The sequence below is a fragment of the Dipodomys merriami genome, unplaced genomic scaffold (genome assembly GCF_024711535.1).
Source record: "Dipodomys merriami isolate MVZ:Mamm:240054 unplaced genomic scaffold, mDipMer1.0.p SCAF_263, whole genome shotgun sequence".
Taxonomy (NCBI): domain Eukaryota; kingdom Metazoa; phylum Chordata; class Mammalia; order Rodentia; family Heteromyidae; genus Dipodomys; species Dipodomys merriami.
Window position 1 is genome coordinate 1,427,500 of NW_027204082.1, and position 110,447 is coordinate 1,537,946.

General features: G+C 41.5%; 1 protein-coding gene across 2 annotated transcripts; it reads left to right on the forward strand.

Annotated features, from left to right (window-relative positions):
• Window positions 1-6,222: 6,222 nt before the first annotated feature.
• LOC138837143 (thrombospondin-4) lies at window positions 6,223-81,906 on the forward strand. 2 transcript variants are annotated; one of them, XM_070035941.1, is made up of 24 exons: window positions 6,223-6,292; window positions 14,656-14,785; window positions 18,113-18,639; window positions 42,992-43,195; window positions 55,305-55,552; window positions 57,961-58,069; window positions 58,375-58,457; window positions 58,753-58,804; window positions 58,996-59,198; window positions 61,117-61,254; window positions 63,644-63,712; window positions 64,678-64,830; window positions 69,334-69,438; window positions 69,648-69,755; window positions 70,432-70,591; window positions 72,061-72,179; window positions 73,160-73,212; window positions 74,851-75,044; window positions 76,215-76,393; window positions 77,097-77,145; window positions 77,237-77,433; window positions 78,055-78,227; window positions 80,579-80,718; window positions 81,222-81,906. In XM_070035941.1, exons 3-24 carry the CDS (start codon window positions 18,345-18,347, stop codon window positions 81,281-81,283), a joined length of 3,093 nt encoding a protein of 1,030 aa, XP_069892042.1. In that variant the 5' UTR covers window positions 6,223-6,292; window positions 14,656-14,785; window positions 18,113-18,344; the 3' UTR covers window positions 81,284-81,906. The 2 variants fall into 2 exon arrangements, with proteins under 2 accessions (XP_069892042.1, XP_069892043.1); XM_070035942.1 differs by lacking the exons at window positions 6,223-6,292; window positions 14,656-14,785; window positions 18,113-18,639 and adding an exon at window positions 38,044-38,131.
• The last annotated feature ends 28,541 nt before the right edge of the window (window positions 81,907-110,447 follow it).

The window sequence follows — 110,447 nt, forward strand, 5'->3', positions numbered from 1 at the left end:
CAGAATCCTGAAAGGCTGTCAGGGAATAAAAACTTATATTCCTGGGCTGGGATGGTGGCTCTGTGGTAGAGCACTTGCCTTGCATGCATGAGGCCCTGGGTTCGATTCCCCAACACCACATAAGCAAAAGGAAAAAAGCGGAAAGTGGTGCTGTGGCTCAAGTGGTAGAGCTCTAGCCTTGAGCTGAAGAGCTGAGGGACAGCGCCCAGGCCCAGAGTTCAAGCCCCACAACCGGACCCAAAAACAACAACAAAAAAAAAAACACAAAAAAACATATTCTTGCTTTCAGAGGATTTGATAACTAGAGGTTGGTAGGAAGTACTATTTTGACAAGAAGTCTAAAAGTCTAATATAATTTTAAACAAACATTTTAATATCCTATATTTTGCAAAGGTAAATAAGATGCTCCGTGACCTTGAAGCATGTACATTGAAGCTAAGTCAGTAAATGCAAGGAAATGGGGGTGACTGTGACAAAGAATCTGAAGGAAAGTTAATAAATCTGAATTTACAGGAAGCTTGAGACTGGTCAGAAAGAATTGACTAGAGAGAACCAGAATTGGAAGATGCGGGAATATATAGTTCTAAAAATGTAAAAAAAGAGCAAAAGTGTAAATACAACATTAATGGATTTTCGTAGGCGAGGATATCAGCTAGAATACTAATGTTTCATGAACCCGATAAGAAAAATAATTTTATGAACCCATAAACTGTATCCAATGAAGCAAAAATGTCATAGGAAATACTGCTAACTATTGCAAGACAGTCATTTGGAACACTTGCACTGAACATTTTGAATAGAAGAGGTTGTTACAAGTCAAATTGCAAAGGCTTACTGAAGAAATGATATAAAGGGTAGGAGCAAATCTAAGATTGTAGTGAATATGTCAGATACAGGAAGTGGAGAAATTGGAGAGGAAGACTCAAGATAAAGATTTTTTTTTAAGATAGGAGAGAAACCTACATACATACAAATACAAAATTGTTGATTACAGAGACAAGGCCTGAAACACTGGAGAGAAAAACGATGCCATCCTAAGAGTGCAGGAGCTAAGATTAGAAACTTGTGCCCAAATCATACAAAGAACTCTTTAAACCCAAAAAATGTGTTAGCTTCCCATTACGATAATAAAAGAATTGAGATAGTTAACTTAAAAGAAGGAAATGTTTGCTTTTAGCTCTTAGTTTTGGAAGTTTCAGTCCTTGATTGAGTCTGTGGTGAAACAGTATATCATGGTGGGAAATATATGGTAAAACCACCTACTCATCTCATTGCAGCTGAGAAACATAGAGTAGAAGAGAAGGAACTTTAGAGTCCCAGTGTCCCCTTCAATGTCACTCCTCCATTTGACTGGCACACACCCAGCAAAGATCCACCTGTTAAAGGTGCTCTACCACTTTCCAATAGTGCGATAGATGGGAATAAGCCTTCAGTACAGGTGCTTGCAGGGGGCTGAGGATGTACTTAAAAAGACCATATTATCAAGAAAGCAAAAACCTAATGTAAAAAAAGGAGGAAAACACTGATGATAAAATGGCAGGCTAATCATGTCCAACCAACCCTAACATCTCTGGAGAAGGAGTGAACAAAAGTGCCTGAAGAGTGCAGAAAACAAGCTGTAAAAATACAAAAGTTGAAATAACCCCTTGTATTTTATCAGACCACATAGAATAATACTAGAAATCAACAGCAGGAGAAAATTTGCAGACACATATGAACAATACACTTTTGAATTATATTTGAGTCATCAAAGAAATGGTGAAATCAAATTTAAAAGCTTCTAAACACCAAAAGAAACAATCAACAGAGTAAAGAGACAGGCTACTGAATGGGAGAAAAATCTTGGCAGATATTTATGTAACAAGAGATTAATATCAAGAATATGTGAAGAACTAAAAGAAAAAATACAAAAATAACAGATAACCCAGTCAATAAATGGACAGAAGAATTGAACAGGTACTTTTCAGATAAAACATAAATGGCTAATAAATATATGGAAAAAATGTTTGACATCTTTAGCCATCAAGGAAATGCAAATCAAAAGTACAAGGAAATTCTAACTCACCTATCAGAATAGCACACTGAAGAAAACAAATAATAACAAATGCTGGTGAGAATGTAGCAAGTTGAGGGATAGGAACACTTATTCACTGCTGAAAGTAATTAAATTAATGCAGCTACTATGTAAATTAGCATGGCATTTCTTTAAAAAAAAAATAAAGCCTGGTGCTGGTGGCTCACACCTGTAATCCTAGCTACTCAGGAGGCTAAGATCTGAAGATCACGGTTCAAAGCCAGCCCAGGCAGGGAAGTCTATGAGACTCATATCTCTAATAAACCACTCAGAAAACTGGAAGTGGTGGGGCTGGGAAGGTGACTTAGTGGTAGAGTGCTTGCCTTGCATGCCTGAGGCCCTGGGTTCGATTCCTCAGCACCACATAAGCAAAAAGAAAAAAGCTGGAAGTGGCGCTGTGGCTCAAGTGGTAGAGTGCTAGCCTTGAGCTGAAGAGCTGAAGGACAGCGCCCAGGCCCAGAGTTCAGTGAGGCCCCACTACCGGACTCAAAACAAAAACAAAAACTGGAAGTAGTGCTGTGGCTCAAGTGGTAGAGTAGTTGTGTTGAGCTGAAAAGCTGAGGGACAGTGCCCAGGCCCAGAGTTTGAACACAACCAACAAAAATTTAAAATAAATAAATAAATAAATAAAACTCCCACATGACCCACTTGTACTACTTGGTACATACCTGAAAAAAATCAAAGTCAGATGACTATAGAGATACCTTACTGCTGTGTTTACCATAGAAATGTCCACAATAGCCAGATTATGGAATTAGTGTAGGTGCCAAACAATAGATGAATGATTGAAAAAGTGATGTATATACTACATGGCATTTTATTCATCCATTATGAAGAACGAAATTATGTTGTCTCCTGGAAAATGGATGGAACTGGAAATACTTTGGTTACATTTTAAAAAGCCATACTCAGAAAGACAAATATGACATGTTCTCTCTGATTTGTGGAAATTAGAGAAGAAAAGAAAAAAATAAACAAAAAAATCAGGGGACTACTTAGGAGGTGGAAAGGAAGGGGAAGTGAAAGAGGGGAAAGAGTTAGTAAAAGGGGTTTACATGATCAAATATAATTGTATGAAGCCCTTTACTACGTATACCAATAGAAAATAAAAATAGTAAAACAAAACAAAAACTTTGAATAGACATCTCACTAAAGAGAAGGAATTAGGGACTGGAAAGGTGGCTCAGTGGTAGAGCACTTGCCTTGCATGCATGAGGCCTTGGGTTCGATTCCTCAGCACCACATAAGCAGAAAAAGCCAGAAGTGGAGCTGTGGAAGTGGTAGAGCGCTAGCCTTGAGCTGAAGAGCTGAGGGACAGCGCCCAGGCCCAGAGTTCAGGCCCCACGACTGGACCCAAATAAAGAGAAGGAATTAATTATATGAAAATAGTCTAAATAATACTTGGCATTACAGAATTGTAAGCTAAAACAATAATGAGATAGCATCACAAACCTATTAGAATGAAAATAATAATAATAATTAATAATAAACCCTGACAACTCAACATTATCTTATGGTTGAATTGCAACCACCCCATAAAAGGTATATTGATGATTGAAACCCAGTACCTACAAATGTGACCTTATTTGGAAATGCAGGGTTTAAATATATAGTCAAGTTAGTTAAGATAAAGTCACACTGGATGATGATAGGCTCCAAAGCCAATAACCAAAGTCCTTGTAATACAATGAAAATGTAAATATACAGAGATGGAGACATGTAAAGCCACAGAGATGATAACCATGTACATATGAATAAAAATGGAAGTATGCACCTACAAACCAAGGAATACTAAGGATTGCTGGAAGCCACTAGATGCTAGGAGGAGACAAGGAAGAATTCTTTCCTACAGCCCTCAGAGGAAACATAGCCCTGTTGACAACTTGTTTTTAGACTTTTAATTTCAAGAATTATGATAATAAATTTATGTTATTTCAAACTACCCAGTTTGTGGAAATTTATTACCACAGCTTTAGGAAAGTAACTCATTATACAATCTAGCAATTGTGCTCCTAGGTATTTATACTACTGATTTGAAGACTTATGTCTTTTCATCAGTAAGACCATTCCATTAAAATGTTTTCCCAGAGAGATGCTGAGCCTGTTCAGCTGACCACATGGCTCTCCAGAATCAATAACAATGATTAAGGACAAACATCTGGGACTGAGGATCCTCTCCAGGGCATAATCTCAACACTGGCTAAGCCTCTTTATATTTCTGGGTTTCAGTCAGCCTTGGAACTCACTGGAATTCTCATTACAGCCTACAAATCTTCTAAACATTCTCTACTTCACTGAAGAAACCTTTTGCGAGTGTTCTTTAAGGAAAAAAGCAGTGTATAAAATTGGACTACATATATATATATAATATATATATGTATGTATCTATGTTTATATATTTGTATTCCTGTATTAAATTAACCAAATTTACTAGGAGGGAAGTAATAAATTCATATTTTTTTCATAATTGAAAAGTTATAAATCCATTTTCATTTTCTGAAGTATATAAAAATGAAAATATAAGCCAGACATTGATAGCTCACACCTATAATCCTAGTAACTCAAGAGGCTGAGATCTGAAAATTGTGGTTCAAAGCCAGCCCAGGAAGGAACCCAATTGGAGCTTTAAAAAAAGCTAGATGTAGAGGCCATATCTCAAGTGGAGCACTAGCCTTGAACACAAAATCTCAGGAACAGTGTCTAGGCCCCAGGAATGGCACCAAAAAATAAAATAAAATAAAAATAAGAATAAATAAATAAATAAATAATTTTTTGTTCTTTCCAGAACTTAACTCATTACATGGGATTTAAGGGATCTGTATTACTTTTCCAGATTTTTTATTATTAATAGTTAACAAATAAATCTTGCCATATGAAATTCTACCATCTTAAAATCTGGAAGAGGAAGGCTCAGTTTTGGATAATGCTTTATAAATGAATTTTTAAAATAGAAATTCTCCTAGTATTTAAAAATAGTCTAAAGCCAGGCACCAGTGATTCACATCTGTAGTACTGGCTACTCAGGAGACTGATATCTGAGGACTGCAATTTGCAGACAGCCTGGGTAGAAAGACTCTAATCTTCAATGAACCAGCAAAAGGCCAGAAGTAGAAGTATAGATCAAGTGGTAGGGTACCAGCCTTGAGGATAAAAGCGTGCCTTGGCCCTGAGTTCAAGACCCAGTATGGAAATAAAAAAATTAATTAATTAAAATGTTCAATGCATAATCATACCAGATATGTAAAGTGAAACATATCAAGTTTGATATTTTGCTTTATGGAAAGTCCTCATGAAATATCAATATACATCAATTTTTTAAATGTCATCTAGCAGACTAAGAGAAATCAGTGTGCATTTTAAGTGATGGAAGAGACAGAAATAGAATTGAGGATAGAATAGAATTCACTGAGTTTGAAATTGTGTCACAGGACAGTTTTGCACCTGTGCATTGAACTCTTGAAGTTTTGTTTTCCTTCATGAACATCTTGGGTGCACAGCACTAAAACAAAGACAAGAGGTATATTGAGTAAGTATATGGAGAATGACATATGTGGAAACTTCTTGACAAAATGCCTTGGTGTGTGAACACTTGTGAATTATTATTAATTTGTATTTCTGTGTTTAACCAGACCATAGGGCTGCCTATGCATAAAATTAGTAGCCTGGTTTTTTATGGCAATTTAGGGGCTAATTCTCATGTCTCCTACAGCACTCAGAAAACATAATAAATACTCATGGTTGGTAGAAATAAACCATATTCAAATAGAGCAAACTGCCATTGCTTCCTCAGTTTCCAATGCCTTAAAAAACTACCCTTTGCTTCTTACCACAAAGTCCATTCCTTCATATATGGCTTTCTCTGATGCTTGTGTTTTCTCATTTCATTGTACCTGTTCCCTCCTTCTACACAGTAGCTGGAATCTTTCTACCTTTTCCTGAGCCCTGTGTCTATGAGGCATAGTCATCCTTTGGCCAACCATGTCATGCCTATCATTTGATACTGCTTACCACAGTTTTCTACTGTCAACCTCTCAGGTGAGGGACAATGAGATTATTGTGTGAGCAAACATTATGTGTTGTTTTCCCTTCTCTGTTGGCAGTGATAATAAAGTGACCTTGACTTTCATCTAAGACTATAGCACTAAAAACCAAAAGGTAAGAGAAGAATGAACAAATCCAGTTCAGAAGGCTGGACTTCAACTCTGCAACAGTATGGAGGTCAGTATAGACATCCACACCGGGCTTTCAAGAACATGTGTGGCGGGGTGGGGGGAGGATGTGGCTGGGAAGGTGGCTCAGTGGTAGAGTGCTTGCTTTGCATGCGTGAGGCCCTGGGTTCGATTCCTCAGTACCACATAAGCAGAAAAAGCTGGAAGTGGCACTGTGGCTCAAGTGGTAGAGCTGAAGAGCTGAGGGACAGCGCCCAGGCCCAGAGTTCAGACCCTACAACCGAAAAAAAAAAAAAAAAAACGTGTGTGTGTGTGTGTGTGTGTGTGTGTGTGTGTGTGTGTGTGTGTGTGTGTGTGTGTGTGTGTGTGTGTGTGTGTGTGTGTGTGTGTGTGTGTGTGTGTGTGTGTGTGTGTGTGTCCAGTGGAGAAGGAGAAAGGACTCTAGTGCAGGAATTCAGGAAGCTTCCCAAACCAAAAGAAATATTTACAAAGCGTCTTCATTTTAATGAAAAGATCCTATTCTCTCTAATTATTTAGATAGAAATACAGGTAGATTGACAGACAGACAATTTCTTTATGGATATGTATCTGCTTTGTTAACAGCACTTTTTATATTCGTCTTCAAGATAAGTTTTACCTATGATAAACAATTTATAAAAATTAAGACAGGCAGTTGAATTAAACTTTTTCATTGCTCATCTGGTCCATGTATATCCTCCCTCTATTTGGATCTCATGCATTGGATCTTCTTAAATTTGGCAAATATAGTTGCAATTCTGTTGAACATGTTTTTCTCTATAGAAAATGTTATGAGTACTAAAATGACATCTAGAGGTGACTGTCAATATAGCCTTTGTGTGTTCTGTGTATTTGTTTCAGTGTTATTTAAATAACTGAGGAGGTTTGATGACAGAATTAGCAACTGTATCTATTGAATGCCTTGTCAGAGTAACCAAAGGAATAGTACTGTGCTCATTTTACAGATGCCTCGCTGTTAATCTAATAAAGATAAGTCCTTCATTGAGCTTACCAAATGCTGGGACTTGTGATTGCAAGATGAGTAATACATAGTTCTTGTTACTGACTGGTGCACATTGCAGGAGATAAATACATAAATACCCATTCTGGGTACTGAGTGTTGCTGGAGATAAATTCTGAAGGTTAGATTATATAGGAAGGATTCTTGTCAATCTGAAGAGGGTTGAAGGATGATACGAAAGCCCCCTGGAGGGAGATATATCACAGGAGAAGTTCTGGTTAGGTATGGCAGGTCAAGAAAAAACAAAAGCTCTGTTGTCTAAGAACTGTGTGTGATTCATCATTTCAGAAGGATAAAGTGAATAGCAGAAAAGAGGAGTAACTGCAGACACAATCAGAGGCCTGTGTCTTCAGGCTAAAGTATTTGGACTTGATTACACATGGAGTAAATATCTTATTTCCAAATACAGAAACATGAGAATGTTTACCCAGATCTGATTGTGTGTCTCCAGACTTTGTGGTATGAGTGTGTGTGTGTGTGTGTGTGTGTGTGTGTGTGTGTGTGTGTGTGTGTGTGTGTGCGTGGTGTTACTAGGATTGAACTCAGGGCCTAGTGCTAGCTATGCCAGTACTGTAAACTTTCACCATACCCACAGCCCGTTTTGTTTTTAGTTATTTTTTAGGTAGAGTCTCACATTTTTTTGCCAAGACTAGCCTCAGGCCATAATCCTCCTACCTTTTGCTTAGCTGGAATTACAAATATAACCCACTATGCCAGCTTGTTTGTTTTGAGATAAAGCTTCACTAACTCCTTTTTGTACAGACTGGCCATATTCACCTCTAACCTTGTGGTTTTTATACTAAGCCATAGATAATTCACAGATATTCCTGAAAAACTGTGTGCCAAAGATATACATAAATCACACTATAAGAAAGAAAAGAATAATAATTATTTGGAAAATAGTTTTAACACATTATGTGGGAAAACCCATTGTCACAGCTCTCTTACCAGTATTTTTGAACTTTGTGTCTATTGGTTAGACATTGTTTTACTCTTCAAATCATACTATAAACTCCACTTATTTTGTTAACTCTTATTAATAATAAGATAGCTAACTGAACATCACATAATACTAGGCTTACATTCAGTGGGTATTCCACAGCAAGTGTTCTTTGGGCACCTAAGAAATGCCTTCAGTAGCTGCCTGGAAGAGAGAAGAATCTGAGGCCCGACTACTTCAAGGGCACCTCTACCAAGGCTGGCCTTGCAGTTAACAGAATTCTCGCCCAATCCTGGCATCAGTGACTGACATCCTCTCAATAGATGTCAAGGGGGGCCTAGTCATAATGATGACTCTGCTGCCCCCAAACCATTAGCACTTCCCAAAGAAGAACGGGGGGACCAGGGACTATGACCTCCGCCTTGTGTGTAGTCACATTGCCTCAGAGAGACTGGGAAGTCCCCTGTTACATCCTAATGTGAGTGGTGTCTGGCCTTTTCATCAGATCATTCAAGTAGAGAGGGTGCAGAGGAAGTCAGCTCTAATCACTTGGTATAAAGCAGAGGGCAAAGAGAACATTCCATGTTCAAAAATAGATTGTCAAAGCAGAAAATGTCATTGGGTGAGTCCCATAAGTGGAGCTTGGAGAGAAACCTTGGGCAGTTGAGGAAACTTGAAATGAAGTTTTTGTTTTTGCTTGTTTGTTGAAGCCTGAGAGCAAGAAATCATTGCATTTATAAAGACTTAAAAGCTCCTAGGGCTGGGAAGGTGGTAGAATGCTTGCCTAGCATGCATGAGACCCTGGGTTCCATTCCTCAGTACCACATAAGCAGAAAAAATAAAACAGAAGTGGCACTATAGCTCAAGTGGTAGAGCACTAGCCTTGAGCTGAAGAGCTGAGGAACAGCACCCAGGCCCAGAGTTCAGGCCCCACGACCTCACCCCCCCCCCAAAAAAAAGCTCCTGAACTAATAGCATCAGCAGTGATAGACACTTAACTGAAACATACTCATTATCAGGAAGTGGATGAGGGATCTATATCTCAAGGAAAACGAACTCCATTTCATCTTTCTCTTTAAAAGTTTAATTAAATGACATAATTGTTATCATAAGAACAGGGAATATACCCAAGGAGAACAAGTTTATTTTCTTGAAGTTCCACTTTGTAGTCTGTTACAGATGAGCTGGTGGCAAGCCAACTATTGTGAGTTCCTCCTAAGATTGAGAACAAGGATAAAATGAATAATATCAGTACAATAATATAGAAGAGGCTCCAATAATTTGCAATAATGAATTTGTTAGCTGTGTAATATGAATGACTGTTGTATTAGTCCTTATACATTATTATCCTAAATATTAAATATTGCATTGATTTTGAAAAAGGAATCAGATATTCAGATAATATTTAGGAAAAGAAGTGGAGCAAGAAAGATTTCAGAGAAGCAGAGGCTGAGGGAGAGAGAAGGAATAAGGAAAGAGAGAAAGAGAATGATTTTGAACTCAATTAGAGGTCACACTATGCTGTTTACTTGAGCTGAGATTTCTTTCAATTATTGCCCTGATTGAATAGATCTCTAACCATTTTCATCAACCTTGAGGCTCAAGCATCAGTCCTTTGCATTCTTATTTCTAAAACCCAGACACAAAAATAGCATAGGCGGCTTAACACAGTTTTACAATGGAAGAAAGAGAAGTAGGAGAGAAGGAAGAGAAGGAGGAAGAAGAAGAGGAGGAGCGAGGCAGCAATTCTGCAACTGCAACTGCTGTTAGGAAGTCAAGAAAAAACAATGATCATGAATGTATGAATGAACCTACTCCCTTTTGGGGACAGAAGCAGACACTTTAGCCAAGTTCAAAATGAAATTACACATTCCTCCAGACCCCTTTTCTGCCATCACTGTATAATTTACTATAATTTACATGCAAGATGTCTGCATAGTTAATCTTCCTCTAGAGCATCTGGTATTTATCATCAGAAACAGATGGATGTGAATTTCTGGAGAAGATCTTCATATATTGTGGATTAGAAACATTCCTCTCCAAGTCTATTTCTTTAAATGTCCAAAGTACAGCTGAGTGCATATGTGATATTAAGTAGGGGGATGATTGTTCACACATAGGAATTCCTGATGAGTCCTGAATGAACCAGGGCTGGAGACGTGAAAATAATGGGCTTGAATTTTATAGCTGAAAGGGGCCCAAAAAGCTTCCCAATACTCTTCTGTCTCTGGACATGACAGACAGCTTTTATACAAGAACTGGAGCCATTGTGGCTGCATTGAAAATGGAGGCTGAGTTTTCTGAAATGTAGCATGGGATTCCCTTAGCATGTGGTTGCTTCTTCACATAGAGAAAGGAGAACGTATGTTTTGTTCTTTTTTTCCTTCAGATTATCCATTTCACAGTGATGACTAAGATGCTGCTATACGTTGAGTGTCTGTTGCCCAAGACTCATGCATGATGCTGTAGTGTCAGGAGGTGGGGTCTGATGGGAGATGTTTAGGTCACAGAGCGTAGTTCTCACAAATAGAGCAATGCTGCTATCTCAGGGTGGGTTAGTTGCCTGAAGACTGAGTTGTGACAAATGCCAAGCTTTGTTTCTTGGCCTGTGCTTGTCTTTTTAACCTTCTATGGTATGACACAGAACGAAGGCCTTACCTGATGGGTCCTTGGACTTCCAGGCCTCTAGAACTATGAGCTAAAATCTTCTTTCTTTCTTCTAATTGATCCAGTCTGTTGTATTCAATTATAATGACAGAAATGGACTAAGGGAGACATGCAAAAGAAGCTGTTCACATGCTGTAATGAGATCAGTGTGCATTCTACTGGCCTCAGAGGCTGGAACTCTACTTCTCCTGTAGGAATTTCCACATGTTGGTGACATGAATATCTCTCAGTATTCATTCTGGAGACACAAATCCAGGTTCTGCCAGATATAGGCTCTTGTGGGACACTGAGTTGCACTCTTATGGCTTCTCATATGCTACAATCTTTTCTTTTTCTTTTTTTAATATACATTTTATTGTAAAGATACTGTACAGAAGGGTTTCAGTTACATAAGTAAGGTAATGGGTACATTTCCTATTGAACATTGTTATCTCCTCCTTTGTTTTTCCACTACATCCCTCCCCTCTCTACCTCCCCAACTCTTCTCTTCCCCCAAGCCCGAAGCTATAAAGTTCATTTTCAGCATAGTGGCTTGTAGGGCTCATTGTTACAATGGGTCAACATGTATCCTTATTTCAGCGTTTCATATGCTACAATTTTTTCTTTGCTGTAGTCTATGAGTTTGATTTAGAAATTCAGGAAAATCTAGCAATGAACAAATAGGTGAGAGATTGGGAAGTGTTCATTCAATGAGAATAATCTACAAGCTTTAGCACTTTGAAGCTATGGCATGCTAAGCCATGCCTGCTACTTGGAAGATTACAATCTCCACCTGGAGACTGAAAGAGGATCATGCTAAAGGCCAGTCAGTGCAAAATATTGGCAAGTTCCCCATCTCAATCAATAGGCCAAGTGTTGTAGCATATGTCTATCTAAAGGGCTAGAAACAATAGCTAAAATAAAAGGCTGGAACATGGTTTAAACTATAGAGTGCCTGCTTATCCAGTTCAAGGCCCTGAATTCCAGTCTTAGCCATCAAAAGAAAAAAAAGACTTATAATGAGATCTCTGAAAAGGACAGTCATTAGAGAAGTTCATGAGGAACAGAAGCACTTCATACACTTTGGGACACAGTGGGCATTTTTTTGCTCTATTGCTTAGCTCTTCTTTGAATATCTATTTGAGTGCCTCATTGCCACTAAACAGAATATCCAAAAGCATTGTAAGTCTTTAGTTTTACAGATATATTCTACAGCTTTCCACATATTGGCAAAAAAAATTAAAAATTGCAAATTTCTTAAAATTTAGCAGCTTGTAGTTCCATGTATAAGAAAAATAAATATTGTTAAGGTTAATTAGTAAATTTACAGTCATGTGAATTAATTGTTCTTTAATTTCCTGGACCTATTAATTTTATAAATAAACTTAATCCTTCCTAATATATCCTAGTATATCTAAACCACAAATCATCTTAAAGTTTGTAAAGGGTGATTGGATTCCAGAGCATTAGGGTCAGACATCTCTGCCATGTGTCTGTATGAGCAATCCACTTAACTTCTCTGGGTCTTACCTTTGTTTTGGAACGGTGATCCCTTTTATGCCTGGCTGATAGGGCTTTGGAAGACTCCAGAATAGTGATATGTGTTAGAGGTTTACCTATTTTGTGTGGGAAATTGTTTTCAAAAGTGTAGCATATATTTTTAGTTTTCCTGAAAAGTAATGCTTTCTATAAAAAGAAATGGAAAACTTTCTCACCTCTCAGAGCTATAAAATTAATAGCTCTCATTTCTGTCTGAATTTGACCTTTGCTCTTGGACTCCCTTACTATTCTCTCTCTTACTACTCTCCCTCCCTTTGTGGAACATTCATAAGAATGTAAGACCAGAGACCATCAAAGTCCCAAAAAGGATCAGATAGAAAGTGGTACCCAGGATGAAGCCTCAGAAATGTTCATCTTCATTTGTAACTCCCTAGCTCACACATACATACAGATCCAAACATGACCATGACAGCTTGCTTTTCTTGATTTTCACAGACAAACACAAAAGCAGCCCAAATTGACTAAATTAATTTTCTAATCATAAGTTTTCCATCTTTAATGTCTATATTTAATATCTTTTCCTATTTGTCTCACCAAGTCTGTGTGCAGGCTGCACAAGTAGTTTACTGTCCCTGTGCCTTCTGGAATTAGTCTGCTCAGTGAAGATAGGCCTCAGTCCCCACTACTGTCCACTCTATGTGTGTCCTATATGTAGGATTTGGCTACTACCCAGTTGCAGATTCCTACTGTGGTCTGCCTGATTTCAGCCCTGTCAACTCTTGGGAGTATTCTGCTTCAGGGTCAAAATTGTGAATGAAACCAAACCCCAGAGAATTGATGAGCCAGTGGGAGAATCTCAAGAGAATCAAGCACTTCTGACCCCATCACATATGCATACTTATTGTTATGAAATATTATCTGGGGCCTTGTTATTACTTTTCTTTCCAGTGATGTGGATGGTATGTTGGATTTTTGCCTGATAATTATTCATTATCTCTCAAATAGAAAAGACTTAGTTTTATTCTGAGAGTTGAAAAGGAATAGAGCTGAGTACCAGTGGCTCACACTTGTAATCCTCACTACTCAGGAAGCTGAGATTTGAGGATTGCAGTTCAAAGCCAGCCCAGGCAGGAAAGTCTGTGAGACTCTCTATCTCCAGTAAACGACCAGAAAACTGGAAATCGCACTGTGGCTCTAGTGGTAGAGTGCTAGCCTTGAGCTGAATTGCTGAGGAACAGCGCCCAGGCCCAGAGTTCAAGCCCCACAACCGAAAAAAGAAAGAAAGAAAGAAGTTTCTGTCACTCCAAGAGTATGTTCATTGTAAGACAGTCTTTCTGAAAGAAAACATTTTATTTAATATACTACATTGACATTGTGGAAAAGACCAGTGAGCATCTGCCAACTAAAATCAATGGTCTAAGTTAACACCTAAAAGTAGTTTTCACTTTTAAGGTACTAAAGTAATCTTTTCCAGACATTTAAGATGTAAAGTTTTAAGATATAAAAGTGAGAAACTATGGCAAATGTGTTCATCTAAGGTAGAGTTGCCAGATAAAATGCAAGATGCCCAGTCTAATTTGAATTTTGTATAAATTTTTATATAATTTTATATAAGTATAAACTTCAATGATAACTAGGCTCACTGTATTTTTTGTTTTTTAAATATATTAAATATTTAATATACCAACTATAATCTAAGGGATACATGTTTTCCAACATCGTTACTCAGTACAACCCAATATCTCTAAGAAGTCCAATTAATTTGGGAAATCATTCAGTACAATTTGAAATCTCACTGAGGCAGGATCCTTAGCATTGACACTACTGACATGTAAGGCTTATCACACTTGGTTGTGGGGCTATGTATCATCAGATACTTGGTACCACTGGCCTCTACCAACTAGAACCAGAAGTATTTCCTTGCTGTAATATCCAAAACTGTTACCAGACATTGCTTATGTGCCCCAGGAAGGTGGTGAGGGGTGTGGAGCATTATCCCTTCTTACTTGGCTTTCATGCTCAAGGCTAGTGCTCTACCACTTGAGCCACATCTTCATTTCCAGTTTTTTTGCTGGCTAATTGGAAATAAAAAAGTCTCATGGGCTTTTCTGTTTGGGTTGGCTTTGAACCTTGATCCTCAGACATAATCTCCCAAGTAGCTGGGATTACACATGTATGAGCCCCAGGTGCCTGGCTAAGTATGTGTTTTAATAGAAAACTAGTCTTTCTCTTGAGGAAAGAAAGGGAAACTCATTTGTTACATTGTCTTCACTTCCAAATATCTTAGAAGACTCCAAGGAGGACTTCTGGGAAATGGAGGAGGTAAAGAGCTGATAAACATCAAAATGAAGGTCAATCAAGAAAGCTTCCGTTTTCCTAAGTTGGTCCAAGAGAAAAGTAAAGTGGAATGAACTGTGGTAAGCTCAAGTTCCCAGCACAGCCTTATTCATGCTTTGAAAGAACAGTTAGTACAGAACCCACTGATTTTTGGGAAAGGAGTGTTTTATTTGGATAACAATAATTGAAATTCCTTCCTAGACCACCTAGCTACATAGTCATTTGTGTGTGGGTCCAAAAAAAGAAATGGTCAAGAGCATTAAAAACTCGTCAGAAAACTGTTTAATTGATTTTTCACATACTAATTCCATGGGAATTTTGCTATTGTTTCTATTTCCCCCAATCAAACATATGAATTTAGTTTTCTATTTAACCAAGAAAGTAATGTGGCTATGCATATTATGGAGAAATCCTTAAAGAATTAACCTTTCAAGTATTTATGGCTCTAAGTACTATTCTTTGGTTCCATAGTGAGAGTCACTAATCATTCTTCTCTCCAAAGAATGTCCAATATAATCCTACTTTCCACTCTGATTCTACATGACTGCCAGATGAGAGGGAAAACTCAAATCTACTTCCAGTAAAGAGAAACTCCAAATGACAGTAGTTCAAATAAAATTCCAAAGAGAATATGTGTGTTAGATTATTAGATTTTGCCAGAAAACCACACAGACATCCAGGTACAAAGAACAAAGAAAGGCTTCTTGCAGCAAAGGGGCCTACAATACCCCTCTCACAAGACAGGAGTGAGAAGAAGCTCTGGCTATTGTCTGAGGTGACCTGTAAAACCTACTGAGGCTAGGAGGGGCTAGAAGGGACCAGGAGGCGGAGACTCCGGTGTAGATATGAGGACCAGGGGCTTTATCATGGCAGACTAGGATTTATGGCTGCTGCCGAAGTAGTAGATAAGGGTCCTGCAGCTGCCCAGACCTGAAGGTCACTCTAAGGGGCTCTTGCTGCCTTATATGGTGGTAGCTGCCCCAGAGGAGTACCATCTCAAGGAAAAGGGAGGTTGGAGGCTGATTATTTACTGCCTTTACTAAATGGGCCTAGTGTTGCTTAGGAAGGCGTATGCCAAGCTGTGGAAGGGAAAAGGAGCATGCTAAACTATGGGAAGGGAGCTCATTGGGCTACCAATGTGAATGTTTTACTCTGCCTATATTAATTTAAAATGTATAATTTGGTATTTTGAAGGATAATGCAAACTCTTTTTTTTTTTTTTTTGGTATTTTGAGATGAGTATCTTGCTATAGAGGCCAGACTGGCTTCTAACTGACAATTCTCCTGCTTTAGCCTCCTAAGTGCTGGGATTACAAGCATGTACCACCAGACTGATGACAAAACATTTTTTAATTGAGTCATCCTAACTAAGTTTTTTTTTGTATCTTAATTCTTGTTTTAGTTATATCAAGGCAATTCTGCTCTAAGGACAAGCCCAAGAAAGACACATTACCCTTAGGATCAAGCCCCAAATCCTTTACAGTCATAAGGTCCTAGATAATCTGACTGGAGAACGCCACACTTTGTCCAACTCCCGGAGATTAGGTTAGACTGCTCTTACATAAAGACCTCCAAAGAGAGTGCTTCAAATATAATCAAAGGTGATTACCTTCTCTAACACAATAGAAGTATATAGATGTCAGTGAACCAGGGCTGTGGGAGAAATGACTTATGAGACCATACCATGACCCTTTTTTTTTTTTTTTTTGCTTCTTCATCTCTTAGGGCATTCTCCTTGTCACATGGTCAAAGCTCACCTCCACCCTTTAGGAAGAGAGGCAGGAATATAACATTCTTTTGAAAAACTATTGCAGAATGGGTTCTCCAGGAAACATACTCTGAGATGGAGACAAGTATACAGGGAATCATAATGGGGTACTCTTAGGGGGTGTACATATAGGGAGAAAGTAAGTAAGCAGAATAAGAAAGAGAGAAAAGCTTGGCTGCAAGATTGCCTTAGACCTTGGTGTCCTTTGGCCATTTATTGGCTATGAGTTGTAATAGGAAAGAGATATGACCTTGGATGAGACAGATATTTGCAGCTGAGGCAATTCCCAAAGAAGGTTGTCAACAACAAACTTTCAGGAAAAAAAAGATGGCAGCTCAGCACAGCATGCATGGTGGCATGTGACCTAGAAGTTTCATGAACTACTCCCTCTTATTTCTTGTTATCTGGAATGGTTAGGGTGGCCACCTTAGCTGCAATGGAAAATACAGTCTCTAGCTAGAAGGGAAGAAATGGATAACAGAAAATAATCATTATAGGGAAGGAATTTGTTTAACTTATTGACTATTTTATATCAAAAATTATTCCATTGAGAAGCTACCCATAAAGCACACAGGTAGAGAAAGGTAAAAATATGGTTCACATCCAGTTATGACCTTTGAGTAGAAATGACTACACCAATCTTGACTACATTTCAGAATGAACCAGAGCTTTGTAGGAAGGAATTTCTAGGGGTGTATTTCTAGGTTGCTCCTCCAAACATCAAATTTGGTATTAAATTTTCTAGGAAGTGCTGCATGTCAAAACAAGTCATCTAATATGGAGGATTAAATGTGCTGAATTGTGATTTTGTTTCTATAAAGAAGATAGTTATATTGATCCGAGATCAAATTAATACAAAGATACCACTTTCTGTTAGAATTATTGTTGCAATTTGTTGGATTCTCAGCATAATAATGGTACCTAGAAAATTAAAAAGAGCAAAAAGTGTTCAAATGCCTAGTATCTTTCTAAACATAGCCAGTTTCTGCCATTGTTATACACAGTGATTAGAAACACACACACACACACACACACACACGCGCACACACACACACACACACACACACACACACACGCACACGCACATGCACACAAACACGAAACTACCACAGCCAGATAATAAAACTCTAATCAATAGTGTGCTTATGTGAGACTAACCAACTGAATAACCATTTCTTTTGCATAGTTTGAATAAAGGACAAAGTGAGGCCAGTATGTGGTTATGAGAAAATCAATGAAACTATAAAAGCTCAAACAGAGAGAACAAGGGGACCATAAAATGTCTGACTTCTGAAATGCCAGTGGGATCCTAGAAGTGTTTGGTTTCTTCTTCAGAGGCAAATTTTAAGTAGCAGTTGAATCTAGTTAGCCTTATCACTTTGTGCTACAGGCCACATTGAAGCTATGATTTCCTGGACTTCCTTTTGCCCCAACATCCTGATTCCTATTATTAATCATTTGAGGTAAACAATCACTATAACTAATACCTTAATTGTGCCTACCAAGAAAGACTCTATCCCTAACTGAAAAATATGATGAAACTAAGGTCCATACTCAAAATTCAGGGTGTCTCATTCTCATTAAGTAACCACGCCAATCTTCACATTAAAGTATCTGTACTCATCCTCCTACTGCACAGATGTCACGCTGAAAGAAGGCTGAGGAGAGAAAGGTGACTCCGCCCCTGCTGTCATAAGGAAACAAGAAAGCAAGAACATGGAAGAGGAAATGGAGAGGAAGCTGAGGCTGTTGAAGTAGGCTGAGACAAAAGCTGCTGGCAAAGATGTCTCCATTAAGCCACAGTGGTCTTTACAGCAGGGGTCAATACTGTCACTACATTGGTGGAGAACAAGAAGGCACAGGTGGCTGTGATGGTACATGACATGGATTCCATTGATCTGGCTGTCTTTCTGCCAGAAATGTGTCTCAAGCTGGAGATCAGCCTGGAATACCTAGTTCACAAGAAGATGTGCACCATTATTGCTTATGTTGACTTAAAAGACAAAGGGGTTCTGACTAAGCTGATGGAAACAATCAGGACCAATTATAAGGACAGATATGAAAAACTAGTTGTCACTGGAGAGGCAATATCCCTTGGGTCCAAAATCTGTGATAACCTTATCAAGCTGGAAAGGAAAAAGGCTAATGAGCTCGCCATTAAAATAGGTAATATTGAGTTCTCTATACATGAAGAAAATAGAAACTATCCATCCTCGAAAAAATTAAAATGAGAATAAAGCAAATGTATTAGTAACTTTTGTAACTAATCATCATTCTGATGAAATGCATGGCATAAAAATTCAACTTATGAGAAAAAGGATTTCTTTTGGCTCAAAGTTTCAGCATTCAGGTCTATGGTCACTTGGCTTTGTGTTTCTAAACATCACAGCAGCAGAAGTATGTTGCAGAGGAAAGTCTTCACCTCACTGTGGACAGGAAGCAAAAAAGAGCAGCAACAGGAAGGGGCTGGGCAAGATATAATCCCCAAGGACACATCCCCAGTGACCTATTGCCTCCAACCAGGCAGGAAGTATCACCAGCTCTCAATGGCCTATTCAACTTTTGAAACCATCATTAAACTATTAGGTCAGGAACCTCATGATATAGGATCATTTCTGGAAATTACCTTGCAAAGACACCCAGGGATGTACTTGGCTAATATCTTAGGTACTTCCCAATTCAATCAAGTTTACAGTCAAGATTAACCATTGTAGTTTAATTAGAAAATCTCTACCTCTAATGTCTGGGTATGTCACACTGGGTTCCACTGAAAGCTCATCCCAGGACTCTCCTATTCCGAACTCAGCTCTTTCCTCTACCCTTTGCCCTCTGTCCTTGTCTCCATCTTCTTCCAGATACCAGGAATGGAATACAGATGACATTTCACCTATGGGCAGGCTCATAGAGATCCTCAAAATGGGCAAGATTTTGTCTCGTCCTTGTGTTTAATTTCTTTTTTTTTTTTTTTGGTCCTCAGAGTTACTAATGTAATTATTTTATGTACTTGTACCAAGGGGTTTCAATTCAACAAATCAGATTTGTGTTTAATTTCTTAATATCAGAGGAATCGTACCAGTTACTGAAGTCTCACATTTTAAGGACAAAGTAGTGTCTCCATGACAGATCTACTCTGAGCCCTATCTAAGTCCACATCTGGAATTTGGTAATAGGTCAGTAGAGGTGATAGCTGATGGTAACAGCTAAGTCCGTGAGACATTATAACAAGTTGCTGAGACAGCAGGCTGTAGTTCCCACAGGTCTGGGATTAAGCCCTAGCTCATCACACATTAGCTATGAGGCCATGGAAGACTCTATCACTTGCAGGTACAAGGCCCTGAATTTGATCTCTAGCACCATGGAGAAAAAAATCATTCATCTTCCTTAAAGTTTCACCTCCTTTTTTTATACAATAGGGACATAATAATAGTATTCACTTTTAGTGAGTAGCTGTGAGAGTCAAGCGATGTTAAATTAGCTCCTGGCACAGGACCTTGAATGAAACATGTTCTGATAAATGATTGTTGTTATAGTAGCTTCCCCATTAATAAGTTTAGAAGAAACTAACTCAAAGGTATGAGGTACGAAGTTAACTTGATCCAGAAACAAAACCTCAGAAGGAGAGATTCCAGATATATCTCAGAGCCCAGCTCTTAGATTTGTGCTTCTGTCTCACTTTCCAGTAACTCCTCACTGAGGCCCATATCCAAATGAGATTGTATGTAAATTGTAAAAAGAGATGTTTTGTTAACAACACCTGAAAGACAGAGGTGCCTCTGGTTCTATCCCATCTGGCTGCAGGGGTGGGGGAGCGGGGAGGGCAGAGGAGAGGGAGAGCTAACCATTTAAACTTCTCTGCAAGACACTGCACAACGTTAGAATCTCACAGAATCCAGAGCATACTGGATATACTCAGGTATACTCAGAAGATTTCACAACAGTCTCTAGCAGAGATGATGGTAGCCTCGAGCTGATATGTCAAAAGTACTAAGACAAGATTATGGTTCACAATGGAAGGGTCAGTGATTTCTCTAGCAGATAACAATGGCTCCTCACACACGGTGGCATCTCTAGAAGTGGCAGAATAGTGTTGTAGGAAAGACAGGACATTGGGAAACATCTTAGGATGAGAGATAGTAGGGAGTTCAAGGATCTTGAGGCCCAGCAGGAGGGATACTCCAGATGGGATTGGTCCATGGACGGGGAAAGAGAAGAAGAAAGTGTTTAATATCATAAAGCATTGCTACCACCATGTGTGAGATATAGTCCAATGCACAGATTTTTCTAGAAGTGAGAGGTGTAGAAAAGAGACTAAATTGGACCAGAATGCACAAGCTAAGAGCTTTCCTCTTTTAAATGTGTATGTTTGTACTCAGGGGCTCCTATTCTTGGTCAGCTTTCTTACTTTTCTTATGACTTGTGCTCTACCACTTGAGCCACGCCTTTAGCTCGGCATTTTGTGATCTAATTGGAGATGGAGTCTCTCAGATTTTTCTGTTCGGGTTAGCTTAAAACCTCTCAGCCTCCTTGCCAGTCTTCCACTTCTATTTTTGTATCGTTGCATATTGATTGTACAGAGAAGTTTCACAGTAATATTTCCATAGATGCATATAAATTATTGCCATCGTATTTCCCTTATCATTTTCTCCAGTTCTCCCACTTCTTCCATTGTTTCCTCTCCCCCAAAGTTCTCTTTATATATTCAGAAAGTCATACATTTTTAGGTGTCGATTTTACATATGAGAAAAACTATTTGTCTTTGTGATTCCCACTTAAATTTCCCAGCAAATGGCCTAACTTCATTCTTCTTTGTTTTTCAGCCTGTGTTTCAGTGAGGAAGTAGCTCAGTAGTCCAGTAGCTCTGGACTGGAAATTTGAGAGACAGATTAATCCTAGTCTGACTCTGCCTCTCTGGGAAGTTACTTAAGCTCTCCGAGGTTTAACATATCCAATCACTGAAAGCAAGCCAGCAATTGTATTCAATAGCTGATGCTTTTTCCATGATGAGTTTATTTCATCACTCCTGGATTCAGATAGAGTCTAGGTCCCCTTAACACATCTTCTCAGTTGAAATGTAATAATTCTCAAAAACTTGGAACAGTTACCATATTCTTTTAATGGAAACTTTACATCCTCCAAAATAATTAACATTCAGTACTCAACCTTAGAACATTACCCAAATTTAGATGACAAGAGATGCAGCAAAGAAAGAGGTGTTACCTTATCATACTTTTCCTTTTGGTATTAAAATAAAGTTCCATTTAGGGAATAGGAAAAGTTTTGGTTTCTTTGGTACTGATAGCAGCAGGAGTTAAATAGGAGTTGGCTATCTCAGATAGGGACTTCAGCTAAGTGACTCAGGAACCAGGGTCACAAGCTAAGTATGTCCTTCTGGGATTGCATGGTTATTCACAGTGAACTATCTTCAGTAAAATTGACTGGTATTTGTGGAGATGAGAAGGGCACATTCTCATAGCGCGCCCAACTGGTGAGGGGAATGAGATAGCCAGTGCTACCCATGGAAGAGAGAACCCACATTCTAGAGCCCATTTCTATTTCCCCCTCTGAGAAGGAAGGACCCTCTAACAATAATGTGTTTCACTGGAGCAATATCATCTTCATCATCAGTAAAATAATTGCCAGTTGCCACCACTTGTGCAGAAGGTCCCTGTAGAGGTCAGTTGTCATGGGAAGAATGAGAGGCTGACCTCAAGAGGACTGGTTCTTTCCTAGGTGAAAGTACTATATCGGGCACCCATCTTAGAGATGCAGACACTCTTTTCTTGTGAGTCCCTGAGGGAGACTAAAGGATAATCAGCAGATGTCATTGTTGTCTTTAAGAGGCAAGGCATCCTTTACAAGGTGGACATTGGCATCAACCAGGCACACAAATGGTAAGGAAGCAAATTTAACAGAAATTTGCTTTGTAAACAAGTGGATATTTAATGGAGTCCGCCTATCATTATTAACTGGTGCATCCATTTTCACCATGTGTTCCTGTCTGCCTCTTGACCCAGAAGGGATATGTTGGAAAGTTGGATGTCAGGAAAGCCTTCCTTGGGCAACACTCCCAAGTCCACTGCCATACGTTCCCTTCTGTTTCCTGGCCTGCTGGTTTTCAGACTCTGACTGACCGGCTCCCTTTGCAATTCACATGTTCTTATTTTAAATGCATTCATATCTTTACACAGGCTGGGTTAACATTAGGTTCCTGCACTCTATGAGATGTTTGAATTTATAATGTGTGCTCAGCTGCATAGGGCTATTCCTTTCATTGCTTAATTCTTGGGATCGCCCCATTGTGCCTTCCTCCCATCAAGCACCTACTCTGAAGCCTGAAAATGTCATTTTGTTTAATTTCATCTCACTTTTATTTTCTATGTTCTTTTGAATGCCTCTACTGATTTTTTGAGTGGGATTGTTCTAAGAAATGATATTATTTTTAGCATAAATTGAGTAGAATGAAATGAAATGTTGTAACAAATTCCACTGTTTCATTAAATCAAAGGAGACTAGATTCTTTACCAACTACAATTTCTGTGAGAGACAAAACTGTGTTTAACATAAATGATAAATAAAGAAATACAGGTATATTATTGTGTTTAGAATTCCTACCAATCCTAAATTGTGCTCAGCAGTAATTTGGCATTTGTTATAATAGATTTCACCTGTTAATGGTTTGAACCATTAGGAGCTACCAACAAATAGACCAAGAATTTGTGGCTCCAATTTCTCATGAGCTGATTCGGGGACATGCATGCACGCTACATTCCATTGTGAATCTCTAAGCACTGAGGAAAGAGCTGCCACTTCCCAGATTTCAACCTTCTATTTGCTTTAGTCATTTTGCATTTATTTATTTGTCTATTCATTTAGACACTTATTCCTACTTAGTTTGTTCTACAGAGCATTAAGATCGAGGACAAGAACATGCAAAAAATCAGGATCAGGAAAAATAAATATTATGAAGAGGAGAGAGAATAGTTAGAAAAAATATAAGATACAAGTACCTACTTGATAATTGAAGTGGAGGTCAATGTTTATTCCAGGCTTCCAAGTGGCAAAAGTAAAAATGAAAATATAATAGGAACATAATCACCTACTCCTCAAAAAGAACATAACTGAAGGGTTTTTTTGAATTTCAAGGAAACTTCTTATTTATGGCTTAAAAAAATCAAGTGGTATGGATGACACTATCTCACAACGTGGAAGCATGCAATAAAACAAAATTTTACATCTTAAGGGATACTTTGTCAATTTCTTTCTTCTAGTTTCTGAACAATGTATCCTCCCTTTATTTTTCTAAGATTAATCTAAATATTTAATAAAATCTTACTTGCTCCTAAGAACTACAAGACTATAAGACTAAATAAATTGCTTCCTCTCCACTTTATTGTTATTTTATTTGATTAGTCCTGTTTTGCATTTGTTTTTACAAATTTAAAATCATTACTAGAGGGGCTGGGAAGGTGGCTCAGTGGTAGAGCGCTTGCCTTGCATGCCTGAGGCCCTGGGTTCAATTCCTCAGCACCACATAAACAGAAAAAGCCGGAAGTGGCGCTGTGGCTCAAGTGGTAGAGCGCTAGCCTTGAGCTGAAGAGCTGAGGGACAGCGCCCAGGCCCAGAGTTCAGGCCCCACAACCGGACCCCCCCCCAAAAAAAAATCATTACTAGATGGTAAATGTTTAAATCTAAATATCTTTGCTCAGCATTTCCTTTTCTGTTTTCTTCTTCTCCTTTTTTAATTCCTCTTATATGATAACAGTTATCTTTTTGCATTTCAGTCTTTCTATGTAGGTTCAATTTCTCTGGGCCTGAGGACCATGCTTAATTATCATCATCATCATCATGATGCTGTTGTTGTTGTTTTGTTGTTGTTGTTGTTATGGCAATGCTAGTATTTGTACTCAGGACCTGGTGCTTGCTAGGCAAGCCTTTATCATTTGAGCTGTGCCTCTAGCCCTTTTTTCACTTAGTTTTCCAGATAGGGCTTAGTTTTTGTTCAACACTGACTTTGAATCATGATCTTCCTACCTATGTCTTTCAGGAAGCTGGGATTACAGGTATGTACCACCATGCTTGACAAGTATATCATTTAGAATTTTCTTTTGTGAGAGTCAAGTTGCTTTGTTTGACTTAAAATATTGTCATATTTTACTAGATCAAAGATTGCCAAAGCAACTCATGTTTTTCTCATTTCCTCATACTTTGACTCTGAATAATAAATAGATCAATAGACTCAATTGCAAATGAAAATATGTCTTATCTCCCACAAAAGACAATAACCATAAAACATCTATATAACAGGTATTAACTCAAATGCAGTCTCTCACCTACTAACATCTCTGTTCCCTTACAACAGAAACTAACATGTGAATGACACTCCCTACTAAGGAACCAAGGGAGCCATTAAAAAGCTTCCCAATGTCACACAGTGATGGAACCAGGATCCAGACCTGATGTACTCCTAGCTAGAGCACTAGAACCTGCTATTTACTGGTCCTTCTCAGAACTGTTGTGGGAGTTGGCTTCAGGTCTGTGATGTCAGAAGAGCCCCCACCTAGAAATAAAGCACCCTTCTTTATTGGGAGACAGCATGTGTCAACACCATCCTGGGACTGGTTCTCACCCAACTCACAAAGTAGAGATCATCCAAAAACAACAACAAAGAAAAGCCTTTTGTGTCCATGTCTTGGAGTTCATTTCACTTAGCATCATCCTATATGGTCAGATGTACCTATGTGATTTCTTTTTTCTTTCGTGTTTTTCCCCCCTATTGTTTATCCCTTGTTGTCATTGTATTTGATATTGATACCCTTTGTCAAGTATATGTGTTTATCTGATTTGGGAAAGGAAAGGGGTATAACAAAATGGTGAGACAAAGGACAAAGGGGGAACCAATGCCACAGCAATATTCACAAGATACTATATTGGGGCGGATTGGGGAGGGGAAGGAAAGGGGGAGAAAAATGAGGGAAGGGGTAACAAGTTAGACAAGAAATCACTCTACCTTACTTATGTAACCCCTCTGTATGTAACCTTGATAATAAAAATTAAAATTAAAAAAGTATAGATCATCCTAGGGAGAAGATGGAGACAATCCTACCTACACAGAAAGCTTACGCTACTTCCCAAGGTCACATAGCTAATAAGTGTCTGGGTCTGGTTTTGAACTTGGGATTAGGTCCTCAAGCAGCCTCCAAGATGTTAGGAGTAGTCCTTCACAGTCCAGGGTGTAGTATTGGGGACAGCACAATGGGAATAGCTCTGTTTGGGTAAGTAAAATACATCTCTTTTTTATGCTTCTATAAACTTTGTTAAAATGTTTCTACTTTCTCTGACATGGATTTTTTAAAAGTAGAGAAAGAAAGAGCACATATTAGAAAATTGAATTTGGGGCTTCAAATAATACTTTAGAAGGAAGTTATGTTCATGACAAGAAACCATTCTTTTTTTGATTTTTATTTTATTGTAAAGGTGATGTACAGAGGGGTTACAGTTACGTAAGTAAGGTAATGAGTACATTTCTTTTCAAACAGTGTTAGTCCTCCCTCGTTTTCTCCCACTTGCCCTCCCTCCAACTTCCCTCCCCCTGAAATTGTAAAGTTCCTTTCCAACATAGTGTCTAGTGTCTGTTGCATTGGTTCACCCTTTGTCCCACGTTTTCTGTGATAAGAAATTCATTCTTTTGGCCTCCCCTTACCAGAAAGCAGCGTTTGTGTACTGACCCCACATTCGCTCCCAATAAGGCAGTGCTGCAGCACAGAAAGGCACTGAACCTGCGGACAGAAGGCCTAAGTTTGAGTCGAGGCTTTGGTATTTCCTTGGGAAGTTCATTCAACCCCTTTGACTTTGAGATTTTTTTTTTGGTCTGTACAGTGGAAATTATAGCTGTCCTGACTTGTTCACCTTCTTATTGTGACAATTAAATGAAACCAAACATAAGACAGAGCTGCTAGCTGGTCACAACAATGCATGCCTGAGTCTCAGCTACTTAGGAGGCAGAGATAGGAGGACTAATAAGGAGACTACATCTCAAAAAACGTTTGTCCATCAAGTGTAAATCAAGTTGCTAGTAACTCAAAAAAAGAGAGAGAGAGAGAGAATACCATCTTTGAATGGGATGTTTTGGTTACTATTACAATGTGTATTATTAGTAGCTAAAAACATAATATATGCTTCTACACAAAAGGGAGAAATGGTTTGCTTTGGTGTGTTTGTATGTGTGTGCATAGATATGCATAAATACACAAGGACATATGTTTAAGTCGGTGTATTCTGCCCATAAAGATGTAAAACCAACCCCCCCTCACAATAACCAGGATCTCAATGGAAACACCCTGATAAAGGGTGCCAAGGCAGATTTGCAGGCCTCTACTTCAAGCTATCAGATAGAGAGACAATGCTGAAAGATTTGTTCTGACCAAGATAACAGGAGCTCCAGCCCGTGAAGCCTTGACCCTACGCATGACTTCAGAGAGCTGTAAATGGAATACTTCCAGCTGTGTCTGGAACACTTCACTCCAGACAGAGGGCATCAGAAAACGAGCTGCTAGGCAGCTCAAGGAGAACGCTTCATGAGAGGTGTTTTAAGGGAATGGATCCTCAGCACCCCTGGACATATCAAGTTTGTCCTGACAGACCCTGCGCCACCCCTCACTTTCCCTTCTCTGGCCTCCTGCATGTCCCTTTCTCTGTTCTTCCTGATCCTGTTTCTACAGTTCTACCTGGTTTTTCTGCTAAAAGTTGACTAGATTTGTCATCCCTATTTTCTTTCCCATGGGTCAATTTTTAAGTGTGGCAACCAGAATAACCAACATCTCTAGTGACTGAATCACATGTAGAACTATTTTATGACAGAGCATGAGGGAACACCATGAGAAAATGTCTTTCTGAAGCCCATAGAAAGTCAGAAATCCATTTTTAACTAGCATGGGTGGCAAAACATATGCTGTCTATCAAAGAAAGTTCACAAGGAACAGTAAAGTATGTTTGCCGTACACATTTCCCTAGATCCATGAGAAGAATTATACCGTGTCATTAGATTTTTCAAGTCAGTGACTAGATCCTTCCCATTTCTTGAATGATATGAGCTGGTCTTACGTACGCTCTCCATGTACTTAGAGAGGGGAAGAAGAACAGCAGCAGACTTAGCATTTATTAGTCTATGGAACTGGGAAGCAAGGTGGTAATCTAAGACATTGAGCTTCTACACAGGATTAGACTCTTCTTTCTTTGAACAGCTTTTAGATGTTTTATTTGTGTGGGCTTTTTTTGCTGTTATTGTTTGTTTTGTTTTTTGTTTTTGCTCATCCTGGAGCTTGAACTCAGGGATAGGGCACTGTCCCCAAGCCTCTTATGCTCAAGGCTAATGCTCTATCATTTGAGCCACAGTACCACTTCAGGCCTATCCTAAGTAGTTTATTGGAGATAAGAGTCTCATGGACGGGCTGGGATGTAGCTCAGTGGCAAAGCGCTTGCCTAGCAAGTGCAGCGTCCTGGGTTCGATCCCCAGTACAAAAAATGAAAAGACAAAAAAATACAGTAAAAAAAAACCCAAACAAGAGTCTCATGGACTTCTCTGCCTGGGTTGGCTTTGAACCGTGATCCTCAGATCTCAGCCTCCTGAGTTGCTAGGATTACAGGAGTGAGCCACTAGCACCTGGCTGATGTTTTATTTGTGAAATAAATAAAAAGACACATGCACAAGTTGTGATGAGATTCAGAATGTTCTGAAGGAAAAGGCAAGCTAAGGGGAGAAGTCTTCTAGTTCTGCATAAAAGGTAGGAATGTCAGGAACAGAACCAAAGGGATTCCACAGGTATTGGCTTCCCCTTCCTACCCCATTCTTCTGCTTGATAATGGAGTCCAACACTAATAGATTAGGTTCGTTGGGGAAATTATGGCCAGTAAATACCAGAAAGTAAATATGTTAGGCTTTGACATGTCTTACAGACTCTGGTGACAACTACTCAATTTGCCACAGTACCACAAAAACAACTAGTGATAAGTAAGCATGATTGTGTTCCAATAATACTTTATTTACATCCCTTGAAATTTGAACTTCACATAATTTTCACATGTCAGAAATCTTACTCCTGTTTTTATTTCTTTCCCCAAAATCTAACACTATAAAAACTGCTCTTAACTTGATGATATCAGAAAAAAACACAGTGACCAGATTGAGCCTGTCAACCAGTTTGCAGATTTCTGGTTTAGAAATATATCTTAGTTAAATGATAGAAATTGAAGCCATTTTCTCTCTTTCTGCCTAAGTCTTTTATCGGTTTTCTCTACAGTCTCACTCCATTCCTATTCATCAGCACATTGCTTCTCTGAGTTTGCATGTTTGTACTATAAACCTCACAGGAGAATAAGGGCCATTTGGCAGAGCTCCACCTGGCAATGCTCAGTGACTGCAGTGGGTACCAAGGAGCCCGTTCTTGAGCACAGTAGTGCCAACATCCATTATCTTCTCTCTTCCTACTAGAATCCATCCTCTCCCCCCCCCCAACAGGCTGAAAACACTAGAGTGTCACTTTCTTAGCCCTTCCAATGGACAAGACATCAGTATGTCCATGGTTTACTTCTGGACAATAAAATTTCGAAATCTTCTGGGAAAGGTTTTCCTCACTGGAAGAGTAGAGAGAGGTAAGGGAGAGGAGAGGAGAGAAAATATAGGAGAGAAGAGAGAGGAGAGAGAAGTGGGAAGAAAAGAAGGGAGAGAAAGGAGCAGAAGGAAGGAAGAGGAGAAATGGGAGAGAGAGGAGGGAAGAAAGAGGAAGAGAAAAGGGAAGAAGGAAAAGGGAGAGAAGAGGAAAGAAGGGAAAGAAGAGGAAGATAATGGAAGGAGTGGAGGAGAGGAAGAGGGGAGGAGAGGGGAGAGGAGAGGAAGAAAGCAGTAAGAAGAGAGGGGAGGAGAGGAGAGGGGAGGAGAGGGGAGGGGAGGAGAGGAGAAGAGAGGGGAGGGGAGGGGAGGAGAGGAGAGATGGAAGGTTTTTCAAGCTGCTGCAGCAGCCATCTTACAACCATGGGGAAAGCTCAGTAACTGCCAAATGTCCTGAAACACTCCATAAACTCTGCAATAGAATATGGTAAACCCTCAGAGTTGGAAATTGTCACTATATATTACATAGATGGCCTTTAGTTCCCATGAAGCTCATGTCATTGGAATGGTGACAGTCATCTTAAAGTGAAAGATCATTATAAGAAGACATAAAATAGCAGGCTTATGCCAATGATCCCAACTTTGGGGAAGCAGAGGTAAAAGGATTATGAATTCAAGGTCAACCTGGGCAACCTAGTGATTTCCAGGCCAGCCTGGACTTCATTGAGACACCTGTCTCAAAAGAAAAAAAAAAGATAAAAGAAAGACAAAAGTATACATTATCAAATTTCATAGACCAGCAAATGATACATACTATTTTCATTTTTGTGGCCCTTGATTAAGAAAAATCACTTATCTGTGATTCCCACCCTGGAAGTTCTATTCCGTGTGAATGAAACCAGATTTGTATATATTCCATGAAGTCAGCCCCACTGACCAGCTCCTCCAGAGCTCACTGCCCTGTGACCCTTGTAATCTCCACTTCAGTGTCTATATCCTCACCCCCAAATGGCCTTTCAACACTATTCCATCAAACTGCTTCAGTCACTGATGGCTTCAGTATTAAACCCAAGAAAAATATTTTTTTATTTTTTATTTACTTGTTTGGTGCTGGCAATCAAACCCAGAGTCTCATGCATATGTTCTACTGCTGGGCTACACCCTGAGCCCTCTTTTTGATTTAGTCTGCATCTTGCTTTGCCATTCCATGAATTTGTGATCCTTCACCCTGCCTGCCTGACACCACACGTCTCAACTTTTCTCTCACCTCTTGCAGTCTTTCAATGTTGGTTCTCCTCACTGTTCTACTTTACCCTTAGCTTTTCTTGTTTTACACTCATCTATACTTAAGAGCCTTGGTCATTCCTTATAAGTGTATGTGGTGTCCATGTTTATAAAGCTTCCTCCTGCACCATAAACCCATGTAAGTGTAAGGGAACAGCTGCAGGTGCCTTAAATTCACCATGGCGAAGACAAGCCCTCATCTACCCTTTGTATGTCCGTGTATGGCATATAACTCAGAAACCAGATATATTGTTGGCATTTCTCTCATGGTCTTTCATCTAACAATGCATTCCCTCTCCTTGTGAGGGAATTCCCTCTCCCCTAACTTTGTTACCTAAACAATGCCTCCACATTTTTACCATGTAAGAGAAAAGCTAGCTCTTCTAGAAGCCCTTTCTAACACTCTCTAGCTCCAAGTTGTTCTCTCCCCAGTATGTCTTTATTTCTTATGACACATCCCTATTTATTACAGCATGTACTATTTATTTTCCTGAGTAGAACTTGATGCAGAGTAGACATTGTATTCATAATTGTTGTCTAGACATTGATGAGAACATTCTAAGTATTTCCTGAGTAAATTAATGCATGGGTGCTAAGTGATTAGTTGAATTTTTGGTTACATCAATGAGGATAGATTGTAAAATATCATACTTCATAGGCAAATATCCTTTTGAGCATAATGCTTTTGTCAAAATATAGTAAAAGTCACATCTTTTTATGTAGAATTAGAAAGAATAATAGATTTTTAATCCAGCTTCTTTATGAACTAGCCAAGGGTTGTTTGTAGTTACCAGTACCAAGTTTGCTGGTAACAGTTAATTATCAAAATGCCTCATGTCTTAGATTAAATATATCTCCAGGTATTCGAGTAATGCTATTGAGTGCTTACAAACCTCTCCTTCCTCGCTGCCGTTGAACCTCAACTCAGATCCAGTCAACTTATCCCAAATTCTGAACTCCTTTCTTCCAAATTGATACAATTTTAGTGTATTTTATGAGCTTGCTCCATGTCCTATTACTTCATTGTACTCTGTGCCTTATTTTCATGGTAAGTGTATTTAGCCATCTGGCATTAAATTTGGGTTTTCTTGGCACAGTAATCATCATTATCATTAAATATTGTGGGACTTACAGTATGGATAGATGAATGGGCTATTTAATGAAGGAATTGACTAATTTAAGAGATGGTACTTGTCAAAACTCTCTCTGGACTCCAAGTTGGGTAGACAAGGTTATTAGCTAAAAAAAAAAAATCCTCACTGTTCATTTATTGGTATTTTTTCCTAAGGAGTTTTACACATTGTTTAGTAAAGTATATTAAAGAAGCTTAATGAGAGACTTTTTATAGAGTCTACTGAGACCCTTAGTGAGATTGAAAGAAAGTGATTTTACAACTCCTTTTTGTACCTCACTAATCTTCAGTGCCTAATTGCTAAAACAAAATATCTTCTAAAAACCTAAAAAAAATCTATGTTTAAATTACACTCTAATCAAAAGCCCCCTGCTTCATTTACTGGGCTCTTATTTGTGCTAAGTGGCTTCTAGAAAAGCTATTTTGCTGTCACTTAATAGATTCCCTTCCATTGTAATTAACAGTAAACTAAACAGCAGTGCAAAGTCCACTTTCCCAGGGCTGTGATGTAAATGTCATCCCACAAAGCAGAATGGAAACCATATTACCTTTCCCATTTTTAAATGTTAGTAACCATCTCATTTATGGTCCCTTTGAGAATCCAGATAGAAACTTGGCAGAACTAATGATAGTGTTATACATGTCTCAACGAACAAATATGTATAAGAAAGCTACTCAGTTGTGCCAAACAGCAGTATATGGTGAGTAATGTCTCCCGCTCCTCAAGAGGAATGTTAGAAGACTGCTGTACCCATCCCTCAGGAGTAGCATGGACCACATTCCCATCCTTAAAATTGTGTTTAGATGTCAAGGTTAATGCTGATGCCACACAGGCATGGGAAGTGGTTTAAAAGTCTATTGCTCACATCATAAGCCATTCTAGGAAGAGCAAAGTAGACTAGCCTGCTGCTCAGCAAATGGCTTGAGAGAGCAGGGAAAGGAGAATGGCTTTGGTAGGAAGGATCCCTGTGCATGAGCCAGAGTGTCCAGAGATGAAACATACAGCCAGCATTAGCATCCAGGCTTTCTCATCAATTGGAGCTGAGAGGAAAGGAAGTAGTAGGGCTTGAAATTGTCAATAGTCAGATCAAAAATGGCATTCTAAGTGGGCATTGGTGGCTCACACCTGCAATCCTAGATGACCAGGAGGCTGAGATCTGAGGATCACAATTTGAAGCTAGCTTGGACAGGAAAGTCTGCAAGATTCTTATCTCCAATTAACCTCCAAAAAAGCCAGAAATGGAGTCATGGCCCAAGTTATAGCCATGAGCACAAAAGCTCAAGGATAGCGCCTAAGCCTTGAGTTCAAGCCCCAGGGACCAGCAACAGAAATAAAAAATCATCCTATTGTACATCACAACACATTGTGTATTCAAACAGAGAAAAAAATCAGGCACCTATGCTTCATATCTGTAATTCTAGCTATGTGGGGAACAGAAATCTGAAGGATGGAAGGTAGAAGCGACCCCAGGCAAAAGTTTGTGAGACTGCATCTCAAACTATATCTGGGTATGGCAGCATGTGCCTTCATCCCATCTTCCAAAAGAAATATAAACAAGTATAAAACAGGTACAACTCAGGTTGACTGGATTGACTAGAAGTAGACCCTCTCTCAAAAATAATCAGAGATAAAAGGTCAGGTGATATGACTCAAGCAGGGGAGTGCCTGCCCAACAAGTATGAAGTTATGAGTTCAAACACCAGGACCAACATGTTTAATAGAACTTCATTGTTATTATTAAAATGTTGTACAGAAGGGTTGTCATCAGGTAATACATACATTTCCTTTTTTTTTTTTTCTGGTTCGTGGGGCTTGAACTCTGGGCCTGAGAGCTGTCCCTCAGCTCTTCAGCTCAAAGCAAGTGCTCTACCACTTGAGCCACAGCGCCACTTCTGGTTTTCTGGTGGGTTATTGGAGATAAGAGTTTCACAGCTTTTCCTGCCCAGGCTGGCTTTGAACCGCACTCCTCAGATCTCAGCCTCCTGAGTAGCCACCAGCGCCTGGCCATACATTTCCCTTTTGGACAATGTCTCTCCTTCCTTCACTTTCCCCCAGTTTTTCCCTCCAGTCTCTGCCCACAAATTACATAATTCATTTTCCACATAGTATATTCTGAATACCATGATTACATTTATTAAGCTTTCCTCCTTCCCTTTCTATGTCCTCCCCTTTCTCCTCTCAGGAAGCAGAAAAAATGAAAATACACACACACACACACACACACACACACACACACACATATAATACCTCCACCAAAACAACATTAATAACCCATGCCTGGAACTCACTTCAACAAATAGTATTTGGTTCAAGGGAGTTATGCCTTTGGGTTCCTCCCCTTCTGTTATCCTCTTTTGGTCTGTTTGTCTGTGAATTCCTGGAGTCCTGCAGAGGTTATCCTGTCCAGTATATTTTAGATCTAGCTTCCACATATGAGAAAAAAAACAAGCACTGTTTGTCTTTCTGAGCTCACTTAGCATGATTTGTTCTAGGTCCATCCATTTTCCTGCAAATGACATAACCATATTCTTTTTAATGGAGGAGTAAGATTCCATTGTGTATATATACCACATTTTTTTTCAATCTACTTATCTGTTGTAGGGTGTCTGGGATGTTTTCATAACTTGGCTGTTGTGTATAGTGTAGCAATGAAGATGGTACACAAGTGTCTTTACCATATCCTAACTTAAATGATTTGAATAGATGCCCAAGAGTGGTATGCCTGGGTCATAGGGAAGTTCTATGCTTAGTGTTTTGAAGAACCTCCAAACCTCCTTCCAGAGTTGGTTGTACTAGTTTACATTCCTATCAACATTGCAATAGGATCATGACCAACTTTTTAAAAAAGAAAGAAAAGGAAAAAAAAAAGAAGAGAGGAAGGAAGAGGAGAAAGGGAAAGAAGAAACGGAAGGGGAAGGGGAAGAAACTTAGTATTCTAATTACCCATTGTCAATATAGTATTGTAGAACATTCACACAAACACACACACACACACACACACACACACACACACACACACACACACACATACACCTCAATAACTGGTAAAAAAAATTTAATGCTTCTCTGTGTGGAGTCAGCTAGACAGCTCTGATGATCTTCCTGGAGCTCATTTGTCTGTATGAGTCAGTCATCAACTGATTTTGTCTGGCTTTTCCTAAACCGATGATACTCCTCTCCATGTTGATGACCCTTCATTATATGAATGTAGGCATGCTATCTTGGCAAAGACAGAGGTGTAATGGCAAGCAAGCCTAATTGCACAAGCACTTTTTAAGCATCTGATTTGAAGCACTTTGTGTACCCATCTGTTGAACAAGCAAGTCAATTTCCCCAACCTACTGTATTTATATTATACACAGGTGACTAACATCATAGTATCTCTTTTTTCCAGTTCAAAGTAGTTGGAAAGAGAAGTTGAGTCAATGATCTATTTATTCACTATTATGTGTTCAAACACTGTATTTGGAATTGGTGCTACAAAAGCAAATGTGATAATTCTCAGGTGCACAAAGCCTGATAGTTTAATACACTATTAAGATAATACAATTCAGGGCAAGGGCAACCACATTGATTTTAACAAGGTGACACAGAAATGAAACTATTGAGCTCTTTCCCTCCTTGCCTTAGATTTGACAGTTGATTTAATTAATTTTATTGAAATAAAATTTCCTCTTGATTCAGAAAACATGAAGAGGAAACTTACTGAGACTCCCCTGTGTGCGGCTTCATAAAAATGCAGGATTTCTAGACATAGTTATCAGTTCTGTTAGGCTAATGGAGATATATTTCTTTTCTCCATTGCACTTAGTAGCAGCTTAGTTCAACCAACATTTATTGTGTCCCTATATATGCAAGCTACTGTTCTGGGAACCTACTAAAAATCAGGGATTTCTAAAAAATGGCTAAGATGCCTAAAATATAATACCTTCAAATAACTTACAGCTTAGTTTTACTCATACATATCACCTGGTGAAAACACACCAGGTATTTTAAGTGGGAGGAACTTAGTAGAGGGAAACAGTTACATAGTGGTAGAACTGAGATGACAAACTGAGAACCATGATACTGTTAGTAGCTAGAGGGACAAATGGCCACAGGGCAGAAAGTAGGCTTTGTGGCTCTTACCTACAAGAGTTCCAAAGACAGAGTTCAGGACAGAAAGGAGGGAACCATTCTAGTTTCTATCTACTCTCTCATTCTATCCAGACTGCTGACCAGCATACAGAGGAGGGAGGAATACTAGGTGGGAGAGGAAACCCACGGACTCACACAGGCAACTATTTTATATGTCAGAGTAAGCTATGGCACACACAGTATGCTAGTTGTTCTTTTTCTGTTTTTTTTAAATGTGTGTTTGTTGTTGTCTAAGGTTTTGTTTTGTTTTGTTTTTTGAAACAGGGTCTGACTATGTCGCTCAGGCTGAATTGGAACTCCCTATAGCTCAGGTTGATTGGAACTCATAAACCTCCTTCCTCAAGCAAGTGCCACCAAGCCCAGTTTTCATTGTCCCTTTCCATGTTTGGTTTCCTTGGTATCCTGTAAGCATCTAAATTGTGTTTTTAAGCTCCCCAAAAAGATTTTAATAAGCTCACTAAATAGTAGCTTTCAAACCTGTCAATATCCACTTCTTCAAAGAAAATCCCTTCTGAAGTGCATTGTATGAAACAGATAAAAGCAAAGCTGTTCTGCTTGTTCCAACTCAGTCCTGGAGACAAGGTTTGGGGACCTAAAATTTCCCAAGTTTAAGTAGAAACTTATTTACACATCCTTGTGTCTCTCCAGAGCTCTCATTGGTGGATATACGGTGATTCATTTCATCCAGTGACTTTAACACGACACTAAAGGAAGCTTCGGTAGATCTGTTAGAGTTTTTAATTTTTATTTTATTGTAAAGATGCTGTACAGAGGGGTGACAGTTACAAGAGTAAGGTCATGAGTACATTTCTTGTTGAGCATTGTTACCCCCTTCTTTGTTGTTCTCCCACTATCCTTTCCCTCCCCCACCTCTTTAACTCCCCCCTCCAAGTCTGTTAGATCTTAAATAGAAGAGAACTGGAAGGAAAGCACAACTCTCCAAGAGTAGCTGTAAACTTAAACCCTAATTGATGGTTCCTCTATCTTTGGGAATAGACACCACGTTAATCTCCTAGTTAGTGGCAGATAGTTTCTTCAACTTTTGAATGAATTCTTCCAGACATAAAAGTTAGAAAACAAGTCGTTTAAATAAGGATACAGGTGGACCCGTTGCAACAATGAGAAGTACAAGTTGTTATGTCGAAAACGAACTTTACAACTTTGGGGGGGGGCAGGGAGAATTGGGGGGGGCGGGGGGAGGCTGGGAAGGGATCGGAAGGGGAAACAAAGGAGGAGGCGACAATGCTTGATAAGAAATGTACTCATTATCTTGCCCATGTAATTGTAACCCCTCTGTACAGAATTTTCACAATTAAAAAAAAAAGTTAGAAATCATCAGCTGGATCTCCTCTACATTAGTGAAGATTGTTACATGAGGAAAATTTAGCCCTAGATTTTCAGATATCTTCCCTGGCCCCTCTAGTTCATCCCTACACTGTGTTAGGAGAAAACGAATTATATAATGTTCCTTCCTTGTCTTTTGCGGCCTACTTCAGAATCTTTAGTGTGTGGAAGAAGGTGGGTAGACGGGGAATTTGGAAACTGGAATGCAAATAACTTCTCCACAAAAGACAGCAGCACTAACATATATGCACATATATATATATGTATATATATATATACATATATATATATATACACACACACACATATATACAGAAAGAGAATGAGGGAGAGCGAGAGAAGGAGGGGAGGGGGTTCTGAATGGATTCCTTGAGATGTGTTTTATTTCCGTTAGAAATACAGAAACTCCCAAATGGTCACTATTCGAGTCTCACATGTTGATGATTCAAGGAAAGTCTGGAGACATGTACAGGAAGCCAGTTGCTCCCGGGACCCCTCGAGGCAGGGCGCCCCGCAGTGCCGCGGGGATGCGTTCAGCGAGGGAAACTCTGGAAGCCCCTCCAAAACGCAGTCCTTTTCAGAAGGTGAACGAGCAGGAAAGGCCGCAGGGTCTGCGCGGGTCCTCGCGCCTGCTGGCAGGCCGCAGCACCCGTCTGTCGCCCACCTTCCCTTCGCCCTCCCGCCTCAGCCCCCCAGGATGCCGGTCCGCGCTCACCCGCCGTCTCCGCGCCTTCCCGCCCCGGCTCGCGCCTCCCCACCCTTCCCGGCAAAGGGGGATCCTCGCCAAAGGGGGCCGCCCTGGCCCGGGTCCTCCCCCGCCCCCGGGGCGGCCGGACCATAAAGCGCCGGGTGGCGGCCGTCCAGCCCAGCCGCCGGCGCCCCAGCTCCGCGCGTGGCCGGGACGCGAGCGCCCTCCCGGTCCCCGACGGCTCCCGGACGCCGCACCCCACACCTGCGCGGCCCACGGGGTGGGGAGGGGACATCCCCCGACTTGGGACGGCACCCTGCCAGCCCCGGGACACTGAGGCCCGGCGAGATCGCCGTCGCTCGTCCGACCCACCGGTGAACATGCTGACCCCGCGTGGAGCCGCCTTCCTGCTCCTGCACCTGGTCCTGCCGCCGTGGCCGGGGGCCGGCGCCCAGGCCGCCCCGCAGGGTAAGTGGGCCATCGTCTCCGCGCTCACAGGCCCCGCACATCCCTGTCGCTCTGGGGCTCGGATCCAAGCACATTGTGATTGGAAGTTGTGGGTAGAGTCTAGACGTTTCTGAAATTCGATTATTCATTCCCTAACAGCAACAGTTGGAGGGATGCAAAGCTTTTTCTCAGCCTAGGGCGATGTGGTGAAGCGTTTCACAGCTCCCTACAAGGTCCTGGGTGAAATCACGGGCTGCTGAAGACCAGCTTCGGCCCCTGCGATGCCCTGGGGAGGCCGAAGCTGTGTCCACCCCCAGCACAGCCTCCTCCTCATGCCTCTACTCTGTCACCCGCCTTCCCGTTTGGATCCCAAAGAAGCACGCTTTCTTATCATTTAGAGGTTGGCTAAGTGTACTGATTCCTGAGACACGTGGAAAGGACTGAGAAATTGGTCTTTGTCTATGGAAAGGTTTTAAACATTCAATAAATATAGATGCCTCAATATTCCTGCCCTTGGTAAAATGAAATGCCCTCGGACAGAGAGCTCTTTAGGTTAAACAGAATTTCTTGTAGAAAAGACAAGAAAAGAAAGAAAGAAAGAAAGAAAGAAAGAAAGAAAGAAAGAAAGAAAGAAAGAAAGAAAGAAAGAAAGAAAGAAAGAAAAAGAAAATAAGACTTTAGGCCATATTCCTATTTGAACTTGGTGCCTGGGTTGATTTCTATTATTAACTAAGAAAAGTCGAAGAGACACACGCTTGAAGTGACAACTGTTATTCTCCAGGTAGCCAGAGCAAAAAACATTTTCAACCCCTTTAAGTCCCCATCACAAGGATCACTCACTTAAACTGCTCATTTCACCAAGAAACTCATCTTGATTCCACACCAGAAAACCGGAATTGTGGTTTCAGGGATTCCTGTGCAACTAATTTCAGATCTGGTTGAAATACTGGAAATGCCAAAGTCTGTAATATGCATTATGCCCTGTGCTTCTAGGAAGCCAGAAAAACTAACTTAAAATTTTTTTTATTTTACTGTAAAGATGCTGTAAAGAGGGGCTACAGTTACTTGAGTAAGGTAATGAGTACATTTCTTGTTGAACATTGTTACCCCCTCCTTTGTTTTTCTCCTAATATCCCTTCCCTTTCCCACTCCTCTCCCCTTCCCAAATTGTAAAGTTCATTTCCAGCATAGTGTCTTGTGAGTATCATTGTTGCAATGGGTCACCTTGTGTCCTTGTTTCAGCATTTTGTTATCCCCCTTCCTGTCCCCAAATTAGATAAATGTATATACAAAATAAAATACAGTGAAACAGGAAATACAATAGGGGGAAGAACATACAAAAGAAACCAAAAAAATCACATAGTACATTAAAAAACAACAACAACAAAGAAAAACCTCTGATGTCCAAATCTTGGGGTTCATTTCGTTTAGCATCATCTTATCAGAAAGAATGGCACTGCCCCATTTGTTAGGAAATGGAAAGACTTGGAAAAAATCATATGCAGTGAAGTAAGCCAGACCCAAAGAAATTTAGGTCCTATGGTTTCCCTTAGTTGCAATAATCTTACCAGATGAGCAGAAAAGCTCAAAAGCTATGTACATATGACCATATAAGAGCTAATTTTTGGTACAATTCAAAAAATATTCTTGTGGCAAAGATTATTTGACACATTCGTATTTGGATCCAATATTTTTGTGTTATAATAATAAATTCTTGACATTTGAATGCACAACCTTGTGGTGTACCTTAGGCAGGACTTCTGCTTCTTGGACCTGGCAATTTTATGGAGACTTAAAAGCTCAGGCTAGAATCTAACTATCTGGTTAATTTAATTGCAGTAGATGATCTGATTAAGTCAAGTTTTTGATAGACTCTCTTATTGAGTAGATAACCATCAGCTCAACTGGATAATTTGCTTATCTCCTTTTAGAGTGGGAATTACAAGTCTTAAATTAGTGTATTCAATTTACATAATAGTTGGGTTCATTGGTAGCAGCAATTTCACCTCTAACACTAGAGGCTTGTGCTTGGATTCTGGTTGGACTAAAAAGGCAATAACATTAATAGAAAATGATAGTGTCTTATTTCCTTTTTTAAACATCCTGAAGTCATTACTAACTAATCCTCACTCTGCCTCTTGAGAGAGCAGCAAATGGATCAAACAAACCATATAGATTGAAATACAGAACTTTTAGTTTGAGTTAAATTATGGACTTGAACAAAGTCGAACCAAGGATGAACAGTGCCATGTTTCATTTGGATGCATTCATCTACCCTGAACATATCTCTTTTCTGAGGATACCTTCATTGGTAGGAATCTAAAGTTTCCAATTGCTGAAAACAACAACAATAAACACAGTAATAATAACCATCTCTTTTTGAAATAAAGTAGGCAGCTGTCTTCATAATTTGAGGACATGGAAAATTAGAAAGAACACACACAATAGATTTATTTTTCCAACACATCTAGTAGTATATTCATTATTATGTGAGGTATAGATAGATCAATTAGAAGCCAAAGTGAAAACAGATGTTTGTGAGTACTTGAATTTTTACCTGTTTTAGAATTTTATTCATTCTTTCTTATAATAAAAGCAGTATCTACTCATTGCAGAAAATAGAAATTGGGGTACTGGGAAGGTGGCTCAGTGGTAGAGCGCTTGTCTTGCATGCTTAAGGCCCTGGGTTCGATTCCTCAGCACCACATAAGCAGAAAAAAAAGCCGGAAGTGGTGCTGTGGCTCAAGTGGTAGAGTGATAGCCTTGAGCTAAAGAGCTGAGGGACAGCACCCAGGCCAAGAGTTCAGGCCCCACGACCAGACGCCCCCCCCAAAAAAAAGAAAATAGAAATTGCATAAGAAAAATATTAGATAGCTTCCACTAATATGAATGGGCTGTTATGTTGTCTTCTCTTTCAAATGTTTTCAAAAGTTTGTGTGACAAACTTTCATAATCTTTTTTTTTACTTTATCACAAACATCTTTTCCTATCTGAAGGTATTTAAATAGCTGTATTTTTTAAGAACTGAAATTAACTTAGCCAGGTTTGTAACAAAGGACACATGTTATTTTCAGTATTTTGGTATTGTAGTTGGTAATTTATTGAGTGATTAAAGTGCCACAGGATGGTTTGGTTAGCGTTCCCCAACCAACGAGAGTTTATGTTTTCATGGCAAAATACTTTGTCAAGAGAGCTTCAGGATTTATTTCTCTTTCATTTAGAGTTTTACCTAATTCCTTCCTAAATAAAATTCTAGAATTTTGATGGCAGATATCCTTGTACCTAAATCATATGCTGTCTTATCTATTATTTCTGTTATGAATTTCTTTAGGTAGAATTTCTAGGTCATAGGACATTTGTGTTTTAGGGCCTTTAATACTATTATTTAAACTGTCTTCAGGGTATTTATATTACTTAAAACTTTCCAAGCAGTAAATGAAAAAGAGGGCCCATTTCCCTGAATCCTTACTGGCTATTACTGTGTTTATGACTTTTCTGATTTGGAGTTAAAATAATGTCCTATTATATAACTTGGCTTTCTCCATCAGGTAAATATGAAAATTGATGTATATGCTTCTTTATGATTTATAATTTTTTCTGTAAATTGATTTTTCATGTTCCTTGCTCATTTTTCCATTAATATGCTTAGCATGCTTGTAAGAGCACCTTATAAATTATTAGTATTATCATTTTAGTAATCAGATTACGTATCTAAGAGACAGGTACTGAAGTTCCTGTATGCTACAGAATTGTTCAAACAATAATTGCATAAACTAACAAATTCTAAGTTGACTTCTAGTGAGTATTACCCACATTGAGCCTTTGCCTTTTAAGTGACTTCAAACATACTCTTCTATAGCTTTTACTAAATCTTAAAACACTTTTTATTAAAAAGTGTTGCTTACTTGATCAAAGACAACTTATATAAATACAAATGCAGATTTTTGTTTCTGCACATCAACTTTACCTATCAATCTGTAGTCAAGAATGAGAAACCTCATCATTTTGTTTTGTTTCCACCATAGGATTATTTTTTTAACAGAGAAATATTGGAGAATTGTAAAGGCACAAAGGGAATATTTAGATCTCACAAGGCAGCCAATCATTTTAGTGACCCTGTACCTATCACTGCATCCATGCCTTCAGCTATATTAACTGTCATTTATCACTGACCAGGAAAATACAATTGGTTCTGGTCTGCTAGGTACCTAAGGGAACCCATGACTGAAATTCGCTGCTTGAGGACATGAGAAAAACAATGAGCTGGATGCTTTCACCTGTCCCCATTGTATTTCAAGCCTCAGTGTTTTTCCTAGTGGGCATTTTCAAAGCCACTAGTGTAGCCACATCCAATTTTGTTTGCAAATTTAGTCTTCCCTTAAGGACTCTAACTAGATGAATATTATACTGTATTTCTACTGCCTCAAATGTGCAGCCACTACCAAGTGACAAGGAAGAATTTGTGAGCCTGACAATGTGAAAACATGAAACAAGGTGCCAGGTACTGGTGACTCACACTTGTAATCTGAGCTACTCAGGAGACTGAGGTTGGAGGATTATGGGTCAAGGACGACCCCAGCAGGAAAGTCCATGAAACTATTATCTCTAATTACCATTACAAAGCTGAAGTTGAGCTGTAGCTCAAGTGCTAGCCTTCAGTAGAAAACGCTGAGGTATGGAGTCCAGGATCTGAGTTCTAGCCCTAGAACTGGCACATGTACATGAAAGTGTGCACATGCGCACGCGCACGCATGCACGCATGCATGCGCACACTGTAAATTTCCATTATTTTGTAGCTATTGTCAAATGGTCCCTAAGAAACATGTTTTCCTCAAACTTAATCTCTCACAAAGTTAATCTCTCCCTTCCTCCCTCTCCCAGTCTTTGACCTTCTGCCATCCTCCAGTCAGAGGCTGAACCCTGCTGCTCTGCAGCCTGTCCTGACAGACCCGGCCCTGAATGAACTATACTTGATCTCCACCTTCAAGCTGCAGACTAAAAGCTCAGCCACCATCTTTGGACTCTACTCCTCATCGGACAATAGCAAATATTTTGAATTTACTGTAATGGGACGCTTAAATAAAGGTAAGTACATTTGCAAGGAGCATTTCCTTAAAACTCCCCTTCTATCCGAAGAATTGGTGTCCACTGTCCTGAAAATGGTTCCCTTGTGCAACTTGTTTCTTACACATTTTGTTTCATTTTCAATATCACATTCTTCTTATTGTTCATTTACCTATAGTGGAAGATGAGATTATATGAAGAAAGAATTGTTTTGGGCCAAGATAGCTTCTGACATTGTCAAAATTCAGCTATTGTAACAAAATACCAATAGAATACTAATGGATCACCACAGACTCTACTTCTCACAGTTCTGGGAGCTTCAAAGTCTTAAGGTCAAGGTGCTGCCAGATACAGTTGCTGATAAGGGGCCATTCTCTCTTCTATCTCTCTCTCTCTCTATCTCTGTCTCTCTCGTTCCCTCGCTCTCTCGCTTGCTCGCTCATGCTCTCTCTCCCCCTAGGTGTGTATGTGTGTGTGCATGTGTGTGTGTGTGTGCATGTGTGTGTGTGTGTGTGTGTGTGTATGTGTGTGTGTGTGTGTGCTGGAACTGAGGCTTGAATTTATTTGGGCTCTCACTTGGCCTAGTCACTCATGGCTAGCACTCTACCACTTGAAGCACACCTCCACTTCTGGGCCCATTTTCTGGCTTACGGATGTTCATCATTTCATTGTATCCTCTATAAAAAGTACCGAGAGCATATTTTCTAGTCTTCTTCCCCATGAGGGAACCACCTAATCTAGTCCTACTTGCCTCTCCCAAGGCTAGTTACCTCCAATCACCATCTTACTGGAAATTCAGAGTTTAATTCAGAATCTGATGTGGACACAAGCATTCAGCCCCTAACAGCAGATCCCATCATTCTTAAGTTCCGGAGTCTGAGCAGAGCTATCTCACAGCTCTGCAAGGATCTAGCTGTCCTGGATAGGGAAAATACCCTCCTCCCGTAGAAGAGAATAAAGGGCTCTTTGCTGCTTGCTTCCTGACAGCTTACACAAGCTCTCACTTTTCTGACCCCTTTGCTGTCATCTCTTTTACTGCCGAAGGGAGGGACTGCAAGCACTGAGAAATGACTCCCCAGAAGAAAGGTCACTATTTTTCATCCTCTTCCTTCCACCCATGCCCTGGGGACAACACCTGTTCTTGTTTATTGAGGAATGTGATAGATACATGTTCTGCTGTCTCATGCATTTAATAAAACAGGAAGGGAAGACCGGTCTTTCTGCCTAGGTTTTTTTTTTTCCACTTGCTTTAAAAGGAGATGCTTCTTAGTGTTTCAGGATGTCTCTTAGATTCTACTCTCTTTAGATTAAAAGATTAACTCTTAGCTTTCATGGGACTATAGAGTTAAAGCAAAAAAGAATGGAGATAGGCATGGTGGCCTATGCCTACATCTTAGCAGGGATCAGGAAGATTGCAGTTTAAGGCCAGTCTGGTTAGAAAGAACTGGGTTCAAAACCCCATCTTGATCAATAAAAACACTAAGTGTAGTACCATGTGCCTGTCATCTTGGCTATGCCAGAAATGTAAAAGGAGAGTCCTAGTTAAAGCTAGTCCAGTTATAAACATAAGACACTATCAGAAAAACAACAGAAACAAAAAGTGCTGGTGGTGTGGCTCAAGTGGTAGAGCCCCTGTATGGCATGTGCATGGCAAGTTCAAACCCAGTGCCATACCCCAGCTCCCCCTCCAAGCAAAAAGCTAATTTGCCTTGCATTTATTGAAGGAGCTCCTCCCTTATAGCAATCACTTCTCTTCATCTATAGTCCAGTAGCTTCTGACTAAACTATTTTAGACACATTGGCTTATTCAACCTAATGGCTACAAGGTCCTCTGTAGTGAGAAAAACTCTGCTCCTAACTTGTCACTATCACTGCATCTCCCTTCTATTCCTAAATTGCTCCGTCTGTGTGAATTCATCATCGAGAGTCTATGAGACCAGGACACACAAGGAAGTCACTTCTGAACTGATTCCATTTGCTCTGACAGGACAAGTATAACACTAAATACAGGGGGCAGACAGAGAAATGAGTGAGGAGCTTGTTAGTGTGTTTCTTCTGAAGAACCACCAATAATAGAATGAAGCCATAAATACGAGCTTATCGACTTCTAGATGAAAAGGTTGATAGACACTCCTGTTAGGGTTTAAATGATGAATGTTTCTCCAAAGGCCCATGTGCAAGAGGCTTTGTCCCAGTTGGCAACATGGTTGGGAGCCGATGGAACATTTAGTGGTTGGGGCCCAGTTAGAGGAACTCAGGTCATTGGGGTCATACCTTTGAGGGGCATCTTGGGACCCTAGACCCTTCCTGCTTTTCTCCTTTATGCTTTGGCCCCTATGAAGTGAGTAGTTTCTGCTGTATCATGTATCCCCACCATGAGTCTGCCTCACACAAGCCCAAAGGCAGTGAAGCCAACTGACTATGGACTGAAGCCTCTCAAACTGTGAGTCAAAATAATGTTTTCTTCCTTTTCAGTAGTCAATCCCATGTGTTTTGTCATAGCTATGAAACACTAACACACTTCCTCATCCTGGTACATAGTAAGTATTCAAAAAAGTGAGGCGGGTTAGTAAGTGAATCTCGAAGACTTTTTGAATGAAAGTATAATAATATGAAAATAATATTGGTCAAATTATTAGCAAAGTGAATGCAAAGTCTTAATAAAAATAAGGATTCTACAGAAACCACTTGGCCGAATATGGTTGATGCTTTTGTAGTATCTGGCATGGACAAATTTCCAGTTAGTATCCTGGGTTTTAATTACCAACTGGTCACCATGACTACATATCTCAATCTGTTTTAGTCCATTTATCATCTCTAAAGTAGAATGATAATAGCTGTCTCACAAGTCAACTGTAAGAACTGAATTATGTAATCATCCCCCTTAGACTCTGAGATGCAATTTTAAAACTTCATATTTTAAATACTACATAATGATGGATGGATAGATAGATGGACAGCTAGATTCCAGTGTTTATCTTCCAAAAACAAAGGCTTGCCTTGAAAATAGCTTTACCTTTCAGGAAAAAAGACAATGAGAAGAACTGTTTCTTTGATCTTTGTCACTGAAGAACGAGTTAATGCTGTGGAAATGAAAGAAACCTACCTGTATGTGCTATCAGGACTAAGGAGAGCCTACAGATAGGAGATGTCCAATGGTCTAGAACAGTGGTTCTTGAACTTTCTGGCCAAAGATAAATATAGCTTGAGAGTGGTGGGAAGCTCAGAAATTAATATTCTGGACTCCATATTGAGTGGGGAAAGATAAAGGGCCATGAATTTAATTATAACCTTAATTGATTCTTTTCAATATTCCAAGACTGTTCTAAAAGCTCAAGGCTCATTTTATTCTTGACTATTAAAAGATTCTAACCATTCAATTAGCTCAGCTTTAAAGTAGTCTTGTGCGAAGATGGAAAGAATTTTGAAATTTTCACAAAACTATAGGAAGAACAAGTTAAGAATTTTTAAACTTTCACAAAACTTAGGACAGAGAAGCTAATATCTAATTGAGTCAAATTTAATGATTCACACTTCACACACAAAAAGCTATGTTCAAAATAAAGAAGGAATAAGCCCCTGCCTAGAATATAATTCAGGATTAACACATGTTGAAAGAATCCATATTCAGCTCTTTTGCTTCTATCTTATCCATCAAAGGAAATACTCTTCAAATGGTCAAGAACAATTAGCAGGAAACAACCACCTGAGCTAGATGAGGAGATAGCAGAATAATACCCAATATCTTCATGATAGAATAATACCAATCTCTTCAGTGACTTTAGTTGTCTATGTCATTCCATATTGGGATGTTTGATGAAGCATGTAGCAACATCACTGTGATTTAGAAATCACAGAGAACAGAGTGGAGAAAGATATGTTTTCCTTTCTAGAAAGAGAGGCAAGGTGGATTCTGAAACTCATAGGCTAGTGAACTTTCTAGCACAAACTCCCAGAGGTCTGTAGTATTCTTCATGTAATTTAAGATTGCCTGGAAAAGAAATCTGGAATTTTTTGAACACAAAATTGGAGTTACTGACGATAAGTCACACGGAACTGTTTTTCCACGAAACCTCTAAGCTGATTAAGAAATGCTGTGGAGCATAATGTATCTTTACTGCACAAAATAACGTTATGCAGTTACTGATTATACCTTTCTGAATAATATAAAAAAGAATAAGAGATAGATAGATAGATAGATAGATAGATAGATAGATAGATAGATAGACAGACAGACAGATAGATAATAGCACTGCTGAGTGTTGTGAGGTGATTTATCACTATGTAGCTAGAAGCTTTTTGGCAAAATTGTCTTTAGCATTGAAACTCTCAACATCGTGATTTAAATGAAGATAGACAGTATTTATTGTGTTTATAGTCAGCACAAAGTTTGAAAACCAAACTGAACATATTGTATGTCATCAATATTTGCAAAATGGCATTACAAGCCACAATCAAATTGGATAAAGTTTCACAAGCATAGATGTAAATCCATGCTCCAAGAGGGAGAAGTAAATTGCAGAAGCATAGAATTTGAGAGATCTAACCTAAGAGGTCAGCAGCAGGAGAAACTAGTCAGTGTTGAGCAGAATGAATGAATGAATGAATAGATACTATGATGCGACTGTTTTTAAAAAGCTCTTTAAGTTTGAATATCACATACATGTGTCCAGGTTAAAGAAATTAATAGTCTCATTTTACTCTTAAATGTCCAAGCCACATCTAAAATTACATCTTGTCCTGAACACATTTCACAAAGATAGTCAAATCAGACAGTACTCTGAGAAGAATTGAATCCATTTAGACCTTCTTGCGCCTTTTATTATTATTATTATCATAACCCAGTTGAAAAGTTTAAAAAAAAAACTAGGAAAGTAAAGAAGCCAGACAAAAGATAAGAGAGATAAAAGATGCCTTAAGGTATTTGAAAAAAATGTCATTTGAAATGAGGGTCAGACTAAATCTGTCTAAAGCACTGAAGAGTACAATGAGGACTCATTGGTGAAAGTGAGGGGAAACAGATATTGGCTCTATGTTAGGAAAACTGTGGAGAGCTTTCCAAAAGCGAAATGGGTTTCTCTGCAGAGTAATGAGTTCCTTGTTACCGGAAATGTGTTGGGAGAGGAGACACTGACTTTATTGAAGAGCTTTGTGAAGTGAGATATTAAGCTGGATGACTTATAAGGCTAATATGCTGTGATTTTACTAAGGCTAGAAAGGTTCCATGACTTAAGAAATGGCTATGCAACTCCTTCTGTTATATGACCTTTGGATTCTGTGTGCCTCACAGCTTTGTATCACAGAGTTAGGCATCATGATTAGTCACATAATTTTTAAAACATAAAGCCCTTTGTAGATATTTGATATGATTGCTTCCCTTCTTTTACTAGATAGTTATGCTGCTGCTGTTGTGTAGGTATATATTCTGTAAACTTTACATCTGTTCAAACTTTCATAAGAAAATCCGGCCAGGCAACAGTAGGCTTCTCCCTGTAATCCTAGCTATTCAGAGGCTAAGCTATGAGGATCTTGGTTCAAAACCAGCCAAGGCAGAAAAGTCTGTGTGACTAACCAGCCAAAAGCCAGAACTAGAACTGTGGCTCAAGTGGTAGAGCACCAGTCTTGAGCAAAAACAGCTAAGGGACAGCAGGATAGCACCCAAGCCAAGTCCAATACCAGTACACACATGCACAAAATAAAATTGAAACAAGCTGAATTTATCACCCAGAGTACTTTTAGCAAAGGCAATTTGATGATTTACCTTTTATATGAATCAAAAATGTTAACATTACTGTGTCTAAGCTATAAAGATACATAGGCAAAGATAAACAAAAATTTCCATTACAAAAGATTTAATAGAAGGCATTTTTGAACATGTAAATTACTTTAAAAGAAGAAGAAACCTTGACAGTGGTGGTTTCTATTATATATTTTACAGTGTTGGAGTAAAGCCATCTGCCAAGCAAAGCAGACAGTTCTGTGCTGCCCCCATGAATTTGCTGCCTGAGAGCCAGGGGACTGAACTCCTGTCCCAACCTGACAAAATGCTGTCAGTTCCCATTTGTTAAAACTGTCATCCTCCTTGGTTACCTTGTAGGTCAACATTTCATAATATATTTGACTACCATGTCCACTTTTCCAAAAGCACCTTACCTCATTGATTCAATTTGCTCGTCACTCACTGCCAGTCACTGAGACAGGCTCTAATCAGGCAAGTGAGGGGGCTTTCTGCATCAGGTATGGAACTATACAGCTTTTGGACAGCGCCACAGAACCAGGCCCCAGATTGTCAAGTATACAAAAAGATGATACATTTGGAGAGAAAGGGTTTAAATGAACAAACTAATAAAAAAAAAAAACTCCTTAGTTTCTAAAAGATTTAATTGTGGATAATAAAATTCAGAGCAGTCACGCAAGTATTCTGTCTGATCTATTTTGTCATCTCTATAAATAAGTATATTGCCTTCTACTATATAATGTCAGTGATATGGTATATAAGAGAAGTAGGAAGACATAGACTTGGTAGAGTGGAGAGTAGTGAAGTATTTAGAAGCCACTAGGGAGTTATTGAAAGATTTCATTCACCTGTCTGTGTGCTCACCATTAAGAAAGCAGTAACTTCATCAGAGCACTTCTGTAAGAAGATCAACCTGTCAGTCCCCCAAATCTGAGAAGAGACCTGCAGTGGCAAGGTAAGCCAGGAATCTAACATAGAAGACTAAAATGGAGCAGAGTAGAGGCAGGCATGATGTTTGGCACAGGAGCACCTGAAGTTCAAGAATCTTCTCCATCAGTCTAGTATGGCTACATTTTTCTTTGCACTAAGCCTGCAAGATAAACAGATTGAATTCCTAAGCAGACTTGTTGAGCTGGTGGTGAGGGGAAATTGTACATGTGAACTGAATGTGCTGCAGCTGAAGAAACAGAATTGTACCCAGGAACATCTTTGTGAGCTCAGTGCTCCCCGGGGCAGTGATGACACTGGGGTGTGGCAGGACTGAGCTTCCGCAGTCAGGTGCTGGCTTCTGGTTCCTTGCTGGAGGGTGGATGACAGCCTTACTCCCTCTGAACTATTGTCCCCTCTGTTTTGCTCTCTCTGTTCTGTGTGTGTGCTGGGTTATGACAAGGTCAAGTGAGCCTTAGAAAGAGCTCTCTCTCTCCCCCCACGGTAATGCTCTGGAAAGGCCTGGAAGGGGTGCAGCAGGGGCTCCAGGGACCACAGCTTTCAGCCATTGCTGGACTCAGTGCAACTGATGTAAACACCAAGTTTCCTGAGCAGGCGCCAGTCGGCCCTCTGGGGTTGTCTTGCTGCTGTAGGATATAATAAGTGTAGAGGCAGTGAAGTAAGGAATTTGCAATAAAAAAGAAAAATGAAAAATGGAAGCCACGAGAAAGGAGAATTATTGGATCAAGTTTGAAGAATGGTAAATGTCAAGGCCCTTGATAATTTTTCTGCTAGCAGACATTGTGAAGATGAAAGTTTCCACAGTTCTTCTTTCCCTTTCTTCCTCTTGCTATTGTCACAAGATCTGAGAGCATGAGAGATTTATCATCCAGGTGCTGCATTGCAACAAAAAGCAAGGCGAGAAGTACAGAATCCCCTTAAGTAAGAGTGTGGACACATGGTATGCTTTGGTACATCGAATGAGAAGTTTAACTGCCACTCAGACCTTTTTATTTTCTATATGAAAAGGTCTAAATCATTTAATTATTCATTGGAAGTTCATACATTTAATGTGTACCTGTTATATAAAAGACCCAATAGACACTATTTATAAAATTCAACTCAGGGGGCTGGGAAGGTGGCTCAGTGGTAGAGTGCTTGCCTTGCATGCATGAGGTCCTGGGTTCGATTCCTCAGCACCACATAAACAGAAAAAGCCGGAAGTGGCGCTGTGGCTCAAGTGGTAGAGCGCTAGCCTTGAGCTGAAGAGCTGAGGGGCAGTGCCCAGACCCAGAGTTCAGGCACCATGACTGGCAAAAAAACAAAAACAAAAACAAAACAAAAAAAAATTCAACTCAGCTATTCAGTTATGAAAATAAACCACAGCTCATGTGCCCTGAAAATACCTATGAAGACTGGCAGCATGCCTAGGGAAATATGTTTCCATTGAATTTCATAGAAACCTTAGGTTGGGTAAAAAATAAAAATAAAAAATCAAGAGATTGGTGGTGCATACCTGTAATTCCAGCTTCTTAGGATGTGTGGGATAGAAGGATCATGGTTTGAGGCTAGCACGAGACTCTATCTGAAAAACAAGCTGAGCAAAATGACACATGCCTGACATAGCAGCTAGTCTATAAGCAGAGTTAGGAAGATCATCTGAGGGCAGATCAGGCAAGAGACCTTACCTGAAAACAAATTAAAAGCCAAAGAACTGAGGGTGTGACTCAAGTTGTAGAGTGCGAGTGTGAAGCCCTAAGTTCACCCAGTATTACAAAAGACAGTATTTATTTTAAGTCCTTAAGTCTTAATTCCCTAAATCGTTGTATTAAGTTCCTAAATTGTTAATATAGGAACCAGAACTAGTGGCTATAACTAGAATCAGGGAACATCGAATAAATGTTCGTGACATAATTCAAGTTTGGCAGTCCAAGTTTCTTTTTTTTTTTTTTTTTTGTCAGTTCTGGGTCTTGAACTCTGGGCCTGGCCACTGTCCCTCAGCTCTTCAGCTCAAGGCTAGCGATCTACCTCTTGAGCCACAGCAGCACCTCCAGTTTTCTGAGTGGTTTAGTGGGCTTTCCTGCATGGACTGGCTTTGAACCAAGATCCTAGATCTCAGCCTCCTGAGTAGCTAGGATTACAGGTGTGAGCCACCGGCGCCTGGCTTCCAAGTGGCATTTTTATTGGCTTATAAACACTCCAGGACCTTGAAAAACAATTCTAAATCATAAAGTTATTAAAGTAAAAAATGGATTAGTGCTTCTTTGGGCTCCATTTCTCAATCTTTTAGCTGCTATAGGCGACTCCTATTTCCAGCCATGAGTTCCTTTTGTAAATTCTCAACAATTAACATGAAATAAAAGGGTAAAAACCCTGTTGGATCTCAGGTTGAAAGGAAATCTTAAGAATTTCTGTTCATGTTAATATTTCTCTAGGTTTTTCTTTCTTTTTATCCCTTATGTCTTGCTGAGAGTTTACTTCGGGAAACTTACTATTAGACTATAATCATCTATAGCCCCCCTGGCTAGTCTGCCTTGTCAGGGTTTACCAGTTCTTTTCTCTCGAGAAGCTTGTTGTGACCACATAGACATAAGAGAAAATCTCACTGACCCCATCTGGCATCTCTGTAAGTCACAGAATGATGGCTTCCTACTCTCCTTCTCTCTTACCATAGTCAGATGGAAAAGGAAGTCTAGTCAGAGTTCAAGAAGGGCAGGAAAATTAACCTCACAAGAGCATAATGTGGGAAAAGCCCTTAAATATATCCTTCAAGTTTCTCAGTTGAGATTATTTTCCTTGGGGAAACTGCAATGTAAATAGGGATTCTTGGCTAGCTGGTCCGTGAGGCAGTACCAAGCTCACATTTACACTTTACAGAGGGGTTCCTAAGGAAAAAGCAATCCCAGTCATGTACTTGCCATAAATCACGGATGGACAGCAATGCATGTCTTTACTTGTTTATATGTAAGTGATGGATGTTTCTAGGATGTGAAGGTGATCTCACTGTGACATCAGTCACCCTATTGGTTGCCAGGGTTGATTCAGCCACTGGCTCAGTGGGAGTCTCTTTCCCTCACTATGCTATGTGAGTCCCTTCTGAAGCTGAGCCACACCAGCGAAAGAGCAGTTTCTCTACCAACAGAGAAATATGAATATTATGATCCTCTGCTAGATCCACCAAATAAGCTCTCACAAGGAACAGGTGTCTCATAGAAAAATTAGACAGTGAAGATAGACGAAAAAGTACATATCATCCAAACAATTATTAAATAAATATTGAAATATTCTCATTTTCTCTACACACATGTTCATGTGCATATATACATACACATGTATGCTTGCAAATATACACGTACACATTTTTTTCTGAATGAAACTATGCTGGCTTATGACTTCCTTTTTTTATATAACAATAATTAGACTCTCATCTTCTTCTTTTAATGTACAGCTATTCCATAGAGGCTTGTTTTCTATTCATACCATAATTTGTGTATGTGTGTATGAGAGAGAGAGAGAGAGAGAGAGAGAGAGAGAGAGAGAGAGAGAGAGAGAGAGAGAGAGAGAGAGAGAGAGAGAGAGAGAGAGAGAGAGAGAGAGAGAGAGAGAAAGAGATCACTCTCTAGATGAGACTGTATGCCAGTCCTGGGGCTTGAACTCAGGGCCTGGATATTTTTCCTGAGCTACTCTGCTCAAGACTAGTGCTTTTCCACTTGAATTATAACTCCATCTATGGCTTTATGATGGTTAATTAGAGATAAGAGTCTCACAGACTTTCCTCTTCAAGCTGGCTTTGAACCATGATCCTCAGAGCTCAGCCTCCTATAGCAAGGGTTTCAGGTATGAGCTATGGGAACTTAGCTATCATACAATAATCTAAGTAGCCAACTGTTTCTTTTCACATATATATGTCCTGCCAAATGCTCACTATATTAAATATTTCTGAAATGGCCATTCTTATACATATATCTTGATGTGTCTTCTTTTAATTCCTTTAGCAGCAAGTCCCCGAAGTGGCCTTGCCAGGTCATAGGATCTGTACATGTTTAAACTTCTGATGTACATCACTGTTTTCCCTTCCAGACCTGTTCTGACAATTTAAGGCTTTCCCACCCTGGGGCAGCTGAAGGCTTTGGCTTGGACCTTTTAGGCTGCAGTGATGTGTTTACCACATCCACTGTCCAGCAACATGTACAATCATCCTTTCTCTTGTTCCTGGAATTGTTTCTGGAGAGTGATTTGGATTTGGAAGGGATACCTGTGTGTGGACCTATGGAGTTTGTTGTTGAGTTACGAAGACCTTGAAAGTAGCACATTTTAATCTCTCTAGCAAATCTCAGCCAAGGAGCTCCACTTTCAAAGGGCCAGCTTATATGACTAAATTTTATCTTAAGGCCTAATACGTTCAGGACAAAAATGGTATAAAAAGAAAAACTGAAAACCAGAATTTAAAATTCTTATAAATTTTTATTTGTTGATCTCATAGTTCAAGCCCCATGACCAACAATAATAATAATGATGATGATGATGATAAAATGTAAAGCCAGGAGCTGGTGACTTGCAATTATAATCCCAGCTGCTCAGGAGGCTGAGATCTGAGAAGTGAGGATGGAAGCCAATCCAGGCAAACAAATCTGAGAGATTCATATTTCCAATTAGCCAGCAAAAAGTCAGAACTAAAGATGTGGCTCACATGGTATAGTAACAGCCATGAACAAAAATGCTAATCAAGAATGCAAGACCCTGAGTTTAAGCTCCAGTATGACCAATAAGGTAGTAGATCTCATACCAATAAGGTAGTAGATCTCCTAACTTCTTTATTTGTTAACTGAACATTGTTAACAACAGGCTGTTCAAGTGCAATATAAAAAATTACACTCTATTTGACATGTGTTTACAGACACATATCCATGTCTAGCAGTCCATTAATCATAGAATAGCTCACACTTGGATTCAAATTCTAGTCCTGCAATTTACAGTGTTCTTGGGAAAGCTCTTTCACTACTTGGGCTTTATTATCCTCATTTGTATTTCCATAGCATGGCCATGAGGAGAACTCAAATGTTTAAAGCAAGTAAGTAGCATATGGTAGTGTTCACTGAATGTTTGGTGAGTTTATGGATTCATGCCCCCAGATACTGACTTGGATTTGGGCTTATTTTCTGGTAAGGATTCTATTTGCTCATTATATTTTTCACTATCAGAAGCTTTATTGCTTATTTTGAAAGTTGCTAGTATCATGTGTGTATCCATGAGCACAAAACATCCATGGTAGGAAAGGAGGCTCCTATCCTAGTATCTTGAGTGTGCTTAGGACAATTTCTGGCATATGTAAGATGATGAATCAATATTTGTAGTTACAATTTTCCTTCTTTCCAGTGATCTACCCTTGTGACCAGAAGGCCACTCGACATAGAACTAACCCCTTTCCACTGCACACTCCATTCATTGATCTATGTTTGTTTCCAGCCATCCTCCGTTACCTGAAGGATGATGGGAAGATCTATTTGGTGGTTTTCAACAACCTGCAGCTGGCTGATGGGAAGCGGCACAGGATCCTCCTGAGGCTGACCAATTTGCAGCGAGGGACAGGCTCTGTAGAGCTCTATGTGGATTGCACCCAAGTGGATTCCATTCAGAATCTTCCCAGAGCCTTTTCTGGTCTCTCTCAGAATCCTGAGTCTATTGAACTGAGAACTTTCCAAAGGAAGGCACAGGTAGGAACCTGCAAACCATTCTCCAAAATGGAAAGAGGGCCTGCAAGGGCCTACTGGGTATGAAATCATGTGCTGGGAAAATGTGTTAGCTTCCAGGCCAGTGAATCCAATGCTGACTGCATATTAGAATCACCCAGGAACTTGCCACACGTCTCTCTACCAGAGGACAACCACCAAGACTAATTAATTACAATCTGTGGCCCTGGTACCTAGACATTACTATTTTCTAAAATATTGGTTCAAATAGACAGCAAAATTTGAGCATTTTTGCTTTTGATTGTATGTAGAACCTTTGGAGTCAACTCTTCTTATTGCATAGCTACAAAGAAGTAGTTATTCTTCTATGATTTTTTTAATTCATTTTTCATGAAAAAGAGATTTTTTTTCACAAGTCTTGGAAGGACATCAGGCTTAATTCCATCACCTCTGTATTTTATTTCACTTAATGGTGATATTGTTGTTACCTTTATTATACCATTTTATCTGCTATAGAAATTGCCACAAACATCTTTTGCAATGCTAGGAATAGAACTTAGCACCTTGACTGTAATATGTATGGTCTCCACCACTGAGTTACATCCACAGAACTTGTTTTTGTTTTGTTTTGTTTTGTTTGAGGCTTTCACTGTATAGCCCAAATTGACCTTGAACTCACACATCCTGAGCAGTAAGATTAGAAGTGTGCACCACCATGCCATGACATAGAGTGCTTGAGAATTTCTGTGCTAGGAGGTGCTTTATTTAGTAGTCTTCGTCCTTTCCAATAATTTATATCTGGTCATGATACTTGAATTTTATCTGGTATGGCAATCAATGCCCAAATCAGTAACTATGCTTGCCTGTTATGACCTATAATATTGCTGTCTTTTCTCAATCTTTATTTTCCATTTCTATTTTATTACTTCATTACATGTACTTTATGCAAGTTGCTCTGTAGCCTTTGTTCAAAGAAGCAGTGTGCAAGCAATGACTTTCATTGTAAGTCGGATTGCAGCAAGATTTTAGATGTTAATATAAAAACTATGAATCTGATCCTAGAATTTGGTGTTTGAACAACAGGAAGCAAAAAATTCAAAGAAAATGAAAATCTAAGAAGGATTTGGTTGGCTTTAGTTTGGTTTTACAGATGGCAATTTGGTTTGGGGTTTTGTTTGCTTGTTAATGTTTTATTTGCTTTATTTTTTTTTCTTTTCCTTTCTTTTCTCTTTTTTTTTTGAGGGGAAATTGAGGAGGAATAAGGTCTTATTATGTACTCCAGACCCGTCTCAAACTCACGATCCTCATGTCTCAACTTCCTTGATGCAGGGATTACAGACATTAACCACCACATCTAGCTAGAGAGATTATTAGTATGAATTTATACATAAAAAAATAATAGAAAAGTCTACTTAACTTTTCTGAACTAAATATCTCCAAGAAAATCTTATTGACAGTCAGAAATTTAGTCACTGACCATACCAGAAATTAGTGTCCATATCCAAATAAGTCAGTTTGTAGAAGTTTCTAGAAGTCACAAGGTCAACAGGGAACTATACTAATTAGCATTTCTCAAAATCTTTGCTTCCTTGGATTATCAGCTGGTTTTGGTAGTCACATATTCATTCATTCAATCAGTTTAAGTGTCAGACCACATATTCTAAGCATTCAGAATACTTGGTGCTGCAACTCCATTGTGGTCCCACAATGAAGAATCTAGACTAGCATCTAAGCCAGGACCTGTTACATGGCATGTATTGCATAAATCTTAACTTGACTAAGCCATAAAGTAGAATTCCTCTGAAAATCTTGAGCATGCTCATTTCTAAAATAATGATGATAGCTTTACATTAGCAGTTAACATTTTTGAACACTTACAGATATAATAAAATGAGTACAAGTAAGCCATTACAAGATAAATGGATGAGGAAATTGACTTTGTGACTAAATAATGAATGATTGATATCTACCAATAATATAAAAATTCAGTGCCAACAGCCTAATGATCATAGAATGTACTGTTTCTCCATTTTCATAGCCCAAGGAAATCAGAGGCTTTGCAAAAACCTGGAGCCAAGGTATCCTAAAAACAATACTGCTCAAAACCAATATCATAATTACAGTCTATAACTCATTTACCATGATGGAAAACAGCCTTTCCTTTTCTCGGCCATTTTGATGAGTGCCCAGGCCAAATTAGATGACAGTGTTTACTCAGGCAACTGGCTTGTTCCACATTTGTTTCACTCAAAAAAAGGATGGAGCCTACAGGCTTTAGAAAAAATGTGAACCTACAAAATCGTGCAAGATGCCAGCATCCAAGTATACAGGGCTCCTCTTTTATGAGTCTTGTGAATCCAGAAGCACATTGGTATTGAATGGTAGCAGAAAGCTCTGGTAAGCAAACATGTGCCTTTTTGTTTGTTTTCCAGGACTTCTTGGAAGAGCTGAAGCTGGTGGTACGGGGCTCACTGTTCCAGGCAGCCAGCCTGCAAGATTGCTTCCTGCAGCAGAGTGAACCATTGGCCACCACAAGCACAGGTGTGGGCTACTGTGGGGGGTTCGCATCCTCTTATCAGCAAAGACAAATGCCAAAAACCTCTGAGTGAGCTAGGTCCATCACCCATTGATAGACTGTCATCTGCATCTGCAAAACCCAACCCTTTTAGCACCATCCAGAGCAAGGAATCTTTTCATTACATTTGTTTATAACCTATACGAACTTGAACTAACTAGCCAGAGGCTAGACCATAGATTTTTGAATCCCCTTGTTGTAATTGTCTGGGGAATCATTTGGTTTGGACTGTCACTAGCTAGATGCTCTTTCCCTTTTGCTATTCCTACAGGGGACTTTAATCGACAGTTCTTGGGTCAAATGACACAACTAAACCAGCTGCTTGCAGAGGTGAAAGATCTTCTAAGACAGCAGGTAACCAACAGGATCTACCCTGAGAAAACCTAACACCTTAGCAGAGCAGAAATCTGTACATGAGGTTGGAGTTGTGGGCCTGCACAGACAAGGAGAGAGGCTGGTGGCCTCATTCAGCGCACTTTCCCAGAGGTCAGCCAGAAGTGCTCTGCAGATGAGGGATATACTTGCATGGCTCCAGGTAGAGGAGAGGCCATCAAAGGCTGCTGGTGCACCATATATAGGTTCTTTCATTCCTGAGTTCTATTGGGTATTCCTGTCTAATCTTTTCCACACACCCTGTCCATTTGTAAAGGTCAAGGAAACATCATTTTTACGAAACACCATCGCTGAATGCCAGGCCTGTGGTAAGTGACTTTCTGAGTGGGATGGAGTAGACCTTTGGGGAGGGGAGGGGGCTTAGGGGAGGCCACAGGGCTGCAGCTCTGCACCATTGGAAGGAAAGGAAGAAAAGTTCATGGGGAAACAGTACTTCATTTTATATCCTTTGAATTCCCTAGCGATGAATACGGATTGTTGGGGTTTTATTTCCCCTTAGGTCCTCTCAGCTTTCAGTCTCCCACCCCAAACACATTGGTGCCCCCAGCACCCCCAGCACCTCCAACTCGGCCTCCACGGCGATGTGACTCCAACCCATGTTTCCGAGGTGTCCGATGTACCGACACTAGAGATGGCTTCCAGTGTGGGCCCTGCCCTGAGGGCTACACAGGCAATGGCATCGTCTGCTCTGATGTTGATGAGGTAACATTCAGGTGCACAGGGTAGAGGCTCCCTAGAGCTGCCATGTCCTGAACGGAACCGGAAACCAGGCTAATGACTGAGGGATGGCTTCGGTCATTCTCCAGAATCCATGAAAAAAGTCCCTCTTTTTGAAGCTTTGGAGACACTGAGACCCAATGAGTAAAGGAGGTGTGACACACAGATGTGGCCATGTTTGCTACTCTCCTCTTTTTAAAAATTTTTAACATTTCTACCAGTCCTTGTTGCTCCAGTGCTGTGATTGTAGCAACATCTTCATTGTTGGTTTTTTTTTTTCAATCTGTATTAGAAATTTGCTTTTCCTCTGTCTTTGAAAGGGTGGAAGGGGAGGATCTGTGCAAGGGTATATTTTGGAAATTTGAATAGCTTTCTTCAAGCTTCTTAAAACAGAAGAGCAGAGGAAATCTCACACCAGCAAGATCTGTTGAGGAGGACTTTAGCCTGTGAGTAGCACAAAAGTGGCCAAGAATGGGCCAATAAGAACACATATAGCCAATACAGGCTGCATGATCTCTGGGCAGAGCCTCAGAATGGGAAATGTGTCAAGATCATGGTTATCTAGTCACTAGTCTGATCACAAAGCTGTATCCATAGCAGATAACAAAGTTGCCACCAAAACATGCTTCTGGGTCCCAGCAACCAGAGGAAGGATAAAAGAAGTGGAGGGGAGGAGGGCATGTAGGAACCTGAGACTAGCCATAGCCAAGGTTCCTGCAGCCTCATAGTGACACTCAGCTGATTACTAATTAAGATCATCCCTAGTATTAATCCCAGCTCTGGGGATGTCAGGAGGATCATGAGCTTGGGACCAGCCTGGGCTACATAGCCAGACTCTGTCTAAAAAAAATAGTGTCTAGTAATCCTTCAGTCGAAGAGTCATCTGCATGTATTTCACAAAAATGCATCTGTCTTTCATCTGTGTGCTGGGATTTTTCTCCTTTTTGAAAGAACAGGAAGTGGTCATTTTTTTACATTAGTTAAAGTTGGTGTTTGAATTTTTGTAAGTGTAGGGACCTATCTCACAGGCTGCAGGGGCCTTGGAATAGCTATGAGTTGGACAGGGCATGAAGGAGGCACAGACAAAGGCAGAGACTCATGTCTTACTGAAGAAGCCTCCTGTTTTCTCAAGGTCTTCCATGGGAGGAGTTGGCTCTCTGATGCTTTGGTAGTCACCTAGAAACAAGTTGACAGGTGGTCCAGAGGCATGGGACTTTCCCAGGGATATATTAACCAAATTAAAACACAGGGGAGCTTACTACATTAGAAGGTAAATTAAAAGTAAGTATCCTTTTGACTTTGATGTGCTATTGTTCTATAATACAGCAAAGTCTATTAAAAGGCAATCCTCAGCCAGGGCTAGAGCTGGTGCCTAAATTCTAGCTACTCAGGAGGCTGACATCTGAGGATCATGGTTCAAAGCCAGTGCAGCCAGGAAAGTCCATGAGATTCTTATCTCCAATTCACCCGCAAAAAGCTGAAAGTGGCTCAGGTGATAAGAATGATAGCCTTAAACAAACAAACTGAAAACTCAGGGACAGCACCCAGCACACCAAAAAAGACATCCCTTGCCTGGAGAGGTCATTCAAGTCCAGTGGGTAACTATGAACCCAGAAACCTAATTCTCTTGTATCATTTTTTCCACCAAAAATATAGTTGATGGAAGTGGCTCTGTGGCTCAAATGGTAGAGCACTAGCCTTGAGCTGAAGAGCTGAGGGACAGCGCCCAGGCCCAGAGTTCAGGCCACACAACCGACAAAAAAAAAATTAAATTTTATATATATATATATATATATATATATATATATATATATATATATATATATGCACGCATCTGCAAATAGATAGGGGAAAGTTCAAGAGTGTTTTCCTCATGTGGTTAAAGACTAATTTTTTTTTTCAGTGTAAATACCATCCCTGCTACCCAGGTGTACGCTGTGTGAACTTGGCTCCTGGCTTCCGATGTGACGCCTGCCCAGTGGGCTTCACAGGGCCCATGGTGCAGGGGGTCGGGATCAACTATGCTAAGTCAAATAAGCAGGTAGGCTGAAGTTCTTCTGCTCTTTATTAATTTTCTATCTTATCCGAACAATTTCCCAGCTCTTCAACAGACCCCTTCATCTCTCTCCTTCAGCAGCCAGTGCTTGGGTATACAATGAGTGAATTGTGAAATTTCAAGGCATTTCTGAGGATCTATGTTTATAAAGTCTAGAAAAGAAGTAGCTGTGAAAGCTGGGATAATAGAGTGTTGCTAGAAAAACAGTAAATGGGTAACACTAGGTATATGGCATGATTTCAGACTTCTTTTGCTGGGAGCCTTCGGACATTTTGTCCTGCAGATTAGGTTGAGAACCAGGAAAACAAATAAAAGCTTTGAAAAATTAGGTCCCTTTTACAGAGATGTTGTTGCCAATCAGAAGCCATTTCAGAAATGAGAGGATTTCAAGAGTAGAGAGATAATCCCCCAAGGAAACCTTTTTCCTTATATAAGCTATAAATTGCCATAAAGCATCTGAGTACTTCATGACAGTCTCCATTTATTTCCAAATGTTCTACTATATCCTGGTCATTATTTAACTGACTGACTGTGAAATTCTTTTTGATGTGTTCAGCCCTTTAAAATGGTTGGTCTATAAATAAATCTGACTACCTTAGGGAAATTATTAGCTTTGAAGAAGGCCAAGGGTTCATTATTTCCTCACTACCTATCAAAGGGTTGTAGAGGGCACCATTTTTATACTAGAAAAAGGAGTCAAGCTAGACACAGAGAAATGACAGGGACCAATGACCTCAAGTTTTTCTTCTTCTCTTCCAATGACAAAATTTCCAAGACTGACTAAACCAAGAAAAATAGACAACATGAAATTTACTGGGCTTGATATATGCTCTTGATTCCCAGCAATATGGCAGACCAAACTGAAATAGAGGGAGCCAGTTTGCTAAAATGTGATGACAAATTTTAATGCATTATCAAAGGTCAAAAGAAATGAAAGGAAATGGTGCGGCTTCTAGAAACAAAGAAGAAAAGCTAGTACTATGAATTGAAGCTGAGAGGTGGCAAGAGCATGGGTGTTTTAACACTTTCTTGGATATAGCAAATGCAGTGCTGGAGCTTTAGAAAGACTTAGCATGCCTGCCTAAAGCCAGAGGCCTCGGAGAATTACTGTCTTCGTTACATTGAAATGACAAAAAAAAAAAAAAAACACTTTACTATCTCTAAGATGCAAGGGAGTTTGACTTCAGCCTCAGGACATAGTTGGCAAAAATGAAAATTTCCTATCACAAAGCAAAGTACCAAGTTAATACCTTACACAGTTATGAGCTTCTAATCAGTATTAACACACACAGTGCAGAAAGACATGCCAAAATATTAGCATAAAAAACCAGTACTGAAGCAGTAAAGCTCCAAATGCCCTGGCTAAAGTCAAAGAAATGCAAGGACAATGGAATGCCCATGCAAAAAGTCAGGGTACAAGGATAGGTTCATAAATAGCAATTCATATGAAGAAACTACTATGACAAATCATGAAATGTTTAACCTTAAATGGACAAATGGATAAAAAAGGAATGGATAATCATAATTAAAGAATTGAGTATTGTGAGAAAACCAAACAAATTTGAATAGCATTGATAAAACTTTTATCAATGAAAAATAATTACTGATCAACAAGTGGTGAAACAAATTCGACCTAGCAAACTAGGAGTGCGTAGGCTGAGCGATGAGCCTCAGGAATGCTTTGAGAACACAGCACAGAAAAATAAAGATATGAAAAAATAAACAGGAGGGCAAATGAGGATGGTAATGAAAATAAAATTATTTGTCCTGGGCTGGGAAGGTGGCTCAGTGGTAGAACGTTTGCCTTGCATGCATGAGGCTCTGGGTCCAATTCCTTAGCACCACATAAGCAAAAAGAAAAAAGCCAGAAGTGGTGCTGTGGCTCAAGTGGTAGAGTGCTATCCTTGAGCTGAAGAGCTGAGGGACAGCACCCAGGCCCAGAGTTCAGGCCTCACAACCGAACCAAAAAAAAAAAAAAATATATATATATATATATATTTGTCTAAGGGTAGTTTAAAAGGAATACAAATAATAAAAGTGAAGAGAAGCAGAGAATTTTCCAGAATTGAAGAATTCTCCAAGGAAGTAACACTGAGTCTCATAAAAGGATAAAAATAATAAATCCTGTACTGACTAAAAATGCTATGGAGGTGAGTTGTACAAGTTGTCTTTTCTGAGCTACTTTAAATTCTATGAAGTCCATTTGCAATTAGATTACTCATAGATGCTACAAATGCCCACAGATGGCTTAAACAACCCCAAGTCAACATCCTACCTGAAATTCTGTCTTCACTCACACAGAGATGTCTTATGTGCATCTCTGTCTATGCCACAGGTCTCTCTCCCTAAAGCTTCTTTACACTCTTTTGTCTAGGTGTGCACCGATGTGGATGAGTGTCGCAATGGAGCATGTGTTCTCAATTCTATCTGTATTAATACGTTGGTGAGTAGTTCCTACGGCTCTTCCTATGAACACAGAGTCTGACACTGAAACAAGTATGTGCTTGAAGGTCAGAACCCCAAACACACATCAAACATAAATGCATGGGACACTGGACACGTGGGCAGAATTAGGACAAAAGTGTGTGGTTGTACATGCATTCACTATAAGGGTAACTTCACAAGTAATTTTTATGTAAGACTAATTTTGTAGATGTTGAGTTTGAATTGTATTTTCTATGAAGATTGAAATATGGTGCTGTTAGATAACTATTTATTCAATAAAATATTATCCTTGTACCTTAAAAATATAAGGACTTTGTTAGTTTATATTAACAGATCAGTGTTCAGTGACTATACAATTCCCAAATATTATCCTTTATTTTCATAAAACTTTTGAAAAGCAATTGTATTAAATTAAAGTCCTGCTGGGCGCTGGTGGCTCACACCTGTATTCCTAGTTACTCAGGAGGCTGAAATCTGAAGGTCCCAGTTTGAAGCCTGCACAAGCAGAAAAGTCTATGAGACTCTTTCTTCAATTAACCAGCAAAAGTTAGAAGTAGAGCTGTGGCTTAAGTGGTCGAGTGCCAGCCTTAAATGAAAAAGCCAAGGGAGAGATAGAGAGAACTTGATTTGAAGCCCTAGTACCCCCACACACACACAAAATAGAAACACGTTGAAAATATGTGTACACACACACACACACACACACACACACACACACACACTTGTGTTCAAGTCTGTCCTTTATTGTGCCCATGGCTGGCCACAGAATCCAGTCTAATGATGGGTTGATCAACATGCACATGATCTTGTAAGACAAGCACGTAAGCAGAGAGGTAGGCCTGAGCTTCACTCAACCCTGGCATCGCTGAGGACATCCCTGAGTATATTGGAAAATAAACAACAGCTCTAGGCTCACAGCCACTGTGAGCTCCTGACTCATAGTTTTATCTTGGTCCTTTATAGGGATCTTATCGCTGTGGGCCGTGCAAACCTGGGTACACTGGTGATCAGACAAGAGGATGCAAAACAGAAAGAAACTGCAGAAATCCAGAACTGAACCCTTGTAGTGTGAATGCACAATGCATTGAAGAGAGGCAGGGGGATGTGACATGTGTGGTAAGTGATGTGCTTACTTGATCGTTTTACCTTCTCTATTTTAAACAGTCTTCCCATTTCAACTTGCTTCAGGATCAAGGTGCTGCAAAATGAAAATGCTGCAATCAGAGTGGGGGCAGAAAGTAGCGTCAGCGGGCACCCGGCTCTGTGGGGAGCTGTTTGATGGCCCTCTGACCTTGAGTTGCTTTTTTCCTCCTTCTTGGCCATGTGGCAACACCCCATCCTTTAGGCTAGCTTGGATGATAGGACCCCAACTTCCAGCCACCTCTGGTGAAAGGTCCATAGAGCCAGCAGCAGGGTAGGGATGGAGCCACCATATTGCCCCCTGCCCTATCCACGTCATTTCTACCTGTCCTGACCCTTACAACATCCTGTGTCAATCAGGCCTAGCACTCCTAGGGGTGAGTCACAGTGCAGAACTAGGAGGCGATGGGCTCTGGTAAACACTCAGAGACCTGTCTCCTGCAGGTAGTAGGAAGAAGGTGACAGCACTATTTTTTGTATTCCTCTCAGAGGAAGAGTGTGGCCAGTCTTCTATATATTCCTATCCCTAGGGCCTATCTGAGCCAGATGAGCTGACAGCGGGTCTGAACTAAGCTGGGCCCTCTGTGCAGAGCAAGGCCTTGGCATCATCATTACCAAGTCCCAGGAGGATCAGGGGCACTGATGTGTGAGCTGACGTCAGATGCTCACTTCCTCCTCACTTCTAGGGCAGCTGGTGGCCCTTCAGTTACAGTGGTCCTCTCCTCTCTGGGCAGCAGTGTAGATTCTAGAATCCCCCCCTGTGTGTGGTGTGTGGGGCAAGGGAGTGCTGGGAATTGAACCTAGGGCATTGTGCAGGCTAGACTAGCTCTCTACCACTTGAGCTATATCCCCAACCCTTCTGTTTATATGTGTTTTTTGAGATAGGAACTCACTATCTTTGGGCTGACCTTAAACTCATGGTCTCCCTGCCCCCACCTTCTAAGTTGAGAATACAGGCATGTTCAGAATACAGGCATGCATCATCATGCCTAGCTTCCTTTTGCTGTCTCTGTCTTAGTCTGTCTGTCTGTGTTATTTGTCTGGCTCTCTGTCTCTGTCTCTGTCTCTGCCTCTGCCTCTGCCTCTGCCTCTGTTTCTGTCTCTGTCTCTGTCTCTCTCTGTCTCTGTCTCTCTCCCTCCCCCCGCCCCCCCACTCTCTCCCGCTGATCCTAGGGCTTGAGTTTGGGGCCTGGACCCTGTCTCTCAGCTTCTCTGTGCTCAAGGCTATGCCTTACCAGCTTTTTCTGAGTAGTTTATTGGGGATAAGAGTCTCATGGACTTTCCTGTCAGGGTTGCAGATCTCAAGCCTCCTGAGTAGCTAGGATTATAAGTATGAGCTACCAGTGCCCAGCCCTCTTTTTTATATATATACTTCAAATTTAGGTTTCCTTCTTGCCTGGAAACTTTTCTACAGCAAGTATATTACTTTTCATATGGGAATAATAAGAAAAGTCAAAAATAAACAGAAAAAATAAATATAATAAAATCAGTCTTTCCTGGCAGTACTAATATTCGGAAATAAGGTCAGGTTGAAGGAATGTGCTGTGTCAGAGGGGAGAAACCCCACAATGTCCTTAATTCTTGTTAGTTGGGTGTGTTTATTTTTAAAAAAAGTATTCATTAAAACCAAGTACATAACTGTACTTAAATCCTCATTTTCTGTGAACAAATTGATAACTCCCCTAAGAGGATGGGTGATGGGTCTTTTAATATGCTTTTGAATTTCTAATAAGGCACAATGACAGATGGCAAAAGATTAATAAACTCGGTGTGACTACTAAAATAATTTAATCTGCCAGAAAATGTCTCATTAAAAATGTATTTGTTCCTAGAGGAAATTTTTTTTCCTCATTAAAATGAGTCAGGAGCCAGAACCCACCACTGAACTATCCAGGCCCTGCAAAGGTGCTGCCGAAACCACTGAGCGGGCAGGGGGTGCTGGGGCAAGGGAGGGCTCTGTTCCCAGCCCTGCTTTCTAATTCTGGCTGCAGAGGGAGCACAGATGACAGGCAAGGAAGTGGCCAGTCTGAACTCACCTTACTGTGATTAGAGGCCAGGACATTTCACAGGCTCACGTGGCTTTTCCCCTTGGCTCTGTCTTTCTCAAATTCTTTCCATCTTCTCTCCTGTCCCAGTTTGACTTTTCTTCCCTTTGCATTTATGATTCTTGTGTGTGTGTCTGTGTGTGTGTGTGTGTGTGTGTGTGTGTGTGTGTGTGTCCATTCCCCCCTCTTCCTTCTCCTATCTGGCCTGTTCCCTCGTGGAGAGCCCACCTTGAGCATGGGCTCATTTTCAGACCCTCCAAACACCCTTCTGAAAGGGTTTCCTTTCTCCATGACGTATCAGTTGCCCTTTCAGTAGGCCACTGTGGATATGGATTATCAGAGGGAAAATCAAAAGCGCACATTAGCCACATGGAAGTGGCCAAAGTCAATCAGGTACCGAAAGTCAAGGGACAGAAAGAATGTCACATTTCCCAGTTCTGAGAGCCTGGTCAAGACACTGACCCAGGCTTAGATTACTTGATTCTTCTGCAAAATAGGGGAATGATGACCTGAAAACATCATTGTAAGCACAAATACAAGGGTAGTAAAGAATCCAGTTTAGCTGGGTGCTGATGGCTTATGCCTGTAACCCTAACTACCCAGGAGGCTGAGATCTGAGGATCACAGTTCAAAGCCAGCCCAGGCAGAAAAGTCCCCATGAGACTCTTATCTCCAATTAACTACTCAAAAACTGGAAGTGGTGCTGTGGCTCAAAGTGATAGAGAACTACCCTAAAGCAAAAGAGCTCAGGAGCAACACCCAAGCCCTGAGTTCAAGGCTCACAACCAAAAACAGAAAATCCAATTTAGAACAGCTGCTATTCTCACACTTATTCTGCTGTTAGTACATGCTTGCTCTCAACTGCTGTGGGTAGCCACAGAGTAGCCACAACCTGAGGTGGACTCATATTAAGCCCGCAGTGGGCCCTTGTACAGAAGAAAGTTCCTACAATCCATTCCCAAAGTCTAGGATTTGGACATCTCCAGGGAGGGGGTGGTAAAGAGATCTAGTACTGCATGCATACGACCATCTTCAGCTAGAAGAAAAGAGTATGAATGGAGACTAAGTACTTTGGAAGATTCTTTCTTTAGTGGAAATTAATCCACTGTTCAATTCAGATATACAATTATGATGCAAGATGACACATAAGTGGGCATGGTGGGTGCATGCCTATAATCCCAGCACTTGTGGGGCTGAGCCAGGAGAATTATAAGTTTGAGACTAGCCTGAGCTCCAGCAATTCTCGGTCTCAAAACAATACAAACAACAACAAAGAAAAAGGAGAGGAGTGGCCATAAACTGGACAATCAGATGAAGAATATTTGGACCATAACCCAAAATTACAAATACAGATAACTCTCTGAACCAGGAATTCCTGGCAATGAAACTAGCACACATGTAGATTGACAAATGCACCAGAATTATCTATAAAAGGATTGTGAGAAATAGGAAAAGTGTTAGAAACCATGGTCTATATGAACTAATATGAAAAGAGGAAGTGGCACTGTGGCTCAAGTGATAGAATCTAGCCTTGAGCAAAAGAAGCTCAGAGACAGTTCATAGGACTTGAGTTCAAGCCCCAGGACCAGAAAAAAAATACAAAAAGAGCTCCAAGATAGGTTTTTTAAGGTACAGACCAGTATATACATATAAATGTGTGGTATCAATTGATAGCAGACGTAATATATAGTGCGCTGATGGTTTCTGTAGACTGTCTCTGATGCTCTAGATGACAGTGGGTTGCTTGGTCGCCTTAGGCACAGGTGCGACAACCCATTTTTCTATCCATCTCCCTTTAAGCATTTTGAATTAGGAACCAATGAAAATTCAATAGTTTCTTTGTTCATCGTTCATGCCAGTTCCAGGGCTGTCCCTTAGCATTTTTGCTCAGTGATGATGCTCCACTATTCGAGCTTCAACTCCACTTCCATCTTTTTAGTGATTAATTGGAGAGAAGAGTGCCATGAACTTTCCTGCCCATTCTGGTTTTGAACTGCAATCCTCAGCTTGAGGAGCTAGAATTACAGGCATGAGCCACCAACACCTGGCTATTTGTTTCTGTTTCTGATCTGATACTCTGGTTTGAAGTCAGGACCTTATAAGTTTGGGTGCCTTACCTAGTTTAACTACACTACTAACAAGTGACATGTCACTTAGCCTTTATACTTTAGGTTAGTTTTCAGATAGACTCTCGAGTTTCTGCCTCAGCTATCTTAGATCATGATTCTCGTATGTATGCCTTCTGCGTAACTGGGACTGAGGTGTCAACCACCTCACTCAGTCCATTAAATCGTTCTTAAATCCCACTTGACTAGACTATTGGGCTCCAGGCCTTTCCCAAGAAGATGCTCATAGTGAAGCAGAGGTCCTGTGGATCACCTTCCCCAATGCCAGCCTCAGCTTTCCAGGGCTCTAATGGGCTTTCTTTTCACAGTGTGGAGTTGGTTGGGCTGGTGATGGTTATGTCTGCGGAAAGGACGTGGACATTGACAGTTACCCTGATGAAGAACTTCCATGCTCTGCCAGGAACTGCAAAAAGGTAAGGAGGACAAGCAGGGGAAAAGTACACAAAGGCTGAGGCCTTTCAAAACCTATATCTTACAGGAAGTAGAGGTTTCGCACATCCCACTTAAATTATATTTTTAAGAGCTGCATTAAAGCCAGGCAGCCACCATCAGTTTGGGGAGCAGGAATAGTTTTTGAAATGAGACAAATATACAGGATGTCATGGACCTGTTTCCCATGTAGGATAACTGCAAGTATGTACCGAACTCCGGCCAGGAAGATGCAGATGGAGATGGCATTGGAGATGCTTGCGATGAGGATGCTGATGGAGATGGGATCCTAAATGAACAGGTACCTGCTTTGTGGGGAGGGCCTGCAAAAATGCCACATGCCAGGACTGTGGAGGAAAGCCCATGAAGTGAACTGTTAATCATCCCAAATGTTATCTCCATGCCTGTGTCCCCACACTGCAATTCATTCGCCTATAAGATTCACAAACGTACAGCTGAGCCGGGTGCTAGTGGCTCACTCCTGTAATCCTAGCTACTCAGGAGGCTGAAGCCAGCCTGCACAGGAAAGGCTGTGAGACTCTTATCTCGAATTAACCACCAGAAAACCAAAAGTGGTGCTTGGCTCAAAGTGGTAGAGCACTAACCTTAAGCAAAAGAGCTCAGGGACAGTGCCCAAGGTCTGAGTCCAAGCCCTGCAATGGTCAAATAAAATATACAACTGACAGCCAGGTACCTTTGGCTCATGCTTGCAATCCTAACTACTCAAGAGATTAACATCTGAAGACTGCAGTTCAAAGCAAGATGGGCCAAAAAGTGTGTATATATGTATATATAGGGGCACACACACACACACACACACACACACACACACACACACACACACACACACACACACACACACACACACACACACACACACCTGACAGATGTAGTTACCAAAGCTCTGACCATTCGTAACAGTGGGGGGATGAATGCAGTAGAAGTCTGCATAAGTGTCCCACTGCCTCTTTTTTCAGGATAATTGTGTCCTGACCCACAATGTGGACCAAAGGAACAGTGACAAAGACATCTTTGGGGATGCCTGTGACAACTGCAGGACTGTCCTCAATAACGACCAGAGAGACACGGATGGGGACGGCAAAGGAGACGCCTGCGACGATGACATGGACGGGGACGGTGGGTGCTTCGCTGTCTTCCCCGGGGATTTATTTGCCCCTTTTCTTTTCTTAATTTTTTATTGTAAAGATACTACAGAGGGGTTACAGTTACATGAGTAGGGTAATGAGTCCATTTCCTATTGAACATTGTTACCCCCTCCTTTGTGTTTCCCCTACCATCCCTTCCCTCCCACCTCCTCAACTACTCCTCTCCCCCCAAAGTTGTCCCCTTTTCTGTGTCCTCTGTCAAATGTAGAAACAGAACTGTGCAGTGATTCACTTTGGCCTGTATTTGGCTTGTTCCTATGGAAGAAGACAGTACATAGTCCTGTTTAATAACCCCGATGTTTCTGGGACTCTGTACCATTTCCAGACACTCTGTTAGCATCCCTTTCAGCAGTGTGATGGCATGGTGGTGTTTTTGCAGAGCATCTGCCTTCCCAGGCCATTCCTCTTTCCAGTCCTCAATACCCTTTGTGATCCAAGACGAGGGAGATGAGCTTTGATCAGGGCCAGGGCTACCCCTTGGAGGCAGGTTTCTGCTGAGAGCTAGGCAGTCCCAGGGAGGTGTGGTCATATCCTGCCTGTTCTGAGTAGAGATGTACAAGCAGGAGTGCTCAGCTTCAGAGACCCCCCCACTGAGACTTCCTGTGAGATCCAGGTGAGGGGCAGCTCCTGGAGCTTGCCAGCCCTGAGGCCCCATGGGAGCTGAGGGAGGATATTTATTTCTGGATGAATCCCATGGACAGCTATCATTTAAGCATGGCCCAGAATTTGAGAGTTTCTGACATTCATATCACATCATAGAGGACTATCTGGAGAAAAATTCTAACTATAACACACATACACACACACACACACACACACACACACACACACACACACACACACACACACACACACACACACACGAACATCCATACATCCCTAAAAGATGATCTCAACATCTGTGACCACAACTGATGGCCCCAATCCAGCAAATACCCAGCAAACCAGTTCAGTGAAACATCCCGAAGAAAGCCCCAATTGGTTTCCACAATACTCCTTCTCCCCATCATCCTTGATTCCAAGCTACCAACACGACCTGATTGAATGCAAAGGGAGGATGAGAAGATTCCAATGGGGTATGGCGTCAACACAATATTTCCCAGAGCCCTTGTTTCTCAGTTATGGTCCAGACATTCCCCTCTCTAGTGCTAGCCTACCTAGTCACCATGGCCCCATCTCTAGTTACTGTCACAGCCCTTGACATCTAGGATAAATTGAAGTGTTAATTGCTTTGGAGAGCCATTCATTTTAAGTCTTCCAATACCCTTCCTTTGAAATAGCCTCCAGGTAACTGCTGAGAAAGGTAGAGCCGTAGTGAGTCCATGGCCCAGCAGAAGGTACTAACTCCAGAGCCTGGACTCTAGAGCAGCTAAAAAACCACTGTATCCCATTCCTATCTGTGACATCCCCTTGACCCAAGGGAGCATTCTTCTCTTGCAGGAATAAAAAACATTTTGGACAATTGCCCCAAAGTTCCCAATCGGGACCAGCGAGACAAGGATGGTGATGGTGTGGGGGATGCCTGTGACAGTTGTCCTGATATCAGCAACCCAAACCAGGTCAGTAGGACACAGGGGAAGTCAAACTCTGGGCTGAACTCCTTTGTGCAAACACTCCTTTAAGACCAATGTGGAGTCATGCACAGAGGAGCCTGTTGGCCAGTTCTTCAGTGGTGCTACTTTCCTATATGGAAAGCACAAAAAAGAAAGGTACTCATTACCTGACTTACGCAACTGTAAACCCCTCTGTACATCACCTTTACCATAAGTAAATAAAGCACAGGTGGGGAAATAATATACCTGGCCTGAGCATGATGGTCTGCAGCTATCAGAGGCTGGATGGGGATTTCTGAACCCCTTGGAGCTCCAGCTCACAGCTGTAGAGCATCAATGGCATTAGTAACATGGGCTGAATGATGCCCCTGTGGTTGTTGTTTTTTTTAAGGAAAGTAGAACATGGTAAGGAACCACTGGGAGCCTAATCACATGTCTCTCTGGTCCCAAACCCACAGCCTGTGTATGGATAGGTCAGATTAAGGTCCGTCAGTGACGCGTTCAGTTTTCCCTCTCATCCCCTCCCTGTTTGGATCATTGGGCATGAGGTGCCATTTGTTTCTGAGGCCCTGAGAGAGGAGAATCGTTATTGCCCTCGGTGACTCACTTCCCATTTTGACTCAAATCCAAAATGCAGAAGCAAACAAAGTCAATTTTCATTGTCCCTCAGGCTGCGGTTGGCTCCCTTCCAACTCGTGCCAGAGTACCACGTCTCCACCTGCCGCCGTGCTGCCCCAGCACCCTTTCCAAGCAGCTCATCTGGTGTGTAGGCAGTCCCTCGACGAAGCTTGATATTTAGAAGGCTTTTTTGAAAATTCAGCATTTTGCCTACACCAATATGGTGTTGTCCTTTTGCAGTTTTATACCTCCTGAGTCCCAGAGAAATAATTCCTGAAATCCAGCGAAGATGGGCCAGCTCTGCCTTCTCTGGAACATTCTGTACATGCAAGCCCAAGGATAAATAACATGTTGTGTTCTCTTTGCAGTCTGATGTGGATAATGATCTGGTTGGGGACTCCTGTGACACTAATCAGGACAGGTAAGACACATCTCCCAGCTGCAGAGAAGCAGGTACAAACATCTAAAGAGAGCTTTCAGTGTCAGAGCTTTCTGAAGATGCCTTCCTTTAGGATCTCTGGGTGAATTCAGCTACTGACAGGGCAGTGGCTCTTCCTTGGTCAAGGCCATCATACGCCTCTGAAAATGTAGTATGGGGTGGTTATATCCAAATGGGCTGCTAGACAGTCCAGCAGCTAAGCTGTCTTAAAGGAGAAGCAGTCTAGCCAATAGGCTCTAGAGTGTGACACTGGATATACAACTCTTACAAGCCAGCTATTCTCCTTGGGGAATTCTTAGAATCCGGTGGTTGGGACAGGGATGGCAAGGCAAGGATCCCAAAGCAAAGCGGGAGAGGCATGGCTTCTCTCCCGATCCATGGGTCCTAGACTCAGTTCTCCACGCAACCTTGCTCAAGGACAGCTCTTAGGAAGTCCCATCTCCTTTGTGCTCCATGTCCTTGCTTGCCATGCTTACCAGTTAAATGAACTTAAACATATCCTGTCTCTTAAGAGTCTCTGGCATTTTTTTTTGTCCAACAAAGTAGATACGATGAAATGCATCTTGCAGATTATAGGGAAGATTCGGGATAATGTAAGGAAAGCTCCCCATGTAATGCTGGCCCTCGGGTGACATGGAGAAAATGGAGGCTGTGTTCATTATAATTGCCGTCCTTGTACAGGAGGGGCAGTGCGGGCTGGAGGCTAAGATGGATGGCTCTTTGCATTGCAGAGAGGAAGTTGGGACTGGCACACTGACAACTACCCAAATGATGTACATCAAGAATATTCCCTGTTGCTGGTCATTCTGTACTAATAAACATATATGAAATTTTCTAAAATAGCCTATCCTACCAGACTCTGGATATTTGCCTAAAAAAGCAGCCTCGCTATACTACACAGTTCTGCCATTTGAGCTGCAGTATTCTGCTTGTCTGAGCTGGCCTCAGTTTCTTCAGGCCCCTTCTACCCAAATAATGGGGTCTGACGGGTATATACTGGCCCCTAGTTTTCCTCCTGCATCCTCTCCTAGAGAATGCAGGGACAGTTCCCAGGACAAGACAGGATGCAGATGGAGTAGGGTAAAAGGAATAGCCATTTTTTTCCCAAGTTGCCAAAAGTGGTCTCAGTAGACTCCAAGAATCTTCTAAGGGACAAAGCAGGCTCACCATCAGTGGCCTATCAAGCTAGAAAGAAGAAAAGTCAGGGCCAGCTTGAACCCCTGAATTCAAACAATACCAATATCAAATAAAAAGAAGAGGGAGAGTAAGAATCAGGTGGGCAGAGATGGAACACTCTGAGCCATCCTTTCAGTGGCTGAGCCGGGGTCCCCACAGGGAGGCTGGCTCCACTGTCTCTTGCCCTGTGCCCTTCACATGCCCTCTGAGGTGGTGTCATCTAGCAGTGCCCAGGGATGGTCAGGAAGCTCCGTCACAAATCATAGAAACAGTCTCTTATCTTCTTGAATAAGACATGGTTGCTTATTTTAAGAGGTTGGGAAAGTGGGAAAATTGTCTCTGAGACCCAAAAGTCTTATCCGTTTATCAAAGCAAATGACCCTCCTGGGTCTGATTTAAAAAAAAAAAAAAGACACTCCTGACTATATGTTCTCTCATCTTCAGTGATGGAGATGGCCACCAGGACAGCACAGACAACTGCCCCACCGTCATTAACAGTTCCCAACTGGACACTGATAAGGATGGAATTGGTGATGAGTGTGATGACGATGATGACAATGATGGCATCCCAGATGTGGTGCCCCCTGGCCCAGACAATTGCCGGCTGGTCCCCAACCCAGCTCAGGAGGATAGCAACAGTAAGTAGACTCAGAATCCAGGCTCCCTTCCAGCCACACATGTGAATGACACCTCCACAGGACCCTGAGGACACAGAGCTTTTCCAGCATTCGTAGCTCCCATCATCTGCTGCTTCAAACCCAGCTTCTCTGTGTAGCTGCAGCTTGCAGCTTGGCCAGTAGACTTCTGAGAGACAACCATCTCCAATTCAAGTAAAGCGTCTCAACTTTGCATCTTTCTAAGCAGCCAGAGATGAGAACACACACAACAGGATACAGCCACATAGTACAGCTCAGTCCCCAAGGAGCCTGGAGATCAGCTTCACAGTCTTTGCTCACTTCCACTGGGAGCTAGACAGAGAGGACACAGTGAAAATGGCATCCACTGGGTTCACCAACCCAGGGGCCTGCAGGGCCAGGCAGGGAAGGTACTGTGTACTCCCAGGCAGATATGAGAAGGCAGGGAGTGGAGGGGACCAATGGTGAGCTGGAGAGAGGGTGCATTCACACTGATGCAGATTCCAATCGTTCAAATTTATATTAGCTGAACAAAACACACTGTGGATTAGATTTAGCCTACAGGCCACTAACAGCTCATCTTTGATATGATAAGCTTTCTACTTTATGGCTTAAGACCCACCACTTAGAACCCAACTGCATGTAATAAGAACTTTCTGGGAACAAATTAGAGGCCAGCTGCTCAATTGGTGTTATAAGAAACTCAGAGTGGTCAGATGCCCGTGGCTCACGCCTGTAATCCTAGCTATTCAAGAGGCTGAGATCTGAGGATTACAGTCTGAAGCCAGCCCAGGCAGGAAAGGCCATGAGACTCCTATCTCCAATTAATCACAGGAAAAGCCAGAAATGGCTGTAGCTGAAGTGGTAAAATACTAGCCTTGAACAAAAAGAGCTTAGGGAACGTGTCCAGGCCCAAAGGCCCATGACAGGAGAAAGAAAAAAGAAACTCTGAGTGTCCCCTGAGGGCTGGCAGGGTCCCTCATCATGAGGGCTTCAGAATGGGGCACAGCATAGCTCAGGAAGACCCACCCCAGGGCTCCTCCCCAACAATGATGGAAATCACGGGCCCTGGGGTCGGGGCTTGGGCTTTTCCTGTCTCTCCTGCACAGCCCCATCTACTCAGGAAGGAAAGGTGGGCATTAGTGAGCTCCTGTCCCTTTTCTCACCACTCAGGGGATGGGGTGGGAGACATCTGTGAGAGTGACTTCGACCAGGATCACGTCATTGATCGGATTGATGTCTGCCCGGAGAACGCCGAGATCACCCTGACAGACTTTCGGGCCTACCAGACCGTAGTCCTGGATCCCGAAGGGGATGCCCAGATCGACCCCAACTGGGTGGTCCTCAACCAGGTGAGTGTCTCAGAGTTGGCAGCAGCTCTGCTTTGTCTCTAACCGAGGCCCATCTGCTGGAGGGAAGCACCAGGCTAGGCTGCTGACTACCAGCCAGGTGGCACTCAATTTGTCCAGTAGCCCTGAGACAAAGAACTTGCATTCTGCCACATCCAGGATGGTGAAATGAAGTCTTAGGAAGCTTTAATACATGCTAATGGTGGCACTGCAGTAAGTGTCTTCGACAATTGGGTTTGGAACCCAGGCAGTCTAATCCTAGAACCACATCCCTGACTTCTAAAACAGACAACAGATTGCCTCCTGCAAGTCCCCTTATTGTGTAGGTAATGAAGAACAGCACAGAGAGGTTTAGTAGACTTTCCAGAGTAACAGAGCAAATTTTGCTTATCAGAGATGTGTGTGTGTGTGTGTGTGTGTGTGTGTGTGTGTGTATGTGTGTGTGTGTGTGTGTGTGTGCTATAGTCCCCAGGTTAGGATTTATTGAATCAGTTTAAGTGACAATCAGCAAAAATTATAGCTCAAGCTTTATTCAAACCTCACCACTGGTTTTTTTTTTTTCTAGTACATGAAGCATAAAACAAGATAGGGAAACTACTTAGATAGTAGTACTTAGATAGACTCGTTGTGTCTGAGGTTTTGGGCTTCCCCAATTTTGCTTGGTCCTTTTCAGGACTGTTCTTAACCCCATCAACTCTTCCCACAGGGTATGGAGATCGTGCAGACCATGAACAGTGATCCTGGCCTGGCAGTGGGTACGTGCAGGGACTCAGCTACAGATCCTGTAGGGTTGTGCCAGCGGCTAATGTGGCTTGCCTTGTGTTCTAACCTTACCTGTCTCTGCAGGGTACACTGCGTTTAATGGTGTTGACTTTGAAGGCACCTTCCACGTAAATACGCAGACAGATGATGACTATGCAGGCTTTATCTTTGGTTACCAAGATAGCTCCAGCTTCTACGTGGTCATGTGGAAGCAGACAGAGCAGACATACTGGCAAGCCACACCGTTCCGAGCTGTTGCAGAGCCTGGCATTCAGCTCAAGGTATCGATGGTTCGAAGGCCCTCATCTCCCTTTCTTCTAGGCCCTTCATCCCCTAAGTTCTAAGTTCTCCCAAATGCCATTTAATCTAAGAAACAGATGCATCCATGCTGATGTGCAAGTCAGGGAAGAAGAGGGCCAAGCCCAGTGACTTTGCCTTTGTTCCTTTGTACCAGTCTCTAGACAGCTCTCCTAGTAGGAATCTTGACCTTAGTGAGTGAAGGATATTGGAACGTTGGGGGTATGCTTCAGACACAGTGTTGAAAACTGGTTAATGTCTGTCACTAAAGAGCCCAACTGTGTACAGGAATTTAGGGTCACCTGCTAGGACAGAGATCAACTGTAGCATGAAGGCATGAGGTGGGACCTCTCATTGGGCAAATGTAGGGAGCCCCAGAAGCATGGGAGGAAAAATGTGGAGTGGGGGGGGGGGCATAGCATTGTTCACTGCTCAGTTCTTGGGATCTGGGGTCCCCTCTATAGACATGGCATTCAAGTTTTAGGCTTTCAGCCTGGTCCTAGGTGGCTTATCATAATAGTGAACTCGCCACCACCTTGTCACCTCGGGGAAGGAAGGGTGGGCTGTGTGTCCTGTTCTAACACCTCGCTTGCGCCCTCCTCCAGGCAGTGAAGTCCAAGACAGGCCCCGGGGAGCATCTCCGGAACTCCCTGTGGCACACAGGGGACACCAGTGACCAAGTCCGGCTGCTGTGGAAGGACTCCAGGAACGTGGGCTGGAAAGACAAGGTGTCCTACCGCTGGTTCCTGCAGCACAGGCCCCAAGTGGGCTACATCAGGTAGGCCAGGCCCTTCCTCTCTTGGAACTAAGCACACACTCCCTCTCTCTAGCCCAGAGCTTCATTTCTCTGAGCAGTCCTGATTTCAGAGAGTCCTCAGGAATGGACCAGGACACCCATAATCTCAGGCCGGGGCTCCCAGAAAAGAAGTGAGGGGAAGACACTACTAGCCTCAGCTGGCACGTTCATCAGAAGGGCCAAGCGGGAAGTGAGGGTGCTTGAGTGGGAAGCAGCCTTGGGGCGTTGATGGACTTGAATAGTGGTAAGCTTGGGCCAGGATCTTAAGGAAGGCTGATAGTGTTACCTGCTGACGGGTAGGAGGGGGGACACGAGGAGGGGAGCGCTGCTGCAATGCCACCCACACCCTCCGAAGACTCTTCTGGACCCTGTGTAATCACTTCCTGTTTCATGATTCATGCTGACACTGAGCCCTTCCAGTCTATTTTCACTACTGAGTCATGAAAGCCATGAGGATAGCACCTGTGGGTCTGTTTACTTTTGTTGTCCCCCCCACCCGCCTCCTCAGTCCTGGGGCTTGAACTCAGGACATGGGCACTGTCCCTTAGCTTTTTTTTTTCTTTTAATCAACACTAGTATTCTACAACTTGAGTCCCACCTCCACTTCTGGCCTTTTAGTGGTTAAATGGAGATAGGAGTCATAGACTTTGCTGTCCAAGGTTTTGAACCTTGGTCCTTAGATCTCAGCTTCTTGAGTAGCTAAGATTACAGGTGTGAGCCGCCAGCACCCAGCTACACCTGTGTCTTTTTTTAATCTTGATATCCTCAGTGCCAATACAATGCCTGGCACAGACCATGCACAGCAAAAACTGTCCATTGCATAGGCCAATGTGAACTGCCTGATTTCTTTATAGGACTGGGCTTTAACTAGTCTCCATTGCTTAGCGCTGCATCACTCCTCACTAAGAGATGCACACTCATGCCAGAGGGAGGTTTTGAATTGTACTCGCCTTCCCAAGCTAGAGAAGCAGCTTAGTGGAACCAGAAAGTCTGAGGGATAATTCATATTCTCTTCTTCGTAGCATTATGTCCAATGTACTCTGTTTACTACAAAGTAAGAAATATATTCTGATCATGCTCTCAACCCTATTAAGCCCAATTACCCTTTTTAAATGAAAAGTATTTTGAAATGCCTCCTCCTCTCTGCCCCCAAGTGAGATTACCAAAACAGTCATCTACCTATGTATATAATTTTAGAAAAAAAATCTGAGCCCTAACAATAGATGAGAAAGAATAAGTCAATATGCAACAAGATAATGTTAATTTGGAGGCACAACACACCGATGACAAAATGAAACAGCCACATGGTAAAGGTGACATTTAACTACAGATTGCTATGTCAATGACTTAAATATCACAATGGTGTTGTCAATGGTGACATGAAATTCTAAAACGGTGAACAACTCTTAATTTTAAAGCTAAACAGGGGAGCCAGTAGATTTCCAATTTATCCTGGAAAAATCCATTTACATTAAAATCATTTACATTGTGGTGGTCAAAAGGAATTCAGCCCCACACAGTAGAAACAGGCTGTTCACTTTCCCATGTGTCTAGAGGAAACTACAAATGTATTCAGGGTATGGGATGAGCTCTGGTTATTCTCTCCAAAGCACTGCAATGCATCTAGTGACCCTGATTTATGTCACTCAGTGCCACTAGGGCAACCAAAAAAGCCCCTCCAGAGGTCTAAAGGGTTGACTCCTGTTGAGAATCATGGTCACTCCAAGTAATATAAACCAGACTCAAGAAAAAATTGAAGCGTTAAACATGATATCCACACAAGTTAACTCCCAAAACAAGTCACAAAGTCCCTCACCTGTGACAAAACAGGCTATTTCTTTTTTTTAATTTCCAGTTGTGGGGCCTGAGCTCTGGGCGCTGTCCCTCAGCTCTTCAGCTCAAGGCTAGCACCCTACCACTTGAGCCACAGAGCCACTTCCAGCTTTTTTCTTTTTGCTTATGTGGTGCTGAGGAATCAAACCCAGGGCTTCAGGCATGCAAGGCAAGCACTCTACCACTGAGCCACCTTCCCAGCCCCAGGCTATTTCTTTTCAATTCAGCAGCAAGCATCTATCACATTTACTAGGTGCCTAGCATCATCGTAGACTGTTTGAAAGGCAAGTTACACAGACATGCACACACAGGTCCTCCCCTCAGGATCTTCCTGTTGCAAAGGGAGGAGGGATCATCTACAGCCCAGTTCTGGTCAGTAGGACTCAGAGTAGAAAGGCAAAGGTATAAGTAGGAAGTGGGACCCTCACCCTGGTCTCGCCATGAGCTCTTCCCCCTTGGGTAGATTTCACAGAGACCTACTCTACCTGTATTGTCTGCAGAGTGCGATTTTATGAAGGCTCTGAGTTGGTGGCTGATTCTGGGGTCACAATAGACACCACCATGCGTGGAGGCCGACTTGGCGTTTTCTGCTTCTCTCAAGAAAACATCATCTGGTCCAACCTCAAGTATCGCTGCAATGGTAATATATACTCTTAATACTGAACAATATTATTATTAGCATCAAACAACACTACCTTATTTCTATAACATACTTTCTGCCCCAATGGCCATAACTCATATGCTCATTAAAACCTGATCATCTCTGTGTAACAGATTAAAAAGTAGACCTCAGGTTACCTCTTTTACAGATGTGGAAATTCAGACTTAACTGAATTTAACTGCATGGTTAGGGTGTGGAAGAAACGGAGGTTTAATTTACAGGCACCTTTATTTTCATGTGGCTCACAGACTGAAAAGCCACGCTGCTTGCTGATTTTCTTTAGGTCTCTGAATGTGCACTACCTGGCTTAAATCCAGCAATTTGCAAAACAGCCTGAAACAAAAAATGGCTGTGGGCCTTGCAGGGCCTCTTGGGCAGGCAGACAGCGCCCCCTACAGGGCTTGCGTAGCATGCGATGGCCAGAATTCCTGGGTCAAAGAATCCTTACTAACCATACGCCTTGTGCCCCCTTTCTGTTGCAGACACCATCCCAGAGGACTTCCAGGAGTTTCAAACCCAGAATTTCGATCGCTTGGATAATTAAACTATGAAAGCAATTCACCACTGATTTTCTAAATACTAAAACCATATATTTTTAACATTCTATCATTTTCCTTGTATAAACTGTAGCTTTCTTTCACCAACCCAAATATATCAAAACTTTTTTTTTATACAAATGTGGAAATAAAGGAGAAGAGATCGTTTCTAACCAGCGTGACACTCCGAAGTCGTCTCCATATGGCTCAGGCTTCCATGGCATAGGTGGTTTTCTAAGGGCTGGACAGGGTAAGCCAGTCTTCTCAAGTGAGCAGTCTGTGCACTTGAAGACCCAGGTAAGGGTCTTACCTGTGGTCATATTAACTAGCTTCACACCTGACAGGTCTGTGCTGGCTTCCATGTCTTCCTCTTTCTAAGGAGGGATGTCCCAGAAACACGTCCCCAAGGGCACTTTCCCTGGGAAAACGTCTGACCAGTCCTGCATCAGACTGGCCCAATTTTTCCCTGATAGTTCCAAGCACTCCCATCTCCCCTCCCCACCACACGCACTTTCCACAGAACCATTAACAGAATTCTTAATGCTTATTTTCATGTTTGGCTCCCCCTAGTGGTATATGAACATACTGAAAATAATCCCATAGTACCAGATAAGAAGTCGCTATCAATAAATGTTTGCTGGATGAAAAAGTGAAGCATGAATGCCTCTTTTCTTAGGCAGCACTGGGGTTTGAATCCATGACCTCATACTTGTACTCTAGCACTTGAGCCATACACCCAATCCTACGTGCCTCTCAAGCATTAGAGGTGTAGAGAGATCATGTGAGCCAAGTCAAAATACATGCTCTAACTATGGTATTACTAGGAGCTCTTTGTACAGGGCAGAAACTGCCCTAATTTGTGTATTAGACTTTCTTACTTTTCCTGTTGAAAGCCAGAGATCCAGACAAAAAAAATTATATGCTCCCTAGAAATTTAATTCCAAGGAACATCACTAGGTGGTATTATACTCTTCTATTCCAGAATTATAAAACATATCTTAATCATAAATAAAGGATAAGCACTGTTAGCACGATTAGTTTATTGGAGATAACATCTCAAGGACTTTCCTGTCCGTGCTGGCTTTGAACTATGATCCTCTTATCTCAGCCTCCTGAGTAGCTAGGAAACAGGTGTGAGCCACTGATGCCTGGCTTCTTTACCATTTATTGCTTACAAAAAGCCTTCCTAAGCCCTCAGTTCCTTCAAGAATCCTCTGACCCAATCAATCTTTGATCCACTCTATGGTAGACTTAGAATGGTAATGTTTTGGCCAGATCTCAGGAAGCTGAGATCTGAGAATCAGTTCAAAGCTAGCTAAGCAAGAAAGTCTGTGAGACTATCTCCACTTAACTACCAAAGAGCTAGAAGTGGAGCGGTAGCTCAAGGGGCAGAGTACTAACCTAGAGCACAAAAAGCTCAGGGAGGTTGGATACACCGAGGTGTATCAAATCCTGTATATGGCATGTTTTTCTTCCAGAGGAAAATGTGTTGGTCAAACAGATCTTAAGCTAAATTCTGGCTTTTAGCCAACTGGGTTCCTTAACAAAAGTGTTCCATGACTCCCATTTTTTCCCCATGCACTGTTCTCTGAGGCTGGGGAGAAGAGGAAATAGCCCACCCCCATTATGGACCCCTTACCACGGGCCATTTCTCTGAGAAAGCACTATGTCCACAGGAAGGAAGCTCTCACAGTCTATACCCATACTACCTACCAGGCTGCCCAGAAGGAGATCTAGAAGATATTTCCACCTCTTAGGAATCTTATTGCATTGTTGGAGAAATAAGACCTCTTCACTATGCAAAACCATCAGAGAACACATACTACCAGTCAGGATTACACAGAACCGGTTCTTAAACATGCCTCCCCATAGGGCTGGGCTGGGTGCAGTACTTTGCCCGATTCCTTGTCATCCCTCCTCTGTATCTTGATGCTGAGGTAAAGAGCTTGAAGGTTTCAGGAGAATTCCAGAAAAAGTTACAAAAACCAGGAAGCACTAGAGAAAGGTTAGCCAGACAGAATCTGTGGGGAGAGTTAGTAGGTCCCTCCACACCCCCTGTAGAATATTTTTTATACTCAACGTTGGCACAATGACTCAGACTTCTATTGGAGTTCCATTGGGTTAGTGATTTTCCTATTAAGGCTACCTTGATAATAATGGCACCAGGAGTTGGAATGGATGTGATTACACATCCACTAGTGTGAATTCAGCCCAACATTGATGTTTCCTAACTTCTCATGAGGGTCAGAGGGGATGAGAAGTATGCTGGCAACGAGGATGAAGCTGGGCTTTGTGGGAAGAACCATGCCCAGTAGAGCTCTTGGATCAAAAAGATCCAGGAACAGCAGGTGAAGCCCAGGACTAGGGGAACACATTCAGAAAGAGGCCTAGCACATTCTGCCTCTGCCTAAGAACCTGTTATTAGTCGTGCTCATAATTACAAGTGATCGTGTGAAGCTTTGGAAACTTTGGAAATGGACCTCAGCACCAAAGCGTGAGAGGGGCAGAATCCAGTCATCTATTATTTAAATACCTGAGAACATTTTTAATAGCTCAAAGTAGGGAGATAACTGGAAAAATAAGTAGAAAAAAAAACCCAATCCAAAGGTGGAGCAACTCGATATCTAGATAATTGATAACATGAACCAAAAGAAATGAGATGCATGTGTACCTTTTGCAGGCACACACTCAGGCCCTAGTAACACTGGAATTATAAAAGAGAATTCAACCTTTTCCTCCAAGGGTCCACAGCTCCAAATCACACATCCCTGTCTGAATGGTTGGTTGGTAAACAACTTCAGTCCACTGAGAAGTTCACCTCAAATTTCTCGATGTTAGGTCTGCTTAGCCAAAGTACCTCCATGTTGAGGCCCTTGCCCAGGGATTTTTGTTAACATCAATTCAAAACAGAAATATTCCCCTTCTCCTCTCACCCTCTAGTTATTAGTCAACTTAACACTCACCCCAACCACAAGTAACGCCTTGTAAACCAACCAACCACAGGCCTAAGGGACCACAGACTACATCCTTAGCTACCCCCATAGCAACCCTGAACCTGTTCAGACCCCTCCTCACCACTCAGCACACTTGGGCAGGTAGGCCCCTCCCTCCTTCATGACCTGCTCATCTACCCCTATAAAACCTTTCTGTCTGTAAGTGGCTGTAGGCTCCAGTTCTTTGCCAGAAGCCCTCTCTGCAGGCTTTTCTCTCCAACAAATCTGCGTTGATGTTGAGCCATCTCCTTGCCTTCTTTTGTATCTTTGGGATTCGAAGACTTGTGATAGTTTCTTTTGTGCTAAAGATCTTTTATTCCTAAGAAAAACTTTTTGAGTATAGAGGCTGGGTGATTGGTGTGTCACACCTGTAATTCTAGCTACTAATATGGCTGAGATCTGAAGAACTGAGGTTGAAAGCCAGGCTGGGCAGAAAAATGTCTGTGAGGGACTTCACCTCCAAAATAGCCAGTGAAAAGCAAGACTAGAAGTGTGGCTCAAGTGGTAGATCCCCAATCAAGCTAGAAGCAAAAGCAGCAAGCTGAGCAAGTGCAAGGCCTTGAGTACAAACCCCAATACTGGCTTTTAAAAATATACAAAAAGAGGGGGAGGGCCGGGGGAGGATGGGAAAGGATGGAAAGAGGAAACAAAGGAGGAGGCTACAATGCTTGACAAGAAATGTACTCATTATCTTGCCCATGTAATTGTAACTCCTCTGTACAGTATTTTCACAATAAAAAAAAAGAAAAAAATATATATACAAAAAGAAAGGAGAGGGGCTGGGAAGGTGGCTCAGTGGTAGAGCGCTTGCCTTGCATGCTCGAGGCCCTGGGTTCGATTCCTCAGCACCACATAAGAAAAAAGCCGGAAGTGGCACTGTGGCTCAAGTGGTAGAGTGCTAGCCTTGAGCTGAAGAGCTGAGGGACAGCGCCCAGGCCCAGAGTTCAGGCCCCACGACCGGACCCAAAAAAAAAAAAAAAAAGAAAAAGAAAAAAAGAAAGGAGAATAGATAGAGCTGCTGAAGTCATTGGACCCATCAGCCTAACATTTTTCTGTGGTGCTTAGAGAATATCAGTCAATTTTCCATCACTGTGACGAAACTCTTAAGATAATCCTCTTTAAAAGATGAAAGGTTCTAGCTCATGGTTTCAGCGTTTTTCAGCCCATGAACTGAGTGAGTCTTGTAACTCTGGGCTGTGATAATATAGTATAATCATGGTGGGATCCTGAAGTAGAAGCTTGTTCACTTTTTAGCAGCCAGGAAGCAGAGAGACAGGAAGGGGCTACTGTATCCATCAGCCCTCTTAAGGACATGCCCCAAAGACCTAAGTTCCTCTAAGTAGGCCCCACCTCCTAAAGGTTCCACCAACTCCTAATAGTACAGCAGCCTTGGGACCAAGCATTCCACACCTGTGCACTTGGGGGATATTTCCAAAGTGTAGTAGGAATTATCTTTACATAAGTAATAATTAAAATATTTGGAATATCAGATGCTGGTGGCTCATGCCTTATAGTCCTAGCCACTCAGGAGGCTGTGATCTGAGATTTAAGGTTCAAAGCCAGCCTGGGCAGGAAAGTCTATTGAGACTCTTCTCTCCAATTAACCACCAAAAAGCCAGAAGTGGAGTTGTGGCTCAAGTGGTGGAGCACAGCCTTGAGTAAAAGTCAAGGGATTCTGGCCAGGCTGTTCAACTCCTACTGCTGGTATGAGCATATGTGCACACTCGCGTGTGCGCACACACACACACGCAATATTAAAGAAAATTTAGCATGTTAAAGAATCCAGTAGGGAGCCGGGCACTGGTGGTTCACACCTGCAATCCTAGCTACTAAGGAGGCTGAGATCTGAGGATCACAATTCAAAGCCAATCCAGGCAGGAAAGTCTGTGAGACTCTTTTTTTTTTTTTTTGGTCTGGTTGTGGCACCTGAACTCTGGGCCTGGGCACTGTCCCTCAGCTCTTCAGCTCAAGGCTAGCGCTCTAGCGCTTGAGCCACAATGCCACTTCTGGCTTTTTTCCTCTTTGCATATGTGGTGCTGAGGAATCGAACCCAGGGCCTCAGGCTTGCAAGGCAAGCGCTCTACCACTGAGCCACCTTCCCAGCCCCTCTGTGAGACTCTTATCTCCAATAAACCACCAGAAAACCAGAAATGCTGCTGTAGCTCAAGTGGTAGAGCGCTAGCCTTTAGCTGAAAAGCTAAGGGACAGTGCCCAGGCCAAGAGTTCAAGCCCCATGACTGAAAAAAAAGAGAGAGAGAGAATTCAGTAGGGATCTTTCAGGGAGGTGGATCTGGGTGACTTTGGATATCCACACCAGCAAAGGTTCAAAGACGACTTAAGTCTCACATCTGGAAGGTTTGTTTATTCTTTTTGAATGTCAGGCCTCTGCTACAAACATGCTGTATCAGAGCTGCAGTCAGGCCAAGAAACATCCAAGCTTGATCCCCCCCTTTGTATGTATTGGAGCGGGAGGTACTGAAGCAGCCTGGCTCTGTTCAATCCAGATGTCAGCTGGCACAGGAAGAATAACCCAGAACCCTGGAACAGCTGGGTCCCAATGATCAATACAGGTTCTACTTAGTGACTGTGGACTACAGCAAGCTGAAGAAAGAAGGGCCAGACTTGTACATTTTTTTTCAAAAGCTCACAATGAAGCTGCTCAAAATGAAAGTCTTTCAGAAGCCATCCATACAATTTTCCACTCTACCAGGAAATATCTCCTGCAAATGCATGACATAAGGATGCTGATTTCTTGGATTTGTTACACTGATTAATAAATTTCTGAAACGTGAAAAAAAGAATCCAATAAATTGAAGCTGCGATTCCACTTTAAAATGAATAGCTGAGCACTTGAATTTAAATTATTTTTAAGTTGAAAGGCATGGAAGAATTTGGTCAAATATGTAAATAGTAATGTAGTAGTTAGGATAATTTGTAGCCGATGGTATTTATAAATTTGTTATATTTACATGAATAATTTAAGTATGGTTAGGTTTTGTCAGACAAATGACAGAAAAATTGAACATTTAAATTTATAAATACAATTATAAATTACAAATGTTTAAGGAAATTTAATTAACCACATTTTCAAATGGCATGAAAAATTAATCAAAAGCTTTAAAGTGACTATAAATTTTGCTATAGAGTCATAAGTAGATTTGTATATGGCGTAATAAGATTTTTTTGGTAGAACTTAAAAACTTATGGTTTTACAATTTATAACCTTAATCAAATATTCATTATATAGGCCAAAGTCAGCGTAAATTGTGTTTTCTATGTACAGAGGTTGTTCTCAGGAGGAAAAGACAATACCAACAAAAGCATCATGATAGTCAACACTGATAGAAAATTTTAATTAGGGGGAAGGGAAGCCTGGGAAATGTATTCTCTACTCCAAATGAAGAACTCAGCCTATTCCTACATTCCTGCATAAGAGGGAAAAGAGATGTTGCCCTGGCTTGCCCAGCCAGCGACTGTAAAATCATGATATGGCCTGGGTAGCCTGTTTCAGCTCTCAAATCCCTTGCTTAAATGTGGTTTGCCCCCCCCCCCGCAATTCATGGTGAGGCGTCATCATTGCTAACTGATGTGCCAGCATGCAGGACCTGGTGGGAAGTGTTTCCTCCATGAGAAAAGAGCCTTCATGGGTGAAGGAATGCTTTCCTCTTGCTAGTAAGTTCTTGTTCCTATGGGACTGGATTACTTATCACAAGCGCATCTGAAACTTGAAGCAAAACAAACCTTTTTAAGTAGGTGATCTCAGTTATTAAACTATAGGAAAAGAATGCTGACTAACATGGAGGGCATACGCAACAGATTCCTCCTGATGTACTGTGGCGATACTCAGAGGCTAAGAGACCACAAGTAGGGTCTCCAAGTCCGTATGAAACTGCACAGCCATTTCTTTACTGGTCCACTCTGTCTCAGTATGGGAGAACATATCTGTAGTCTAGGGAGAAAAGCCCCATTTTCTCTTGCTTTTGACCAAGAAATTTTGTCTGTTCCTGGTCTCCCATTATTTGTTACCCACACTTCCCTAACTGCCCTTGTGGACTTAGCATTAGGTCCATGAAAGTCAGGACAGCTTGCAGTCTGACACTCTGCCCATACCCACCACAACCTGGCTAAGGTGAGAAGCTTATGCCCACTCTTCCTGAATGGGAAGGGAGGAGGTAACCAGTGTGAGACCCTGGCCGACCACATCAGAATGACCCCGGATGGTGGGCTGTTCTCATAGGAAAGAGGAATACCAACAAAAACACTATTTTGAATGTCTGGATTCTACCTGAAAAAACAAAAGTCACGTGGAATACTGATTAGAAGTCAGCTACATCAATAAATGAAACCTGAAGTGATACAAGGTGCAGAGGGACATGAGAGGAAGGAGAGAAAAGGATTCTTCTGGGGGGGTGTGGGGGGCGGGGGCTGGGAGCAGAGAGTGGAGGATATAGAATGGTCATGTCTGTCCCAATCCTACATTGCATGAAAGGGTAAAAGCCTCTAATGGGGCAACTTGAATGACTGTGGGCTGGACGCTTAGTTCACACCCAGGGAACATAGCTGAGGGCCCCACAGAGTCAAATATTTAAGCCTACCTTGATGGCAATGGTTTGACAGTGTCCCCGTGTGGTAGAGGACCAGACACTCCCCTACCTCAGAACCAAAGAGCTATGGTGGTAGCAACAGTGGAGCCTAAAAGAAGATTTTCTTTTCTGAAAGCCACACAGGCTCCCATATTCCTGCAAGGAGCAGTTGGGTTGAGAAAGGAGCCCCACTACAGACTGATATCAAAGGTGCTCAAGGTGAGAGAATGGAGGGGTGTATTGCAAGCAGAGATCTGCCCTATCAAAGAACAACAGGTGGCAGAAGATATAGGAGAAAGGGTGTGGGGGTAGCTCCCAGGGGCTCTATACTCAGGCACATGGACCTCAGATAACCAGAGCCACCTCTAGGCCTCACACTTCCATCTCCAAAATGTGTTTCCAATGACCTGTCCATCGACCTTCCAATCACCAGAGGCAGAAGCAGAGAGCCTCAGCCTGAATACAGAGATGAGGGGCGATCAATGCCCACAAATTGGTGTCAAATAAAATTCCTACATACATGTGCTTTCTGCAAGAAGGAAAGGAGTAGCATAGCTGGTGGCTTGTGTTTGTAATCCTAGCTATTCAGGAGGCTGAGATCCGAGGATCAGAGTTCAAAGTCAGCCAGGGCAGGAAAGTCCATGAGTGTGTGTGGGGGGGGGGGGGGGGTTCCGGTCGTAGGCCTGAACTCTGGGGCTGGATGCTGTCCCTCAGCTCTCTCAAGGCTAGCCCTCTACCACTTGAGCCACAGCGCCACTTCCGGTTTTTTTTCTTTTTGCTTATGTGGTGCTGAGGAATCGAACCCAGGGCCTCATACATGCAAGGCAAGTGCTCTACCACTGAGCTACCTTCCCAGCCCCCTCCATGAGACTCTTATCTCCAGTTAACCACAGGAAAACCAGAAGCCGGAAATGGAGCTGTGGCTCAAGTGGTAGAGTACTAGTCTTGATCAAGAAAAGCCCCATGGCCAATTGAAGGAAGAAAGAAAAGAAAGAAAAGGAGTAGCACAAACCCAAATGCTATAAAAAAAAAAAAAAAACAAAAAAAAAAACAAAAAAAAACAATGACCATCTTGAAATGGTTTGCAGAATTTAGGCTAACAGAAATAGGGGCTATTAAATGTAATAAGTAGATGAGAAATAAAAAAGAAATAAGAGAAACATTTTACCTTTTAATTCACCAGTAAGGCAGACTTCAACTCAGTCTAAGCTCTCTTTCATGAGCCACTACAATTAAACCTGGATTACTCAGCTCTGGCTGTTCGGCTTTGTTCTCATCTCTGCCTGTGTTTAGGCCAGGCCACTTTATTTACCCTATAAATTCCACAGTCTCAGAGATGTTACCAAAGATGGCCCAGCCCAGATCTCATCCTTGGCCTGGCTAAGTCTTAAGAAGTCACAACTTTAGTCTGGAGTTACCTGGGGGCAAAAAATTATTTCAATCCATTATCCAAGCTGGGATCTAGTACACAAATCTTCCTTATAGGAGGCTTACCTTTGTACATAATAGTAAACATGTATGCCATAAAACATAATAGAGCAAATACATTCACCAAAAACAGTGTGTGAACATCAGTCACCAAATTTGGTTGGTTTTTCTGGATAGCTAGCTGCTCATTAATTGCTTATTTTATATTATTCAACAGAATAACAAGTAGCAATATAATGTCTATGAAAAACTTATGAATCACTTTAATTGAAAAAGTTCTCACTCCATTTTTATTTTGTTTTTTAACAAAATCTTTCTGGCCTCACTATTTTCTTGCTTCAATTTCCTACGGGCTAGGATTTTAAGCAAGTGTTACCATCCCTTGTTTGCAATCAGTCTTGCTTTTTAATAAATCTCTTAAACCATTTCACCCCACTCTCACCCTGTCTCACAAACTCTGATGATCAGGATTGGAAACAAACTTTTCAAAAGCCCATTTAGCCCATTAGATTTCTGAGGGGTCTTGACCATATTTACCCTTCTGCTTGTAGACTTAAAATGGTCAACATCAAGTCACAGCATCAAGAGGCTTCCAATGCATATAATCCACTAGGGGGCAGAAATCTTCAAGAAATAGTCCTATTCCCAAGGTGACTTCAATTTCATTACAAGTAGAATAAACAGTTCTGCTCCTAGCACTGTGCTAAGTGTGAATTGTTCAGTTCCATTTATCTATTTCTAAAGAGTTGTATTTATCAATCCAAATAATTGAACAAAGAGCAACAACTTCATAAGAAACAACACCCTGAATTTAAATAACTGGAAATTAGGCTCCGAATGAATTCTGAAGCTTCATTTTCTTTTAGAAATCACCTATAGATGATTTCTCCATTGTCCTTCTATAATGGAGTACTAGAAAGAATCCACCACAGAGAACAAAGTCAGAAGGAGGAAGCTTTATTAGAGCTCAGCGAACTGACCGGTCAGGGACACTGCTCAGACTCAGGAGCTGTAATTGTGACCCCCGGACCAGCGATAAGGCTTAGTTTATAAAGGCCCAAACGGCCAAGCAAGTTGGGGTTGTACATTCCAGAAACATGATAACATATGCACCTGCATCTTTGAAGCAGGGAGTTGTTACAAAGATAGTTACAGGAGGATACATGATGTACACACCAGGGCGTCTGCACCTTTGAAGCAGGGGGCAGTTAATCACGGGAGATGCACAAGGTTGTACAGCAGGTTGTTAGTGCACAATTTTAATTAGGCAGGATATGAGCTAGGGCCGAAGTACTTGTGAAATACGTTTTACGGTTTTCAGTGACTGCATCTCTTTGTTTTCAGTAAAGGGTCAATTTCCTGGCTAAGTTTTCTCACTCAGCCTAGGGCCTTGACAGTCTAGGAGACCCTGCCCCCGCTACACTTCCACTAAATGTGAAACTAGGGTTATCACAATGAAAGAAGCAAAAGGCCATCCATCATTCACTCATTCATTCTTCAAACTTCCATTGAATAATTATTCTATATAAGCCAGGTACTATAGTATGCACTGCAATGGATACAAAAAAAGTCCTCAGCTCCAGTCTGCTTTAGTCCAGGCCTCTGTGAGTGAGAGCTGTCCTCATTCTAATATGGAGTTATTTTTTAACTACATGAGTTTTATTATGGTTTGGATCTGAAGTGTACTCATAGAATCAGATGTTGAATACTTGGTCCCTATCTAGTGATGCCACTTTGGGAGGTTCTGAAATTTCAAGGGTATTATTGAAAGAAGTAGGCCACTGCGGGCCAAGCCTTTGAAGCTGATACCTAGCTGCTGGTCTGTCTCTTTTGGTTTTCTGTCTTTGGTGACATGAACAGTCCTCCTCCACCCACTTCCGCTGCCATAACGGTGTCTCCAAACATGTGGGACCAAGCAGCCACAGAGTGTACCCTCTGAAGCTGCACGCAAAAGCAACTTTTCCTCCCTTATTTCTCTCAGGCATTATTGGTCACAATTAGACAAAAGTAAGTAATGCAAGCTGGTAAAAAGTTCTTCTTGAAGTTCCTCTGCTCTCTGGCTCTAGGTAGAAGGCATTTGTCTGTGGGGAAAAACTCTAAGCCCTTTTTAGCCTTATCCTAAACATCTCTTGACAGGGAAAATGATTTTTCTAGCAATTAGGGACAAGCAGTGTGTCCCAGCCCAGGAGAGGTCAGGTTGCTTGATATAAACTTATAGAGTCAAAAACGACCTGAATTTTTGGTGGTGGTTGTTGGCTTTTCCTTTTGCTAAGCAAACATCTAAAGTACACAAAAATCTGGATATCCAACATCTTTTTTTGTCTTTTCTTTGCCTTTTTCTTTTTGCTTTTTTTGGGGGGTGGAGGGTAGGGATTTGAGCTCAACTTCTTGCTCATAACAAGTACTCCACCACTTGAGCCAGGCCCTCATCCGTTTTTTGCTTTAGTTATTTTTTCATACATGGTCTTATGCTTTTTGCCTGGGACAGCCAGAGATCCATTGTCCTCCTGTCTATGCCTCCTGCTTAGCTATGACTACAGATGTGTGCCACACATCTGACATTCCAACGTATTTTTTTTTAATTCAGAATTGAGTACCTGGCTCACTCCAGCAATCCTAGCTACTGAAGAAATTGAGATCTGGAGAATCATGTTCCAAAGCCAGCTTAGTCAGAAAAGTCCATGGGATGTCACCTCCAAAACAACCAGCAAAAAATCAGAATGGAAGCATGGCTCAAGTGATAGAGAACCAACCATGAGCAAGCAAGCAAACTGAACAAGAGCACAAGGTCCCAGTACCAGAAAGCAAAAGAAAAGCCACCAATGAAAATCTTACAAAAGGATTGTACCTCAGTGGTAGGATGATTTTGTCTGGCATGTAAGAGGCCCTAGATTCAATCCTCACCATTGTAAGATAAATTAAATACATATAAGTAAAAAAAAAATAAAACAACAGGTGTAGATCAAGTGGTAGAGTGCCAGCCTTGGTCAAAAGAAGCTACGGACAGTAACCAGGTCCTGAATTCAAGCCCCAGGACTAGTACACACACACACACACACACACACACACACACACACACACACACACACACACACACACACACACACACACACACACACACAAATAGAATAAAAAAATGAATAAAGAAAAACCCTGCAGAGGATCTGGCTTTACAATGTGTATATCTGCCCAGGAACCTTGGCAAGAGTCTATGTCCACATGTGCTTCACTCCCCAGTGTACCCTTTCTACTCACTTGAATTCCACTTGTGATGTCCAAGACTCTCTGAGTCCTAAGGGAACATAAGAAAGAGTAAACCTTGACCAGTCTGCCAGCCAGTTAGGTTAACTTTTTTCCTAGTCTCACAGGTAGTAAGTGAAAGGACCTGCACTTCAGCCCAGGTATATTGCTTCACGTAACATAGACCCTCCCTCCCACAAAAGGAGGGAAACTTCAGACTGGGTAATTAGGGACGTTGAATAAAGGAGCTATTTGTGAAGGTTGGATAGATTTTAGGAAATGGAGAGTGAAAAGCAGTGTTCCCTTCAGAGAAGGGGACCATTTCCCCCCACCCCTATCAGCCTTGATAAAGCTAGAGGAAGTAAGTGCTCTATTTCCTTCTAGGTCAGGAGCCCTGGCAGAACAAGAGGAGGAGGAGGTTCACTACCGCATGCATTCTCTCCACTTCCTGACCACCATGAGATGTGCAGCTCTGCCCTACCATGCTCTTCTGCTTCACCAGAGCCAAGAAATAACAGCCAGTCAACAGTGGACTGAAACTTTAACCAGGAATCAAAATAAACCTTTTTTTCCTTTTAAATTGTTTTTTCCAGGTATTTGTCACAAGAAGAAGAAGAAGAAGAAGAAGAAGAAAAGAAGAAGAAGAAGAAGAAGAAGAAGAAGAAGAAGAAGAAGAAGAAGAAGAAGAAGAAGAAGAAGAAGAAGAAGAAGAAGAAGAAGAAGAAGAAGAAGAAGACGACGACGACGACGACGACGACGACGACGACGACGACGACTGAGTAACACAGCTGGTACTGAGAAATCTCAGTCATGAGGAGGGACTCCCTGAGATCCATCTTGCCCCACAATGCACTCCATACCTTATTTACATAAAGAGATTTCTGTTACAACTGGAAGACACTGCAGCAGGTGACCTGGTGGCTTGACCATCTCTTTGATCATTGTCACACACTGATGTGCAGCCACTAGCAGCTGCACTTCTGCATTTCTGGACTTCTTGTGGTACAGAAGCCACTGTCTCTTCCCAGGTAGTAGACCGGAGGACAGGTGAATCACACCTAGGAATGGCCTCCAACTGGACTGAAGGGAACTGATGCTTTGGGGGTGGAAAGAGGAAGAAGGGGAGAAGTAAACTAGTTCAGGGTCAGAAGTAAACTAGTCCAGTCTGATTTTGCTTAATCCAGTGTTAGGGTATCTGAAATCTCAAAGAGTTTCCTATGTACACTATACATGTATACACACACACACACACACACACACACACACACACACACACACACACACACACACACACACACATACACACACACAGAAAATTGCCAAGTTTTCTCTCAGCCAACTTTCCTCAGCCATCCTATTCTTCAGCCACTCAGCTAGACCTCCCTGCCCCCTCCAAGGACAGGCTGGAGTACGATAAGTACAATGGAAACTAGAGGGAGTATTGGTACTGATGTCACTCATCTTTCTGACCTCGCCCACCAATCACATCTGTGGTATGTGCTTCTGTTCTTCTGCAAATGAGTGGCAGCAGGCCGCTCATCCCTGCTCGGCACACCCAGAATAACTTTCATGGGCTCCCAGGAAGATGACCCCATTCCTGCTCTTTGCACATGGCAGCAAGGAAACAACACTTGTTTTTTTTTCCAACCTATTCTTCTGAAGGCTTAGGGGAGTGTGCCAGGAACAGACTCTGGAAGCAGCCAGCTTGTGGAGAAGCACATTTCCATTTAGCAAGCGCAGCTGTCACTCCTGCTGGAGGCTGGCTGGCTTAGCTAGGACTGCTAGTCTCGCCATGTGCCACCTGCCCAGAGGGAAAAATGTAATTTGCAGGAGCTTGGCTGCCCAGTCTAACCTAGCTCTAAGGTCAAGGATGCCCTCAAAGCCTCCCTGAGGATTATCATCTGCTTCATGAATCTTTCAAGAGATAGGAAGGGAAACAAGCACAGAGAAGTTAATTACTGGCTACCCAGCTCACACAGCTTCAAACCAAGGAAATCGCCCTCCAAGGTCTTCCTGGATTGCTTTTTTTTTCCCTCCTGGAGGCAGAAATCATCCATCTCAAGGACTAACGCTGCACATTGTGATGAGAGGAAAAGTTCCTCTCCTTACTAATATGCTCATGATACAAACTTTGTGCATAAACTCAGGGAAACAATCCACTTCAGCCTATGAATCCTAGGTTAAGAATCATGGCTACCACAGAATAATCTTGCTTTTGTATATATCTGAAAGATTTTAAAGGATCTTTTATAAACTTCCAGTTTTCATTTTCCCTGTTCTGTGTGAAAGAATGTTCAACCTCCCCAGAAATCAGATTTTTTAAAATCTTTTATCACTATTTTAAATAATGTCATTAGGGTATTTTTCTTGTATCATTATTTAAACAATAAGGTGATTGAGGGGCTTTTGTCCTTTTGAAAGCAGAAAAAAAAAACTTATAAAGACTCAAAGTTACTTCTGGAGGCTGTTCACATTCCTTGTTCTTGAAACAGGAAACAGTGGTGAAATGCCTACACGCTTTTGACCTGAATTCCACTTTCAGAATTTTTTCCAAAAAAAAAAAAAAGATTTAGATGAGAATAAAAACTATAGGTAGAAAGCCACTTATAGCAAACATATCTTTAAGCATTAAAACAAAACAAACAAAAAGGATATAAAAGTCCCACAAAACAATTGAGAAAGTACAACTAAATACATCCATTAACTTAATGGAGCATATTGAAGGATGGAAAAAATGTTAAAGTCAGGGACTGGGTTGGAACAAGGAAATTAACATCTTGATTGCTGTCGGTTGAGAGGAAATTAACATCTTGATTGCTGTCCTTTGTGAGGCCTTTGGGCGGGGAATGCCCAGAGCTTTCAATTTGCTGGCTTTTTAGTGCTGCACTCTCCAAAGCAAGGGATAATCAAAATGAAAGGGACAACTCGGAGGACAGTGGGGTGGGGGGGAGAGGGAAAGAGAAAGAAAAAGAGAGTGAGAGTGAGTGAGAGAGAGAGAGAGAGAGAGAGAGAGAGAGAGAGAGAGAGAGAGAGAGAGAGAGAGAGAGAGAGAGAGAGAGAGGGCCTATATATAATATCTTCTGTGAAACAGGAAGAGATAATGCATCCATTCAAACATAAACAGAATAATCAGCAAAATAGTTCTTTCAGTTAGAATTACAATACCTGCAATAATAAAGTCTACAGAAACTCTAGAGATAAAATAAAGGAATTATCGGGCTGGGAAGGTGGCTCAGTGGTAGAGCAGTTGCCTTGCATGCCTGAGGCCCTGGGTTCGATTCCTCAGCACCACATAAGCAAAAAGAAAAAAGCCAGAAGTGGTGCTGTGGCTCAAGTGATAGAGCGCTAGCCTTGAGCTGAAGAGCTGAAGGACAGCGCCCAGGCCCAGAGTTCAGGCCCCACGACCAGACCCAAAAATAAATAAAATAAAGGAATTATCCAGAAAATGGAGCAAAAATTAAGAGAGGGGGAAAAAATGGGAGAAAAGATGAGCAATCAAGGTTCCTACTAGAAGCCGGGCACCGGTGGCTCACACATGTGAGCTACTCGGGAGGCTGAGATCTGAGGATCGCAGTTCAAAGCCAGCCCAGGCAGGAAAGTCCCTGAGACTCTAATCTCCAATAAACCACTAGAAAATCGGAAGTGGCACTGTGGCTCAAGTGGTAGAGCACTTGCCTTTGAGCTGAAGAGCACAGGGACAGCTCCCAGGCCCAGAGTTCAAGCCCCACGATCGACCAAAAAAAAAAAAAAGGTTCCTACTAGGAGCCTACTACCTACTAGGAGACAAGTCTCCAGGGCAGAGTTTCACCAGGAAAGGCATATTTCAAAGCCTTGGCTTGATAAGAGTCTTTAGTATCTTTAAGCATACAGGTGTCTGGAAGGTACCCCCGTTGTCACTTACTTTGTACCCTATACAGCTGCCACTATACCACCCAAAGTCAATACAGTTTGTTATCACTGATGTAACAAATTGCCATTGATATCATCATTTGCAACAACATGTAATCATTACTTCAAGTTTCTGTGGGCCAGAAGTCCAATACAACAACATGTAATCGTCACTTCAAGTTTCTGTGGGTCAGAAGTCCAATGTGCTTCATACTAAAATTAGGTGTTGGCTGAGATGAGATCAGAGCTGGTGACTCAGGAAAGAAAACTCCCAGGTTCATTCAGGTTATTGCTAAGTTTAGTTCTCTGTGATAGAGGAACTGAAGGCCCTATTTTCTTGCGAGATGTCAGCCAGCTCCTCTGAGGCCTTTTTGTGATTCTTACTCCTCAGTTATGAGGTATCAGATCCTTCTTAGAGGAGCTTGGACTTCACCTTCTGGTATAGTACTGGCCTCTTCTACCTTCCTCTTGTGTTGATTGCAGTGGGCTCATCTGGATGATCTAGGCCATTCCCCTACCCAGTTAGGTTCTCCAACTTCCTGTTTGATTGTCCAACCAGGCAACAAGGAGAATTAGTAAGGAATTCTAATTCCACCTTTGTCTAGTACATAAGCCATACTATGAGTACACCCCCTGGAGGTGTGCAGTGCAGCACTTGTGTGTGTGTATAGACATTCATCCGCAGCTCACAGTCACTGGACATAAGCTATCCTTTCAAGGCCCTGGTTCTTCCAAAGTCGAAGCTTTGATGCTGCTGCTACAATGGCTGTCCTGCGAAGGAACATATTCCAGTCTGAATCTTGTTGAGAAACTTCTGGAGGGCAAGGTCCACCATACCAGAATACACTGTGCAAGCCGTTTCTTCTCTGGGGTCCAGAGCCCTTTCTAGTTCACAAGACAAGCTCCACTCACCTCAGGAACCCCCATCTCCACACGGTTGTGGCTTTTCCTTCTTCCTTCCAAGGAATCTATCTGTGTCTCCATAGAAAAGTATCCCTCTCATCACAGCATCTATCCAGACCCCAATACCGAAGCTGGATATGGAGTCCCAGGCCTTGCGGAGTACAGCCCCTGCCTGGTCCTGTATTCCATGCTTAAGGCCATGAACCCGAAGTCAGCAGCTTGGAAGCTGGAGGGAGGTCAGGGAGCTAAGGATGGCATGTTTCAGATACGTTTCAAGTAGGGTGTTATAAAATGTACTTGGCATTGGGTTTCTTTCAGGTTTTCATGCTTGGTGGCTAAGTTGGAAAATAAGGGGACTCTTCATGGGGCGATGTCTCCAACTTGCAGGCTGCAGCCTAGGTACAAGACAGATCACAAGTAGCTTTGGGGGTTGTGCCCTACCTTGTCAATCCCTTATTCAGGGCCATACTCAAATCCTCCTCTTTCCCACAAGTACACACAGCACTGTGTGACAGTGTGAGACACACACTGTCTCTGTGAATGGGATAGGAGTAGGCACCCCACATTAGAGTCTGTCATACTCAAAATTCAGAGAAGGAAATTTAGGGAAACCAAGTTACCCAGAGACCCCCAGGAGGGCTGTGCTTCTGTGATATCTCAAGCCTTGGGACATAGAGGCAGGAAGGGCCAGAAGGATACCTGCTCCACCTCCCCCAACCCCAGAGAGGCCTCAGGACCCCCTTGCTGGAGTCTGAGAGGGGATTTTTATGGAGATTCCTCCATTTGTCCTTTAATGTCACCTTTCCTCTCATCCCCAAGAGAGAAAGAGAAAGACAAGCCCAGGTTCCTTTTCACTCCTGAGAAGCCACGAGGTAGGGCATCTGCTATGATGAGAAAATCCAACAGCCCAACTCCTGGCACCTGTCCAGGGACCTGGAGGGTGTGTGCCTGGGCACAGTTTCCATAGCTGGCCTGACAACCAGCTGGCGCGGCTAGAGCAAGGAGGGTCCTGAAGCTGCTCAGTCTGCTGGCAACGTCCCAGCTTCCCCACACCCTCCTCTGCTCCATAAAACCATCTGGAAAAGGAAAATAAGGCCTTCTGCTTCCTACCAAGCTCCAGAGACAGCATGAGGGGCAGGGCCCCCCACATTCCTAGAGGAGGTTGTCCTGGAACAGACTATTGTCTTGTTTTTTTTTTTTTTTTTAGCTCCAAATAGCAGAAGTAAGTCACTAATCAATGCTTCATCCAACTGCCCTTGCTCTCCCCCCATCCAACCCCCCCACTCCCCACCCCCACCCTCAGTCCTAGGGCTTGAACTCTAGGCTGGACTCTGTCCCTGAGCTTCATTTGCTCAAGATTAGCACTTTACCACTTGAGCCACAGCACCACTTTTTCTGAGTAGTTTATTGGAGATAAGAGTATTATCAACTTTTCTGCCTAGCTTGGCTTTGAATCACAATCCTCAGGTCTCAGCTTCCTGAGTAGCTAGGATTATAGGCATGAGCCATCAGTACCCAGTTTGCACTTGTTCTTTAGGAGCTGCTTCCACCTCCTGCCTATTTGTGTGAGGAGAGCCTTCCCCAAGGGCTCCTACCCGCCTCCCCTGCCCAGCCTAGTCTGGGATCAACCCACAAAGAAGTGAGTTCTACCTTCAGCCATGCTGCACATTCAGTGGCTTTTGAATCCCCTGAGTGTGTTATAAAGCACATTGTAATTCTGCATGCACACAAAGTAGTGTGTGTGATGATCTTCCTCAACAAGAATATAAAATGTGAAATTAGAAACAGAACAAAGTTATTATTAAGAATAGGATCAAACTTGAAAGGCAGGATCTCCCTGTGAAAAAACAAAAAAGCAAAAAACTCAAGGCTAGACATTAAAAGGAAAAATTCCAAAGATAAAGACTTGAAGTGAATTAGTGAGTTAAACACCAGGTTACTGGAATTCAGTAACTAGTAGTAAAACAATCAGTAATCTGCCATGGAGACTCTCCAGGCCAGGGGCGATGCAGAAGGCTCAGTGAATAACCAGATTCAAGCCTGACCTCCACAGAATCTGCGAAATAGGTGAGAGGGAAACCAAACATAACCGCCAAATTCCTGCTAACTGTGTAATTCTAGTTTCTGTACCACCAGCCTGCTTGCTCTATTGCAGAAAAAAAAAAAAAAAAAAAACGCCACCTGTGTGTGGCTTGTGTTCTTAAGTACCCAGCAAATCAGCATATTGGATTGCATTCCTAAACTGTGTGAGCTGGATGCAGAGGCCATGTGGCAATGAAGACTCCTAGCCTAACTGATGGTGTGTTGGGGTGTCTTGTTGGGAAACTGGGGTATTACAGTGTGAAGCTTCTAGGTCTAACCTGCTCCCCAATGCTGCAGATGCTGCTGGCCAAATGCAAAGATGCTAGATAAGATAGCATGTGGAAAACTGAGCCTTCAATGCATTTGAATAAAAACCTAAACTCCTGACTCTAGCAGCTTGATTAGAACCAAGTATGATATCCTCCCAGGCTGCCTAGAACTTCTCAGAGTAGGATGCGCTGCAGTAGGATAGCACTGCAATATAGCACTAGGCATATGACCCCAAAGCCAAGGTGGCAGTTGGCTGGGTTTCATGACACCAGCAATTAACCAGGGAGTCCATAAGAGAGTACAACACAATTTGGGAATGTACCTGAAAAGCAACACTCTACAACGGGCTTTTCTATACCTTCTCTCCCTCCAGCAGGGCCTGGCCAGGCCCCTAAAATTTTCCTAGCAAGTCCTCAAGGCTCATGAATTTTGTCTCTTGCCGGAGGTTACGGGTCAGCTAGCTCAGAGTCCAGACTGCAGTCAATGGGGCACAAACATTTTTCAATGACATCTTTTCCCCCTAATTACGTAAATTATACAAACCATATTAGAATGTTTAGAAGATGTTGAAAAGTATAAACAGAGAAATAATCCCACCACTCAAAACTTAGTTTTAGCATTATAGAAAATGCCTTTCCAATCTTTTAGGTGAACCATCGTGATTTGCATATCACATTGCGTTCCTCAACCCCAAAAGTTAACATTAAAAATATCTGTCTATGGCTGGGAAGGTGGCTCAGTGGTAGAGTGCTTGCCTTGCATGAGGCCCTGGGTTCGATTCCAAAGCACCACATAAGCAGAAAAAGCTGGAAGTGGTGCTGTGGCTCAAGTGGTAGAGCGCTAGCCTTGAGCTAAAGAGCTGAGGGACAGCGCCCAGGCCAGAGTTCAGGCCCCACGACTGACCAAAAAATAAAAAATAAAATATATATATATACATATATATATACTTATATAGAAGTATATATGTCTATATATGTATAGACATATATGTATATGTATACATGTATATACATATATATATTTGTCCATGTTAATTCTTGGACAACATGTTTTGAATAGATTCATAATAGACCTATGGACAGCATAATTTACTTAACAACTGCCCTATTTGAAGTTATTTTTTTCCTATTAGAAATAATTTCATTCTGGCCTTCTTTCCATTAAAATCTCTATCCCTATGATTTTTTTTATTTCCTTACAGTAAATTTCTTGAATTGGGATATTGGAGCAAAGAGTTTAAATACTCTTAAAATTCTTGATATTGTTGAACTGATTCCAGAAAGCCTTAACAAATCTGACCCTGGGAAAGTATGTACCCATATCAAAAAATGATCAGAATTTTGCATTGTCTTTTTATTCTTTCCCAACTTGGCAAGTTCAGAATTGTCTTTTCTAGTCTGCACCAATGAGTCTCAATGGGGATCAAACTTTTTCTTCTGATCTTAGTAGCTGTTCAGGTGTCTTCTGAGAATAATCTGTATGTATCCTCAGTGGGTCTATATTATGGAAAAATGAGTATCATCACCTGATAGGATCCACCATTGGCATGCCATGGCCCTATTATGTCTATTGACATGCTAGCCCAGGCCAGTCATCTTCGGTACTGGACTGTGAACTTCCATCCACCTGTTTCTCTCTGAGTAACTGTGAGATAATGCAGTGTTTCTGGTATATTTTCTTAATTAACAATAAATTACTTGTCTTAGGTCCCATGTTCTCAGCCACCTTCTCTCTATTAAGTTAAGGAAGAAGAGTCAAACTCATAAACAAAGTAAAACATTTCACTTAATCAAAATGCTGTCCATCTAACAGTATTACTGAGATCATGAATTATGCACAGGTTTTCCAATGAATGCAGCAGAAGCAAAACACAATGCCATTTATAGAAAGGAAAATCATCTCTCGAAGCTTGTGACCCTCCATAAACCAGAGGAGAAACAAAGGCAGAGTCCTTTGCCCATCTCCTTGTAGTGATGAGAAAGAATGAAGTCACCTACTCCTAGGTTTAATTTTTTCATATCCAATGTCTTTCAAAATGGCTCTCCACCCAATGTAAGAGTTTAACTGACCTCATTTTCAGCATTTGTCTTTTTTCTTTTTTTCTGTTGGTGGGGTTTAAACTCAAGGCCTGGGCACTGTCCCTGAGCTTTTGTGTTCAAGGTTACCACTCTATCCCTTTGAGCCACATCCATTCTGTTTTTGTTTTGTTTTGTTTTTTGGGTGTTTTCATTTTTTAGTTAATTAGAGATAAGAATTTCATTTTGTTTTGTTTTTTGGGTGTTTTTGTTTATTTTTTTAGTTAATTGGAGATAAGAGTTTCATGGACTTTCTTATTCAGGCTAGCTTTGAACAGTGATCCTTAAATTTCAGCCTCCTGAGTAATAGGAGTACAGTGGTAGCCACCAGTGTCTGGCTTTCAGCAGATACCTTATCATTAAATGAGAGAGAAGACATTTCTTGTTACACACATTAACAGCTAGGAACCTGGCCTCATCAGGAACTGCACGCTGAGGAAGGCTGTGACTGATACATGATGGCAGGGTGGGGTGGGGCAGGAAGGCCCCAACTTGCACCAGTATAGATAGAAGTCCCTTGCCTTTGTCCTCTACCACTCCATCTCCTTCCTCCTTGGATGAGATACAGTCAGTCACCTCTCTCCACTTGAAAGCCAGTCATTCCTGGCAGTTAGAGAGGCATTCCATTCCCTCCTGCCCTGAGGATGTTTGACTGGATCCAAATCTATAACAGTGATAGTTTTGGGAGGCAAGGAATAGATATTAAAATCTAACCTTGTATCCCCTTCCTTTACTGGAGTGAGACAGGTTTATCAGTCCAAATCACTATTAACCTTACCAGAGCTTTAGTCCAAATTCCCTTCTCTGCAAATTGCAATGACATATATATCCACACCCCTCCCTCCCCATTCTCCAGGTCTCTGTGGGTGAGGCAGTGAGTGTTGCCAGTGCCCACCTGTTTTCTCCACTACAGTGGGCAGAGGCTGAGCCATAGAGCTCAGAAACTGGTAGCTTCCTGCCCAAGAGAGTAAATTCCTCCAGTGGCCTTAAGATGGCCAGCGCTCATCTGACACACATCCCACACACCCATTTTTCAGGCTAGCTTTATCTTGCAGGATGGTGTTATTTACTAGAAGACTCAGGCTCATGGAGGCAATGTCTTTGAGCTCTAGTCCTCTGCAATTGTGGCACTCTTCTGCACAATGGCTAGGCTTATGCAGGAGAGCTCAGTAAAAGAAGACTGTGGAATAAGACAGATCTGACTTCCAGTCCTTACTGTGTCACTCATACGGCCACAGATGTGTACATTACCTCCTTGAACCTCAGTTTCCTTATCTGTAAAATGGGTGAACTCGAATTACCTCACAAAATTGGTGCTTCAGGTAAAGCAGCTAACCCTAGGACCTCACATGTACTAAGCATTCAGTAGTAAGTGATGATGATGATGATAAGTCTCACACAAAGAGAAAGGGACATACATTGATAATTACCTAGAGCCCACTGACTCCCCAAATTCAATGATTCTCATGTTTTTGTTTTTTTAACAGTTTGTCAAGACTTCAAATTTTGGCTTTGAATTATATAATCCCTGGAGAGCTTACATTTGTTTCTTAAATACGTGAAGCTGAGTATTGAACCCACAGCCTTGCTCATGTTAGGCAAGTACTCTACCACTGTGCTAATCCTGTATTTTATTATTTTATTGTGGTGCAAGGGATGATTTTGCTATTGCAAAGAAGTATATTAATTTTCCTGAGGCTAGGGCTTAAAAGCTGAAACATGGTGCTTATACCCCTAGATTCCCTTGGATTTTTTGAGGCCATAAGCCTGAAACAAGTTATTGTCAGGATAGTGATCTGAAAGATTTTGGAGCAATTTATTTCTTGCCTCTCCAAGCTTTTAATGGCTGTTGGCATGACTTCCCTTGCAACTTCAGTTCCCCAGTCTCTGCCTTCTCCTCTGGGTCTGTTTATGCACGTGTGTATGTGCATGTGTGTGCGTGCATGTTAAATGTGTGTGTGTTTACAAGGATATTTATCATCCATTAGATAATACAGGATAATATCCGCCTTTCAAGATCCTTAACTTCATTGTATCTGCAAAGTTGACATTTATAGGGCTAAGCCTTCTGATTATGGACATGTAATTAACTTGCTTTCTCATTGCTGTGACAGAATGCCTGACATGACAACTTAGGAGAGGAAGGATTTATTTTGGCTCATGGTTTTCACTCAGCTCCATGTTTAGGGGTCTGAAGTGATATAAAACCTGGCAGTAGAAGCATGTAGCAGAGGCTGTTTACTTCATGCTGGACAGAAAGTAGAGATACGAGAAAGCACCAAGAACATGGTACCACCCAGAGCCCACCCCCAGTGACCTATTTTTTTTTTCCAGCTAGATCCCACTACCTAAAATTTTCAGAATCTCTCAAAATAGCAGCACTAGCTGGGGAGCAAGCTCTTAACACATGAACTTTCAGAGGATGCTTCATAGCCAGAATGTGTCAGGATGTAGTATGGGTTGGGAGAAAACACTTGTCTTAGTCTGATCAGGCATATATAATAAAATACTAGAGACTTATAAGTAATAGAAATTAGCTGAGCACTGATTGTTTATACCTGTAATCCTAGCTGTTCAGGAAGCTGAGATGTGAGGATTGAAGTTTGAAGCCATCCCTGGCTGAGAAATCTGAGAGATACTCATCTCTAATTAGCTAATAAAAAGCTGGAAGTGGAGCTGTGGCTCAAATGATAAAGAATTAGCTAATTTTGCTAATTAGCATTAGCAAAAAAGCTAAAAAAAAAAGTGTGAAGCACTGAGTTCATGCTCCAGTACTGGCGTGCATGGATGGATGGACAGACAGACAGATGGACAGACAGACAGACAGACAGATATTTACTTCTGACAAATTCTGGAGGCTGACAAGCAAAGATCATTGCTCTGGCAGATTCAGTATCTGGAGAAAGCCTACTTTCTAGTTCATAAATTGCTGTGTACTCACTGCCAAAGAATCAGGGATCTCTCTGATGATCTCTTTCATAAGAACACTGATATCATTCATGAGGACTCCATCCTCATGACCAAAGCAGCTCATACATACCATTACTTTGGGAGCTAGATCTTTTCTTTCTTCCCTTCTTCCTTCCTTCCTTTTACTTTTTGTTTTAGTCTTGGGGCTTTAACTCAGGCCTGGGTACAGTCCATGAGCTTTTTTTGCTGAAGGCTAACACTCTACCACTTGCGCCATAACTCTATTTCAGGCTTTTTGATAATTAATTTAAGATTAGAGTCTCAAGTACTTTCCTGCCCAGATTGGCTTACAAATACTTCAATCTTCAGATCTTAGGCTTCTGAGTAGCTAGGATAACAGGCATAAGCCACTGGCCCCCAGTGGGAGTTAGAATTTCAATGTAAGAATTTGGAGGAGACACAAATATTCAGACCATTGCTTCATCATAACATGGACTTGAGAATCAAACTAATCTGGATTCAAAACTTATACCCTGCTCCACATAATACACTAGTTGGTTAACTTTAACATCTCAGCTTGTAGAACCTCAGCTTGTAGAAAAAGACCAATAATGCTTATTTCTCAGTACTTACTGCTTGTGAGAATATGTAAAAGGTACTCAATAAATGGTTCTTATTACTAATGGTATGTTTACCCTGCTAGGCTGCAAGCTTCTAAGAGAGGCACCATCTGTCTTTGCTTCTCTTCAACTTCAACACGTCTTTGGTGTCTATTCTCAGTGAATACAGGATAAGAAACTGGCGGAATAATTGGCCTGAGCAGCCACTATCACTTATTGCATAAATAGTACCTTTCCTAGAAATCCCTCCCTCTAAAAAAAAAAAAAATCCCTCCCTCTGACCTCATTCCTAGAGAAGGCAGGGTAGCTGCTCTGGAGAAGTCTACTCTGATTTAATCTTGACAACTGTGTGAAATAGAATTGGTATGGCAACAGAAAAATCTAGTCCATCAGTAAGACTGATACTGACCATAAAATTAGAAGTAAATAAAAGTCAAACACAAAAGTTTTACTATGACAATATGCAATAAGTTTCCTGTCAATGAGAAATATCATCTTTTCTGTTGGCATGTCAGGATTTTATGACATCAACGAAATAACCACAAAAGAATGTATCTTGTAATGCAACCTTTCCTTACCAATCCACCAAAATCCATCTCTCTTTTTTTATTTTTGCAACCTTATTTTTATTTTTTGCCCATCCTAGGGGTTGAACTCCGGGCCTGGGCACTGTCCTTGAGCTCCTCCTTTTGCTCAAGGCTAGCACTCCACCACTTTAGCTACAGCACCACTTCTGGCTTTTTTGAGTAGTTTATTGGAGATAAAAGTCTCACAGACTTTTCTGCCTGGTCTGACTTCAAATCCAAGTCCTTAGATTTCAACCTTCTGAAGATCTAGGATTGTAGGCATAAGCCACTGGTGCCCAGTGTCCTTGAAAGTATTTTTATTTCCTGATAATAACAAGATATTCCAGACCCATCTTGATATTTCCTGCCTTAAAACAGGCAAGGTGTTTTTCCTCAAGTCCAGCCTTTACCCCAGACATGAGCTAGAAATCAGGTGAGATACCTGCAAAGCAGCCCCTAGTCCCCACAGAGATAAAAGCCAGAAATCCACTGTAATCTTTGACCTGAATTCCCTGAGCTGCTAAACCAACATCCTAGGGGTTTAAGAACTCGCCACATCTGTTAGTCAAACACAATTCCTTCTGGACGTTGGATGTACCAATGGAAAGAGGAAGAGGAAGAAAAACATAGAGAAGGAAAGACTTGCCTGGGGGAAGGTCTGAGTGGGAGTAGAAAGAGGAGGAAGAGATAGAAAAAGGGACTGGGGAAATAAAGGTTCTACAGCTAAGCAAATGTACCTGGCAAGGCTTTTAGGCAAAGTTTGCCTTTTAGCCTCCTGATCCTCCTGTGTAAAATGGTATTTGAAAAGTCACATCCATAGATTATTTGAGAATTACATCAGGTACACGTTAAATACTCAACTACCAGCATCTATTATTATTAGTTTATACGACATCCAGAATGGACTATGAGAAGACATTGTAGATCCATGTAGAAAGTCCTTTCATTCTTTCCCTTCCTCTTTCACAACTGCTCTTCTGCATATGTATTTTAATCTGCTATCTTCCTGCAGATTGGCTTCTATGTCCTTTATGCCTAACACATCACTAACATTTGTTAAGTTTCTTAATTTCTCAATTCAAGGCAGCAGCCAGCCTAAATCCATATCCCCTGAGTTCCAAGTCCAAATTTCCAGGGAGAGACTGAATTGCCCAGCTAAGACACAACGTAATTTAATTATTTTCTTTTAGAAACACTGTGGGATATTCTTTAATAGTTGTAGCTATATAGTATTAATTTCTCAGAGAAAGGTGTGCTGTATAGTTTTCAACTATCCCAGGCTGGCCTCAAATTATTCTACCTCAGCCTCCTGAGTGCTGAGGTTATGTAAGTGTATATCATCCTGCCTGGCTGGTATGCTACTGTGTGTGGGTATGCACCTGTGCACATGCCAGTTTTGGCACTTGACCTCCGGGCTGAGACTGAGCACTGTCCTTGAGCTTTTTTTGCTCAAGGCTAGCACTCTACAAGTCACAGATCCACTTTGGCTCTTGGGGGTGGTTAAATGGAGATAAGAGTCTCACAGACTTTTCAATCAGTGCTGGCTTCAAACTGAGATCTTCAGAGTAGGTAGGAAAACAATGCCCAAGTTGGTATGCTATTTTTACGAGATCTGATATATATATATATTGCTAAATGTCCTAGGCAATTTGAACCACAACATAGGAAAATGCCAATTTCCTCAAAGTCATCTTTAACATTTAGAACATTACTTGATAATTTGGTGAACTTGATCATTACTTCAACATTACTTGATAATTTGGTGAAACAAATCTTGATATCTAGTAAGGTAAACATTACTTTCATGTTAATTGTGTTTTTCTAGTAGAGTTTGTTTTGGGTTTTTTGTTTTGTTTTGTTTTGTTTTGGTCAGTGATGGGCCTGAACTCTGGGCCTGGGCGCTGTCCCTCAGCTCTTCAGCTCAAGGCTAGCGCTCTACCACTTGAGCCATAACTCCACTTTTGGCTTTTTCTGCTCATGTGGTGCTGAAGAATGGAACCCAGGGCCTCATGCATGCAAGGCAAGCACACTACCACTGAGCCACCTTCCTAGCTCCATTTAAAGACATTATTAACACATGCTAACATTGCTTATATTTCCCTGGCCAATGATATGAGTATGGTAAACATGTGCCTTTCTATTGTGCTATAGCCTCAAATCTTGATATGCTTAAAGTTCAGACACTCAAATTCCTGCTTCCCAGCACCTAAGTTTACATGTCTAAAACATGCCATCCATTACATACCTATCACCCCATTCCATATGCACTGCCAAATGAATAGCTTAGACAATTCAATCAGCACCAGCCCATCACAGGGCACCAAACCTCTTCAGCTTTGTTTTTCATTACCAACATTCCCTAGTTCGCTCACCCATTTATTTGTTCATTTACTTAGTCACTTCCTATTTGTTGGGCACCTCTGATATCTCTGACATGGATAGGAGTCAGTAGGAAAGCAGTCAGGGAATTGTGGCATATAGAACTCGCAGGTGTTAGGATAAGCGGACAAACCACAATCTGCCTAACAACATTATGGGTGCAGAGGACTGTAAAGAATAAGGAAATAAGGATGGAACTCTAAAACTTTAGAATATGAAATCTTTGGTGCCACAACCTTATAGGACACAGAAAGGAGACAGAAAGGAGACACAAAGCCATTTTCAAGGACTCCAATTCTATTTAACCCACAGCTAATCTTTATGATGAGAAAGACCAGGTCAGAAGGCTGGGAAGGGCCTGCCCTCAGGGAGCTTGTGTTCTGCAGTGAGGAAAGATAAAGTGAACGAGTGAATGAATGATAACAACAACAACGGGAACAACAGGTTGGATGGTGAACATTACTGGGATAAAGCAGGGATCCTGGGAGAGCTGGAAATCCTAGAGTGGTGAGGATGGAGAGAGAGGGAGCCCATGGCAATCCAAGAGAGAAGCACTTCAATAAGCAAAGAATAACTGGAAGATTACAAGCAGACACACATTTCATGAACTTGAACTAATGCTGGCACAGAGCATGCAAGGGGGGAGAGGATGATAAAAGCTTCAGTCAGAGGTCTCTGAAGCAGGGATAGGCACTAGGACATGTAGGGTTTTGCTAGTTCCTGTAAAAAGTCTGATTACTCCTTTGAATGAGGTAGGAAGCTATTCAGAAAGTAAATTATGTTTCCTTAGAAAGCTGCTAAAATCTTTTATCTCAAGTTTTTACAAGATGACCATGTCACTCTACTATGAAGAAGACGGGTGAATGGATATAGGAAATGTAACATATACACAATGGAATATTTACTATTCAGCCTTTATAAAGAAGGGATTCTACAATATGCAACACTTAATGCCCCTGGAGGGCATTAGGGCATTAAGTAAATAAAATAACCAAGTAAACATAGGTAGACATAGGTGATCTCACTTATAAATGGAATCTTAAAAGTCAGAGTGAGGGTTATGACTCAGTGATACTGAGCTTGCCTAGCTTGCATGAAGCCCTAAGTTCAATCCGGGAGGAAGGGAAGAAGGAAGGAAAGAAGCAAGCAAGCAAGCAAGAGTACACTTGTGGCTCTCAGGGCCTCCAAGATTTGGCTGATACAAATAAAAGAACACAAACATTCAGTTAGGAGAA

Coding starts and splice junctions, on each gene's coding strand:
- LOC138837143 (XM_070035941.1), top strand. CDS start 18,345: ATGGTACATGACATGGATTCCATTGATCTGGCTGTCTTTCTGCCAGAA. Junction 58,070..58,374: donor ATTGGCCACCACAAGCACAG/GTGTGGGCTACT, acceptor CTATTCCTACAG/GGGACTTTAATCGACAGTTC. Junction 64,831..69,333: donor AGGGGGATGTGACATGTGTG/GTAAGTGATGTG, acceptor TTCTTTTCACAG/TGTGGAGTTGGTTGGGCTGG.